Genomic DNA, 144,179 nt, shown 5'->3' with positions numbered 1-144,179 from the left:
CCACTGGCATGCCAGGCCTCCGCCGCTCCCGGGGGAGCAGGAAGGGGCAGAGCAGCCGCAGCCCTTGCGCGCTGTTCGCACAGTCGAGCCGGTAACTTCCCCGGTGCTCCGACCCTGCCCCTCGGCCGCTCTCACTGCGGTTCTCTTCACCTGCGTCTCCCCGGGGTAAAACCGCCCTGCTGTCTTCCAGCCGCCAGGCAAATCCTGCCCGCGGGGAAGAGACCGGTTTTAAAGTCGCGATGTGGAAAGGAAAGTATGGATGTTTTTCCAGCTGCTTTCTGCGAACTGGCAGGCTGAGGACATAGTTTGATAGGGGGCGGGGGGGGGTCGTGTTTGGTTTTCATTTGTTAATAGCTAAAATCCTCACATAATTACAAAATGCCAGGATACGGACTTAAAAAAAGGAACAATCAATCCTCCCAGTAATAAAACCTCATGATAAAATGGTAGGAATTGGCCAGCGACAGTCTTTCGGGAGCTCCTTTTCCTCTCTCCCTCCCTTTGCCCCACGAGGTAGTTGGTTGCCCCCTCTGCTGGGGCCGGGACTCGACCCGCTCGCCGCGGGAGGCAAAAGGCAGGCGCTGTGGGTCCGCTGGCTGCGGGCAGGTGGCCCCGCAGCCTGGGGCGACCACCTCTTCTCCCCCGCTTCTTGAGGAGCAGACTGGGCTGAAGGCGGCGTGTCCCAAAGCCGCTGCTCCCGCGTCTGGGTGGCAGAGGGGAGGGCGCAAAGAAAACTCCCCGGGCTCCCTGTCCTCGGGGCTGGATTTAACATCCGGACAGTCCCAAGCAACAGGGGACAGTTGTCAAAGCAAGGAAAAAGGTTTTCTGGAGCAAGGCCCGAAGTAAAAAAGCTTTTTCTAGGCATTATATTTCATATGTTTTCCAGCCCAAGAACAGATATGTGCACTCCCCTCCCACGCATCTGATTCCCATTCCCGGCTGTAGTGCATTATCTGAGGGCGAGCGGCTGAATTTGGGAGCGATGCCCAGATGCAGAGCCAAAGAAACTTTATTGGCAAGCCTCTGAAAGATTTTTTAAAATTTGTTTTCTTTCTGCTTTGGAGCAGTTTCTTACCCTCCGTGGCCATCCCGTGGCAGCCTGCAGCTCTGAGGATATCCGACCAGCTCAGCGAGACTGTGATTCAGCTCCAAAGCATCTGACACTTGTTGGGATAGTGTCATCATCCTACGCTGCAGTGAGTTTGTGCTACAGAGGCCTCTGGGGTTCCAGCTCTCCTTTCAGATTTGAAGGGAGCTCAGCATTTTTTCAGCTACTGAGATTGTTTTGCACGGCTTTGCATTTTTCACCTTTGTCTTCTCAAAGGAAAAGGCTACAAACAGACTGCGGAAAGGCTGAGATGTTTCTCTCCATACTAGGCATTACATCCAGAGGGGAAAGGGGTGTGTGGGTTTTGCAAACCTGCCTCTGCCCCGCCTAGTTCAAGCTGTCTTTGTAGTAGGGAGAATGGAGCAGTGGGAGAGCTGGTGACCGTCAGAAGCTGCCACAGACCTTGGAAGCCTCAGCGTAGGAACAGAAGGAACTGTAGTGCCTTCTTCCCAGAGTAACATCAGTAACTTTATTAAGGACTTGCCATGTAACGACATTGTTTAATTCTCTCTCCAGCACACCTTGTAACCCAATTTGGGAAAACCTGTTGCTGAGCCTGAGTCCCTGCAGAAGAAACAATTGGCTGCACCATCTGCTGGATGTACCTACTGCTGCCTCTGCTCTCAGGCAGACGCAGCTGAAACCCCACAGAATCACCCCAAGAAAAATCTGCACTGGTGTGTTTTGGGCAGGTTTTCAAATCAGAAGGAGTCACCGTGAGGTACAGCCACCCTGCGAAGTGGATTTCACCTGCCCTCCTCTGAATTCACTTATTTTGACTCAGTCCAGCTGTATGACAGCTGCTGCTGAGATCCCTAATTCATGTTTTAAATGACACCCTCTCATAGACTGACTCGTTTAAGTTAAAAGTGTTATCACAGTTGAATTAAGAGTTTTCCCCTCTGAAGGTTACTGGGGACAAAAATCATGTTATCTGTTTTGAGGGTAAGTCTTATGATTTTGTCTGACATAAAACAGGCCTTAGGATTTACCCCATAATTACTGCATTAAATCAATAATTTATTTATGAGCTATCACTTTTTTTTTAAATACGCCAGTCTTTATTTAAAGGGTAAATATGACAAAAGCTTCAAACATGGACTATAAGCTTATATTTAAACAGATATATGCATCTACTAGTGCAGAATCTCACTACTCAAAAACTCACCAACACAAACAACTGAAGCTGCTATTGCTGCTCCTGTCACCATTCCTACTGGAAAGTTGAGTTTAGTACACGTATTCTAGAATTCTTTTTTCTCATTTAGTCTTTTGAAAAAATACCAATTTGCAAAGAAAAACTCAATAGAGTAACTGAGAAGTATTTACTTTCACAGCAAATCAGCACCACACTGCTGTAATATGAATTTTTATTAATTTGTGAATTATCTGGTCCTGAATGACTGACTTTTGTGGTTCCCTTGTAAATGACTGGGGTGATATGAATGGCTTTTTTCTTCATTCATTTTCTCTCTTGGAAAAAAATATGAAAAAGCAATACCTTTGTATGCACAATTTTCAGTGGTTTTTTTTTTAATTGAAGCATTAAACAAGGTTAATTTGCTATTTAAATGACTGAAATATTTTCTTTAAGACATATTAAATATTTGGATGACTTTTCAAAAAGAACACATTACATTTAGCTAAACTGGCTTAAAGTGTCATTTAGAAGGTAAGAGTAAACATGTTTTCAGAAGTTGATAAATAATTTTGACTCAAAGCAACTTTTCATTAAACGAGGTGTCTTTTCAGCAGATGAGTAATATTTCTTTTTTCCTCACTGTAAGCATCCAGATTTTAGAAGTGCAGGACATCAGCAGTTCTGGGCACAGAGTGGGTTGAGAGTAGCCCTGAAGAGAAGGATTTGGGGGTGTTTATAGATGAGAAGCTCAACCTGAGCCGGCAGTGCGCTCATGCGGCCCAGGCGGCCAACCGCATCCTGGGATGTATCAAGAGAAGCATGGTCAGCAGGTCAAGGGAGGTGATTCTCCCCCTCTACTCTGCTCTTGTGAGACCCCACCTCGAATACTGTGTCCAGTTCTGGTGTCCCCACCATAAGAGAGACATAGATTTGTTGGAGTGTGTTCAGAGGAGGGCCACAAAGATGATCCAGGGGCTGGAGCACCTCTGCTATGAGGACAGGTTGCAGGAGCTGGGATTGTTCAGCCTTGAAAAGAGAAGACTTTGGGGGGACCCAAGAGCTGCCTTCGAATACCTGAAGGGAACTTACAGGAAGGCTGGGGAGGGACTTTTTACAAGAGTGTCCACTGATAGGACAAGGGGAAATGGATTTAAGTTGAAGGAGAACAGATTTAGATTAGCTCTTAGGAAGAAATTCTTCCGTATGAGGGTGGTAAGACTTTGGAATAGATTGCCCAGAGAAGTTGTGGATGCCCCCTCCCTGGAGGTGTTCAAGGTCAGGTTGGACGGAGCCTTGAGTAGCCTGGTCTAGTTGAGAGGCGTCCCTGCCCATGACAGGGAGGTTGGATTAGATGATCTCTGAGGTCCCTTCCAGCCTATGCCATTCTATAATTCTATGATTCTATGATTCTTTCCTTTTGATATAGTAATGCTCAGCCTTTTGAAAACCATTGCAGATATCTGGTCTAAACACTGATTTGATTGAGAGGTACGGCTTAAATTTGAAAGTGTGGTTGATTATTCTATTAAACTCCCACCTGTAGGCAGAGTGGGTTTTGCCATAGCTTCCAGCTTTGCTTTGCTCTTGGTATGGTTGGTTCAAAATGTCAGTAAAATCCTTAGTCTTTTTCCTGAGTTAGAAATGAGAACAGCAGCACTTCAGGGCAAACTTTACTCCTCCCCAGTGCGCGATGGGTGCGAGTTTCCTGGACCTCCTGCGAAACACTGCTCTGTGTGCTGAAACAGTGGGATGGGACTCTGGCATTCCTGAGTCACCAGAGCAGTTAGTGACTGGGCTAAAAGATGAACCAGGATCTTCCCAACAGTAGATGGCAGCTCTCCCTTGTCTCTCTTACGTGCACACAACAATTCTGTTACTCCTCTTGAGCAGGGGAAGTAATCCATCCCCTCTACACGTTGCTTTAAAAACGTATCAGACCACCTGCTTTATGAGCTGACCACAGAAAAGCCATTTCCCGGGACCCCTGCACTGATGGACTGTCCGTGTGGAAAGACCTACCCATAAAAAAGGCAACATCCTTTGCCGGGAAGTGTAAGATATACTTTAGGTCCCTCTCTTCTTCTCTCAGGTATGGGAGATAAGGGAGCTATAATCCACCTCTCAGAAAAGCTAGGTGTGCAAGAGACTTGTGTGCCCTGGGTTCAGTGGCTGCCTTTAGCGCTTTTGTCTGGCCCAGCAGCCTGGTTTCAAAGCAAAGCTCATATTTGCTTTAGTGGCTACCCTGGTTCTCAGGGTGATTTTGAGGAGCACAAACTCGGTGCCTTCTGGGGAAAGGCAGTGAGCGCCATTCCACTGTGGCACTTCATGGAAACATCATCTTCCAAATCTATTTGTGAGCTGCACTACTTTACGATCCTCCAGCATATTACATAGCACATGTTCCAGAAAAAGACTCAAACTGTTCAGAGCTCCCACAAGATCTTGAAGCTATATGTAAAGGGCCAAGTGCCATAGGCACCTTCCTGTTTGCCAGCATCTGCCAGCCTTCAACTCTTTGCCACTGCTTCATCATCCACTGACATTTCTAGTTTGAAAACCTTTCCTGTCTTCAGCTGCTTCCCCTTCTGTTGTCAAACCCGCTTGCTGAACCTCTCATTTCTTTTATCACATCTTTTTCTTATTATCCATTTGCCAACTGCTCTCTGTGCTGCCTTTAGCATCCTGAAAACTCACAGAGTTGCAACTTGGGCCTTTTAGGGAAATGGTAGTGCTTGTTATTCCATGAGAGGGACATGAGAAGGACAAAGGTTTCCTGGATAGCAGAATAACTTGGTGGTAGAAGCAGGAGGTTGCTAACCTCATGACTGCTCCTGCTATGAGAGCACTGGCAAGCAACAGTCCATAGATTTCAGGACAATAAAGGTGATCCTCTTGAAGTCCCATTATACTTCATAGAGAACAAGGCAGACATGCACCTACTGTGTGAGCACAACACAGCAGCAGCTGCTCACATAGACTCTTGTCACCATGGTGGAGAACCTGGGAAATGGCAGTGCTTTCACATGGCTTCAGGGCTCCTGTTCATGGATCCCACAGAAGATCTCTTTGAGGTCATGCTGTAAGATACCTTTTCACCCCACCACAGCTGGCACCAGCATCCCTGTTGCGCACTCCTCTTTCCAACGCAGTAAGTGCACTGCTTTTCTATACGTGTTGCTTGGCAGTGGAGACAAAACTTCTGATGGAGTTACAGCTTTGGGTTCAGATCTGCAGGGAAGTGATAAATATCATGAGACTGCCCAGGAGAGCTGGCATATCTTTAAAAGCAATCCTCCAGGGCTATGAGCTGCAGGATAAATCATTCACACAGCAGCTACAAGAAACTATCAGCAACGATCAGAAACTGCCTGCCCAGTCCTGACCCAGTACGGGTGACTTTGCCTCACAGTCATGCAACAAACATCGTAACGTATGTGCGTAACAGACGTGGTAGAGCAGCTCCTTCATTCATTCAGCAGGGCTGACAGCTATTCCAGATGCCAGACTGGCTAGTCAGAAGCAAAAGCTCTGGAGGGCTGGCACAACCCCACGACAGTGTCTCTCTCCAGAGCCACCAAACTGCTCTCCAAACACACATCCTGCAGGCAGACCTGCAGCTGAAGCCAGAGGAGGAGTTCAGCACCTTCCAGTGACTGATGTGTGAGTCCAGTCCTCAGAGAGACAGTCTTGCTTCACTAAATTATTTGCTACTGTAGGCATGGCCAATGGCCATCTAAAGACCTTGCTTCTCATGATCCACCTGACAGACAATTACACGTCTCTTGAGCTCTGAAACTCCTGCTTCTCTTATTGCTGTTTTCTTCTACTTAAATCTCTCCTTGCCCTGAGTGTAATCAAAGCAGAAAAACTAGTAGCATGTCTTCTCCTTATGGTACCCCTTCTGAACACAGGTGAAAATGGACCCTACACTCCCTGGACCTGCTAGAGCTTGTAGAAGGATGCTACATATCCCACATCTTCAAAAAGGTGGTTGTTTAAAGGTATGGCAGTAGTGTGTATGGCACAATTGAATTCATAGAATCATAGAATGGTTTGGGTTGGAAGGGACCTCAAAGATCATCTAGTTCTAACCCCCCCTGCCATGGGCAGGGACACCTTCCACTAGATCAGGTTGCTCAAAGCTTCATCCAGCCTGGCCTTGGACCCTTCCAGGGATGGAGCATCCACAACTCCACTGGGCAACCTGTTCCAGTGCCTCACCATCCTCGGAGTGAAGAATTTCCTCCTTATATCTCATCTAAATCTACTCTCTTTCAGTTTAAATCCATTACCCCTTGTCCTGTCATTACATGCACCTGTAAAAAGCCCTTCTCCAGCTTTCCTGTAGGCCCTCTTTAAGTACTGGAATGCTGCAATAAGATCTCCTCGGCGCCTTCTCTTCTCCAGGCTGAACAACCCCAACTCTCCCAGCCTGTCTTCATAGGAGAGGTGCTCCAGCCCTCGGATCATTTTTGTGGCCCTCCTCTGGACCCATTTTGACAGCTCCATGTCCTTCTTGTGTTGGAGGCCTCAGAGAGTTGTATTTGGTGCTTCACAGTCACCTACATATACCTGCTCCTTGCTCTATTATCATTTCCCATTAAGCTACTCGTCTGTGTTCCTTTTTCTGCTAATCATTCAAAATCGTCGTATAAATATACTGACTATAAGTCCAACAGTCTCAGCTGCCCACATGGGTTTTTCAGATCCGTAGACATTAATTTGCTGAAAGCATGCCTTGTGATTTTTGCCGGTCCCCTGCATGCACTGTAAGCTGAGTCGCGATTGCTGCAGTTTGCAGCTCACTAATCCTCTGTTTTAATGCCTGATTAGGTCCCAAATCCATTATTGTTAGTGAGATGTCGGTGTGGGGAGGGTAGGAGGATTTCATCCTCTTGGCTGAGAGTTAAGCTGCTAGAGCTACACCCGACTGGTGCTGTACCAGTTAATTAGCGTGCCTGGAAATTTCGTCGGTGCTGTTCAGCGAGGTTGTTGAAAGGTCAGGCACTCCATTAGAAGTGCTGTGCTTCAATTCTAAGTCATAGCACTTAACGCTTAACAAACTCCTAGGAAAAAAAAAATCAAATAAAGCATTAGCATAATTAAAAAAAAAAATGGAGTCCCCGCTTCAAGCAGCATTTGAAAGAACACTGAATCATCATAATTAGCATCGTTGTAGCTCCTTAATTACAAGGCTCTCCTTCTTCATTCTCCAAGTGAGCTTCACAAGGGCTCCAAGGTAGGTGGAGTAGTGGTCACCACTGCACTTTGCACATGGGAAAACAGAATTAAAGATAGATTAAATTATCTGCCCCCAGAAGAAGACATCAAGGCCCTGGTGGATGTCTCCAAGTCCCAAACCCTGTGAAATGAAATTAATTATCAGTAAAGATGTAATTTTATTGCTTAAAGTGTAGCACTGCAGTATGAATGAAAACACATGCCATCCTTGCAAGAAAACAAAACCATGGAAATAAATGGCAAAAAAAAGCAGCATTCGTGTGAGTTTTGCATACGTGTGTCATCTGCCTTTGCTGCTGGACAGTGCCACCAGTCTGGTAAAGCAGCGTGACTGCAGCACGGACAACAGGCAAGGGCTTAGCTGTCGAATGACATAGGTGACTGTCGTGGTTTTAGGCTGATCCAGCAACTAAAACTCACACAGTCTCTCCTTCTCCAGTGAAGTAGAGAGGAGAGGGAAAAAAAAAAACCCAAAGGGACTGAGGGTTGAGACAAGAACAGAGGGAGCACCCACCAACCATGGTCCTGGGCAAAACGGACAGGGCTTTCTCAAAGCAAAACAGTTTATTAATGATTACTTAGAAGGACAAAGGGAAACAAAACCAATTACTCGAGAGGACAGAAAGAAACAAAACCAGATCTTAAAACCAACACCTTCCCCCCCCCCCTTTCCTTTTCCTCCCGGCTCTACCTCCTCCTCCCAGCAGCACAGGGGGCAGGGACTGGGGGAGTGCAGGTCAGTTCATTCCGTGCTGTTACTGCTGCTTCTTTCTTAAAGGAGGAGGAGTCCTTACACCCTTTTCCCCTGCTCCAATGGATCCCCTACCCACGAGGAAAAATCCACAAACTTCTCCAGCGTGAGTCCAGCCCACTGGAAACAATCCTTCCCCACAGACTGCTCCGGTGTGGGCTTTACCACAGTCTCGGGTACTTAGGGAGCTGTAGCCACTCGCTCCGGTGTGGGTCGTCACGCAGACTCCAGACGCCTCTCTGCCTTGTCGTGCACCCCAACACGACCATCCTCAGGCTCAGGCATCTTCTCCCCACGGGCTGCGAGTGGGTCTCTGCTCCACCGAGGCCGTCCTGGTTGCAGGGGGGGCCGCCTGCCATCTCACCATCAGCCGCAGGGGAAACTCGGCTCCGGCACACCTCCTCCTGCTCCATCCTCACTGACCTGCTGTCGATGCGGCTGTTTCTCTCAGATCTCAGTCCTCTCCAGGTGAACTCAGCCCAGTGGGCACCCCGGGAGTGGGGTGCCCCCGAGTTCCCCAGCTGGCTCCGCCGCCGCCATTCTCCGTGGGCGGCGCCGGCCCGACGCAGGCAGCTGCCCGGCCGGGAGCCAGGGAGCGGGGGCAGTGCCCTCCTCCTTTCTCTGCTCGATCTTGGGCGAAGCACCTTTTCCGGTCCCTTTGTCCTGACTTAAATAGGGCAATTCGCAGAGGCGCCCTATTGGCTCAGCCCCGAGGGGGATGGCAGTCTGATCTGGTGGCCAGAACTAAGCCTAACCCGGTTCCAAAACCGGGGAGGTCGCAGGGAGCAAAACCCCTTTCCTGCCACCAGAACCACCCCCCCTCCACATCAAACCATGACAGTGACAATTTCTGAAGCTGAAGTAGACTGCCAGCTGAACTTCCAAACCCTCTCTTGCAGTGCCTGCCCTTACCCCTGGGAGCTGGGAATGTGCTATCTCAGGCCTCTCACTCAGCTTTAGGGCAGGATACCTGTGTCTCACAGCCGGGTGAGCCGAGAACGCGTGTCCAGGGCGTTATGGCAGCGCGGGGGACAGACGGCGGCTGGTGAAGCCGCAGTAGCTCAATGGCACTGGGCTGTGGGTGAGCCCACAGTGGCAGGGTGGGCTGTCGGCTGGGGGGGCTGCGGGAACAAGCCCTTCTCTCCCACCTTCGCTGCTGGCATCCAACGTGCGCTCTCGGCTTGTCCCTCCCTTCCCGTCGCAGCTAAAAATACAGTGTATACCGCGATCCGTCGGATGTTTTAGGAGGGTGCATATGGCATACGGGCTGCATCGAAGCCTCCTTCAACCACCTCCTTGAGCCGTGTTTCCAGATGCTCTTTGCAGTGTGCAGTTAGTAAGAAGGCAGGCTTTAACCTCTTGTTGTCCACACTGCAAGTGATAAAGTAAATACAGCTAAATGCATCACAACGTAGCCCTTTTTGAAAAGAGAAAACCGTTTAAACCCATAAGGTTAGAGGTAACTGCAGGGAGCTGGGAGCTCCGGTGTGTAACACCGTAAACTAAGGCCTGACAATTTACAGGAAGCATCAAAAGAGGGCAGGCGAGGGTGTACAACCAACTCCCCCTGTGCTAACGATGCTATCACGGCTAAAGCTGGAAGAGGGCAGCATGTGTTTTGTTTAATGGTTTGTGTTGCTCCATTGCTGAGGTCACGTTTCTGCGAGCAAAACAAATCAGCTGTAAAAGCAGGGAACCTCTGCTGCGACAACTGGGTCTGGCCTGGAAATTCACATCTAGATCCAAACTCTCCCCAAATGCCCAAGGACTTACAATGTAAGATTTAGATTGTATCCATTTCTATTTATGGTAAACAAAACAAAACAAAACAACAGAAAAGGGCTTAGCATGCATCTACTAGCAGCTGACCTGGGATTCTTAGGCTGTTTTAAATGAGGTTAGCAGGACTCTGCGGAATATTATCACAAGGACCCAATTAGCAATGAGAATTATGCCATACACATTTCAGATGAAAGGAAACAGTTGTAGAAAAGGCTCTTCAATTCTGGCAAGATCAAAGCACACCGTTCGTGTAAATTAACAATAGAGCAAAATATAAACTTTAGATGCATGGACACACCAACAGTTTATTTTTCAGAAAAGCTCTTGTTGAGAAGTTTAGTCACATTTTGTATTAATTTTCCAGTTTTCAATATTTTATAGAAGGGCGCTAATTTATTATTAGCTTGAATACAGACATGATTTATATGAGTATGAATGTGTCGGGGGAAAACATGAGTTAATGATATGAACTTGTCAAGGAGAGGCATTTTGTTAACTAAAACCCTCTCTAAAAGTAAATTTACTGAGCTATTAAATTTTATAAAATACTTAACCATGTACTAGCCTGTCTGTCTATTAACCAGTTGCTATCTACTTATAAGCTATTGATGCTTTATATGCTCTTTATGAGTAGAACCTCTCAGAATAAGATGACTTGAAAACTTCCAATTTTTTAGTTTATAGCTAACACCTGGATGTTGTTCTCCCTACAGTCAGTGAGATTGGTTCATTAGCTATAATTAGAAAAAAAAGATTGTGTCCTCTCTTTTGAAATAATGACGCCCAGATTTCTATATTTAAATCAATTTATACGGAAAGACTGGTTGGCAAAAATATTCCGAATACAGAGAGGACTGAACTGAATATAATGTGGTAACTGACTTTGGTGGTTTAGATCTTTGCCTTGTTTAAATTTTAGTGTATTAATTATGCATTTCTGTACAGCATCTTTCAGCGTAGAAGTACTGGGTTAAATTTATTTCCAGTCAATGCACTTCAACTAAGGAAGGAAGGGCCATCTGACAGTGTCTTTATGAAGGTCTGTAACTCCACAAAGCACCTTGTTGCAGAAAATCCCAAATGGAGACCAGGAAGTCAACGACATCCGGTGGCAAATGCACACAGCCAGTCCATCTGGATCACCACATCACGACAACATTTGCTGCAAGGGGTCCTTCCGAGCCACGGTCAGGTTCAACCTGCTGTTTTCCAGGCAGAAACCTCGTGGAGGACAGCAATGTAATTTTCACAGGCCCCCAACTGAGCCTGCTGGCCTATTGGTGTGTGTGTTACAGGATCTTGTTTTCCATACCAATGCCCCAGTGGGGCAAATTATATATAGAAAATGTCATTGCAGGACTGCTGAGCGTTTGAAAGGCCGTTAGTGAAGTGGGAAGGGAAAAGCAGCAAAGCAGAGCATGTAATACATGCCAAAATTGGCCAGTCTTATGTCACAGGCATCCAAAGAGCTGGGGGAACTCCTGGAGCCATCCCTCCATCCTGCCAATAAACTGAACAAGGCCTGGGCTGGTACTGGGCAGCCTGGTTAGTTCAATCTGAGTGTGCGTGTTTGATTTGCCCCCAAGCCAGGGATGTGACCAACCCAGCAGGACATGAGCTGTAGGTCTGCAGAGGAGCTGTGCTTCACCTACTTGGAAGCAGCATGTGGCTGCTGGTTGATCACCCCTTGTGCAGAGCTGCAATCTGCTGCCCAGGTTTCACCTGTCTCTGTGTGAGGACATCGCATGCCTCAACCAGGTGTTGGTACACTGCGGGTGGGCTGCTAAAGGTTCTTCCCTTTCTCACCCATGGGCTTGAAGATAAAAATAATATTACTCGTCACTTGCTCTCCTTCTCAAGCTTAACTATGCATGAGATGGTGGTTCAGCCAAGGGACTAAATGCAGGATTTGCACCACATTCCCCAGACAGCCATGCCAGCAGTCTGAAATTCAGAGCACTCTATATAAGAGAGTTGTCTGTTCTAGCATGGTTTTGCTGTTATTTTTACCCTTTTCTTTTGCTACATCTCCAAAAAATCTGCAGTCTTAGCTAATTTGACTTAGTTTACTGGAAGGATTTTGACATTTAATGAACCAGACCAAATTACTGAATTCAAATGTCTAATCTATAGCATGGATAGAGTCTTGAATCAATTACAACTGGCAGAAATGACATGTGGGCAGAAGCGCAGACTGGTTCTAGCACCACAGCCCTCTCTGTCTCTAAGCTCTTCCCAGGAACTGAAGAGACTTTTTCAATAAAATCTAGAGTCTATGATTTTGCAATAGTGCTTTCAGTTTGCTGGCTATGCCCTGAAGTCCCTGACACTCTAAGAAACACAGCTCAGAAAGAAATTTGAGCACTGTGTGTCTGATCAGAGAGTACATCTTGTACAGGGAGACACTTGGGATGTAATTTTCCTAAATTTTCTACGTGAACGGGCAGTTACCTTCCCAGCTACTCTAAAACCACTATGAATAAAACCACACAAAGAGGTTTGGTATCACAATTTAAAGCCATTTCAGCCATCGATGTATCATACTGCAAAGCATCATTTTTCTTAGAGCTCTTCCATGAGCAAGGGGATCATCGTGCCTGAAGGAGCTACCTCCCTTTGGCTGAGCCCTGGGAACTGACCCCAAATGCATCTCCTCCCGAGTTAACGAGTGTATTTTTTTCCTTGGGAGAAGCAGATGGGAAGCATATGAGAGACGGTTACCAGGGTTGTGGCACCTTAATAGCTTTGGATGTTTGTCCACACCTTTCCCGTAACTGTAAGTTACCAAGGTTGACTTGCCCATCCCAATCACAAGGGCTGTATTTAAAATAAATATGCTTTGTGGCTACAGAGCTCTTCCCTAAGGTCTCAGCCACTGGGGCAAAGGAATAAGCCTGCCTGCATGTTTCACTGACAACTGTTCCTTCATTTGCTCAGATTTTCTCATGACTTTATCACAATTTCGTAATAACTAAGCTCAGAAAACAGGTTTGCAAAGCCTATACTAAAAGGTCCTTCTCTCTTCTTAAATAGCAGTTTACCCCAACATCATATATGAAATAATTGTATGACATGATAAATTTATACCAAGCTTTGATTGCTCAAATTGATCCAACAGTTTTCCCCAATTAATTACATCAATTTTTCTGTAATATAAAAATGAATCAGGTAATTTTATAGACTTGCAAGCTGAGATTTTGAATTAATTCATCCAGAATTTTACATTTCTGAAGTAGATTCATAGTGCTAAAAGAGTAGGTGTATATGCAGCAGTTTAAATAATCAGACTTAATGGTTCAGAGTATATATATAAAGTTGCAAAATAGTCATCTTAAGAAAACCATATGTTTGAAGAACACTTAGTGTTTATTTTTGCATTATTTTAGTAATTTTGAAAGGCATTTTTCATGGATACAGAGTGTTAAGTAAGAAATATGACAATATTTTGCCTTAGGGGGATTGTATTCTTATCTTCTCACTTGCGAGAGGCATGGGGTGAAATGTCCAAGCTGTTCTAGCTGTCATAGCTACATAATACCACTCTGAAGTACGTTAATATTCTTTCTGAGCTGTTCCACGGCTCTCCACTGAAACCCTCCCATTACAAGTTGTGTTCAAATAACACAAACAGCTCGAAGAACCCTTAATTTGCGGGGGCGTGCGATGCTGCTTTAGACATGTTGCAAAAGGGGACAAGAAAAGACAAGAAATTAAAACTAACTGGTGTGGTTAAACCGTGGAAATTCATGTGTCTTAGATTCCATGGACTTACTTTAATCAGTTCTGTGATCTGTTTAGTTAAGCTGTTGTAAATCCTAGTGTAAGCACTATGAGGGAAATTTAGTAAGGCTAAGATAAGGAAGACTTGTTTCCCTAGGCTCTTTCCACAGTCACGGGGGGAGAGAAAAAGGCTTTTCCAGGAGAACAGCTGGGGCTGTGGACCCACTGAACTGACTTCATGAAAAGATGCTGAGAAAGCGATGTCCCTTCCTCCTCTGTCTGCTGCCTCCAACTAGCTCCTGTACTCACTGGGCTTTCCCATCAGCCAGATCAGCTTGCTAACACAGAAGAAAACGATGCCATATATTTCTGCCAGGTTAGTCTGCTGCCAGGCTGGTGCTGAAGTGGCACACGGGGTGATCTGACCTTCCCTAGGCAGGGACTCCGCTCACAAGGTGATGATCTGTACTTTGAGTCATTGGGCATCTTCACAGAACTCTGTGCCTTACAGAGCATCTCGTTATTCTTCATTACATGTATGTGCATATATATATACACACGTATACATATACCCACACAGATACATACCAATATATGTATGTATGCCTATTTAAATACTAACCACAGAGACATACATACCCCTACATTTGCCTAAGAATGGGTTACATAAATGTACAAAAACTAGGTTGAGGAGCAGTTTGTTTAAAAAAGTGTTGCTATGGCTGCAGTGGCTTTTGTGTATGGTTAGTTAAAAGTGGGCTTATGCAGAATGAAGTGACAGACAGATGTGTATCTTTGTGTGGCCAAATTGCCACTGGCTGTTTCTGGTGTCCTGAGTGAGCGAGTCTGGAGCTCACTGCTCAGCTGTCTTGGGGCAGCTGCGACTCAGCCAACCACTCAGCAAGACTGTTTGCTTGCTTGAGAAGGGAGGTGGATGTGTGTCATTTCCTTGCATAGACACATAAGTCATCATTTTCCTTTCTCTTTTTTTTTTTTTTGTTTCTATTTGTTTGGGGGTTTTTTGTTTGTTTGTTTTTTGATGAGATGACAAATCACTTGGGACCTACAACACAGTGCAAACTGCATAGGAAGGCCAAGGCTTCTGAGCATGACAAGAGTGAAGGATCTGAATTTTTTAATAGGTCTTCACTTGTACTCCTAAAAGATCCAAGAGGCACCTGAAATGACAAGGCACTTAAAAATGTTGCCCTTGGATTGCACGGGGGAAAAGCAGCCAGTGAGTCTATCAAACAAGTCATGAAACTTAACTTGAGAGGCCTGGGAAGGAAAAGTGACATGGAGTCTGGGGCTGGAAGGGGCTGCAGGAGAAGTGCGGGAAGATCAAGTGAGTGCTTGGCAGATATGAAAGAAATACTTGTTCATCTCTATGGGATAGTGCAGCTTCTCCGAAAGAAACATTTTGATGATCTGATATTGGGGATTATTTTTGTGCTTGTTGTTTGTTGGCTTCTGGGAAATTAAATCAGTCAGTAGCATAGTCATAGATTTAAACACTATGATCCTTATCTGATGGGCCGCAACAGTATTTCCAATGCTCTGTTCATTGCTCTGTTGCTTTCCATTTTAATTTACCTTCTTAAAAAAGCACATGCAAGAAAAAGGCAAAAATATAACAGTGAGAAACGAGAGGGAAAAGACAGCAGACATTCAGGCTTCAAAGATCTTAACAAAACTGATAAAGCCCTGAGTGTAAATACCAAAATGAATATAATTCCTTTCTTCCTCCAGTCTTGAAAACATTTAAGAACAGTATGCTGTTTTTCACTTGCTCGGAAAGCCCAAGTCCGAGAACCGTGCCTTTAGTGAGGTGCGCACGGTGCAGACCCTGTGGCACGTTAGCAGAAGTCTGCACGCTTGCTCATTTGTAGGTCAGAGTCTGGGTTTTGACCCTAGAAAGGGTAGGTGAAGTTTTGAGACTCATGCTCTGCATAGGATGCCAAAAAGTTTAATCCCTTTGGAGGAGGAAGACCAAATAACAGGTTGGTCCGAAGCCATCTATCTTTGTAGGTCAGTAGTGATCTAATGTTCTGTACAGACCCTTGGCTTCCCCAGGAGTCGATGGGCAAATGGTGTGTACAGCAAACAGATCCAGATCCTGTTGAGACCTTTTCTGCGTTTCAGATCAACTCTGCCAAAAAAGTCTGCCAAAGATCAATTTTCAATTGTTTCCATAGCTGTGCCTTTATAATGAGGTCGTTAATTATCTTCTGTGTTATTTACTAAACAGTTCTAGTGATTTTCAGACTTGGCCTTTCCCAGCTGACATCTGTGCTCCAGACATGTATGGACCAGGGCCCCAGTGTCCCATGAGCTCCACACAGACAGACTTCTGCTCAGGTGACCTCTCTGGAGATGCAGCCTCTCCACCAAGTGATCACAATGGATCAGGGCCCAAAAGTTTTGCTTCCAGGACTCCCAGAGGTGAAATAGGCTAGTGCTGGGCAGAGAGGAATGCCAGGAGAGCTGCTCTCTGCCTGCAAAATTGTGAAAAAATTATTGGATGAATGAAATGCTTGGATGTAACTTGTATGGTGCATCCCTAGTGCATATTATTATATACATATGCCACCATATGCATGGAATATATCATGCTGTATGCTGGCATTGAAATACCTGCATGAGCTGGAGGTGTTAGATACTTTTTAGAGTTGCTCATCTTCATAATTACAATCACTAGTTGTATTTCCCATCGATTCTTTTCACTTCCAGCCATGACATTATTTGTTGGATTCTTCTGGTTTTTCCTCTCTGAGATGTACCTCAGCAGGATTTCAAGTAGCAAGGATCTGGTCAAACCACCCACTTTTTGGCAATGGAGGTAGAAGCACAAGTATGAATAAATTCCCTAGCGATCCCTAACTTAAGAGACAGGGATAGAGAGATCAAAAAGACTGCATTTAGTTGGTGAGGGTTCATGCTGGTTTGGCTAGAAGGTGCCTTTCTGGCCACAAGAAAGATACTGTCTGTCATCAAAGACTTTATAACCTGATATACCGATTACGTTTGTGTGGGTGATAGTCTGTGCTCATAGCTGGGCCAGCATTGGCATACCTGCTAAGTACCATCAGGTGTAAATGTTAAAAAGAAATTAAAAAATGCGACCATTTGTCAGTCCTTACCGAGGAGGAAATGTAGTTGAAACAGAACATCACCCAAGGGGTGCTGGTACACTGCAAAGTAAACCTGGCGTCTCCACAAATAGAAGTATGGGCCTCCGTAATTTGAGCTAAAAGTTCATTCTCTGTGAATAAATAAGGCAAGATCTGGGTCTGGGCACTGTACATGATCATACTCATCACTAAGCTGCTGATGGGCACCACCATGGTTTTCTCCCCGAGTCCAGAGTTAGCAGGGTTAACATTGCTCCTGCAGGCCTCTTGGTCATAGCCACCATGTCCTGGGCAGGAAGAGAAGTGAGCTGTATCAATGCAAACCGTGCCATGCCATGACCAGGAACAGCCCGTGGCCCATTTTATCTTTTAGCTTCATGGCAGCCAAAAACCTAGCACTCAAGCTGAGCAACGTGACCAGTCCTTGGCCTCTGTCTATTGGGTACCACCTGGGAGTTGGAGCAGATGTTGGCATCCATCACACACTCAACATATTTGCCCAAGTACGTGAGTGAAACTGTGAAGCCTACATAAGGATTAATTACCTAAAATGCCCACTAGATGGATCTTAGTCACCCAATAAGGTACTGATAAGGCATTTAAATGGGGAACTGTGGCTCTGAAAATCCCCCCTCAGTAGACACCAAGGGTCAGAGTATCTAAACATCAAAGATCCTTCGTTTCCTGATGTTGAAGTTCCTCTCACTTTTGACTATCATGCTCTGGGCTTCCAGATGTACAAACAAGGCCCTTGTCTGTGAACATCTCACAAGCTTAATATAGGAGGCTGTCTCAGAGCACGTTGAGGAGACCCATACAGAAAGGGGCTCCCAGTAAGTGCAGACAGCTGTGGCTGCCTGAGAATAGCAAACCCAGCATTGTTCCCCTAGAAGTGAAGATCTCATCAGCAAAGAACTTACCGGGATTGTAGGAAAGCTAGGTTCATTACTCCTTTATGCCTACAGGGACACACGTTCCCACTTCCTAGGACACCACCCTAACCACCAAGTCTCAACGAGGCCTTCTACTTGAAAGGTATTCAAGATATGTTTTGTCAGAAAGAGGGCAAATACAAATACAAGGTACAAATACAGATACAAGGTAATCTCTTGAGGGTCAGGAATTCTGTAGTATAAACTTTCTTCCTGGATCTATTCATGTAGATGATTTTCACATGCAGTGCACAGATAGTCCCAGGAACAGAGATTGAAAGTCAGGTTGAAAGTCTGAGTGATTGTCCCAACCACTAGATGGGGACTAATACTGGGTGCCCTATGTCTTAAATGCTCTGAACACCCTTCATGGAAGAGTTTGCATAAAACACCTTCCTCAGTATGATGCTCTCTCATGTTTTGAAAGAAGAGAGTGGATTTTATTCCCATGAAAGAAAGTGCTGAGGGCCCTCTCTTGAAGGGGTGCAGAACACGGATCCCAAGTGGATGAGGGCCCAAGATGGCAGCTCTAGGAAGGCACCTCATCACTGTATGTGGGTGAGGTTTATGCAATCCTTTCTGCTCTTTCCCAAGCAACCTAATGATCCTGGATTACACACTGAGGGCCAGCTCCTTGTATAAGGAGCCCAAGGACCCAGCACTGATGGTGAATTTTGCTGTGAGCTATGGGTGCATGTTGCTGTGATAATGAGATACTTCCATCAACTGCTGAGCTCATAGTGCTGCAGGAATGCTGAAATGTGTTGGCTGAATACAGCCAACACAAACCACAGTTCTACAGTTCCAACCAAATTGTGTTGTGCAACCTTAATGGGGAATTATATCATTTATTCATAAAGCACAATATGAGCACAAGGAGGAGTTGTTAGTCATTGGATTGAGCAAACATACTACTGTTGACTTGTCTTCTTTGGCCAATCAGTTCTTCTGTCGGTTATTGACACGTTAAATGCCCAATTCCTGAATATTACCGTTGTTCCCCTGAAGACAGGGTGAGAAGGACAGATGGCTGGACATATGTTTGTGTCTGTATGTGTGCATACATTCCTGGACTGACAAATACTGACCATGTTCTGGTTTATATTGCAAGTACATGTTGCAATACCATACCTCTTAGTGAGTGACATTACAGTATTCCAAGTAGGCAGCATTTTACAAGAATCAATAATCGTGTTAATTAATAATGGCTAAAACCTATACGGACTTGTTATCCAAGGATATCAAAATACTTGGCAAGCTTGGGGCTAATTCATGCTCCTATATTGTTGTATTGACTTCAGTGGAAATGTTTATGTAGAAAAAGGTATAGGAACATTTGTCTATTTCATACCAATGAAAGCAGAAAAGGTAGGTGAATCTTGTGTGATTTCTTTTCAGAAAGGACCTGGCATTCCTGGCTTGACTGGATCCAATATTTGCAGTCCATTTTCATTACCTTATTTGCTCTAACTTCCGTGAGACAAGGCTCCTCCTCAGGTCTACCTTTCAGTGCTTTTGATATTCTGCTGGATTAGACCGCTGGTTTTACTAAGTCAAAAAAGATGAATCAAGACCCTTAACTTCACATTTGGCAGCATGCTGGAGTAATCAAAAGGAAGAACTATACTACCATAGGGAGAAGCTCCTGTATGAAGGCACAATTAATGAAACTGCTCCAGGCATCTTCTACTAGCGTGTGACACTGTCTCCTTTCTTCTTACCAACCTGTGTAACACCCATCCCAATAATTTTTTTGGCTGCTGTAGTATCAAAACAGAAGGTGTTAGAGATTGGAAGGTCGATGGAACAAGCAAGTTGTGATTTATAAATGAAACATTTATGAAGGTGAAAGAACAACCACTTTTCCTGCATCCCAAAATCATCATTCAGTAGATTTTAAATACAGGCCAGCCAAAATTGTTTCTCATGCAGATTTCAGAACAACTGACTAGGCACAGCCACACAAAGCGGCTAGCACAGAAGAAAATGAAAAGGAACAATACATGAGTAATCATAGAAACATTGAAAAATCCACGTTGGAAGGGACTTCTAGTTGTCACCAAATCCAGCTCTTCACTCAAAGCAGGGCCGTCCAACTACATGGGTTGCTCAGGACCTCATTCAGGTTTCTACTGTCTTCCAGGATGGAGATTTCCCATCCTCTGGGCAACCTGCTTGCCCAGTGCTTGCCTGTCCTCATAGTAAACATTTTTTTTCCCTATATGATTGGAGTTTCTCACTCTCTTATTTGTGTCCATTGCTTTTTGTCCTATTGCTGTGCGCCTCCAAGAAGAATCAGGCTGCATATTCCAAGACAACAGTAACATTACCCTTAGCCTTCTCTTTTTAAGGCTAAACAAGCCCAGTTCCCTCAGTCCCTCCCTGTCCAGACCCCTACCTATCCTTTCTGCTAAACCCTCTCTCCTCTCAGACCTTTTTGAATCAAGGATAGATCAGGGCAATTGAGAGGGACAGTGACCCACTGTCCAAATCATGCCCTACTAGAATGGGAGCAACTGTGCTGAGGTTATTGGGGCATTGTCAGAGCTATCTAAGCTTCAAAACATTCCTAAACCAGCAATTTTTAAAATGCAGCAGTCTCTGGATCAAAAGTGTTCATGAGCATTGCTGCCAAGGTAGTTCTAAATTTCTGCTCATTGCAGTTATTGCTACGGGAACATTGCTGGCGTAACATTTTCTCCTGGAGTCTTTCTAGAGCACCTGCTTCGTTCACCACGTGTGCAGATATAAGCCAGGACAGATGCTCACGGAAAGAGCTGAAACCCCAAAGCTCACAGGGCTGACGCCCTCTATCAGAAAAGAGGCCACCCAAGTTTTTGATTTAAGGAGGAAGGCAGGAAAAAGTCTTTTGAGAAGAAGCAGCTTCCTTAAAGTGTTTAAGGAAACCCTTTCCAGAGATGGTATTAAAAATGCATGGGTGGGGTGAGAGAGAAAGAATTCTTATTTATGTATAAAGTTACACATGGAGACAATGTCCAAAATCACTGAAAAAAAAGAGTCTGTGTGTCTGTTTTCCTGAGTTATGATAGCATGTGTTTAGTATTACGGCTAATCCCTTTTAGGAGCCAAAGTTAACATCTTCCAAAGCATAAGGTTTTTTTTTTAAAAGCTCAGTTAAATTCTAACGCTTCGAAATCTACTTAAACATAGCAAAAAAAAAAAAAATCTCTGGAAACTATTTAGCTTTCTATGGTTGAAACAATTATGTAATTGGATAAGCAATCAGGCCAGTTCAAATTGGTGAAACGTTGTGTTACGGAGCAGAACAAATTTTATTTGAACCTGGAGAAAATACTAATAGAAGAAATGTAATGCTTTCTTTCCATTAAGGAAGGATAGCCATATAGATCTAGTCTAAAGGGGTCTTGTAGTTTAAGGAAACAAACCTAAAGACTCCTTGGGATGACATACCGTGCACATCCCACGGTGCAGAGGTGTCCCAGGACGGCTGGATGCAATGAAAGGTGGCGAGAGAGGCTGTCTTTGGAGGCTTTGCACAGTTCTCACATCCGAGTGCATGACATTCCGGTAGCTGAGGTTGTTATCTGTGGGTTTTATGTGCTCAGCATGTTGAAGTGAGCAGGGTCTGGAGTTAGCGAGTCACAAGGGGGAGGCAGGAGCCGTTCTCGACTCCCCATCCTGTCTTTTCAAGCAACACGGCTGTCAGATCAACGAGATGGTAAAGCACATACGTGTTTACCAAATGGCTTAAGTCATTTGTCTTTAACTCAAATCTCTTTTGTTGTGGAATAAGGGATTTCACTTTTAACAACATCATCTCAAACGAAACTGCTGGGAGCTATGAGTGTGTATATTTTGTTAGGGGCTTTCTGTGGAGTCGCTCATAAGAACGGTGAAAAAGGAAGGTTGTAGAACTGGTGCATTAGGAGGATATCTTATGCAGGAGAGGGAATAAAGCTAGAAGGAGTGTTACTCTCCCCCAAATCAGTTCTCCCTCATTCTTTCCCTTTCAATGACCTTCAACTCTGATCTGGCGGTTAGTGACAGTGTCCTTGCTGTGGTGCCATGCTGTCAGGAGCTATATGTGAAACACTATGGGAGCAGCAGCACATGGGCAGGACAGGCTCAGCCTCCCTGGTTGGTCCTACCAGGACCAGGTCTGCTGTGGTCTTCAGTTCAGGACTAACAGAGCGGGGTTCTTTTTTTCAGATGTGAATTGCCCAAGAAAATATAGTACTTCTATTTATTGTTGACCCAGGGGTTTTCTTTAATGATTTTCTTGTCTTATAGAATCATAGAATCATAGAATGGTTAGGGTTGGAAGGGACCTCAAAGATCATCTAGTTCCAACCCCCCTGCCATGGGCAGGGAAATCCTCCGCTACACCAGGTTGCCCACAGCCTCATCCAACCTGGCCTTGAACACTGCCAGGGATGGGGCATCCACAACTTCTCTGGGCAACCTGTTCCAGTACCTCACCACCCTCAATGTAAAGAATTTCTTTCTTATATCTAACCTAAATCTGCCCTCTTTCAGTTTAAATCCATTGCCCCTTGTCCTATCACTACACACCCTTGTAAAAAGTCCCTCTCCAGCTTTCCTGTAGGCCCCCTTTAGGTACTGGAAAGGACTTAAAGACAAAGGTTAGGACTCAGTCCGGCAGTTCATAATGCTTGGAGAAGGGGACTGCGGACAGCAAGAGCCATGATCCCTTTCAGGAGTCAGCTCTGGCAGGACAAGGAAAGCACAAAGGTGTTTTCTGCACCTCATCCCTCCTTCATCCAAGGACAGATAATTCTGTATGGTTTAAAGCAAGGAAATTGAACGAGAAGCAAAAAGATCCCTTAATTAAAACCTGAGGGTTTCAATACAGACTCAGTACCACCCAGTGTCAGCCAGAGTTCCCATCTATCCAGGCTCAATTTCCTGCAATTTGTTTCATCTCGCCAAAATACTGCGTAACGAATCACCTTCTCAGATAGCATGGGGAGATAAGCCATAATTCCACAACCCAGCACTTGCAAACAAAATGTTAGCAAGGTCTCCTTGGGCAAAGAGCAACCCAAGTATTGATAAGACGGCTTCTGGTGGTTTTCTTCATGAGCAGCGCAATTAATTATTTTCATTAATCTAGCAGAGTGAGAAAAACACTGAACCGTTAACTTGATTGATAATTAGCACTGTCCAGGCTGCCAAACGTTTAGCAGCTGATAGCTAATTCGTACAGCTGCTTTCATCTGACTGATCCCGTAACTATTCCAGACTTTTAGGGGGGAACATGTCCAGATCCAATTTCTATAACATTTTCAGAGAATTGATGGGAGAAACAAGCCAGATCAAACATGGACATATCCCTTTTCTACACATCAGGCCAGGAGAGAGTGAACCACAAGAAAAAGCCACAAATTTTCCATGTTTTTAGAACTGGATGGTTCAGCTGATCTTCATCCAATGAGCCAAGGCAATGAGAGAGAATAAAATGTTTTACTACAGATCGCCAATACAACAAAGACTCACTTCTGTGGGAGAAGAGCCACTATGCTGCAGTATTTGCTCATCTTCTCAAGCTTGGCCCTTGGGTTTTACCTGTTCATACTTTCCTTGACATTCAGATCTTTTCACCTCACTCTCTATCTGAAATTCAGAAAGAAAATGCTTTTCACAGCTGAGGACCCCTCTGCTCTGCAGGGATGTCTATGTTTTGTACAATATTAGAGGCTTCCTCACTTCTATGGTTCTAATATTATTTGCTCTGCTCACCATTCCCTGGTGTTATGTACTCATATGTTGGAGTGGGGACTTGGATACACTTAGATTAAGTTGCTTTAGGAGAATAAAAGCAGCAGTTTTGTAATTCTTACTGTTTCTCAAACCTTGTTGCGACTCTCTCCATTCCCCCCATGCAGGCAGAGCCATCTTCAGACATAAAAGCTTTACAAGGACTTATGGATTTGATTAGGCAGATTAAACAGACACAAAGATGAAATTTGCAGTACTCTTCCTGAGAGGCTGAGCAGTGGATGGGAACAAGAATCTCCTTACCAATTTGAGGTCTAATCACTTTAATCCCTCTGTGCTTTAAAGGCCCAGCCAGCAGACAGAGATGCTAGAGGATAACCAGGCTATCCAAAACAGTTTTGAGGTTCCAGTGAGCGTTCTGCCCAGTCTTCAGACATTTCCGAGGTCAGTGGTGGGCCATAGACTGGTAGGAGTCGTAGCGAGGATTAACCATGGTGTGAGGGACCCACGTGAGTTGCTACAAGCTGGAGAGCAGAAGCTTTCAAAGTAACATCCAGGCTGCTTGCTTCCCTACAAGGGATGGGTGCAGGCATGGAAGTTATTCCCTCCATCTACTGCTGGGGCTGTCATACCACAGCTTTCCAACAGTGAGATGTCAACCTTGTGTTTAGGCAGCCTATTATAAATGACTTATTTAAATAGACTTTTGCATCTTCTTTCCTTCCCTCACCTCTTAGAAGAACACCAAGCAGCAAAATTAGCTGGACCCTGGTCCTTGGCTGACCGCTGTGCCCTTCACCTTCGCAGTAAAACACCAAGTATGTGAGAAGAGCAGCACTTGTCACTTGTGATTTTGCTTACAATCACCTAACGCACAGCCTGGATGCAAAGCAAAGCAAATGAGTAATGGCACTCCCACACTCAGACATATAATTGACCATCGATTTATTCAGTACCAGAGGCATAAGCACACATCCCACGCACACAGCTGACCCTCCCTCAAAGCTATCTTCTCCATAGACATGTCATCAGTACAACTAAAATTTGTTTCATAAATAAGCTTGTGTTGCAAAACATAAATGCCTGCTAAGTCATGAAGTCCATCTAGCACGGTCTTCTCTCTCACCCTGATAAGAAGTAGATTCCTGGGGGAAGAGGTAGGAAACACGACAAGTATTGTCCTACCCATTCCCTGCTTACCCCGTCACAGCCTAATTCTCAGCAGTCAGTGCTTTAGAGACCGTGAGCTATAGGTAGCATCTGAGCTATCTTGTTTAATAGCTCTCAGTGGACTTCTTTTCTCTGAGTTTGTCTAAACCTGTGTAGGCTTTTGGCGTCCACAACATCCTGCAACGGTGAGTCATGATTCAGTTATGCATTGTGTGAACAAGTACTTCCCTTTGTTTATTTTAAAATAAATCTGCTACTTGCTCTTTTCACTGAGCACCCTTCAGTTCTCATGTATAACAAATGATGCCCTGTTGTTTCTCAGCCACCTTCTCCCCACCATCTGTGACTCTAAAACCTTCTTTATTGCCCCTCTTTAATCATTCTTCATGTCCTTCCCATTTATTGCTATTCAGTCCCCCTGGTACCAGGAGTCCAACAAGATCAGCGGCCCCAAATGCAATCCAATATTTTCTGCAGTACCACAGGGGCAGAATAGTCTGATATCACCTATAAATGCCAAAAGCTTGGAATTAAACAGTGTCAGATAGATTAGACTTAAGGCATGAGATACAAGCTTGCGTTCAGTGCTTATTATGGGCAGAATCAAGCTGAACAGAGGATTTATTTAGCTCTGACAGCACCCTCATTTTGGGAGGCTACCTCACATGTTTCTGCCAAGAAGGATAAGACCTTGCCTGCTCTGTGAGCATTCTGACTGGACACAAAGTCAGACCTGTAAGCTCTTCTTCCAGTGTTGTGCTTTTTGAGGAGCATACACAGGTGCCTGAGCCAGTAATGATCCTTACGAAGTGGATTGATCACTTTATAAATGAAAGGTAAAAATACCAATGAAAAGATGAAAAAAATCCTCAAGCATATCAGTTCAGGATGGTGAAAGTGCAGGAAGACATTCCTCATCTACTTGTAAATGTACCAGCTCTCGTACTCCATTTCGCTACAGCTAAGTTCAGCTGCAGCTAAACTGAGCTCGACAGGGCTAATCATCTGAACACTGTGGACAGAACTGTGTCTCCTGGCTGAAACAAACTCACTTTGACTTGTTTTGTTCAGTAAAGAATCCTTGGACAAATTAGTCTGAAATACAGCTCAACAGAATTCAAAGGAGACCATTGATGCCCAGTTATCACCAATATGGCTCTGCTTTTCTTTGAGTCTCATAAATGTAAGATTTTGGAAGTGTAAGACCAAGCTATTGAAACCACACATCCTTTGGGTTGTAACTGAAGCATCCTTTGGCTCCAGGGTTTGCTAAAAGAGTGGAACGAACCTCGACAGCAGAAATTGTTCAGGGTTATAGAAGATTAGTTAATTATCCAACGTGGGGCAAGGATTCGTTCGTGAGAACAAGCAAATGCTTCCCGTGTTTGTGGGCATCTCATGACCAGTTAACAAACTGTAATGCTCTTCTTTCAAAACAGTTTGGCAATGCAATTTGGAATGAGTATGAGTCACAGGACTGACCCCGTCGGACTGGTGTAAGATAAGGTTATACCAGAGGAGTCTGACAGAAGTGCAGAAACAATGTCTGCCCGCTATGCCCACTGAGTATATGCCCCTGTGAGGCAGCCGTTTAACAAAGCTGGTATTTTTTATCAGTTATTAATATTAGAGCCAAGCAGATAAAAGCACATGTATAAAAATATTAAAATATAAAAAAGTTATAAATACTGGTAACTGTAGATGAGCCCTTAAAATAGTGTCAGAGGTCAGGTAGCATAAAGTAATGTCCTGACCCTGATGGCCAGGGACTGACAAACTCCAGGCCTGAAGTTTGGTAAAGGAATTTATCCTCCAGAAGTGATGGATTGAGGTTATATTTCAGCAGCAAGGTCACAGCAGCGAGATAAGGAAATACAAGGAATCTGTTACTCATCAGAGGTTTATCTCACTGGACCACGGTGTTGCTACTCCTAATTTGCACCAGCGCAGAGGTGAGCTGAAGCAGTTCACCACTGCGTGAGTAGTCGTGTAAATAAAATGTGACGTGTTTCACCAGCTATGCCGACAATGAACTCCTCTTCTATCAGGTCAGGGATTCCCCAGGGGGGAAGGCCAGAAGGGATCTGTGGTGCCCAAACAGGTGTGCTCCAAACAACGTGGGCTTTGATGGTGAAGAGCCGCAGACTATCCTATGACACAGCCTGGGCACAGTGCTGGTCCCAGAGCTGTGCCACAGCCCTGGCCTCTGAGGAGCCAACACCATACCACAACTACAACCCACTGGTGGTTTTTACCTGGGCTGGCAAGCCACTCATGAAATCCTCACCAGAGAGCTGTTCCTGGCACCTGTGGCCAGTGGCACGTAATGACCCCATTCATGATGGACTGGGTGATTGGGTGAGGGTGGGATTTCCCCTGTGGCTTCCTAGAACAGACCAAGTGAGTTCAGATGCTGTAGTGATGGGGCGGCTAGAGATTCTCAGAAAAAAAAAATACATGAAAACGTCTTGTCTTACTTCAAACAGAGGGAAACAGAGTGACTGGGGACAGAAAGGGGGCCTAGAAGCAGAGCTCAGATGGTTTCTTTTTAAGATAGTGAGAATGTCCCCAGAAGTGCATTGATTTCCGTGCTTTTTGCTCTCCAACTTTCTCAGGTTTTCTGAACCTTCCTATGAACTGCCAGCCTGTGGCTCTGGGCAGAGGAAGAGGACTGTCTCTGAGTTGCCAAAAAGCAAGAACAGACTCTGCCCAGTGCTGGGAACTGAGCATATTGACCCTGATCTTGTTCCCAGTGAAGATGGAGCAGAGTTAAGGCCCATAAAGTAAGATATATCCAACAGAAGCAAGGATGACTGAAATAGCCTCTACTCTAGACTGAACTAGAAGTGGCAGAGTTAAAAATCACAGCTCTGCAGCTTGAACTGTGAAGCTGGCTGTAAGAAATCTGTGATGGAGTCACAGCTCCTACTCTAGCAATGGAGAAGGATGCCATGCTGATGTTCTGCTTACCACAGAGAGATCCCTCATGCCACTGCTCTGGCAAACTGCTGCCAGCAGTGGGTTTTGTTGGGTTTGTGTATTGTTTTTTTTCCCCTCCTCTACGTTCTTTAGAGGAGAAAATAATTTTTCTCCTTTCTGGGTTTGGAAGTTTCTGGCCTTTGACCCCCGCCTGCACATGGAGGGTCAGCTCCTGAGTGAGGAATGGGTCAAAGCAAGAGAAGTCAGAGCGATGGCTCTGGAGAGCATCACTGCAAATGTTTTTGAAAGACACTGAAAAACTGTTCCTGATACATCTTGTGTGGAGTCATCGCACCTGATGAAAATGAGCTCTCCTGCTAGAGGGTATGGCAGGGAGCTCTCAGGTAGCTCTGCTCTACAGCCGCGAGCCCTTGCACTCTCAGAGAAGAAAAAACGGCCTTTCCCTTTATTCCTCCTTTCCACTTTCCTTGTCTGCCTCTCCTCTTTTGCCAAGATTTAAGTGCTGGAGAGAGGACAGAGAGGGTCTACTGGGTTTGGCTGGGGTGGAGTTCATTTTCTTCATAGTAGCTTGTATGCTTGCTGCCTGCCAGGGTTAAACCATGACAGAGGGAAAAGCAGCAGTACCTCTCGCCCCCCGGCACTCCTACACCCTTTCCAGCTCCTCTGGGAAATCCTGACATCTCCATCTCACTGCCAGAGGAAGCTGCCCCTGGCATTACTGAGGGGTGGGATAAAGCACCCCATGCCTCCGACTCGCTGGGGACTGAGAGCAGCCATGCATGAAGAAGGCTTGGAGAGGCTTATTTTTGAGTCTCCTTTGGGACCTTCACTGCTCTCATCTAAATAAAGCAAACGTTGGCTGAGAGCTCTGCTCCATCTGGGAGCTGAGATCCTGTGCTAGGTGGGACGGAAAAGCCTCCGTCAGTCTATGCTAAGAGTATTTTCCTTGCTTGTGAACAGCCAATGACCCGCACAAACATGTTGATAGTGCTATGGGAAGAACAGCTCTCCAGGAGGAGAAAGCTCTGAACAACTGGCCCTGAACGGTCACCACAGGATGACCCATCTGTAGTGGGGACAGTGGCATGGGGGCGGTAGGGTGATGACCAAGCAGAGGTGCTCTGAGAGGCGTGTTTTGCTTTGTGGTCACACTCTGGCAGCATCTATACCCAACCCACCACAGAGTTGCTTTGGTCTGAGCGTGAAGGCTGGTGAGCACAGTCAGGACGCGAACATGCAGGCAGTCCTTCATCCCCTTGGGAATTTTAGGACTGCAAATTCAGATCTGCCAGGACTTAGATGCATCCTGAGTGCTCTGGGGATTACCAATAGTGCTGCCAGAATATTTGCTGTAGTTGCCAGCTGTGACTGACAGCTTCACAGCAGGGTTCCTCAGACCCACATGTGGTGAGGAGCTCTCTGTACAAGCAGCAGCAGCAGAAGGATTAAGCATTAGGATTTTGCACACCTCCATAGGTAATGGAGGGATGTTGGAGGGATGGAGGTTGCAGAGCTCACTGCTGGTGCTGAGGTTTATGGAGGACACCAGGGCATGGGTGCTCCAGAGGGACGTGGTGCACCTCCCCAGAGAGCGCCTGCACAGGGAGAAGCAGGATGCTGCTGCACCTCTGACCAGGTCTGTGCAGACAAACTGGCCCCAGCAAGCAGCCCCAGCGCTACCCACACAAATTGTGATGCTGTCCCACAAGATCAGAATCAATCCCTTCAGCCTTACGCTGTCATCTTGTTTGCTTGCTCAGCCTTTCCCTGTATATCCCATAGACAGTGCAGAGAAACGTGTGTTTTTCTGGTATGGCCATGCCCATGTGTGTCTGAGTAAGCTGACGTTGTCCCAGCCTGAGCTTTTGCCATTCTAATGGCTTCAGGTTTAATCATAAAGCGCCGTTATAAATAATGAATTGTGAGAGACGCCGTCTTCCAGTAAATCCCGCTGTGTCTGGTTATGTTTGGATCACTGCATTATGCTAAAGTCAGCTGCTCAGAAGCTATTAATGTGGGGAGGCATGGAGTGAATGAGGGAGAAAGGGAGAGAGGTGTTAATCTGCTTTGTTGGGTGATGATTAAGGGGCAGCGCTGGGGTGACTGGTTTGATGCTCAGAGTGGCCTGACTCTGCTCCAAGACAAACCAAGGCTAAATCCGGTAGGAACTGGATCAGATGGTTGTGTGCTTGATTCACAGTGTAGGGAGGATTCAAATAGTTAACGGACGCACCTCAACTCTGGCAAAGGGGTCATTTGACTACCAGGTGAGGGACAGATTAGCAACCAGGGAAGGATGGAAATGGCAAGGAACCTCAGACAGGGATCAAAGGACATCCCCATGCACTTTACAATGGATCCATAGGGATTTCAGGTGGGATCTGCTAACCTCAAGGCAGAAAAGTTTCTATTGCTGGAACACACCAGTCCTCAGGACCAGGGTACACAGGGATCAGCAGCAGGAGCTTCTCTTTGCTAGGAAATGTCTTACATTGCACTGACTTTTCTCTGAAAACAATGTCATGATTAGACAAGACCTGAATCAAATTAAACACAATTCAGAAAATATAGATGGGACTTCCGTGGCCTCCTTTGAGCAGTACCTCAAGTTTTGATGGATTTAACCTCAAAGCTCCCCTGCAAAGTAAATGCCCTGCAGTTCCCAGTTCATTACTGAAGAGCTGAAAAGCAGGGAGCTCTGCACTGCCCAGCTCAGCCTTGCAAGACCCATGTGATGCTGGCAGCCAAGAGAGGACCTATCCGTGCCACCAACGCTGTGCAGAGACCCAGAAGGAGCACTGGCTTTGCAGGCTGCAGGATCAGAAGCCGTGCAGCTGGGTGGTAGCACCACTGTACCCCAGGGGAGCACCTCCCAGCACAGGCGGGCTGTGCTGCCCTGGCCAAGGGCAGCAGGGGTCTCTGGGGTCCCTGCTCCCCGCTGTGTGATGCTGCCAGCCTGCTGGGCTCACTCACATCTCGCTGCACACAAATGCCCTGAATCTCCTCTTTGGCAGCGGCTGAGTGCAGGTGCCCACCTCCAAAGGCTGGTGTTTGTAACACCCCCACGCAGCGAGCTGTGGGTAATTAATACTGATGGACGCAAAGCACTTCACAAGCCTAACCAGAAATGGACTGATTGGAAAGTTCTGCTGCTCACCAACCTGTTTTAATGAAAGTACATGACTCTAATGAAATACCATGCTGTGAGTGATCACATACCAGCTCCAGACTGATTCAGCACAATTCCCAGGGCTCTCTCCACCCTGTGCTGCCGAAGGCAGCATTGCCCCTCCAGCCACACGTCCTTGCCTCTGGCTGGAGGTCCAGTTCACAGACCCTTTGTTTTTGGGACATGCACCCTTGGCCACGCCATCCTGCTGCTCAGCTGCTGCCACCGAGGGGTCACTGTCCAGACTGTGTCCGGAGCCACAGGTACTGCTCCAGCCGTGCAAAGCAGAGAGCCGGTTGTGCTTCCAAATATCCCTTATCCCATCTCCCTGACTTTGACTCAGTCCGCCCCCAGGAACCTTACGTGTTATAGGAATCTGGATGACAAATTTTGGTAAGAATCTGAAATACTGACAGTGAGCAGTGCTTTTGAAATAAGAGATAATTTTTTAAACAGCATGAGAGCTCTGGCTATTTATTTACTTGTTCATCACTCTCAATTTTTATACAAGACTTTTTTTTTTTCGATATAGAATGAAACATTTCTTGATATTTCAAGATCGTTCACATTTTTCACTCATTTAGACCTTGTGTGGCTGTTTTTCCTCTACTTTTCCATCCTGAGTCCTCCTATCTGGCAATAATGGAACTGGGGGAAAGGGAAAAGGAGGAAAAAGCAAAGCAAACCATTACTTGTTTTGTGTTTTTATTCGCAGGGAGCCAAAATGAAAAACACAGTTTTACTGCAGATTGAAAAAATTCCAGAGGACATCAGGGGGAAGAGAAACGTAAATTGTTCTAATCATCTTCTGGACTAGGATTGCTCCCATTTCCACCAGCTTCCAGTTTCCAAAGCCCTTGCTGAGCACGCAGTCCCCATGCCTGCTGCAGAGTGCTTGTCTCACACTCCTGCCTGCAGTGTTCCAGCCTCCAGCCAAGACAGAGAGTGCTGCAGACCCCAGCATTTAACCTTTCAAAGGGCTCCTCTGTCTCGGAGACACACCGTGCAAATCTTCCCTACTTAATGCGAGTTCTTGGCCTGGCTCTGAGATATTGAGTGGTTATGGCAGAGAAAGAGTCTGCAATGGGTGATCAATTTAAGATGGTAAACAGGCTGTCAAGGACTGTTCCAGGAAATACATTTTTTTAAAAGTCATTTTTATGTGAGAACATGAGGAGGGTAAGTAGAGAAAGCTAAAAGTGTATTCACTTGGAATTAATAACATCTGAGTGAGAAACACAGGTTTCCCATTAGCTAGTGGTAGCACAGAAACATCCTGGAACCGAGATTTTAGGAATGGATGAAGAATAACAAATGCGAGTGTTGTAACTACTGCAGAAAATCAGGTCTTTTCAAGGCAGCATTCACCTGTTAAGCTAGTCTTCTTCTAGTTGACCCAAGCACACTTCTCTTTGCAATGGCATTTTTTTCTCAGGTCAAGCCAGAGCCTCAGCTGCTTCAAATCAGCAACATTCCCGTCACCACCCAAACCCAGGCGAGTTACAGCATTTACACCTGTGGAGTATTCCTCAGGAGATTTTTCAATGAACTTAGGGCAGGCAAACAGCTGAAAAAAAGTTGGGCAACAGCAAAGACTTTCTGACCTTCTATCCTGACCCTGAAAGTTGTACCTGATTTACGAAAAACAGAATAGGTTTTTTTTTCCTATCTTTTTTTTTTTTCCTTTCTTTTTCCCAGCACCAAAAAGACAAGAGTCTGCAATGGGCCTCTGAGCCTCCCCTCCACATCCCAGAGATGCCTGAAGATTTCCTCATCCAATTTCATGGGACTCAGCCCTTTCTTCAGGACACAGCCCATCTCCTAGGTGTGCTTCATGGACAGCTCTCCAGCCACTGGAAAACAGGGTGTCTCCATTGCTTTTAATAGTGCTTTCCAGTTTATCCTGGGTGAGAATTTAGCTCTTTGTCTTCTGCAGGAGTTGTGTGGCCCCTGGGTTATGCCTTACAGCTCCTGGGCCCCTCTGGTCTTGCTATAGGTTGGCTTAGAGTGGGCAAGCTGGCAACACTACTCCTGTCACGGGCTTTGTCTAAATCCTGAAGACCTAAACCATCTCCTAATACCCTCCCCATACTTGTTCTTTTTGTTTCCTATGTTATATTTTCTCTTTCCTTTTGCTGTGTCCGATGAGCCTGGGACGAAAACAGCATCTACCGGCAACGACGAGAGTGGGACAACACTACTACCAGTTCACTTGGTCCCAGGGGTGATAATAAAATTGTGCTTGGACCGAAGGCTCTCCAGGGTCCATTAACCTGTAGATGACTGCAAGTGAGAGTCACCCAGGGCTGCAAGCTGACATGGTCTTTATAGGCTGCTCTTTTGTGTATCTGCATGTGTTTAGAAAGTTAAGGAGTTTGTTCAGTTATTGCAACAATGAAAACAAGCCAGAAATAATGCGATGTGACATTTGGACTTATTTAACTATTTAGTATTATAACAGGGAGGTTTTCTCTTCTGTTTGCCCTTGAACACTCTTGCTCTTATCCTCTTCTTTACTCTGTTTCTGGATTCTTCTCTTGTCTTTAGGGCATGTATTCCCTTTAGTCCCACACTCCCTCTTGTGCACCCAAGTGTACTGCCCATCTCCTTCACCCTCACCTGGCTTTGTGCCATCTTCCACACCATTGTCTCCATCGAGAACATCATCTCCAAGGTGTGCTGGTAACTCTTTCTTGCAACGTCATCGCAATGGACCTTCACAATGAAGCCATTCCTCACTCCTCTCAGGGGTTTGTGCTGTGTTTCTCCTATACTTTTCCCCCTCTATTTCTCTTCCTGTGCCTTCGGATGAGGTGAATGCACAAACCAACCTCTTTGAACTCTTCACCACAATTAGGCAGCAACAGAGCTCCAGGGAGAAGGAAGCTCTGGATCTCTTTGTGAGAACGAGGGTGCCTGTGGGCTGGAACACAGGAAAAGCCAAGGGAGCTGCCAAGCAGTTCCCAGTCAGAGTGGGGCTGTGAGTGGTGTAACAGGGAGGCTTACTGCATAGGGTCTTGACTGTAGAGTGTGCTTTACTCATCTTCCCACTTCTGGGCACTGCTATCTTTGGCTATGAAGTAGATGTGATAATATCCTATCCTATCCTCTCCTCTCCTCTCCTATCCTATCCCTTTTTATAAGGGCATGTAGTGATAAGACAAGGGGCAATGGGTTTAAACTGAAAGAGGGGAGATTTAGATTAGATATAAGGAAGAAATTCTTCACTTTGATGGTGGTGAGGCACTGGAACAGGTTTCCCAGAGAAGCTGTGGATGCCCCATCCCTGGAAGGGTTCAAGGCCAGGTCGGATGAGGCTTTGAGCAACCTGGTGTAGTGAAGGGTGTCCCTACCCATGGCAGAGGGGTTGGAACTAGATGATCTTTGAAGTCCCTTCCAACCCAAACCATTCTATGATTCCATTCCATTCCATTAATGTCATGGTGCCATGCTCATAACTTAAGTATAGTCATTTTGGATAAGAGCCTGCTGTCTGTGGGACATGACCCACACATTGCACATACTCAGAAGTGCTAGAGGAATGTAATAACAACATATATATCTTCTCATCAGTGGATCTTGGAGTGTTCCATAAGGGATACCTGGGTGGTCTCCTTAGCATGAGAGTGAAACTGAGACTGTTAAGGGTCTTGTCTAAAGTCACTCATCAAGCTGATAAAAGAGCGAGGGTTCAAATCCAGGGATCCTGCACTTCAGTGCAATGCTCTGTGTCATAGGTCTTTATACAAAATGGCGCAGAACACCTCTTGCTCGATTCTCACCTTCCTGGAATAATGAAAATTAGTTTGAAGTCCCAGGCTGTGTTTCACACATTGTCTGCTGTGATGGCGTGTCTGCATCCACCCTCCCCTCTGGACCGAGAGGATTGTTCAAAGCAGCAGAAGAGGATATTGTATGGACAAAAGTCCCTGCCATGGACACACGACGGTTATTGCAGGTTCAAAAGCCACGTGTGAGTTCTGCTGGCACAATTTGGGCAGGAGATTTTATAAACATGCCAATTTTCCTGAGTAACTTAATCTCTCCCGGCAGTATATATACGATTTGTTCAGACATATCTTTACTCCATACTTTCCCCATTCCTTTTCAATTTATTTGAAGTGTCTCTTTTCTCTTACAGAGAATGCTCTGTCATTTCACCAGTGCAGAGAAAAAATGTTAATTTTTTAAAAGCAAAGGAAAAAAAAAATCATATTTCAATCTCTTTTGTAAATATTATGATAACAGATATTTTTGTAATATTATGATATCATCAACAACCCACAAGTCAAGAAGGTCAGTTACTGCCACAGTCAAGCCCTTTACCTCTTATTTTTCTGTTTCTTTTTTATATCCTCATTTAGTCTTGTGAATTCGGCTCTCTTTTCTTTATAAACACACCTTTTTTATACCTTTTGGATCACATCGTGGTTCAGGCAAGTATTTTTGCTTTCTAAAGGTCTGAAACTGGGTAGAGTCTAATGCTTGATATGGAGTGACATCACATCTAGGGGGTTATTAGCGGCAAATTAGGCAAGGATCGATTCTTCACCCACACGTTTCTTGCAGCAATCCAGATCTGCTTGTCTGTTTGGTATGATGATCTGGCAAAAAATACCGTGAGCTCTTGGTGGGTCTGTCTGCATGGCTAAACAGCAGCTGTAGCAAAATGACCAGAAAGGATCATGAGAGGCGGCCCAATAGCAAAAGTTTTGCAAGTGGGACATCGGTTTGGACAGTTGAAGCCTCAAGAGGTCTAAACAGGGTTAGTCACTTCAAAGGTATGTTTTTAACAGCTGAAGAGGTAACTAAAGGTGTATAAGCCTTCCTGATTGCCAAAGATATAAAGTTTTGTCACAATAATAATTAGCATGTATTGCTTAATGTTTATTTTGGAGGTGGATGATGTCTAGGACTTTGCAGGGGAGAAACGAGGAGAAGAAGGTTTGGAAAAAGAAGTTACAGATCCCAAATGCAGAGTTTAGCTTATGCTGCCAGAAAGATGCCAGAGCATCCAACTGACCCTGAGGCTTCTGCATGGAGCTGGACTCAGAGGACTGAGATGCAGTACTTGGTGCTAACCTTTTGCCTTCTTCTGGCCAAGCCAGCTCCTGCCTCAGTTTCCCCATTTGTAAAACAGTGCTAATTATATGTTTACTCCCTGTGAAATGCTTTGAAGCCTACTCACAGTAAATGTTACCTACAGGGCTGGTGATGGCTATTATAATGAAATTATAATCAAATTATATATATATATATAACTTGTATATACGTCATAATGAAATTATAATTAAAACTGCTATTAAAATTTGATTTTTGCATGACTCGAAACAACATACGCAACAGTTCCCAGTAAGCCAGAAGACTGCAAATTCTTTCAGTATAGAGCAAAACCACCTTTAATTTCAAGCCAGAGTTTTAGTATAAGCAAACCAACAAAGGAAAGTCTAAATTATAGAAAAAGAGATTCCAGGATTGTTAGTATTCTACTGAGCATTTAAGTTATTTAAGCAGAGGTGTTTTTCAAGATTGTTTTGACAAACACGTAAAAGTAGGAATAACAGAGTTCAGTCCTCTGCATCAAAAGTGAAGATCCAGATCTGGTTTTATCCATGTTTTTGGTCTAAGCTCAGCATCTCTAATTCATAATTCAGGCAGATGTGTTGACTTTTTTGAAACTGGCAAAAGGTTTGATTCTTCCTTAATTTAAGTGGCTGTTGGCTGCCAGTCAGAGGAACTTTACTCCTTCTTACTGGTTTGCATTATAAGAATAGTTCAAGCTTTGCATTAATTTGAAAGCTGTCTCCTAAAACTCTAACTTCCAGTAGCTGTTCAATTTAATAAAAAAAATTGAAATGTAAGCCATGTTAATTTATATACAATTCACATTCCCTGGGAGCATGATCTCCAAAAAAGAAAAAGAAAAACATTAATATAATGCAGCCAATGTCATATGCAGGACACAGTTCTCTAACTGAAGATGGAGAGAATTGCATTTCCAACTTACCAACACATCCGTCACCCTCATTTCAGAGGCTCTGTGACATTTAATGAGTTTGTCTTCTTAATGGGGCGCTGGACGCGTTACAGAATGAGGGTTAGAGCTGGAAATGCATTTAGCTGCCTAATGCCTAATTCCCATTAATTTCAGTAGAAGTCAGGTGAAAAATACCGCTGTGGGGTCCCTTTGCATTAACGGTGATGGCTTTGTATGTTAGAGGAATGAGGAACAAGATTCAACTTTTTGCTTACAGTGCTCCTCTCCCCTTTCGTTACATTGCTCTGGTAAATGCACGAAATCCCTCACAGCAGCCCTCTGGAGTGGGTGACTTTCCTTCAGACCCTCGGGCTCCCCAGCTCCCCACCAAGCCTGTGAAGGGCAGGGAAGAGGAACACGGTCAGTGCATAACAGATTGTGGGACTCCTTTTCCAAGGTCGTCATCTGAATGACCCCCTCAGCAGTGAGCCTTCTTCATCCTCCCGAGCCAGACCACACCAAGATGTTCCTCTAGCTTGCAAGCCTGGGATTTGTGCAGAAACTGGGCACAATGAGTGGGAGAAGGATGATCATGCTCTGGCTTCGCTTCGACATGTGAAGCCTTTAGTTTGTATCATGGACCACCCAGACCCCAGGGATGAGCCTGTCCTGTCTATTGGATGTTATCTAAAGGATCCGGGCAGCAGGCACAGTGCACACAAAGCCTTCCCCAACAACAGGCTGCAGAGAGAGTTCAGCTGGACTTGGCTGCAGCTCTCAGGAGCTATTTGTAACACACTTGGCTTGTTTAGAAAGATGTCCTTGGCTCACCTGCCTTCAAAAGCTTCTAATTTTGAGCACAAGTGGTGCTGTGAAATCACACCAGTTCTCCTGAATTCTCGATGATGGCAACATGGTTCCCACAGTCGCAGCCCAAGCATTGCTCCTACTTCAGGAGAAACTCTTGACATGTTTATCTCTTTGTGCTGAGGCAGCTGTCAACATGGCTCTGCTCTACGGCTACACGATTAGATAAATTACTGTTTTGTGGAAACTACGCCTGGCACACCCTTCTAGCTCAATATCTAGAGGAAAACTAAGGGTTTATTTAGGTTATCTGCTGTGAGGAGATAAAGTGCTCCGTTCACTCTTGCTTAGACATGAAAGCTTTGCCACCATCTGTAGATTATGACTACTGCGTTGTGGTTGAAGATGTGTTAGAGCCTCAAATCGAAACTGGAACTCTTCTTTGGTGGGTGCTGCAGAGGAGACAGGCCCTGCCACCCAGTCCCAACATATTTAAATACACAAGAAAGTCATCTGGAGAAAGAGGAGGCTGAACAAGCTGGGCCCTGAGGCAGAACTTGACTACTGCAGAGGTCCTAACTCAGTGGGAATTAGGAACCCGGGTCTTTGAGAGGAAGTTTAGTCTAAGGGACTTGCTGAAGGTCACACAGGGAACCTGGGATGCAGTCAGGAACTGAAAGAAAATCCCAAATTGCTGGTCAGTGCCCGGACCACAAGGAATTTATCTGATAATGTTCTTTATTGTGCTCTTAGAACAATTGCACAGTTGCCCAAGAAAGACAGGCTTTGTCCGGTATAACTCAGCTCCTGCCAGTTTTGCTTTTTGAGATTTTACCCTTTAGGACCTCCAGGCTTCCTTCTTTTTCTTATCTCTCTGGGTATCTTGGCAGCCATTAAGCCTGAGTTAGCTCTTCCGAGCTGTCGTTTCTAGAAATACAGGTAATTATTGCCTTGAGTTGCTTTTGTCAGCAACGTGCTGTTGGAGAGTGTTACAATGGCTCAGATGGGAGAGGTTTCGATGGGGTGAAGGCAAGGAGGCTCCTGGGAGATCTGAAGGGCCTCTGGGTTGAAAGAGTTTTTGAAGAAGGAGAGAGAACATTTTCTGCATAGGGAAAGAGTGTGAGCAGGCAGGAGACATACTGCAGCAAGAGACTGTGGGTAACAACAGTTGATAAAGGTGCTTCATTCCATTGAAACCTGGTTTATTTTGTTGAAACCCAGTCGGTAGGAAACATCACTTTGAATCTGTGTTTCTCATTCTCCTGTGTAACTCTAAGTGAGCCCTTCACGGCGCCACTAGGTTAGTCAAGATGAATGCTTTCAAGGCTCATGGATACATCAGGTGCACCTTTAAAATGGAGAGAAGTTTTGCAAGAACTACAAGAAATCAAGATTTAGCATGTGAGATAAAGGTGGAAGCTGCTTTAATGATAGATTCCGTGCACATTGCATTAAGGATTACTCAATAATGAGACGACCACTCAGTCCCCATATAACCTCTTTAAAGACTGATAGGCTTGTCTTTTAAACATTTGCTCTTCACTGTGCCAGGTCTTAAATGGTTCTCTCCCGGTAATGCAGCTGTACCTATTCAGCAGACCTAGCTTTTTTTAGGTTATTGAAGATGCATATAAAAATGAATCTGCAATGCTTCAAAGCTGGGATCTTAATTGCTGACTGCTGAGCCTCTCCGGGGACCTGTGGAGCTGCTGCTGAACTTCTAAAGGTTAAATTCTGCAACCAAATTCCATTATGTTTTTAGCAGTATCATCTGAGTCTGGCTGTCTCTGTTACTGGCCTGATGAGTGCTGCATTTGCAGCCCTGCATGGTCAAAGGTTTGGATCGCGCCCCATGTCTGTATTTCAGATTGCAATGACTTTCCCTGTATCTCCCAAGATCTACAGAATCTTTCTTGGTGGTTGTGAAAGGACTACAGGGGATGTGAACCCACCAGGATGCTAGCAAAAACTCCAAGGGAGTGGAGGAAAAGTGCTGGAAACCCACCACCAAACAATATCTGAGTGTTTCTGGCAAACTTTCACTCATCTTGAAATGGGCGTAGCCGTTTTTTTACAGGAGGAAAAAGGTTTATGCATCTAAGACATTGTATCTGGAGTCAATGCCATCTTTTCCATAGATCACTCCTGTGACTTTAGACAAGTAACTTATCTTTTCCTTGCCCCATTCTCATATCAAATAAAAATAACAAAATTTGCGTATGACTTTTCTCCATCCAAAGTTGAAGTAAGTCAAGAGCAGCTCAGCTGGAGTCAATGGATGTGCAAGGATGTAAAAACAGGTGAAACAACCAGTGATCAGTTACAAGTCTACTTAGAGTTAAAGCGTCCCTGGCTGTGTTTACACCTCACTGCATGATGTGTGTATAATACTTGGCACACTATATCACCCTCTCAGTTGGAGTCATTAGATCCTATAATTAATAAATTATCCTATCCTAAATTATCCTATCCTATAATTAATAAACATTGCTGTGTTCACTGTTGTCTAAATATGACATGTAAAACTTTTAACAGCAGAGTATTTTTCATTTGATAGTTTCAAAACAATCTCAGAACAACACTGACTTCTACTTCAAAAAAATCTGTGCTTTTCACTGGTCTCATGGAAAGAAAACAGCCCTCCCCCTTGTCTCTCAGCCTGGAGAACGAAGGGGAAAAAAAGCGTTTATATGTCTTTGCATGCCTGCCAAATTGATTATCAAAGTCTTTAACATTTACGGCATTTTGAAGTGAATCACCAGCCTACATCTCATCTGAACATCTATTTTTTCCCCATAATCTGCTTTTAGAGGAGCTTTTAACTGCATCAGACTTTTCTTTCCCATTAAAATGCTGTCCGGATGATTGGAAAATAGAATAGCCAGTCCTCATTGCTTAGTTTCCATAGTGAATGTCTGGAGCAAAGGTCTGTGGGATTATTCAATTACTGCAATAATGGCCTTTGACCTGGTAAAAACAATCCAAAAGACAGAATTCATCTATTGGATTATTTTTAACATTAATCATATTCTATTTAGAAATCACAGTAGAACAGCTAGGGCTCAAGACAGACTGCAAACTATTTGTGTGTACTTTATTGAAGTGGTTGAAATTTTTATGTATATAGTTACACAATGACTTTAGGGATCTCCCCCCACCACTTCACATTTATATACTTTACTAAATGTGATTCAGACTGCAAAGCCTCCTCTCTCTCAGCACATTACCAGCACTAAGTACAATGACCAGTGTGATCTGAGCGCTCTGTGTAGATATTAAATTGCAAATAAACAAATGTTCTTGATCCTGAAACTGCAGAAGCAAGGGAAAGCAACAGGACCTTGTGCTTGAGGCTGAACTATTTTTTTCCATGGACTAAACGAAGAGTGAACAGACTCAAACCACTGTCCCCACTTAGCGTTGCCCCATGTCCATGTGTCAGAACATTCCCCATGACTCCACCTTTTGCAAGACGTGACTTCAGAAAAGAGTGAATCCTTGCTTACAAAGGACTTGTCCCTGGACATAATTCCAGGCAAAGGTTCCTGAGATCACCAACACATGCGTCATCTAGCCGTGCTTCCTGAATGTCCCCCAAGCCGGGGCCAGGCAGTGCCACAGTGGGGCCATGTCACCGTCCCCAACACACAGCCCTTGCCGACTCACAGCCCAAGTCCTCTCAGGGAAGGAGGAAAGATACAGGGCTAGCAAAGGAGGTCTGTGGGGCTGTAAATCATGGTAAGGTTTTACGTTCAAGTACCAGTTGAGAAACATTCACTGTTCTTGCAAACTAATATAGGAGTAGATGCCCTCACTGGGCATCTGAAATTTCTGGAGGTTTTTGTTGGCACGACGCTACACCCATAGCAAGGATGCATGAGGGACACTGGCAAAACAAATACACGTCTGAAAAAGGAATTCTCAGAGCAGTAACGCTGGCAACGCGGAGCTTCCCACCCGGCTGCTTCAGAAACTACAAAATGCATCAGCTTGGAAACCTGGTGACCATAAGGAAGATGCACACCTGGTCAGAAACACAGTGGCCTGCTTTAAACTCCTTCATCCTACTGTGGGAAGAAGTAGATTTATGCTTCGGCATTGGAGGCAGTGGTACCATGGGCACCAAACTCTCCATACAGGCCCCTGCGGAGGAAACAACCACCCGGCTGCTCACAGCAGGTTTGCTGGATGCCCGATGGAGTTGCTTGGTACACCTTGCTGGTGGTGTAACCATGCGGCCTGTTGATTCCTGAAAAGAGAGTGGTCCTGATTAAGATGAAGGGATGGGAGCATCCTTCCTTCTGGTGAGATGTCCCTCGTGCCATATCCAGTCATCCAGCAACTTCCCTTGGCCAAACGCTGGCAGCACCTGCTGCTCCCACACCTCTGTGACCACTACTGCACCATGCGCAGATGTGGATGTTTCTTTTTTGTTGTCTCATGCCAACATACTCATTTCCAGTGAAAACGTCCCATCAGGGCTATATATAAACATACATATATATGTTTACTCTCAGACACACAGTAAAATGAAATTTTCACTGGTACAAAGGGACAGAGGTCTGCCCTGGAGCTCCTGAAATACCAAGTGAGACAAATCCTGAAAATTGCCTGCTACAGAGCTATCATTACGCTGCGATGTTGTGCTGTGCCCTTGCTCTGGGGCCAAGTAAAGTCCAAAGGGATTTTAGATGTTCAGTCCAAAATCTGCCTGGCTCTGCCCTAGGGCTGTTTGACTTTCAGCAGTCCCTTTCAGCCCTGTGATAAAATTTGAGAGAATAAGGAAAAAGTGTAACTTTTTTCCCCCTGAATGAAAATGAGTAGCTTCTTTACGGAGGCATACCCAATAAATCATCAATGCTTACCCCAACAGCAGGATATATGGCACCTGTGAGGGGTCAGTTATAAATGGCCCAGCAGAAGAATCTGGAGCGAAATCAGAAATAATTCCGTCAGAACCAGTGACATGGCTTTGCTGAGGGGGAAAATCGGATGCTAGAAACATGCTGGCTGGCAGAGAGCTGCTACCTGGTGGGGGCTGTAGGAGGGGACTGAATGCAAAGCCATTTGTAAAAGCCTCATCTTTCCCTCCAGCCCTCCCTACTCACTGGCAGCTTCACTGCTGCCTCCTGCTTGGTAGGAATATGTGTGTGTGTGTGTGTGCACATGTGTGTTTCCGTGCGTGGCAAGATTCAGTACCTAGAGGGGGCCTACAGGAAAGCTGGAGAGGGACTTTTTACAAGGGCATGTGGTGATAAGACAGAGGGTAATGGCTTTAAACTGAAAGAGGGGAGATTTACATTAGATATAAGGAAGAAATTTTTCACTCTGAGGGTGGTGAGGCACTGGAACAGGTTGCCCAGAGAAGTTGTGGATGCCCCATCCCTGGAAGGTTGGACGAGGCTTTGGGCAACCTGGTATAGTGGAGGGTTTCCCTTCCCATGGCAGGGGGGTTGGAACTAGATGATCTTTAAGGTCCCTTCCTACCCAAACCATTCTATGATTCTATGATTCTATGATTCTATGATTCTATGATTCTATGATCCTATGACGCAGCCTCCAACAGCGCTGCCCTGGTTTATCAACAGTCTCGCCACTGATCAGGCTCGGTGCTGAGTGCAGGGAGAGAGCACTGGTGGCGCACAGACACGTCCCTCCAGCCAGCAGCACCCTGCAAGGGCTTTCCTTGCACTGAGGTTTTCCAGCATCAGTACTTATGGCAGGTGGGGAGTGAGTAGGGACCCACCCCACAGATGACCATTGCTGCAAGGCATACCACAGGCGAATCTGCTGCCCTGAGAGCTGGCAGTGCATGGAAGGTGCGGGAGCAAGGTGCAGCTCAGTGTGCAGCAGTCTCAAGGAGGTGATGGGGGGAAGATTCGCATGATCAAAGGGGATACATGCACAGAGCATAGCTTTGGAATAGGTGTTTTACCCCCTCAAAACATAATGGGGTGGAAAACGCAAAGCAAAGAAACTGGAAGCCCAACACAGAGTGCTGCAGGCACAAGCTCCAGGGCAGAAAGGCTGAAAACAAACCTACAATATCTTGTCCCTGCCTAAGGAAATGCCCCACAGGCTTACGTGGTGCAAGGAGTGAGAAAAACAGCCGATGCACAGTGCCAGGAATGGCTGGTACCAGCAGAATGCTGCCAGGCCCCTTGTTCAGCTGGGGACATCTTCAAAAACCTGCCCCTGTACAAGGGTTCTGTTGGTTGGTGCAAACCAGGACTCAGCCCCAACCTATGGAGTGCAGGCAACAGCCCCCCCAAAAAAAACCTTTGGGCTCCAGAACTGCAGCCACATGCCCTCCATCCACCTACCAGCTGCTTTCCAAACCCAGCGCTGAAAATGAGACTTCTGTCCCCAATCAGTGTCTGAGCTGCTAAGTGCTATAGGTTTCTATCAGGTTCACAGTTTCCATTTAAAGTGATGGTAACCCACCGGTCACGGGTAGAAACTCTGTATTGGGAATTTCCAGTGCCCTGTCTTGGAGCAATGACTTTGCAGCGCCTCTGCCCAATTACCCAGCACCACACCCAGCACTTTTGGCCATCCAACTGTTCAAAATGGTATGCAGGTACCTGGAAAGAAATCAATGACTTCAAGACAGGAGATGTACAGACGGATTATAAAAAAGCCGAGCAAGCACACACTAGCACAGGGCTCTGTAAAAGCGATGAGAGCTGACACATCTCGCTGTGCAGGCGCTGCTTTCGATAGGGCTCTAATTGGGAATTACTATTCAGCGTTCACTCTCTTTTATCAAGTCCTTGTCTGCACGAGGTTCTTTCAGGCAGGGTAAAATGAGATTCATATTACCACATTTCTGCTCCTCCAGGCGTTTTCACATTGCTTTTCCCCTCTGCAGATGAAAAGCAACATGGTAATAAGTGGCATTTCTGCAGAATATGCTGCCTCCAGACACAAACTGCGTTCACAATTACTTCTCCCTATGGGGAAAATAAGGCGACTGAAGATGTGATGGTAACAGCACCTTACGTTCCCTAGGCTGCTTTGATTCTGGAGGATCTCACAGAGTCCCAGAAAATCTGATCCTGAAGAAATAAATCATGTGAACTGGGCCCAGAATTTCCAGGATTATTTTTTTAAATACAAACAATGCTCATATGTGGACAAAGCCCCAGAGGTTCTGACTGTCACACATCTCCCACGACAGCTTTGCATAAAAACCATCAGAGAGTATGAAAAATACCCATGGATTACCATATACTCAAACATTCTAGATTTCCCTTAAAAACGGAGTCCCTTACCTTCATTTCCTAAATCATGGCAACCTGCTATTGCCTAGCAAGAGATGTGTGGGTAGAGAGTGTGGCCATAACATGGGTGCAGCTGTGATTCAAGCAAAGTGGGGCTGTCTGTAGCCCAGAGATCTAGAATAAAACCTCTGTGGCTGCGAGGGACTGGAGTTACACACATTTAGCTGTGGAGAGACCTGGGTGCCCTACTTCACCTCTGGAAAACCCTTATCCCAAGTATCCTGTAGCCTGGAGGTTAAGGAATTACCCTGCTACAGAGATGTTTGCCTTGTACCATGTGGAGAAGCGCTTTGGGTATGTATGTTCTATAGCAATAACTACGAGCTCTCTGAGAGCAGCTGGAGCCAAATCCCTCTAACTTCTTGTTTTCAGGGCACAGGCAGTCCTGCACAAACCCAGAAAGACATATGTGACAGTGGGGAATGGAGCAGGAACGAGCTGAGTGTCAGTGGCATTACATTTTCAAATGTAAGAGTCTCCATCACCTTTATTAACCTAGCTTAAAGACAGGTGATATCAAACAGGTGCTTTGCAGTTGAATCAGACAAGCTTAGTGCCTGGGATATTCCCGTGGTAGTAGTTTTAGCTGTAGTAATTCAGAAGAGATCTTAGCCTCACCTACCTACCCAAGACACTGACCATATCTAGCATGTTTAAGAGTGAGATGTAAAGCACAATAGGGTGTTTTAAGAAAAACTTAGGGGGTCTGGCTCTCCTTATGTAATAAAATCAATACAGGAGCCTGTGTGTGAGCAATATATTCCACACTCAATAGGAGCTCCTGACCACTGATTGACTCACGGAAGGACACGGTAGCAGAGATGCAGGTGCTGCACAGAAATTCTGCCACGGGCAGAGCCGCAGGCCCTGGGAGATTTCTTTGCACTCGCACTGTGTTGGTGGAAAATTTTACTTCTAGTGCCTAGCTCTCAGGCAGATTTTTTTTTTTTTCACTTGCTTTTAAACAGCCTCACTAGACCTTTACTTAGGTGGCTTCAGTTGCTGCAGCTTGGCTTCCTGAGCTGCCCAGCTCAGGGGTGGAAACTGAAGTGAGAAGGAAAAAACAAAAACTAAGGCAGGATGGTTTTAGTTATCAGCTGCAAGAAGACGGTTTCACAGGCCTGACTACGAAAGTCTTCCCAAAATCTGCTTTCATAAGCTCTCTGATCAGCCCTCCGCTCGCTGGCTCACAGATACTTTGCTGGCTCGGTAATGAGCTGTTATAAGTGAGACTCCTGTAAATCAGATGACTCCGTAGTCATTTGATGCTTATATTCGGCGTGCTGAGTCATAAGGATGGGGTTACATCATGTCAAGTTAGCCATGCAAAATGGATTACAGACGGAACAGCCAGCACCGGGGCGCACCGGGAAGGTGCACTTGTGCAGCACGGGCAGCCCGAGGTGCAGGATGGGCGGCTGCGGTCCTACCCGTACCCTGCACGCCTCACTGTTGCTGCCTCGCTCCTGGCACAGTTCTTCTTCCTCCGGTAGGAATATCTCCTGCAAACAAAAAATATCTGCGACAGGCTGCTACAAGGCCCTGGATACTGGCTGGTTGCACACCCAGGTTCAGAGCAGGGTTGGACAGGGCATCCCAGTGTGGGCTTACACGGAGGACACTGTACTTTTCTTTAAAACTAAAAAAGCCAAATTATGTTATTCTCCAATGCAGTGTTCCCTCTTAACAGCCTGTCCCTGACCCTGCCTGTTGGCTGTACGCTGCCCTCCTTGAACTACGGTTTCATCCCTGCGGTCCCTCCTTTTCTGCACCTTTTTGCTCCCTGAGTTGTCCCCAGCCCTGTGCCCTTGGTCTCCTTGTCCTCATGCCCATGTGCTGATTCTTACTCTGTGATAAATGCTAGGCAACTTTTAGACTTCCTAAAGATAACAATCTTCATTTAAGGGCTTAATGCAGTAAAGAAGCCACAGCAGCCTCTCTTAGCGACTCCTTTGGATAATTACAGTCGCTGTTAAGTACCACCCTATGCTGCAGTTGGATGTACCCGCCGTGGGATCTCTTTGTGCCTTTGGCTGCTCAGAGTTCACAACGAAACCACACAGACAAGCAGAGTGGATACCAGCCGTATTATCACCTTCTTTTTTCATAGGGATGGGGCAGCTTAGGAAAAAGAGCATTTCACTTCATTTGTCTTAGAGTAGTCTTGCACTGTAAAATAACTCAGAAGCCTGCAAGCTGAAGTGAGGACAAAATCCCTCAACCTCACCAATAAGGAGTGTTATGATAATGTTATTCTGGTATTTCCCAGTGAAATATTTTGCAAGTTGCCTCTGACAGTACACTTTTAACTTTCAGGTTTTGCTTCCCATTGCAGAAAGCAAAGAAACCTCAGTGCATTTGCAGCAGGGGAAAAATGATGACTTTGATGATTTAGCAGTCAAGCCACTGACCTAGGAGAAGGGGCACACCGCTCCAGAAAACCATTTCCTTTTTTTATCTACTAAATATTTAATGCAAAATGCACAACAAGGTTTGGCAGCCACCTGCATGCCCTGACCACTAAGTCGCAGTCATATTTGCAGTGGTGCCCTCTCCAGCTGATCAGAGCCTTCAATTCTTTGCTGCTCAGCAGCCTTGATTTCAGCAAGAGTGATGGGAATTCCCACCGGCCCCCACTGGTCTAACTGGTTAGCAAGCGTGGATTTGCATCTTTTCACTCACCAGCCCTGGCTCCCCTGCTTCTTGGACCAAGCTCCAACCTCTGTAATCACTGAAAAGGAGGAACGGGAATTCGCCTGGAAAGAAAAGCAGTAGCTCTGATGAGGTCTGGGAAGCTGTTGTGTCTACACTTGCCTTAAGGAGAGAGTGCTGGGTGTAGATGTCTCCTCGCAATCCTTTAAAGGATGCTGGTCCCATTGAGGGACAAGTTTTCAGGTATACCTTGTGCTGGATGGTAATAGCCTTGCTGCAATGTGATCCATGACAATCAGCATGAAGAAACCAATGTGTTTAATGGACCTTTGCAGGTGGAAACCAGAAGGGCAGAGGCCAGGTGTCCAGCAGACCCTGGCTGGCTGTTGGAGAGGGGCTCTGTTCAAGCACACAGTTACAGACTCTCTGCTTGAATACTCAGAATCTCTGCAAGACACAATGCTGTGTTGGGCATAGGGCAGAGATCATAGACTCATAGAATGGTTTGGGCTGGAAGGGACCTTAAAGATCATCTAGTTCCAACCCTCCTGCCACGGGCAGGGACACCTTCCATAGATCAGGTTGCTCAAAGCCTCATCCAGCCTGGCCTTAATGCCCTCACTTTCCACAGAGTAGGAGGGGGTTATTTCTTGGGGAGTCTCAGTACCTCTGAGGGTACAGGAGTCACCTTCCCTCTCACCAGCTGCTTGTCCCTCCTCCAGCTGTATCCATATTTCAGTTATGTGACTGCTTTTGTGTTTGGAATCACCTTTTTGCTCACAAGCATGGTTTAACCTATGGAGATCTGTACAAGAGCATCATGCATTTGATATTTGTCCCTATTCTCTGGAAAACAACGCGGCCTGCCCTGCGGCATCGGGCCAACCGAGGAGGAGAAAATCCATCTCCGCGAGCCTTCCCCGCTGGCGTGTGGCCAGAGACAGTGCTCTGCATGGCGACGGCTCCTGTTACCAGCAGTGTGGGAACCGGTCCCAAACTTTCACGGCAGTCGATGAGCAGTGGCTGCAGCTGATGGCGTGTCTGTGTGCGCTGGCAGCGCGGCCATCCCCCCCCGTGTGCCCAGCTGAAGCCGTAAATCCCTTGCGGCAGTGGCTGAGTCACTCTCACGCTTTTCCTTCGCAGAGGTACTGCATGTATGAAATAAGTAAATAGCAGCAGCCTTGCTGAAAGGCTCCTGTCTCACTGGGGACCAGGCTGAAACCTCAACAGACAGCAGGATCACCTCTTCTGTGCCTCTCCCTCCTCTGAGCTTGCTCTCTCCGCTCTCCTCTGTGAGCAAAGAGGGGCAAAAATCACACAGCCATGGCTAGTGCCCATCCTGGCGGGAGAGGGGATGTCTAGGCTTGGAGGGGCACAGCTCTCACTGCCAGAGAGAGGTGTGAGAGCAGAGTAAGGGCAGCATGAAACCTTCTTCAGGGTTTTGGGCTTTGGCCTCTGTGCTTTTAAGCACAAAGAAAAATGCTCTCCCTTCATCCCTGGGAGAGCCCCTGGGGTGGGAAAGGTTTTGCAAACACACAAGATGTGGCAGCCCAACCCAGAGAGATGAGCAGATGCCGGCCCCAGAGCTGAACTGGGCTGGGTCTAATGCACAAACCAGCAGAAAGGTGAAATCCTTTGCACGCAGGGAGCAACCACTGCTCATCGCTGCAGACTGGACCCTGGCCTCCGGGAAACCGAGCGCACACTGTGCTCTGAATATCCGATCCTGTGTGAGTCACGGCTCTCCCCGCTGCAATAGTGCCCGGCAAGCTCAACAGCAGCAGCTCAGCCAGATGCTACAGAGCTTGGGACACCGAAATGTTCCTGCAGCACCTCTCTGCTATCTGGGTCTAATAACAGCCCCAGGCACTGTCCCTCCTCTCTCCCCAAGCAGAGCTACTGTGCAATACGAAAGTGCTCAGGTTTTTGGAGGAGAACACCGTGCTCAACTCGATCTCCTGAGGTTAGGTAATTATAACATGGTCTGCCGGTGCCTGTGGGGACCAGCAATGCATTTCTTGGCAGCACTCACGCATTGCTCAAGGCAGATTTCCCGCATAGATCCGGGCACTGGCTGTCAGCCACGAGCAGGACGGAGACGAATGTGCCGGCTCAGGAAATGATAAAGGAACCAAGTGAATGCTTTTGTTTTATGAAGAAGCATCATTTGGAGAGCTGTGAGACCCCCTTCCATAGGCAAAGACAAAGTGTGGAAATCCCGAGCAACTGCTAACCTTGTGCCATGTGTTGAGTCTCGCTGGGTAAGTAAGTAAGCGGCATGTGTGAGCCTACCAGAAGAGTCCTCCAAACACTGAGTTACTGTATGCAAAGGGAGATGGGCACAGCTCCAGCTGTGTTTTGTGACAAAAGGATGGTTTGGACATGATCTCCAGGAAAGAATCCATGGTTACATATCCAAAGTGTGAGCAGGTACCTCTACAGCTCAGAGCTATGTGTCTTTATCTATTTGCAGGTCCCTGCTACTCTTCGTGCCATTTTCTGCAGGCTAATTAAGGTGATTGCTCCTTGTTGGCTTCAGCAAATCCCACTTGTACATGTCCAGCTCTCCCAGGCTCTGCACTGGACTGAAATCAGAGCTAGATAGGAAAACACTTGAGGTAAAGCCCTAAAATACTCAACCCTGCAGCATCTAAGTCCTCGCACAGTTCTACCTCTATGTCTATCTAGGTGACGTATGTCACCCAGGTAGCTAATAGATCATTACTTTTCTGACTGGTTAATGGAGTAGCACTGATCTGACCACTGTGGAAGAAGAGGTCTTCTGCAACAGTATTTTTCTCTTCAGTTGGGAGAAAAGGAGATTGGGAAACAGAGCTACAGAAAACTAACAAGTTTTAGATAAACAATGAGCATTTTTCCAAGCTCGCAGTATGTCTTCATAGCCCAAGGAAAATAACAATGAAAAATGTGTCCTTGTGAAAGGAAAGAAATTCCTGTAATAGATTTTCTGGGACTCAAACAGCTGAGACAGGAGAAAAATGAACTATTCTCATAACTGGACAAGTCAGAGTATGCAGGCAGTTTCTTATAAAAATGAAAGCTTAGATGTAGTTGAGGTTGACATATTTCACTCAGAAACATTCACATACATTTTAATGAACCTTTCAAATTTTTTTTTAATAGAACACTAACTAAAAGAGTCTTTCTGGGTAAAGTATTGAGATATTACACCTGATTATCTCAAAAAAAGAGGCCTGAAAGTGAATATATTTTACTAGGAATATCTGTACTGCACTTTTGCATCACTATAGTTTGATGACAGTGCAGGAGACTAAACCTAAGCCTAAGTCTTTTTCATGGTTTAGAGCAGTGAAGTCTCTTCTGCCCAAGCTCTGATCTCTGCCTAAAATCCTATCAGGAGGAGGCTAAAACAGAAAACAGAGAGGGGACTCTTGTAAAAGGCATGAAGAGCAATAGTAGAAATTCTTCAAAAAAAGTCGAGGCACAGAGGGCCTAGATACAACAGCAGCAAAAGCTGATGTCTTTACAAATAATAACCATGGAGTGTGTCAGTCTCTACAGGTCTTGCCCAGTCTCTGTCAGCTTGAGTCAGATGCTGAACTATATTGAAAAGTCCAGTATCTAAATGGCTTTGAACAGCAGGTCAGTGGAGCAATGGCTGAGTCAGGACATCAAAGCCTGACCCTACAGAGTCTCACTGGATGCTGCATATTTTCCTCCTCCCTTGCCCCATGGATGTACCGATACATATCCACATGCATGCACCAAATACATAACACAGGACAAAAAAAACCACCACCAAAATTACAAGATCCTTGAAAATCAGGACCTGTATTCTGGAGTCTTCTCTCAGTCCAGCAAAATGGTGTGGCCCCAAGTAACTAAGACCTGGAAAAGATCTCAGGCTAGAGAAAAAACAGTGGTGTAAACAGCTGGCCCAAATTTTCTTAGAACAGTTCCATTTTCATGCATCTGGACCGTGCAGGCTAAAGGCCAGTGCACCTGGGCTCCTTCGGCATCAGAGGGGCTGTGGCAGAAACCATGTGTTGTCTCCCCTGTCCGCTTTGGATACCGCATATGCACAGCTCTGGCAGCTGAACGAATCGCGGAAAAACTTGAAAAGGAGGGATTGGGCAGGAAGGGGGAAGATGAAATGGTCTTTTTTTTTTTATTTCAGGCAAAATGTTTTCATGTTTTTTATCTATTTTTTCCATGCACAATTATTAGCTTTGCCTGCTTGTAGGAACAGTTTCAGACAACTTCTAAACTTGCTCGTAAGTTCTCCGTTCTGTTCTTGCAGTATGACTTAAAGCAAGAAAAATACAGGATGGCAGAAATGAATGACACCCGTTTGGCTCCAGTGAACTTCATTGCCTTACTTTCACATTGCATTTGTGCCAGAAAAGGTTTGCTCATGTCAGATGACAGCAGCTCCCTAAGCAGATTTTTACCTCGGGGAAGCAACTAGCTAGATGTTACCAGCAGAGGAGATTGTATAACCCAGCAGATCACAAAAGTCGGGTGGGTGAGGTCACTGGAACTTGTCCATGCCTTGTAGACCAAAACACCTGATCATCTAGAAAGTAAAACATCCTACAAAAAAAAGCCCAGAGGCAAATATAACTCATAAGACAATAAGTAATTCAGGAGAAGTTGCAGGGTCTTCCAGGATCTTGAACAGCTGAACTGGCCAGAGCATAAATCTAAGCAGAAGATGTCTAGCAAGTAAAAATGGGCACACTTCAGAAGGGGGGAGACTGGGGAGGGACTAGCTGGACCTTCTGTTAGACATGGCAGTATTGAAATGTTTCCCAGCACAACACAGCTTCCCTCTGGCCCCAGTAGACATCAGTAGAAAAAATTTGTCACCCATTTTCCATATTTGCCCATGCAGTGGCAGCACCATCTGACCAGTAATCAGTAACTGAGGATCAACGCTAAAGAACAGAGGGACTCTCTCTCTGAGAGCAAGGAAGAAGGGAAGGAGAGAGGGATCAGGGCCTTTACAAGAGAAAAGATATTAATTTGGCTGCTAGAGTGCAAATGTGGAGAGGACTGTAGGAACTGAGGCTGGGAGACCATTGTGCAAGCTGGGAAGTTACAATGCAGAGTGACAGTGACATCCAGCCCCATGGAAAAGAAGGAGCTTCTCCCACTTCAGAAAGGTACCATTGCAGAGCAGCTGGAGGACTGGAGCAGACACTGCAAGTCTCATGCAGCTGGCCATGCTGAGAACACACGCCGGTGGCCCATCAGCCTTCCTCCAGCTCTAAGTTTCAAAGGCACTGGCTATTCCTTTGTTCTGCCCCTGTAGTTGAGGACCAGGGAGGCATTTGGCCTCATTAACCTTTCAGGAGTATGAAAGCTGCAAAGTAAGAGGACAGCTGGAATTCTTCCTCCTGTACATGAGGACCTATGGCAAGATCATCTGAACATCTGCCCCCAGGAAGTAGACTTCTAGCCCAAACTCTCTGCTAGTATTTGTATTTTTGACAAGACTATGGCGTTATTGTGCAAAACGACCTGCTGCAGGAGGAGATCAGGTGCGCCGCATCCAACATCAGCCAGCAGTCGGTCTGTGCCCGGCTCTCACCCTGCTGTTGTGCCCTTGCACAGTCTGCCCTCCTCCAACAACGCAGAGGGAACGTGGTGTGCCAGGCCAAAGCTTACTGGAAGAGCCTTACCTGTGAAATGAACTGGACCACACATCCAGAGAAGGAAGTTTCTGACAAGAAGCCCAATTACTGTTGCTATTCAGTAAGTGCTTACAGAGAGAACAGAAACAGAAGCTTTCTTGAGGAGCTGCCTTGCTTCAGTGTTTGGAAAAGCTGAACTGCAAGGGAAAGAGGAAATCAAACAAAATAAGTAGGACAATGTAGAAAAAGAAGTATACAGCTCAGAACAATTCAAATCTACCCATTATTTGAATTGTCAAGATCCAGAACAGATGGGTTGACCTGACTTTAACAATGTGAAAGTGAGACCTCCTCGGCTAGGATCAGTTGTTCAAACATAGACAAGTGAGGATCTCTGAGATGATTGAGGTATCCTGTTTTTCCTCAGCTTGCCTCTCCGGAAAGGGACAGGTTTCCCCCAGGTCCGGTATCCGATCTGCCACCCCCACACAGGTGTCCAGGGGCTGTGACGTGGCTGGATGGGCACTGTGCACCCATGCACACACAAGGAGATGGAGCAACTGGACTGAACCCATCCTCCAGTTCTCCCCACGCAGTAATGAAGAGGGGTGTGTGTCTTCAACACCTGGCACTGGAGATGGGGGAGGAATCTCCTCTCAGAGGTGCATTTGTGTGGTGTTGTGGACACGCTGGAGGGAAGGGATGCCAGCCAGAGGGACCTTGACAGGCTGGAGAGGTGGGCCTGTGAGAACCTCATGAAGTTCAACAAGGCCAAGTGCAAGGTCCTGCACATGGGTCGGGGCAATCCCATGCACAAGTACAGGCTGGGCGGAGAATGGATTGAGAGCAGCCCTGAGGAAAAGGACTTGGGAGTGCTGGTGGATGAGAAGCTCAACATGAGCCGGCAATGTGCACTGGCAGCTCAGAAAACCAACTGTATCCTGGGCTGCATCAAAAGGAGCGTGGCCAGCAGGTCGAGAGAAGTGATTCTGCCCCTCTACTCTGCTCTCGTGAGACCCCACCTGGAATACTGTGTTCAGCTCTGGAGTCCCCAACACAAGGACATGGAGCTACTGGAACAAGTCCAGAGGAGGGCCACGAAGATGATCCGAGGGCTGGAGCACCTCTGCTATGAAGACAGGCTGAGAGAGTTGGGGCTGTTCAGCCTGGAGAAGAGAAGGCTCCGGGGTGATCTTATAGCAGCTTTCCAGTACCTAAAGGGGGCCTACAGGAAAGCTGGAGAGGGACTTTTTACAAGGGTGTGTAGTGATAGGACAAGGGGCAATGGATTTAAACTGAAAGAGGGCAGATTTAGGTTAGATGTAAGAAAGAAATTTTTCACTCTGAGAGTGGTGAGGCAGTGGAACAGGTTGCCCAGAGAAGTTGTGGATGCCCCATCCCTGGCAGTGTTCAAGGCCAGGTTGGACGAGGCTTTGGGCAACCTGGTGTAGTGGAGGGTTTCCCTGCCCATGGCAGGGGGGTTGGAACTAGATGATCTTTAAGGTCCCTTCCAACCCTAACTATTCTATGATTCTATGATTTCTTTTTCCAGGCACTGTAAAATGACCCTTTAGAAGTAACATACCCCTCTTAGAGGGGTACATGCCCCTCTTAGAAAGCTAAAGACACTTCAGTTATTCCCTTCTTTACTGCCATGAACATACTCCCCCCCAATACCTCATTCCTGGGCCCTGTAGGCTCAGTGGGAGATGCCACATCACCAGCCTCCTTCTGACAGGTAGTGACTTTGTCTCACTCTGGGAGGTGGCGCGGTTGGTGGCCGGGTCAGGCCTTGCAGCTCCGACACGCCATGGCCAACTCAGCCTGGTCTCGTGGACTGAAGGGATACAGAGCAGCGTGCCTTTGCAGCAGATGGAAAAACCCTCCTGGCCAAGCAGTTTTCCCAAACCACAACCCCATGGGGCACTTGCACCAGGGGCTGCTTTTCCCCGTTGCAACCCTTCTGGAGTATGAAATGTCACAAGAAAGATCTGTTATTGTCTATTTCATCTTATTCTTTTCCACAGCCCCCGGGGGAGCATTAGCACATTGCAATGGCTTTCCCCTATTCTTCTGTCATCTGTCGGTGTTCCCATGACACACTTGTCCCAAGGCCATCAGACCCAGCTGCCAACCCAGAAGGCATCTCCACCTGGCTAAATATAATGAGCGATGGAGAGAGGACGTTTTCAGAGGATGAGACATTTGGATTTTACAGAGAAAGGGCATGCTCAAAAAACTGAAGCATTAGCTCTGTTCACAGGTTGAAAATGCTTGCAGAGATCAGCAAGAAGGCTGGGAAGAGCCTCGGGAGGACAGGCTGAGCTTTGGCCCTGCAGAGGCTGGCCGGCAGGTCTCTCTGTGTGGTTGTGCAGCTACAACAAACCAGCAGCCCATCTCTGTGTAGCCAGCGCGTGCAAATTAAACACGCCAAAGTCCGCTAATTGCAGCTGTGCACATGCTGTGACATTTCCAAGTGTTTTTCCCTTTCATCAGCACCTCAGACAATCCCACATTTCAGCAGCAACTGCTGCTATGGTGACATCTGGTCCAAAGGCAAAGAGTGGCTGATTTCTCACCATTTCCTTTGCGAGGGGGCTGCCACTTTCCCTTCATCCGCATTCAGGAAGACCCTGTCTGAGGTAGTGCATTCAGCAAGAAAGAGGCACAGAGCTTTCGCAATGGCCTCAAGAGAAAATGCTCTCCAGACCTGATGCTGCTCTTTATTCATGTCTCTGGTTCTTCTGAGATAAGGAAGATGTGGATCCAAACCTTCACACTTGCAAAACAGACTTTAGAACTGAACCCGGACCATCAGCATGCCAGGAGAGTGCTCCATGGACTGGAGCGTTATGATAAAAGTGGGTACTACCTCAAACTACTGCAGGGGAAGAAACCCAAACCTGTTAGTGTGATGCTCCAAGGACACCTAAAAAACCATCTCTAGAGATCCAGCAGAGATCCAGCAGGCTCAGGAGTCCAGGTAGACTGAAGTCGTCCCCTAGGACAGCTGTGGGCACATGCAGGAGCAGATCCAACCTCTTGGGCAACAAAAACGAGATGCCTCCAGAGTGCAGTTGTGTTCAGCATTAGACAGCAGCTCGAGCAGAGAGCTGGGGTGTTTGGCAGCACAGTGCTGAACAAATTTCTGCACATATCATGCTTCAAGCTCTGAAATCTCATTTGAATCTAGTCCCCAGTTATGGATCTCTTCCAGGTCCTGCCCTGCTGCTTCCTGTGCCGGATGGTGGCATATTGGTGCATTCCTGAAAACTTTCTTCATTCTGCATGAACTCACTACTGATATCAGAGGCAAAAATAAAGCTAACTAAAAAAAGACCTGCTACAAATAGCATTTTGGCTTTCTAGGTGCAAACACATGGCTGAAATGAGTAAATAAGGGGAATCCTCCAGCTGAGCTGTTCTTCTGTGTGTGTGTATGTGTGCGTGTGTGCTTGCATCTGCATTTTTACTCAAACTGTTGTCATCTTCACTAAATATTTTACTGTGTTCAAAAGCATAATTTTTAAATGGCTGTCAGCAGTAGGAAACGACACACGGGTTTTTATTCCTCTGCTGCACTATGAATAACTTGCTTGTCAGATGCTACACCACTCTCCTGATCAGCTGGTTCTGTAAATAGAGAGAAACAGCATTCTATGTGCTCAGAGAATCCCTGAGTCACCTCTCTCTAGCTTCTAGTTCACCTTCTCCATATTCAAGCAGTGGCAAGGTGGGGGGCCTTGGACTCATTCTGCTGTCCAAGAATTTATATCATCAGGCATAGGTAGCAGAATATAAATCTTAGAGATATAATACTCTAGCAAAATGTTTATCGACTGCAGCTACTGCTCCTACCCAAGTGGTGTCTCAATAGACCATTCTGAGGTGGTGAATATCCTTTTTTCAAGCACTGTTGAGGTTCAAGTGGGTGTAAGGGACTCATGCAAGCAGAGCAGTTGTGACCTTGCACTGCCATCCTATAGTGAAGCCTGTGTCTGTCACAGGCACCGATCCACCACTGTGGCAGCTGGTTAGTAGGGGCTGGTGTATTTAACTCAAACTGTGGTCTCATCTGTTGATCTTCTGCAGTAGCTTGCCTCATCTCAGGCATCTGCAGTCCCACAGACACCTGTAGTGGCATTCCTCCCACCCAACTCTAGGTAACTGAAGTGTAGGTCTCTACACCTAAGCTTGGTATCTGGGCTCCCTGGGCAGTTCAAGGGGTGAAGAGTCTACAGTTGTGGAGTCACGACTGTACGTTGCATGGTCCACGCAGACAGTGAAGTCAAGAGCACAGTCTCTTAACACCCACATGTGTTTGGATGACTATAGTTCTTTGACTACAATGGGACACAGAGTGTAAGGTTTTATTCTGTAGACATCTGAAGCCATTGGACTTGAACCCTACTCTCAGAAGTCAACAGACCCTACTTCTGGTGGGAGTCAGCTCTCCTATGCTCTCTGAGACACCAAATCCCCACAGTCCTGGCTGGGCCCAGCTAACTGGTGTCATGGGGGTTATGCTCATTGAAACAAAGTAAGGGCTAGATGTGATCTAAGCTGGGTGCCAGAAGCAGTACAGCCACATGTGTTGCCTTCCTTGCCATGAATGCCAAGGAAGCCAACTCTAGCACGAGGCCTTGAAGTCCCTTCCTACCCTGTGCTCCTTACCAATGCCACTGCAACACTCACCATCAGAAAACAGGGGCGACAGTACAGGCGAATTCCCTGCCTTTAGCAGTACTCACCTCCTGGCTCACAGAGGTTGGTCTCGTTTTCTCCTCAGCTCCCACTAGGATTGGGGAAACTTGTCCCATTGATCTTGGTGGGCACTGGGTCGGACATAGTGTGTGTTCTTGCACAGTGTCTGGTTTTGGCCCCAGGCTGGTTGCATGTGGAATGGGGAGCATGATTTCCATGTTTTGTAAAAATTGCTAATGAAAGGCACAGAGGGGCTTTGGGATTCCTTTGTCTGATGCGCATTGCATAAATGTTTGAGCATTGTCATGAGTACTACACTGAAAATCTATGTATAATTTATATTTTGCTCTTTTTCATCCTTGATGGTGGTGAGTAGCTGCCCACGAACTGAAGTTCATTCTCGGGATGTGTCCCAAGCCCCTTCCTTCGCTGGGTGACCAGGGTTCAAGCGTGTGATTTTTAATCATTGCCAGATGAGTATGATCCCTTCCACTGTGCTTCAGGGGAGGTTGGATCAGGCCCTGCTTCGCAGGGAAGGGACAATCCCGGGGACTGCTCCCCCTTCTTGCACACCTGCCTGCGTTTTCCCCGGAGGAGTGTTTAGAAACCTGCCTTGCCATTTCTCAGTCCCGTTCCCCCTGGGGCTCTCCTGGCTCTCTCCATCACTGCTGTGCTCTCTGTGCCAGCTTGCCCTCTCGACTGGAGCTGAGGGAGCGCAGCAGCCAATCGGGCAGCCAGGCAGTCCGGGTATCCTTCATCCATCTCCCTAAGTGTCTTCAGGCTCTGCTAAGAACATCCACATCGCTCCGTTTCTCTCGCTGCAATGACCTGACGCTCCAGCTCTGCAAGCAGTGATCAGTCAGGCATAATGCAATGCGGGGCAGCCCAGAATAATCTGGTTGGCATCCAAGGATGTATATTCACCAAGAGGCTAAGGAGCGTGTCAGCGTTTAGTTTCAGTCGAGCTGCACTTTTCCTGCAGCACGGAATCACAAAGTCTCCGTCTCCTTCTCTGGATTGGGACTGATTCTGCACTGGGATCCTCCGAAAAGACAAAGTTTTCCTCTCTTGTTATTGCTGTACCACCTTAATCTGCCAAGATGTGTGACTGCTTTCATCTAGTTCTTCCTAACTGGCCAGGATCTCCAGCCAGTGGTGGGCTTACATTTTCTATACTTTTCTGTATTCTGCTTCTGCTTTTCTGTGCTCTGCTCGCTGCGAATCAACCGCCGAGGCAAACCCTGCAGCTCCTAGGGTGTGGCTTTCTCTGATGCTGCATGAATCAGATAAGGAAAAATAGAGTTAAGAAAAGCCTGTCGTTACCTCCTCTAAACTTTCCTCCGTGCCTGCGTTATGTTGAAGCTAAGCTTGAGGAAGCCTTTGACTTTGTATACAAATTCAATGCAGTCGTGTCGAAATTAACTGTTTCGGGTTGCATGCCTTAATTCACACGCTTGCCCTTCATTTCTCGCAGCGATTAGGAAGCGACTGGCAGGAGACGGTGCATGACATAACCTACCTGGCATTTACAGTAGCTAAAAGCTGCTCTGCGTAGTGTATGTTTGCAAATTCGACGTGCTCTATGCTCTGTATTTGATCTGTTGGCTGAACAATACAGCTCTCTGGAAGAAGGGCTTTTTTTCCCTGTGCTTCCCTACTGCAGAGCAGAAGGAAATTAGCAATTTAACCTCTTTTTTAAAGGGGAAAATATACACATTTTAATATAAAATATTGCTGAAACAGAACAGTGATGACTGGAGGAATGAGTCAGAAGAGTAATGAAAACCAGTTCTTAGCTGGCAGAAAGGTATCAATAAATTACAAATCTGCTCTTTAGTTTATGCACAGATTAGCCTGTTTTAAAATAAGCAACTAGTAGTCTTAATGTTGTGTCTACAAAAATGCCAAGAATCTGAAATTTCTACAGCATCTTTTTTTCCCGTAAAATATACAAAATCTATGTTTATCTACATTCTGCAATAAATTTCCTCACTATTTATTCTGGTAGAAGAAGTTATAGTCTACAAAACACAGTCTGTAAACATTTTGATAGCCTAAAAGTGAAGAGCTTTTTTTTTTAAAAAATATGCCTGATTATTTCTGCTTTTCTTTTGTAAATAGTTTAGGATTATATTTTCCACAACAATGGAAAGTCAGAAATTGCTTGTTGGACTCCCCAGTCATACAAACTCATTGCTTAAATTGCCTTGTTGAAATCAAGGAGACGACCCAAGGAATAAGTCACTTCTCTCCACCCAACGAAAGGATAAAGTCCAACCCTCTGCTTTTTGCCTGGTGTTTAGATTAAGTAATTGAATCGGTATAAGGTTATGGCAAATATTTTAGGACTATACCCAGACAGTAGTTTAATATGATTTACTCAAAATATACTTGATCTAAGTTTTGGAGGAAAGATTTTCTTCTATAAAGGTGACTTTTTCAGTAGTATCATTTTGTTAATGTTTGTCTGCCTGCACAGATTTACAAACTAGTTTTGTGGCTCTGACTATTTTCCGCATCAGAGATGATGTTGGGACTTCTAGGTGCTACCTAACAGAAACAAATAAAAGCGTAACACTAACAGAGCGCACCACTTAACCGCCCTCCAGGCTTTCCCACTGATTAGCAAACAGATTTGTTGGGGTTTTTCGGCTAAGGAAACAAAATTCCCCCGTGTCACGAATGTTGTTATCTCTCTGGTACCAGTTTTCCAGTGGTGTGAAAGGATGCTGCGGTGGGTCACAAGTGAGGGGAGCGTCTCCTGTACCAAATCATGCCGCGGCACTGACCGAACCCCAGTGCCTGGCTCGGGAGGTGCAGAGCAGGAGCAGATCCATGGCACAGCCGACAAGATCCATGTTGGAAAAGGACACAGCAGGGAAAGCCAGTTGCATGTGACACTTGACAGGCATCTGTTTTCCAAACAGTTATTGCTGATGTTTCTTGACAACGGGTTATCATCCTCAGAGGTCAGGGTGCGGCAGGGAAAAGCAGCTGTTTTTCTCAGACAGGTAGGCTGGCTGGCTGCCCGGGGTGTGAGATATGTTTTTGAGAAAGCCTGCCAAGCGCAGGGGAAAGAGAGAAGGAATATTAACACGGTGATGAGGCAGGCTCATCCGAACAAGGGTGGGGAAAACCACACCGTGAATCCCACATCAAGGAGCGCATATTAAATCCCTTGTTTCCTCCACAGTATGGAAGGAAGGCTTGTTAAAAATAGGCTCATTTCGTAAGCTGCTGTCTCTGCTGGCTATATTCATCTGCCCTTGCTCTAGCTGACTTGATGACACAGGTGAGAAATAGATACACAAAAATTTGCCAGTTTTCTTTATTAGCCAGGCAAGCGCAAGCACGCACTCAGATCTGACTTCTGGAGGATGCCAGGAGCGTTTTGCAGTTGTTGATGAAGACTGAGACAATGTTTTTCGTGGATTGAATCACAACAACAAATAAGTAGGAGAAGAGAACATCTGCATTGGCAAACTGTGGCAGCTGTCCAGATCCCAAAATATGAAGGTCTTTCTAGCACAAATGTTTTCTAAACTTATTTTTTCCCCTTGTTTGGAGCATGATCTAAATTTCTGGAAATTAGTGGCAGTCTTTAAAAGAACCAGTCCAGTAAGACACTTGAGCAAGTTTGGGTGGCCTCCTGATTGCCACAGGATTGGAGCACAGGGTCAAAACAAAACATGTATTTTAGGACTTGGATGAACGGGTGCTTGAACTGCAGTGTTGCTGCTTCTCAGGTGCCAGGTTCGTCTTCGCTCTGTGTGAGAACAGCATACAAGTGGGTTCCTGAGATCAGCCAGAGCTGTGAAAGTCCCTGGGCTGGACTCCATTGCAAGCTTTGACATCCAAAAAATGCTAAAAACAGTGATACCCCTTCTCCTCTGTTCTTATCTGCGATGCCAAAGGCACAGGGAGGGCTGGGTGTCCGTTCTGTCTTGCAAGCTGCTGAAAATGGCCCACAAATTTTGAGGATCTAAAACAAAATGCCAGCTGAGTTGCATTTTTTCTTAGAAATACTTTCTCAAGATGTTTGTTTACAAGCTGCAACAGCATCTATTCCAGCCCCATTATGAGACAGAGATAAACAAAACCTGTAGGAGTCAGAGTCCCAGCTCAGGTGAGGAACACCCTTCCTGACTCTCAGGAGAGGCTCTGACCTGACAGCATACTTCATTTTTCCCTCCTTTTACTTCTTTCAGTGAGTACAACATTAGAATGACACAAGCTGTTTCAGTTTCAGCAGACACGTTGGGGTATCCAACTCACTGTCCAGTAATGTTTCCCAAATATACGCTCCTTCCACCCATGATGACACCAAAATAACTGTGGTGCCAGCACAGACTGAAAGGGAATCTGATTCATCTGGCTCTGGCAGACAGCTCCCTGCCAGCATCGTGAATCAGGCTCACTAAATTGCATCCCTCTGGCTTCTCTCTGTTCTCCTTCCCTCTGGAGTTTTTATTTTCGGTTATTAGTTTCACACTTCTATTTCCAATGGGTACACACCGGCCCTTTGGTGACATATGAGTACCAAGTGGAAAAAGAAACATCAGCGTGACAGTCCCACAGGCAACAAGGGTTTCTTTGTCCTTCTACTGTGCAATAAAGTGTATTGCTGTTCTCCATCTAGCTGCAAGAAATGAGGATGGTATGTACCCATCAGAGGCATAGCACATTGTATTTGCCACAGTTTCAGATCCATGAGAGGAATGGACATGCCCTAGGAGCAAACTCAAACCAGCTGAAAACTGTTGATTTTTCTTTACTACAGCATTTCAAGGAGGAGGAAGAATTAATAGAGATCTCAAGTCAGCTTTGGTAGAGTGCTCCTCCATGAGCGATTTGGACTTCTGATACATTTGCCCAGTGGTTCGTGCACCATCTGTTTCTACCCAAGCCACTCCAGCTGCAGTAACCTCTTTTTCAGGGCCCTCGTTATTGTGCGAGAGGTGGAGGAACGCAAAGCGAAGAGCAGGGAGAGCCCCCAAAGCCAAGGCCTCTGGGGCTGCTGCCGTTGAGGCTCACACTGGGGAGGGCTGCCGCCGCCGGAGACAAGTGCCACCCTCGGTGTGATGCAGGGACGCGCTGCCGAGACAAACGCCCAAACAAACAGCCAGGCTGGGCTTGTCCGTACAGAGGAGAGGCTGCAAAATAAGCCCGGATCCGAGCGTGCAGCACACACAGTCACCTGGTGCTGGTGTCCCATGGAGAGGGACCTCTTGGGTCCTGGGAGCACAGAGCTGTGCACCCTTGTCCTGCTCACAACCCTCTCCCCAGCGTGCCTTTCCCATAGCTTCTGCCAGCACAGCTGCCACAGGCGACCTGAATCTGCAGGGTGCTGGGGGCTGCGTTGTTTGCATTGGGATGTCCCCATGGGTTTCTGGTCAGCAGTGAGGTTGCAGGAGGGTTATTTTCACCCTGGTCTGACTTAGAGCGCACCTTTGGGGATGATATGGCAAGTGAGAAGGTCCAGGAGGGGGTAACAAGGCCCTTCTAAGGCCAGTGCTGCTGTCAAAGAAAAGGCACATGGAGCTTGTTTTCTGCACGAGGGAGCTTCCTCAAGCCTGGCCAGCCCACGCTGGAGCCAGTTCATCTTAGGAAATGAAGGCCACCAATCTATTGAATACCAAAGCCATTTCTCTAGGATACGTGCCTGTCTTTATGTCAACACAAACAATTTCATAATTTTATTCAGTTATGAGACACAGATGAGCTTTAAAATGCCTACAAGATTCTGTTTTTTCTAGGCTTAACTCCATGTGCATACTTGTAATAGATACTGTTACTGAATAGTAGTAGTAGTAGTTTTGGTACGTAGATACTACGCAGTAGTATCTACATACCAAAACTTACTGGCATAACACCTTCATTTTTTTGTCAAAGTATCCTTGGGGCCATAAGCGTTGCACAAGTTCAGCCTTTCATTCCTATTTCTCCATTAGTTTGTTCCTCTACTAACCCTGCTAGCCCTTGAGCCTGCACAGAGCCTTGCCAGGCGGATAGCAGCCAGGTCTGAGGTTACAGTAATTAGCCCTGGCTGGGCTTGCAGAGTTTTTAGTACAATTGCACCATTAGATTTCTATCAGTGTTAGTTCCTCTGTCAGAACCAGCTGAAAAAAAAAATATTTGTCCAGTTGTTAAAATCACAGTGGGAGAAATATTACGAAATTTATGCTGGTAAATTAATTTTAAATTATAGCATGCACTCTTTTACCTGCATTTAATGCTGCATTCATAGAATACATAAGAGACGACAAACAAAACTGCTTCATCTGTCCTTCACTGTCACAGGGCTTTCCATCTCACCTCAAAACAAACTTTTTCTAATGAAACACGCAGCTGGGATGGACCAGCAGATTAACCCAATGTGAGACCGTGACACACACCTGAGCACCAAGAATAGAAGAGGAAACAGCCCTATCACCTTCACCCTTCTCTTAGGGCGCAGAAGGCAGATGCACTACATAATCCAGGAAGTTTTCCAGACTCGCTCTCTCTATTTTTTTAAAGTTCATGACACACAGCATGAAGCAGAATGCTTTAAGCTACTGTGGCATCACATGTTGTTCAGGAGAGGTGCTGCGAATGAGGACGCGTACAGAACAGATCAGGTTCCTCACACTTTTGTTTTCAAGGTCTAGCAGTACCAAAGCATTACTCAGCTTGGACTGATGATCAACTTTGGTAAATTCCTTCGGGACTCAGCAGTAACATGAAAGATGTAGATCCACCCTAGACTCCTGGGGGACTGGGAATCCTGCTGTCATGGGCTGGAAGAGGAAATGTGATAAACCCCAATGAAATTAATGCTAGAGAGGATGGTTTGTCCCAGACGTTCATATTTGAGTTTCCGTTCTGTAAAGGTCTCTGCCGCTTTTTAACATAACAACAAGAAAGGATTCTTTCACTGACCTGAAATTTGATACAGCTGTGCCATGGAAAAGACCCAGCACTTCTGTGGCACCCATTTTCCCAGTGGGGTCATTGTCTTGGTAGGACAGGGACAAGAGACGAGGAATCTTCTGTTGACTCTTATCACTGATTGTGAGCTAATAAAATCAATGGGAGATTTCACCACAAAGCCAGGTTGGACCCTTGATATGTGCCTTTGAGAACATTGCTCCCTTCTTAGTGCCTCACCCTGAAAATGAATACCCTCATCTTTATTGGGCTCCTATATTTAATTAATGGCTGTAAAGCATCTGGAGAAGGTTGAAATAGGCAAATTATGCAACTTAACTCCAAGCCTAATGATCAGTATCACCATTCCCAGACTACAGTCTCTCTTTGATATTGGGAACAACAGCGAGAAAGATGCTGACGATGGTCACATTGGTTTTGGCTCTAGTTGATGTAACAAACAGTCATTTCATATCTTATAATCCCAATTACACCAGCAGATTTACTCTAGATTCACACTAGTGTAACTGGAAGAGGTAGTTGGACCACAGAAAGCTTCAGTAAATGGGAGTTAAAGCAACAACTAGGAAAACAAAAAGGATTACAACAGAAGGTATGGAAAAAGATGAAAAATGTGAATCTCAGCAGCAAAGTGTGAAGGAGCTAGATCTCAAGCCATTGTGAAGTATAGAGCAATTGGTGATCTGGCCCTACAGTCAGAGCTTTTGAGCCTTCAGCAGATATTCTCTGTATTACAGAGGAGGGCCAACAATCTGGTAGGAAGAGAGAAGCAAGGTTGGGCTCCAGTGCCTACATAGATGAGGATGAGCAGGAGAAAATGTGGGACTTGGAGAGCCGCGCAGATCCCACATCACCAGAAAGGCAGCAGTAAAGAGAGGAGAAAGAAAATATCCTAGGAAAGCTTCGACATGAATTATCATGAAATTATGTCAAGCAATCTATAAACAGTCTCAAGGAGAAGCTAAATAACAAGACTTTTCTTGTTTCCCTCCCATCCCCTTTGTGTCTCCTCTTAAGTCAGAGTCACCTTAGCAAAACAGCACAAGAAGAATTGGATTCCACCTAATTTTGTCTAAGGATAACTTGCCTTACCCTGTTTCCATTTCTTTGCTTGACTCATGCCATGCTTGCCTCTTGCACTCTGATCTCTGCCCTGTGCCACAACAGCAGTGAGTAGGGAACGGAGAACTGTTAACCTTTTCCTCGCTAAGCAGAACATGACTGCATGAAGGGGAGCACAGTGCCTTTGCTTGGCCACTGAATTAGGCAAGCAGAGGAAAAGCTGCCATTTGCATGTCACTATCCTGATTTCCAAAGGGGAAAAATTGATAAAGGAGAACCTGCTCCTCACCACCATCAATCCTGCAATTTAACTGAAATTTAGCAAAATATTTGCTGGGTTACGTCACAGAGAGGGATTACAACAGCCTGCCACATGGCTGAAACTACAGTTTTAACCCCTAGATATCCTGCTTTGTGATAGGCAAGATGGATAAAGATAAGTAACCTCATGGGGATGTGAAAACAGTTCAGCTTAGACAAACCTCTAAAACACAGTTTGAGGGTCCATCTGGTAGTACTGCTCCAGACATCTTAGGCCACCTTTCTTCCTGATCTTGTTGGATATGCACGGCCTTCCTTTCTGTCTGTCTCATCACATCACCTCACATCTCTTCCTGAGCCATCTTAAAGCAGTTCCTCCCATTCCCCAGGTGCCTCTTTCTCAGGCTTCCCACCCTTCCTAACTTCTGAGGACCCCTTGAAGTTGTTCCCTTGCAACCAGTGAGTTTGCAGCATCATCCTCTCTCTATGTCCCAGCCATCCTTCCTGCAACTGCAGGTGTTGTTAATTACCTCACTATTACCTTAATTCAGTGATCTTTGCCAGGACTAGGAGTAGAGATGTGGTAGTTTGGGCTGCAGGGCACTGCAGAAGCCAAGGTATGAACCCTGCCATGGTCATTAACCCCAACCCACCATGTCTTCTCTGATGTTGTTGTATGCATTAGCTGGATGAATCTGCCATAGGCAGAGTAGCACCTTCGTTTTTCAGCATAGCTACAGTCTAGGTTTCAAAGCCTCTCTACATCTGATCAGCTGTTATTTGGGCGGCACTTAAAAACTAGAGAAGCTGAGTATTGTAGCTAATTAACTGAGCCAGAAAGACACAAAGAACATTTGAAACAGAAGAGAAAACAAACAAAGTCTTGGCAAGCATTCAAAGGCAAGGCAGACTGGCTGCAATTTGCTGCTCAACATGAGGAGAAGCTCATGAAGGCTTACAAAAATATGAGCAAAGGGTGTTGGCTTTGGGAAGACCCAGCCGTGAAGGGCTCACATGATGCAAGGCGGAGTTTGGAGCAGAAGCCGCCCTATCTGCCCCACCCTGGGACATGGGTCCATGAATGACCCAAAGCACCTCATTCATCACCAAGAGGACAGCTGTCAGCTGGGAGAACAAGACCGAGACCTGCCCACGGCTTCCAGGTAGGAGCTTGCTTCTCGCAGCTCGGCCACGGTGGCTTGCCTCATGCTGCCTTGCAGTCGCTGCTGCGGACGTGCAGGAGGAGAGGCCCCTGATGCTCTGAAGAAGATGCAGTTTCTTGCTTCTCTGAGCGCATACCACATCAAGAGCGTCTACCTGTGTGTTGAGTCTCTTCTCTCTCTTTTGCAAAACGGCTGTGGTTTGAAAATCTTGCTGAATGTGTGCTAACGTGATCAACTGGTTTTGTTTCCCTTCTCCCAGTGTTGCTGTTGTGAGAGAGGAAAGTAGGATCCCCCCATCCTGACAGAGCAACCTACGTGCTGCTGCAGCATGTACGTTTGCTTTCTTTACAAACGCCTCCGAAATAAAGTGGCATTTCTTGAAATGGCCATGAATCATTGAACTTAACTGGCACCCACCCAGGCCCCCAGATGGGAGAAAAGGAACTTTTTTCTAAGCCCTTCCCACATTCTTGTGCAAATAGAAGGGATGAATGATCACCATCCTCAATGCCAGAGAGTTTTCTGGGCCAAATTCACACATGAACCTAAGAAAGCCAAGGGGAGCTGAAATTGGTGTAGCTCTCCCTTCCTTCCGCTTCTCGCAATGACTGTGTTTCATGTGTTCAAATCCTCCTGGGATTGCTTAGGCTGACTTTGTGTAATTATTTTCATCCTTGGATTAAACAGGCCAAATATGTAAGCTGGATCTCGGCTTGCTGAGATCTTATTTTACGCCGCATTTTGTTCCTCTGGCATATACATTACACAGCAGCAGATTGGATTTAAGTAGTTTTTTCAGAATAAAAGTCTGTCTTTGCTTGAGGGTGTCAATTTTCTAGTAGTTCTTGCTGCTTTATCTTCTATGGATACATCAAAGGAGCATGGAGAAGTCCTAAATCAGGCATCTGCCCATGCTGGTTCTCAATAAACACTGTCTCATGTTCCTCCAGGCTACTGATGCCCCTTCCAGCATGCACAAATTGCTCAGCCTAGAGGTTAGTGGGAAGGTCTGCCTTGGTGCAAAAGCCTGTAACTACCTTATTTCTGCCGATTGCCCTTGTCCTTCATTGCTTGTGATAGCTGGTGAGATGTGCAGATTCATGGATATGCCTAAATCTGGGGGATGTCCCTGTTGTCAAATTAAATAGAGAATGGCTCCAATTTAAATTAAAGACAAAAGGATACAAAGGCTGTGGGACCCCAGGAAGGAGCAATGGCTTTGAAATCAGCTTTTAGTTGCCTTGTTAGATGATGGTATGTATAAAAGAGTGGACTTTCAGTGTATCATGCTATGGGAAGTCTTGAGTCCGTCCCGCGTGGAGTGGCGCAGTATTTATGTGTTATGCAACATTTAACATGTTCCATCTGCCACCAGGTCAGAGTCAACAGGTGCAAGCAAAATTAACAAGATTTTTGATGTGCACCACCTTTCTTTCTGCTGGCAAAGTGCCACTTCAAAGCTTAAATCTTTCATGATTGAAAATGGTTTGCTGAGCAGCCAGAGATTTCCAGACTTTCCAGAGAAATAACAATACTTTTGAAATCTCCAACTGTGGCTCCTCTGTACATTGGTGTTTCTTAACTTTTGCTATGAGCACTCACTGTCTAAACTCGGAATTGTGTTGTTTGGCCACCTCTGGAGACACCTTGGCTAGAGCCTGGTTCTTCATAAAGTGGCTGTTTCTTAAAATTCATAGTCTGTCTTCTTGGTAAAGCTCTAGGTAACATCTGGCAGGATGACTTTTTCCTTTTTGCCGATCACTGGATGATGATTGTGGGCCTTGCGTGGCTGATTCCGGAACCTGTTCCGGTTCACAGGCACCCCAAGAGCTGTTCTGCAGTGCTGCTCTGTTACAACTTGTTCCCTTCTTAAAAGTCAAAAGCTCACCCAGATTAGAAAAAGTGTAAACTAAGAAAATGAAAGATTAATGCTGTACCTGAAACTAATCTCTTTTCCAAGCTGCCTTTTAAGGTGTCACTGAGGCTTCTCTCCTGTGCAGTTACCCAGGACCAGTTCGTCCATGCCCTTGCTCCTCTGTCTCACAGCCCTTGGTCCTCCTTTCTCCAAGTTTACTGAAAAGTTAGGCGGGTGCTACAGAATGCAAATAAATCTTCAAAGCTGTTGCTGGCACCTGCACTCTCCCTCCTTCCTCCAAATCAGTGCATGGAGTTAGATTTGCAGCTTGGTTGAGATTTAGGCATTTGAGAGGCTGTAAATAAAACATTGTTCAAACTTGTCTGCAGCATCCATGGTCGTGTGGGTTTGCTGATTTTGCACTGGGCTCACACTGCTATTTAAAAGTGAATTGACTGCCCTGTCTCAGCTCTTCCTGGACAGCATGGCTTACGTTGGAAACCTCCTCATGGGTTTCGAATAACTTCATTATAAAGCGTGCACATGCAACATCTTTTTGATGGTCTCAGAGTGTGTGAGATGTGGCTAGATTTTCACAGAGACCACACATGATACGGTGATAAAACTGACTAACTGCACATTTGGGATGTTTCACTCCTTCATTCCTTTGCCAGTTTTAAAGTTTGAGGTTGTTGCTCGGGGCCTTCCCATTACCTCCAAGGGCTTCTGGTTTTCTGTGGTGCATGATCAGTTTGGAAATGGAGATAGTTAATGGGTCTTTCATTTCTCTCTGAAGGCTCTTTAAGGTAGGAGTAAAGTTCAAAATCCAGGAGAGAAAATGCATTATTTTCCCCAGAGAAAAAAAAAAATCCATTTCTCTTTGAGTGATTATTTTATATCTGAATATAAACCATGTTTCATTTGCTTTTCCTTGTTGAAATTTCACTGTTCAGCAGAGGGATGAGTGCCTTTTCAGCAAGGAGTGAGAGGGTTCTCGGGAAAGACAGTCTGCAGCCTTTCTGCTGTGATTCCTTGGCAAAATGGATGACAGAAATAGTCTCAAGCAGGGAGAGAATACTGCTAGGCCACAGCACAAAGGATGTGTTTCCAGAATTAGTCTTGGACCTGAAAAGACTGAAAGCAAGGTGAGCAGAAACCTGTCTCTGAGGGGGTCGTGCTGGAAACACTGAGCACCTAATGCGAGGTGCTCAGTCCCTCCTGCTCCCACTTCCAGCTCAGCAGGAGGCAAAGCAGTGATATTCGTGTCTCTTACTGAACCCATCCAACAGGAAGGGCTCAGAAACGAGAGCGGATGAGAAACCCTCTGAACGCAGAGAAGCCATAGAGGAGGGAACACAAGACAGTCACATCAAATCTGGTCAACTGCTGTTGTTATGTTGTTGCTTTCACGTGCTAGGCAAAATCTGCCCTGCCATCTTATCCTCGTGTTCTCAATTGTAGCACATGATGGTACCTCCCTCTGCCATCAGGAATTGCTGAAAGGCACCTGGGGAAACAGATCCAGTGAGCAAAGTCTCACCCAGGGTGCGTGTGCCTTTTTACCCATGCGTTTCTCACAACTGAGAGCAAGAAAAATATTGTTGTTAATGACCTAAATTATTAGCCCTTGTAGTTGTACTTAATTCTGCAGAGCTACAGACCTCCACCCAGTGAGGCCCATTTTCCACACAGCATGAATCACTTGCTCATATTTTTGTGCTCACTAGTTTCACGTTTTAATTTTCCATTCCTCTGGCTTTCCTCATGCGGATGAATAATGGACCATTTATAATACATCAACAATATCAGAGCACACGATTATGGCTTCAGCCCGTGTAATCCCTTCAGACAGTGCGCAGAGCACGAACGCACTTTCTTTGTTCCGCAGATAAAACTCCTGTCGTGCGGAGCCGCATCCTGTTTCCACAAAGAAGAGAGAAGGGGATGCCAGCCTGGCAGCTTCTCCCAAATAGCTCTCAGGAGCTGAGTCATGAAGCGGAGCCCAGAATAACAGGCAATTCTTTTAACCCAGGGACAAAAAACAGCTGTGTTAACAATTACAGATGGAAACGGGCTTCAGGCGGCGGTTTATCGTAAGACGCGCTGAGCCCTTCTATAGCGGTAAATAAATGCCTGGGTAAACTTTCTTCGAATCCCACTAAATCAGGCTGCGTGATCGAGCTTTATTCTGTCGCATTAGGGGCTGAGCCGCTGCTGCCGCACGGAGCTGTGACGGTTCCGGTGGGTGGTTTGCTGCGCGGAGGCAGAGGCAGCTCCGGGGACTGAGCCCATGCTAGTTTCCCATGACACTGCCGGACCTGTGCTGGATACTGGCACATTCGGCATCCTTATCTTTTGTGGATACCGCTTTAAGGATAACACGCTTCTCTTTACGCACCCGAAGACCTTAATTAAGAACTAACAGATCCGACTTAAGCATGTGACGGTTGCTAATTGCAGTTCTGCTCTTCTGTTTCCTCATCACGCATTTTCCTCTGTCACGTGTTCGTTGAATATTTGGAAAAGGAATAGTTTCCTGAAACCAGGATTTTGAGTTTGGAAATCTGTAGGGTCAGCGCTGCTTAACTGAATCACTCTGTACATAAGACACAGTAGGCAGAAGGTGGTGATGAATCATGTGTCTATTGAGTGTGAAACGGGCAGCCTTCACAGAGCTGCTTGTGAGCTGTCACATGCGTTTGTTGCCTGAGTCACTTATATTGCTCAGAATGCTGGGATGCATCATGCGGGTCTCCCTGGGCGGGAGCCTGGTCCATGCAGGATCCTGCAGCTGCCGATGGGGCTTGGAGGGAGCTCAGGACCGCGTGAGCATGAGGGATTGTTCAAGCGATGCCATAAGGAGCACTGCAGACATCCATTTTTTAAAAAGACATTTAAAAAATTCCCCAATAACTCTTTATCTGTTTATCCATAGGAATGCTAATTTTATAAAAGAAACTTTTAAGGAGACTTTTTCCTGTTTTTTAAAAAGAAAGATGTTTAAACAAGCCTAATAATTAAGCTGACCAAGCATGAGGTAGAAAACAGTGAAGCTACATCCCCTCTCTCTTCTTTTTTGTGTTTTTTTCACTGGTCAACCTAGGTACTTTTTGGGATTCTTTTAATTAATAACAATTTTAGATAACTTCTTATTTGAAAAAAAAAAAGATAAAGAAAAAGCTATACTATCAATATTTCTTGATTTATCTTTCGAAATACTGTAACAAACTTTGTGGAAAAGTCTTTAAAATTCAGTTCTCCTCTTAATTCCCAAATACTTGCAGAAAACCTTTTCTTTTAGGAAAAGGAAAACTGAAATATTTTTCTTTACAAGCAAAGAAAGACTGAAAACACAAGCACTCGTGGGAGAACAGATTATGGAAGAATACGACTCACTGCTGACAGTGTTCAGGTTTCTCTGCTCCCCAAGAAAGTGCTCTTCTCTGCTCCCCAAGAAAGTGCTCTTCTCTGCTCCCGACCCCCTGTCCAGTTCAGGCTCTGCAGTCTTTCTTCTCAGCCTGCGTTCACAAAGTTTCCATGAGAAACTGGGAACGCTTCTGCTGTCAAAACTCCACAATATATATAATGTCTCTTCTCAAAACAATGTGACTTATTTGCTCTCATTTCATTGATTCCTATCTATGGGCAAATGCAGCCAGAACCAACATAGCACCGTGCGCTCTGCAAGACTGAACAGCAACTGTGTTTACCATTAGCATCACTATCAAATTAGGAGGAATTAATTATGACACACTGCGTTTGTTCGTTCAACCAAGTGGTTGGCAGCTGAACTCGAAAACATCAACACGGTGGTGGGAAAGGTTTTCTCCAGTGTTGCTGGTACCAGGACTCCTTCCTTCTCTCCACTTCACACACAAACACTGCCTTACTACTGAGCACTTCATCAGAACCTGAAAAAAATCCTATTTGTACTGATCAAGCTGATTTTCTTGCCAACAGCATCAAATACAGTTTAGATTCAGTTTCTGGATGTGTATCGAGGAACCAGGCTGCTTCAGCACTGGCCATCAGTAATGTTTTACACTTCTCCAGCACCAGCCTGCTGAAAGACAACATGAAGTATTTGTTCACCCTTGATTGAGGTCGGTTCCCACTGTTCTCTCTCCTATTCAGAGGGAGGAAGTTGGGAATGAGGCTCAACCTCGCTCCTGTTAAAGTCAAAGGCAAAACTGCAGCTGATTTCAGTGACAGCAGACAGGGGATGAGAAGCCCTGAACCTACAAAGCACCGAGATGCTCAGGGGCACGTTAGGAGGAAATGAATGCCCTTAATGCCCACAGATTTCATTGCAACTTTGAGGATGCTGAGGACTGCACAGGATGAAGTCAACATCACACCACAAACGCATCGTGGAAGGAACAGTCTTTTTATTACTCCCTCTTGGCTGCCGTTTCCCACAGGTTTCCTTGCTGGGGCACCAGTGAGCCAGTTCAGCCGAGCAAGCTGAAGTACAGAAGTCAGATGACTCTGCAGATTATCTGATTTTATTTACCCTGTACTTTTGGTGTTTCCCTTTCCAAGGGAAGGCTTATGTGTAGTGGGATGTAGGGCTTTGAGGTGAATTTGGCGTTGCTGGAAAATCAGTCTCGTCTCTGTAAAGAAGCAGGAGACCTCGCAGCACCAGATGGAATTAACCAAATGTATTTCCATCTCTCTCCCATGTTGTTTACACAGCGCAAGCCAGGCCAGAGCAGTGAATGGTATATTTAAAACAAGATCCTCTAACATTTGGATCCACCCCATCGCTCAACTTAACAGATACTTGACACTGATCAAGTGACTCACTTCATTAAGAAATAAATCCTGCTGTGTTGTCGACCTTGTAGGGCAAACAGTGAGCCCCATTGTCATCTGCTGAGTCCTTTCTCTGTCCCAGCCCATACTCCCGGAAGACGGAGACCGAGACATGGGCACAGCAGCAGCACTGACCCTGTTTTTCTGTGGCGGTGTGTGCCAGCCACGGGCACGCAGCGGACCCCTGTGCCTGTGAAATACCCTCATTTAATCCCCGGACTCCCTGAGTGCCCCTGCAATGGAGGAGCAGTGGTCATTCATGGCCTGGAGGTAGACAGTTTATTTTATTAGTAAGACGGGAGCTGTTGCTTGGTTGTTCCCAGTTTGAGGGAGCTCCTCCTGTTTTTCCTGTTCACCTGAGCTTCTTGCTTGTGCCTGATGGCAGCATCTGCCAGCCTGTGCCCGCAGAGCAGGGCACAATATTGGCTGCAAGTAAGCCAATAACAGATGATATTAAAAATGCCTGCAAGCACCTAAGTTAAAACAGTCTCAAAAAGAAGTAAATGCAAGAAGTGTACCCCTGTGCCCAGAGCCACCGCTGGCAAACAGCCCTTTTCTGAGTGAGACGTGAACGTTTACACCTGTCCCACCATGGAGGGCATGGCTCGCTGGGACCCCCGAGCCAACGGAAAGGGATTGCTTCAGTGCAGTTCCCCCTCACTCCTTTATCTGCTCCACTTCAGCAGATGTACTAAGCAGTGCTTGTTCACTAAATGCCATGGAAACCCCAGGGCACACAGGGAGATCATCTGGCAGTACTTTTTTATTTTAAGATTTTTGTTTAAGAACTGTTTTCAAGTCTTTGGAGAAAAAAACCACAAAACCCACACAACAAGGGAGGGTTCACTCAGAATCATTTCCACAGCTGAAAAATAGTCTTTGTCATAAGCCCTGACCATACAAGCCCCCACAAAAAGCAAGAATTTACACCCTTCTGTACAGTGACTGGTAAAAAGGAAAAGAGCCAAAAAAAAAAAAATCACAGTGAAGCAACCAAAATGTGTTCTGTTGTAACAACTGAAACTTCTGCTTTTTCCAATGGCATCTGAGCTACTACATGAAATGTTTATACTTTCCTTTTATCAGTGTCTACTTTTCATATGAGATCTAGAAACCTCAGTGGCAACATCCTTTAACTTTCAACTTGATAGAAATAAGTGTCTCAATTGAATACAACAAATGACCCAGAAAGATTTTTAAAAGTGCCTTTATCTTCAGAAATATCCAACTCAGTACACAGTAGCTCAAAAATACAGAGTTTGTGAGTGTTGTGTTCACAGGTGGGCAGGTTTTAGGGCTTTTATTTTCCTGGATTTCCAAACTGAAGAAAAATGACCAACTTGGTGATAACTTAGAAGTACCAAAACTGTGGCAAGATAAGGGCTTACAGCAGCATAATGACGTTGCAAAAAAAGCGATAATTTGTTTCAAATCATTAATTTTTCAGATACTTGAGCATTACCATCTAGTACAATTAGGTTATTAATGAGCAATTAACATGTATCTTTCCGCCTTGAAAAGATGCTTTTGTTCTCATGGTGTTGGCTATTTGTCATCGATACTCAATTTTCAGGGAGGAGCCTGGTTCTGCCTTCTGTCCAATGTCATAGCTTTTAAATAGGAAAATAATAAATGTCCAGTACCAGCCTGCTCTGAACTCCGGTTGAGCTTGGAATTAAGACAGCAGAGAGAAGGGAATGAGATGACTGCTGGGAACATGAAGTAAATATTAACTTTTAATTAAAACCTTCCACAGCATGCAGGCTGGAGACAGATCTCCGCTGGCAGACGAGGATGTTGATGGTTAGGTGACCCATGGGTGTGTGAGGAGTTCTGCAGGCAATGGCTCTGCTCTGCTCCAGGCGAGTTAATACACAGCTGATGGGGCAGGAAGGCAGCAGCTCCACGAGGATCATGGTTTTCTGCAATTCCTGTATGGGCCTTGCTAATTATAGCAGTTTTCCCCCAAGTCCGTGGCCATGGCTGCATTGCTCCTTGGTCTGGTTGGCTCCTTTTTTCTGGTTCATTCTGTCCGGGCTATTTTGGCTGCAGAAAGTCAAAGCCAGCACTGTCAGGGCCAGTGGAAACACGTCTAGGGGACAAAGGGAGATGGAGCATATGCCCCAGGACAAAGTAAAAGAAACTGTCCAGAGTGAATTCATTTCCTTTTTCTTCTCCTCCTATTAGCGAAAGGATTGGTCTTGGAAATGCCTCATTTTGTTTCACTGCTAAATAATGCTTTCTCTGTTGTTGGTGAGGTTTTTCATTTATGCTGGTTACAGATCAGCATTTTTAGCTTCCTTTTATTTATTTTTTTTCTATCAGCAAGAATATTCACCACTAAAGTGAAAAATATGTATTTAGGACTCCTGGACGAGAATGTTTTACTTTCTGAAAGTATATAACTCTTCCTTGGGTTTGTTTGGGCTATTTTCACCTGAGTTTGGCTTTTACTACTCCATCCCTGGATACTGTGGAGTTGGCGTTTGTCTTCACAAAGGAGAAACCTATTACTACATGAAATACTAGAAATTGCATCTTGCTGTCAGTGCAGCATGCAGGTAGTGTTGGTAGAACCTACCAAGAGCAGGTAGACACTGGAGCCTCTTTTGAGTAAATTCTCAAATGAAAAGGTTATAAAGAGCACAAGACTAATCTATTTGGAGGACAGATTCCAGTTAGGTTACAAGATATGTGAATGACACCCATTCATTTTTTGGAGGGGGGCAATTCATCTGAATTGACTAACTTCAGAATGAGGTCTTTGAGTCCAACACTGAGGCTTCTTAAAAGAGGCAGTGATGAAACCTCATTTCCATACCTGGCTCTCTCTCTGTTTATGAGGTTATATGCCTACCTGCAGCTGGAAGAGTTTTATGCAAAAAAATGTTGAAGCAAATCAATCAAATTAATGGCTTATGTATTGCAAAAGAGAAGAAATTCAGAGGAAGTTTGTGTGGCTGGCTGACACACCTTTTTTGTTCAAACTAAATGATTGTAAAATATATAAATATTTACATTTCTATGTCTTAACAAAATGTGGAGACATGGGAGACAAAGCATAGGAGATGTCTGTAAATTGGTGATTAATGTTGTATTTATCTTCCTCTGGGCTTGATATGAGAGTTAGTGGCCAGATCCCTCCACAGTCATTTCTCTCATTGCTAGTCTGACATTCAGTTCCATCTACTTCTCTACATCTTCTGTTCACACTAATCTTGGCTTTCCTGTCCTTTTTCTTTCTTCTGTGGTTCCTTCTCTTGACAGGCCATTTCTCTTTAAACTGGAGGTCCTCAATTTTTTAACCCCTTTCTGAATTGTGCTGACAAGCTCCCTTTGTGTAGCTGGTCTCTGCTACCTGGTTTTGTCTACATGTGGAAGTTTGTGGCCTCATATTTTTCCCTCAAATGCCTAAAGATTCGTAACTGCTAAAAAAGGAAAAAGAATAGGAACAGTCATCCTTGCATCCTCGACAATAAACTACAGAAATTTCTGTTTCAGAGCATGCTTTACTATAATCTCAGTGAACATTTTGTCTCCCTCTCTTTGGACCAAAAGAAACACACAAAAAATCCCTCTGTTTTTCATCTTATTTCTCAATTACCAGTAAAGCAGCATACCATTATGTGCAGGCCTAATATCAGCTCATTCACGGGTCAGGGTGTGAATAACACTAATAAAAGAAAGCTTGTGTCATTCAATTGCGTGTTCTCAGCCTTACCTGTGAACCGAGTAAAGAAAACAAAGTTGTAATACGGGGAGTTGGGAAACAGGGTTAGAGGTGGGATAGAGAAACAGGAGATACAATGGTACGCCCTGGCAAGGCGATAGAGCAGAGAGGAACTTTCAATATTGCCTCAGCACAATTCAAAGAGTTTCTTTCTCTTTTAATATTTAGACATCTATCAAGAAGAGTAAACACAAGCACTATTTGGAGTACGCCCACTGAATAAGTCATGTCTGTTGTGCTGGAATCATTTGGAGAATTGGAAATTGTCGGCTTGGTAACATTTTTTTAATAACTCAGTACACAAGCAGCTGATTTGATAAATATTTAAAAATAAACGAAGTGAGCATTATAGAATCATACAATCATAGAATGGTTAGGGTTGGAAGGAACCTCAAAGATCTTATGCATTGATGTCAGTCAAATAATAGTAAAATAATTTGATAGTCACAGAACTCCACCATATTGGGAAGGTGGAAGATTTTAGGCTTGAAGTTACGTGGGGATAAATCTCCAACATAGGAGTTGCGTTCGCTGGAGTTACAGCAGCAGGGCACTGCTCAAATGTTAGGGCTTACACGTTCATTTCCGAGGTGAAACTGGAAAAAAGCCATCGACAATGAACCTAGATTTCCCAATACTTTGAAAAAGAATATATTCATTTCTTCTGGGTTTATGGAAAAACAGTTGGCTTCTCTCCACTTAGCCAGGGTTTTGTCTCATGTAGGCTTTAAAAATTCTTAAAAGATCGAAACGATGTCCAGCAGTATATTGAGCGAAGGTAGTTTAGATTAAGCATCGAATGGGGATTGAGCACACTGCTGCTGTTATACACGGTCTGCGCCCTGCTGAAGTGCTGCTGCTTGCACCAGGGGCTCGAGAGGTAGGAGCCACATTTCTGCATGCAGACAAGCTGTCTCTGCATCAAACCACCATGTCAGGTTGGGCTTCTTGTTTTGTGTGTCCGTTTCTAAATATATATGTTTTTTGTCAGGGTGATGTTGAAAGATGGTCCAGGAAGGCTGGACCTGGGTATAGTCCGAAGAACTGAGCATAGAAACGGGGATGGCAGTAGAGCAATCCAAAAACTAGCTATTAGACAGGTCTTGCTCCCTTCACCATCCACCAGAGTTGACTGCTTTTCCTGCTGCTGACCACACTTCAGGAGACCTTTATTGCTTATAGAATCATAGAATGGTTTGGGTTGGAAGGGATCTCAAAGATCATCTAGTTCCAATCCCCTGCCACAGGCAGGGACACCTTCCACTAGATCAGGTTGTTCAAAGCCTTCTACTTAAATCTCTCCTTGCCCTGAGTGTAATCAAAGCAGAAAAACTAGTAGCATGACTTCTCCTTATGGTACCCCTTCTGAACACAGGTGAAAATGGGCCCTACACTCCCTGGACCTGCTAGAACTTGTAGAAGGATGCTACATATCCCACATCTTCAAAAAGGTGGTTGTTTAAATGTATGGCAGTAGTGTGTATGGCACAATTGAATTCATAGAATCATAGAATGGTTTGGGTTGGAAGGGACCCTAAAGAACATCTAGTTCTAACCCCGTTGCCATGGGCAGGGACACCTTCCACTAGATCAGGTTGCTCAAAGCCTCATCCAGCCTGGCCTTGAACCCTTCCAGGGATGGGGCATCCACAACTCCACTGGGCAACCTGTTCCAGTGCCTCACCATCCTCAGAGTGAAGAATTTCCTCCTTATATCTCATCTAAATCTACTCTCTTTCAGTTTAAATCCATTACCCCTTGTCCTGTCATTACATGCACCTGTAAAAAGCCCTTCTCCAGCTTTCCTGTAGGCCCTCTTTAAGTACTGGAATGCTGCAATAAGATCTCCTCGGCGCCTTCTCTTCTCCAGGCTGAACAGCCCCAACTCTCTCAGCCTGTCCTCATAGGAGAGGTGCTCCAGCCCTCGGATCATTTTTGTGGCCCTCCTCTGGACTCGCTCCAGCAACTCCATGTCCTTCTTGTGTTGGGGACTCCAGAGCTGAACACAGTATTCCAGGTGGGGTCTCACGAGAGCAGAGTAGAGAGGCAGAATCACTTCCCTCGACCTGCTGGCCATGCTGCTTTTGATACAGCCCGGGATACGGTTGGCTTTCTGGGCCACCAGTGCACATTGTCGGCTCATGTTGAGCTTCTCATCCACCTGTACCTCCAAGTTCTTTTCCTCAGGGCTGCTCTCAATCCATTCTCCACCCAGCCTGTATTTGTACTTGAGATTGCCCTGACCCTGTGATCTTATGTAATTAATATATAGTATATAATTATATATGATAAAATGCATTAATTACACAAAAATTATTACTGGCTTGACTTTAACATAAATACTGAGCTGTGTTAAGATCCACTTTTCATAAATACCTGTGTTAATTATCCGCAGAAGATGGAAGCAGAGCTAAATGCTCAGTTTTCACTGTCAAATTTCCACATGCCCTCTGTAGAAACAGTACGTACCCATTCCGAAGTTGGGTCCAGAAATCCGACATCTACAGAATTTCAGATACTGAAACGCATGAAGAGCCAACAGCACAAAGTTCTCCAGCACAACATCTGCCCAGACATTAAATGAGTTATGTAAACAGAGGGATTTTCCTTCGGCTAGCGTGTTTTTCACCTGCTCACACTCCTGCTCTGGTGTGTTGGCAAAGCAGCCGGAACGATTGCAGGACACTCCCAGGGCTGCTGATGTGTTGTTTGCATTTTGCACCTTCTCCCACCTCACACCTACCTGACAGCATGCGAACGAGCAGTCCAATACCTCTGTGAAACAAGGAAGTCCCGGCTGAAATCTGTTGCTGTGATTTTTTAAAGCTTCAGGGAGGAAGGATCAGAGGAATTCCTCAGCAAGGGAGGAATCAGCTGTATTATGAATTTCTTTCCTTTGTAGTGGCTGGAGAAATAGAAACAAGTGAGAGGAGGGGCTGGGAATTTTGATAAATCCATTTATTGACGGGATTAATATTAATTAATTAGCTGGCGCTAAGCGGCTTTCTTCACGTGTTGGTATCAGGACACATTGCAGAGGCAGCACTAAGCACACCGGCGCTCCCACGCTGGCAGTCGTGATAACGCTTCATTTGGTGTCAGTTCAGCATTCAGGGCTTTTTTTTTAAATAATTGAACAGCATAAAAATGACAAGGAAAAATGAACTTCAAGAGGACACTGGAACAGCCTTGAAACCCATCTGAACCACGCTGTTCTGACAGAAAGCATCCTGCGCGTGTGCACGCTTGCATGAGAATTCACTGTTACATATAATGTTAATTACCCACTCATGTCCTGAAGCAAGGCTGGGAATGAATTTCAGGAAAGGAGATGTTTGTTTTGCTCGGGCGCCCACATCCCATATACTTTCAGTCCCGAGGAAATCGCCCCGTATCTCCACCCTGTGTACGCTCGTGCCTGTAGCTGTAGGCAGTAAGCGGGGAGAAGACAGGGAGCTTATGGAAACTCACGTACCCCTGTTCCTCTGTGTCCCCCAGCACGGAAAGCCTGACCGGCACCAAGCCCAGGGTCTATCCGCTGCTCCCGCCTCAGCTGAAGCCGTACAGCTGTTGCCTTAGTAGAGAAAGGGATTGGATTTCAGAGGCTGTGTAATCTGCGGCAGCGCTCTTTGGCTTGGGGATAGCAATGAGCCTCACCCAGGCTCAGCCATCCCCTTTCTGCCCGTAGAGGAACGCCCCGGTAGACATAGAAGGAAAATTGTTTGCTGAATTTCTGCACAGCCCTCCTTCTGATTGCTGGAGAGAGAGGGGGAGTGAGAAAGAGAGAGAGTTTAAGGCAGGCTCTGCACTGGTGTTCTGGGCTATTTCAACTTCAGGGCAACTTTAGAGAACTTCAGTAATTTTTGGTAAGTTTTTTTTTAAAAAAAGAACAAACTCTCTCTTTTTTCTTCTATCTTTTTCTTTCTTTTAATCTCTGATGCAGATTGCACAAGTTTGCAGTAGATGATGGGCTTTTAAAATTGTGAAGAGGTGTGAGTGTGTGCGTTTCATGTCCTTTGATATAGAAACTGGACATTCTGATTATAAAGACATAACGTTCCCAGCCGCTGTACCTGATAAATGAAACCCGAAGACGCTGCGGGTTAAGCGATACCGCTGAGGAAAAGTATGGCCAGGACTTCAGCCGAGGTGCATCTCACCTGGTGTAAAGCTTTGTCCTTTTCTGGTGTGGGGGAAGAAGCGTGATCAGGGATGAACGGCTGTGTTCAGCCTGCCAAAAAGTTTCTGATCCACATTTTTAATGCAGGGGTTTCAAGCTTGTGCACTGAGCCTCCCAAAGCTTTCAGAGGGATGTTGGTTCTCAGTCCTGTACACACCCCTCCATTCAGTAATCTCTATTCCAGATCATGCACGTTGTTTTTCTTACTTCCTCTGTCTGTATATTTAACCCATCGTACAATCTCAAAGATAGTGAAACTCTTTCGTAGTATAAAGAGCCAGTCCTGGTTGTTGCAATGAATTTACTTATAATGAAGTTGGTTTCTTGTGAATCTGAGTTTTCTTTTATGTGTTTTCCCCATACATATGTTTGGATTTTTATAGTATCTGTGCTTCTACAAGAGGAATTCTATTTGTGTGGATATTAGATCTCAATAGATACCATTTGCAATATATATATCATAATATGCTGACTTGGCACTAGGATCTCTGTATGTTAGTGGTATTTGAGGCTAAGATTAACCCTGAAGCATTTAAAAAACAGATCCATAACCTTGTCAGTAGAAGCAGGATCCTGTATATATTCACTGTGAGGCTGCTGAGGCTAGCTCATAAAATGCTAGGAAATATGCTGGGTAAAATTCTTCTGCCCACCTATCCAGGTTCTTTGCTCCATCCGTGTACCTTAATATGTTTCTGAATACATGAATATAGATGATCAGAAGTAGGATTCGTATCTGTAGCCACCTGTAAAGAGAATGAAAAATACATGTTCTTAAAGCTTTGATGGAAAAGAGAAGAAGCATTACTCACATGAGAGTAAAACCCCAGAACTCTTCCCTTCTACAACAAAAATAACCTTTCTTCTTTATAATTTGTGAAAGAAGAAACATGGAATGTTGAAAGGTGACTCTTAAAGAGATAGAGTACTTAGCTTACGATCACCTGTTGCATGCACAAGGGAAAACTTTTAAGTATTGCCTTGCCAGATCACTCACTATAATAAAGAAAAACTGCAAGAAATTTTGCAGATCCAAGCAATTTAGAGGAAAAGCACCTTACAATAGCCAATTTACTTCCAAAATCTATCCTAACATAGGTCAAAAGTCCAGCACGAAAAAGTTTCAGCTGTTTAACGGCACGGGAAAACACATCACATGTCAGAATTTATTGGGTTTCATTAGCTATATTTAAAAATGATAAGTGTGACTGGAACTTTTAATTGCAGTAACTCTGTAACAATGGAGTTAACAAGAAGTATTCGGCAATAAACCGAAAACTATAAATCTGCGCGCGGCGCTCTGCAGTGCTGACATGTTCCATGATGGCTGTAGCTTTTCTGTGGAAGCATGTAGATTTGTTAGCTAAAATTGCATTTTACTATCTTTGGTGTGGCACTCTCGTAAAGTAAACTCTACTATTAGATTACGAGGCTTGTGTAAATCTCCAGCTGAAGTCAGTTTGACTCCAGTCAGTGCTCGTAAGCAATCCATCGAGGATGGCTGCCTTCCAACCTCCTCTGCAGCGAGTGTTAACGTCTTTTCAGTCAAACAGGGCAGCGGTAACTTCTAGCACTGATTTGTCAGGGATTTGGAGATGGTGAGTGTTTTCTGCTTTTAATTGTCTTGGACGCTCAATCTGTATTCACAACTATGAGGTCAACGTGCCTCTATACACTTTTGGCTGTACTTGAAGCTCATCACTGAAACAAAATCCAGCAGCCTGTAATACATGGTCAGGGGAATAACTATGATCTGAGTTAACCTCCTGTTGACTTGAGTGGGTTCAGTGCCCCGTGCTCGGTGCAAAGAGGCTGTGCTCAGAGGCACCCTTCTCCAGGAAGTCACACCAGGAGCTTCACTGGCACTTTACTCAACATTGTCAGTGAGAGCAGAGGGAGTAGGACACAGCATTGGCATCTTACTGAAGTATTGTGTCTTCTATGAAGCCGCAGGAATGTATATTCCCTTGGCTTCAACCTCTAAAGATGCATAGAGCTTTGGGTTTGTGTTTTTTCCTCAAGTTTTCTACTAGGGCAAAGAAGTCAGTTGCAAGTGACTATGCAAGTGTAAAACACTGAGGGATTTAAGAACTATTTTTTCCAGGATTCCTTACATCAGGAGACCTAAATAATCAGAATATAAGGCAGTGTATGTGAGAGGTGTGCAAGTTGCTGGCTTATATTCTGAGAAAATATTTGAGTAAATAGATTCAAGCTATTTTTTACATCTAGTTATTTTTGCATTCCATAATGTCCCCCACATCGGGAAGCAGCACAATATGCACTGGAAAAATCAGGGTTTCCACCTCTGGAAAAACATCTCACACTGTTTCTGGGCTCCGTGTTGCAGGTTCCATCCAAACCAAGATAGTTGCGAAAGGCCTCAACATCAGCCCTGCTCGGCGCAAGGAGGGACCTGGCCCTCGGCACCGGCACAGGCAGACCGAGCAAGGGCGAGCTTTTGCTTTCAGGCAGTTTGCCACGTCCCTGAGCCCTAACGCGCTAAAAAACTGTTTTCCTGACAACATCATCTAACAACTACTGCCTTTCCTGCTTCCCTTAGCTGTAACTTCCAATCTGCCCAGCAGGCTTTTCCCTCCAAAGCCGAGTGGCGGAGCAGCGCCTGGCGACGTAGGGGATTCAGCTCCTGGTGGAGCTGATTAAACCCTACTAAGACTAGGTTGTCATCTCTCCACATGCAACAGAAATTGGGACAATGCTCCTGTGGCAAGAAAGATCCGTCAGATGACCTGCAGCTGTGCCTAGCCCCAGAGCTGGAGGATTACAGTTGCACCTAGGGAAACTTGCTAAATCCACGTGTTTGCTCATCTCACTCCAGATTTTAAGGTCAAGGCTGGAATTCATTATTTTACATTGAAAAACAAAACTTGAGGTTAGGAGAGGACCTTTCATGTACTAAATGCTTCCTACCAACATTTTTACTTCCTGAAAGGAGACTATAGGTAGCCAAATATCTGGAAGCAACTACTGACTTATTGCAGGGAATGGGTCTACAGTTTTCTAGCAGAGAAGGGGAACCCATGGGTTCACCATCCAAATCTGACCAAACCTGTAGTCCAGAGTGGCTGGAACAGGTCAAAATATGTTAAGGTTATTATGACGTGTAAGCAATGAATAAGCCAAGATAACTGATATGGACCCTATCGTATGGCATAGGGATGGCAGCTCTGCAGGGAGCAAGTCCCGGCAATGGTAACAGCCCAATTCCCAGCGAAATTCCACGGAGTAGGAATGCGAGCGCCTGAAGAAGAGCAGGCACTGAGCCTACTTCATCTGCCCAATAAAGATAGCAATGTCTTCAGAGGGCAAAGTTATCTGTTTTTCAAAAACACAAACAAGGAGATAAGGTTTATATGATTTCCAAGCCTGCTGATAAATGCTTGAGACTCCAAAGACATAGTAACTGTTCTTCACTGCTGGGCAAATGTTATTTTTTCTCTGTAGTTAAGAGAACAAACACCACTTGATTTTGATAGCGGTGGGCTGTGCCTGACATTTGCAGAGTCAGGGGAGCAGCTGTTATCCAGGCAGCCATCTGATTTTAAATACCTTTCTACCTGCCCGCTGACCTCCCAGCTCTCCCCCCATGAAGAGCGGTATGTTTGCAGCCTCCATCAACCAGCACTGAAAAGCAAAGGTCTCAAACTGTGTATATTTCATCCCATTTCTACAAGTCCTAGCCAAATAAACTACTGTAGACATAAAATCTTCCACTTTGCAGTGAGTCCTGAAAGCTCACACATTTTATCAGTCCAATTCCCTATTTTTCCTAAGTATCCCATACTCTGTACCAGCCCTAGAAAGCTAATGCCATTCAGCTTTCCACAAGTCACCTCTTCATTTGCTTGCTGTGTGGTTTGCCCCAGCACCCAGCCCTTCGACTCTCAGCCATGCACAACGCTCTACTTTTCCCTCAAAATATGTACATGCAGGAGAGTTCCTTCTCCTTGCCTCATGTCATTCTCATTTTAATCCAAAGATCTAGCCTTAGCAGAATTACTTGGAGGAGTGAATTCCAAAATGGAAATTTTAGCATGAAGAAGAAACTCAAAGGACATGCATGCAGGAGCGAAAATCAGAGTTTGGTGGTAAATGGAATAATAACTTTTCTACACAGTAAGAACTGCTTTAACGGGTGTTTGCATTATATTCTGAAGGGGGGAAATGTCTAGATGGGATAAGGCATTGTTATTTTGAAAAATAGTTAGAAATCAGCTTTTGGTGAACCTCAGCTTTCTCTCAGACAAGACAAGCATCCAAAAGGTTGGGCTGGGTTTTTTGTTTGAAATGTGTGCAGGTTTATTGGAAGATGTATGAGCCAAAGATCTGTGAAACTATGATGAGAAAGCTAGTGGTTTCAATTGCTGATATTTCCTGGTGTGGGCTGAGCTTTCCCTATTCCTGCTTCTAAAATCAGCTGAAAGCAAATAATGTACAGGAACACATAAATGTCATTAAGCATGCCCCGAATATTTTCATGTATGTCAGAGCTGATCTGATTTATGCTTTAGTGAAAGGTTGCATTGATTTTTAGATGAACTGTGTCCTCACACTCCTCGAGGTTGACTTTTTCACATAGTGGGCTTGATTATGAGAAAAAAATTATTCGCGCAACAAATAGCTCACACAACTCCGTGCCTAATTAAAGTAGCCAGTTAGTCAGAGCCCATTTTGGAAGTAAACTGGGCATTTTCACATGAGACTGACTACCTGAGGCATTTGTACTCATGGTGATGGATGGTAACGAAGGGCAATGACGTGTGCAGTTGTGATGCTAACTTATTCATCCAGCTTCCTATGAACAGGCAGTGCTAGAGTAGCCATGAAGGGTGATATGTTCTTAGGCTCTGCTATTACTCTCTTCTTTTGGAGCACGTGTTGGACTATAAAATTATTGACTGCGTTAAGTGGTGTAAAAGAGACTTTTGAAAGGTATTTCACACACAGGTATTTATAAGGGAACATTTCAGTGGTTTACAGAGCTGGATGGAGGCAGGACCCCCACAGGACTGTTATGAAAGGAATACATTTAGTAATGGCACTGTGATCTTACATCTATCTATATTTGGATTGTATGTCCACCGTGAATTTAACAACTGCTTCAGTCAGTCTCACAGGAATCTGTGAATGAAATGGTTTAGATAGAGATAGCAGAATAAATCATATTTTTCTTCTTAAATATCCTTCCTCAGAGATTAAAAAGAACCTTTTGGATAACTGTACAAGTTTATGCCAGGAAAGCTCATCACAGAGATTAGGGCATTAATTACGTAACTATAATGTATACATTGCACGCTTCACCAACCAAATATATAAACCTGATTTATTCTAAATAAATCTTAAAGCCCAGAGAATAAGCCTAGCACTTGGAGATAAGCTTGTGAATGAATGTAATCTCCTAACTATACCAGTTTGTTTCTTAGAAAGAAAACAGGGTGCTCAGTGCATGTGACAACAAATCATCCCTGATTCTCATGGTGAGATCAGAGCAACCGTCGCGAGTCTCTGAGGAGCCCAAGCAAACTGTCCACTGCACATTCTCCTAGGAGTCCACCCCATGCTTCCCCCTCCTTCGCTCCCTTTCTCCCTTTTTCTGCTTTGCTACCATGGATAAACAGTCCTGGTCCTGCAGAACTGCTCACATGCTGACCATGTGGCCAGCCCCAGTCCGGAGGGCTCATCCCAGAGACCTGGAACGTCGTTCCTCTTCTGCTGCTGATGGGCACAGCAGGACTGGGAGCATGGGCGGGTATGTGGATGCATGGCATATACAACGTCTCAGAGTGGCAGGATCTCAGTGGCTGTAGGGATGGAGAATCTGGTAGCACAAATGTTGTTTGGAGGGCAGCAGTGTTCTGTCACGTCAGGGCCAGCACCCACAGCTACAAGTCAGCAGCATTTATTGCACATCCAGTAGTGCCTGGCAAGATGATGTAGCAGTCAACATATGGGTTCTGGAGCACATATTGCCATACAAATGCAGAAATGTCTCTCTCTCTTACTTTAAAAACTGATGCAATCCCTGTCTTTCAGCGCAGGACCATGGCTTGCTCAGGAGACAACTGCACAGCACAGCAGAGGGGAAGGCTGTGGTGAGCAGATGGCAGAACAGATGGGTTGATGGTTCAGCAGGTGCGATGTTTGCATGCAGGCAAATGGTGCCCAGCCCGGCAGTGAGATGCTGGCAGGGGTGTTCCGGGTACTCATCACTGGAGAGGCGCAAGGTGCTCTGAAACAGAGGGGATGAAGTAGCTGAGTCAGATGAAGTTGTTGGATGTGGACTGTGGTGAGGCTTGTGTAGGAAAACCTGTGGAAAAAATCTGATTTCCAATTTTCAGTTGCTAGAGTTTTTTTTCTGAAGAAAAGTTTAAATTCATACAGTACACATGAAGGAAGCTTGTGACAGGCCCACCTCGAAGCCCATTGCAGGCTGGTGTCTCTGGGGTCAGTCTGCCTGGCAGAGGCAGCGCTCAGAGAAGATATGGCAAGAAGACAGACAGGTTTGGGAGCAGGGAAGCCCACAGCATGCCCCACTGCCACAGCCTCCTGCCTGGGCAAGACTGCTGAAAGGTGCCTGCAAACCCTCATGAGACAGTGATGGAGTCAAAGATGATCCTGGAGCAGGGACAGAAGCAAATGGCAGGGGAAGAAAACCAATGGTTTGGGATTATTTCTCAAGGGCACTGAGAGGGCAACCAGGAGGGCCACACACAGACACGTCCAGCCACAAAACAGTGAAAATGAATGTGGGTGAGACAATCCCACGCAGCAAAACCCTCTCCCTTGCCCTAATGGGCAACCACAGCCTTTCCAGCCATGGGGAAGCACCTTGTAGGTGTTGCATCAGACCCAGGTGCCGCAGTGCTGTATTGCCACGTGAGCAGCGAGATGCGCAGCGGTCCCGGCAGCGGTCAGGGTGTTTGGGGTGTTCCTGCTTACTGCTGCCCCTGCTGTTCTCAGCTGTGTTTTATTAATTTATTTGCTCTCCTTTGTGTTTGGGGCTCATGACTGGTTCATGTCCAGCCTCTGCCCTGCTTTGAAAAACGAGGGTTGGAGTCAGCAGATCTCCACCCCGCTGCGTGAGAGGGAAGCGGTGCTTTTGCAATGCTCTCCCAAGTTGTGGCATGCATCAAAAACTGGTCTCCTGCCAGCAGTCCTCTACGTGGGGAACTGCAGGTAAATTCAGGTGCTGCATAAACACCTCTCCACTATCACACTGCTATTTCATGGCCAGGGCTGATAAAAGTCGGGCCCCTGGGCAACATGCACAGATACAGTCCATGAGCTTGGGCCTGGGGCTTTCATTTGTACCAGAGCAAAGGAAGGGAAAAGAGGTCTAAAAAGCCATTGGCATTTTTGCCTTTCTGCAAATCCTTCTCTTTTAAATGCCTGATAAGGGATGGAGAGGGAGGGGAAACCGTCATCCTCTAGTCCAGAACAGGAGCTGGCTGTCACACCAGCACAAACAGACCACGCTAACTCCTCCACTAACTCTGTTCTTGCAAGGAGACAGAGATGGACTGCAATAAGGTTTTGGCTTTCGGACACATGTGGAACTACGTGCGAGGCCAGCCAGAGCCTGAGCGCACAGGGGAAGGGAGCTGGGACTTGCTAAGTTGGCACTGACAAAGTGCGGCAAGGAGCAATGTCCTTAACTTGGCTGCAACAGCTTTGAGGAGAAGGAGAGGGAGTTTCCTGCTTTGCAGAGGCTTTGCAGAGGCTTTGCAGAAGGCGACGTCTCTAGCATGAAGGCAGACTCAAATCTGTCAAACTGACTATTGTTGCACAAAAATGGCACAACCCAGCCATGTTTGTCAAGACTTATTCTTGTCATTTATTGCTGCTGCAGTCAGATGGCAGGTTAAGGTCCCCACCATGTTACGTGATATATAGGCACCTACCTGGATGTGCCTCGGAGGACTTACGAGCTTTGTGTCAAGCAAGTGGAGCAAAACGGAGGTGGCAGTAATGAGGAAATAGGGGAAACAGTTTTACAGAGAAAGAAGGAAAGCTTTTTTGGGGCTGCATTTTAGTTTGTTTCTTTGTCTAGAAGATTTTAGAAATTATCAGTCATTATAAATCCCTGTTGGCTGGAGCAAAGCTGTGGACGCGGTTATCCAGCGTGTGGGTTTGTGCAAAGTGCTCGTGGTGGAGGCACATAGTACGGCTGAGCATGAGCACCGTGATCTTGCCATGTGTGGGATCTCCTGCTGCTGTCCAGCAGAGGGGCAGAGACCTCTGCTCAGAGACTCAAATGCAAAATCTTGTCTGCATTTGTTTTCTAGTCAAGAAAAATGAGGGAGTTCTGCAAAGAGGAGTTAAGTATTTTAGGTGACCTGCAGCTGTTAAAGTTGTTGTTCCCACTGTCATGCCCCTCGAGTGTTCGGGGAAGAGAAAAATACAATGTGCAGTGCTGCATTTCTTTTTAACTTCTGTAAAGCTCCCCTGAAGCACCCTTTGGCAGCCAGGGCAACACATTGGCAGTGGAGTTACAGCAACAGCAGCACACCACCTACAGCCAACCCTCAGCCAGACTTCTATGATGACAGGCAGGAAAAATGGAGTGGCATTCACCTGGAGAGTGAAAAAAAAAGGCACTTAAGAGTGTGTTCAACTGCTCAGAGGCACAAACTCACCTTGAGCTGACAGCAGTAAGGATATTTTGCTGACAGGACATGATGTATTCCCATGGAAAGGAGATTTATATTGCTTTTGGAAAATACGTGGATGGAAGTGGCCCTCCACACAGATACCATAGATAGTTTAATGAGCAAATTTTAAATATTTGTACATTCTGTTCAGAAAATAAATTAAAGGAAAATTAATGCCAATTAGCCATCAGTCTTTAGACAGACCTGAGTGGGTTCAATGCAAGAACCATCCTGACAGACCTTCCTGCCTTTCAACAAAGTTAGAAGGTATAGAGGCTTGTTTAAAATCTATACTTACAAAAATCATGATGCAATATTTTATTTTTTTTAATCCAGTAGATCAGTCTATCCACTGCTTGGCTGAGTTGCAAAAAAAGTGTTTTTGTAATTAGTGGTTCTTTGCAAGGCCATGAAATATATAGATATACAATGAATATCTATATAAAAGTCTTGTGTGCTTAGATGAGTTTTGCACTGATAGGGTAGTTGGCAAAGAAATCACTTTTAGTTGTCCATTAGGGCTGGATTCAATAGAAATGTTGGCTGACTTCACCACAAGCCTTGGAAACCGTCAGAGTATTCAAGGCTTAGGCAGTCAGATGCCTGCTTTAATTTCTATTGACAAAGGAAAAGGAGGGATGAGTAAATGTAAAACATTTCCTTCCAGCATTGAGCTAAGAGGCAGCATAGTGCAGAGAGGAGGTGGAATCCAGGACATCTGGGTTGTATTTATTGCTGGCTCTGCTGCCAACTTGCTTTGTGACTTTGAGCAAGTCATTTTTTTTGCTTTGCTACCTTACTTTCTGTGAGGCAGGGAGAGCTCGCCGGCTTTCACATGGTGCTCCGGGCAGGTGCAGGGACTTTCTTGGTGACCGTGACCAAATGCTGCGCTTGCCAAGTTGGCATATTCACATGCGCCAGGCAATGCCGTCTGGGTGATCGATACCCCAGAGGGTGCAAGGGATAGCTATGCCCTTTGAGAGCCCAAAGAGAAAGATGCTCATCAAGTAGCACTGCACCCACATAAGTATGTATCCATAAGCACTAGTAACCAGTGTCTTCTGCTACTACAGATCAGAAAGTCATTCAGAGCAGGAGTTAGGCTGGCAACCTCTTTCACCTATACTTATAATCTCTTATTTCATTTACTACTCCACTCCCAGGGAAGAGCAGTTGCTTTGGGGGTGAGTCACAGGGAATGAGGCAGCTAATTTTGAATGGTCTCTGCATGGTGTTTCCAGTACCCAAAGCTGTTTTCAGGTTCTCAATGTGGAGGAAAGAAGCCTGGCTTCTTTTTATTTCTTTTCTGTAAGATGCACTTTCTGCCAAATGTGAAGAACTAAAAAAGCATGTGAAAGCAAAGAGAGAGTCATATACGGCCTGCTGCATGTCACCAGCAATTGCTCTGTAGTCCAGAAGTGATATTTAGGCTATAGCTGGAAATTCTGCCTGTATCTTATTTGCCTTTGGTTTTCACTTTATACGACACTGATATCTTAATGCTACTTGCTGTATACATCACCTGAAATCATGGCTAATCTACAAAATGCTCGCGTTTTTTTCTAAAAGTATTTACTCTTACAAGGATGCAGGCGTGATTACTATGTGCAGTGCTGTGTGCTCCGCGAGATTATTCAAGATGGAATCAACGCTGATTTTAGCTGGTATCACAGTCTGAATTACAGGATGAATACAATGTAGCACGCCATCTATCAGTTTCATCGAGGCCAATGGATGTCTTGCTTGAGCAGGCACAGAATGAAATCTCAGTACTCCAAAACTAAATGACCAGAAGGTATCATCTGAGTCCTACAGATCTTTGTAAGCTTCCATTTCTGGCACTGTCCTGTTTGTCCAACTGATGGGTCAAGTTGTCTTTCATGAACACTACCTTGGAGATACCTGCAACACTAGAGCTTGGGCAGACCTACCTCTCCACAAAGCTGTAAATGATCTCAAAACTCTGCTGAGTGTTGGGATAGATGATGGAGGAACTTGCCATGAACTGTGATAATCATCTGTCTTTATGCACAGTACAAATCTGTGAATAAAGATCCAATACACAGTCTAGAGCCAGAGTAATTAATATAAATAGAAAACACTGATAAAAACTGATCTGTATCTATATACCATACAGCAATACTCCCCTTTATTTTTTTTAACCCATGAGGGAAAGAAGTATTAAGAATAACAGGGCAACACTAGTGTAAATTTTACCTGACATAACGTAGCTTTGTTGTAAGCTATCCTAGTTTGGGAATGTCTTTAGCTGTATTGATTTTCCCTCCTCTGCAGGGTACGTAATATATTCTTCTTCTCACCGTAACGTATTTGGCAACCTGAATCAGTCAACTGAACTGGGGTGCAAGACACCTGGGTTCAACCTCTGTTTTGGTGGGTGGTGCAGTCACCTCTCCTCTCTGTCTCTGCCTCCACTCTCTCCATCCTCCTCTCCCTTTGACTCTCCCCATTAGTTCGACAGAAAGTTCTTTAGGGCTGGCATTGCTCTCCATTGTGTATTTGTACAGCATGACAAGGAGTCTTGGGACAGGCTCTTGGAAACTACCAAAGTATAAAATTGTAATAGAAATTAATTAAGTGAATGCCAGTGTCCTAGGTGTCAAGGCAGAGTGCAAAAATGATCTCAAGTAAAGCGGTCTGAATGTTTTAAAGTGTGATCCAAAGCTTCTCCAGACTTCAGAGGCTTAAATATATCCCTTAACACGCAGCCAGGACTTCCTGCAATGTACTCTTGTCCTGCACAGACAACTTTGTGATGTGAAACAAAAGCTGTATTTGAATCGTCGTGGGTTAAAGCCGGTTATTCCCACAGTTCCCATTTCCTAATGTTTTCCACTCATGATGTTCTTCTCTTTTAATGTTCATAGTAACTCATGCCAAAAAAGGTGTTTCCTATCATGTTCTCCTCACATTGTGTGTTGTGGTTTTGGGTTTTTTTTATTCCATATTTTCAATCCCCAGAGAGCTAAGGTTAGTCATAAACATGCTTTTGGCTATCAGATTCATGTGTGGTTTGCTATAGCAACAAACAAAAGCATTAGTCAGAAACTGGCATGAAGCTATAAACACATATTTTTTTGTGATATTACCCAGAGTTAGCTTAATTTATGTGGTACACTGTTGCCACACAACTGCATCCTAGTTAAACTATTATGCTTGTTGAATAGGAACTTCATAGAAAACCCAAAAATATATTACAGACAAATAAGCAAGTCTGTTAACTGATGTTGTCATCTGAAGATCACAAGCCAAACTCTACTATTGCATGGGTATAAATCCAGCTGAACTCCTTCAGAATGCACATTTAGATCAGAGGACAAAATCTGAGTCTGTATCTATTGAGTAGGAGGAAAATTATCATCAAGCAAATAAATGCTTGCTTTGCCTTTGCTGTTTCCACCTCCGTAATTTTACTGCAGCAAAATGATTAGAGGTAAGCATTATCAGATTGCAGTAGATGGTGAAGTTCAGTGCCAACACACTTGGAGAACATTATCTGCAGCATGGCAGGGAGAGCAAGGCTTCGTTAAAGATAGTCTGTCTCCAGATGTGCCTACGCAGCGCTGGGAAGGTGTAGTTTGTGCAGAGCCAGCGTCTATCCAGCCGGTCTGGGGACGGTGAGGAGTGACTTGTGCAGCGAGTACTGACTTCCCTGGGGAGTTGGCTGGGTTTGCGTGGTATTCACTGAAATCCCACAGCTAGACAGCTACTAGTCCCTGAGCCAGCTAGTTTAAAGGTTGCCCTGAAGGCCCTACAGAAGTGGTGATTTTTGCCTAGACAGAGTAGGCACATTCCTGTTAATGCTTTATCCCAACCATTTGTCTTCTCTTCACTGCACCTTTTCAGGAACATGAGCTCTCCTCTTTTTTGACAGCTGCATTTAATAAAAAACACATGCATGAAAAATGTGTTTTCCAGTATCCCTGAGCTGGCACTGCTCAGCAAAGAGAGCTTAAACTTCCCTAGAAATTGTTCAGATGACAGATGACATGTTTTCAGACCCCTCTCTTCAGGCATATCTCTGTGAAGTGTTCATGACCTTCCCTACTACAGAGGTGTTCAGAGCAACAAATAAGTAATATCTACATGTGTCCAAGTGCTAAGAGTAATAAAACCCTAAGAGCCTTCTTGTACCTACCAGTCCAGAAGTTTTTAACTGGGCCAGTGGTTCCAGCTGCAGCAACATGTAGTTTACATGTGTGTGCAGATGCCCTCTGAGAATGGGCCTTTGAAGTCCAGGGATCAAGAACACTATCTAGCACCAAGCGTTGAGCAAGCTGTGTTCCAAAACCAGAAAGTTCTTTTCCCTAACCAAACCCGTAAGCAGAAGAGCATGCTCCAGGAGATCCTACATTTTAGCCCTGGCCCTGTTCACTGTGCTTTGCTTAGCATTGTTCGTTCTGGGTCCTATGTGCCTGAAACCCTGGCCCTCTTACAACAAGAAGAAGCCCTGGTGTCTTTTCAAAACTTTTCAAGATAATCTTACCATGGTAGATTTAGCTGGTGTAGAAGTGTAAAAGGGCCTGTTTTTCAGTTAGCAGCTCCTGAAGTAGGACTTACTCTGGGCTATACATGAGTTGCCTTTGCCCTTTTCCTATCTATACCCAGTTGCATCAAGCTCTGCATTGAAAGATGTCAAACACTTGATTTCTGTGAAATCAGGAAAGCTCTGGCTGTTTGTCTTCAAAGCTCAGCCCAGCGCTTTTCTGTTTCCCTTACTCCCTTTTGGTCAAATGGGGACAGACTTTCCCCATAGGAGTGTTCAAAGTGTGATTAAGTAGTCTTCAAAGTCTTTGCAATGAAGAAAAAACAAATTCTACTTTCAGTGTGGTTGCAGAATGCTGTCAAAACTGACCCCAACAGCACTACATAAAGCAAATATTTCAGTCATTGCTAAAATGTTATTGACATCTCAGTTCATGGACGACTTTGGGACTGTAGCATTTTTAAACGTCGCAGTAAGATGGTGGTGAAGCTTTTTGTTTGTTAATGTTAAAGTGAAAATTATTCCACCTTGTAAACAGTAGACAGGATAATTTAACAGCATCAATCGCTCTCCTTTTCTGGCTTTATTGACTGTATGCTGTGTATGGTAGTGGGGCAAGGAACGCAAACACACCTTCCTTAGGAGAGAGAGCAATAGTGTCTCTGCTGCACATGATGAACTGCAGCTCACAGACAGAAAGCAGAATCCTCACTGGGGCCATTGGATGAGGCAGGGTGCAAGGGAGAATAAGTAGTAAAACACCATTGGTTTTAAAACATTCTTTGCAAGGATGTACATAAAAACCTACAGATGGACTGAGGGATGTCTCCAGGTACCTCCCATTCTATCTTCTTGCACTCAAACTCTCCACAGCTTCCCAGATTAAGGTGGTCATTGCCATTCCGCAAAGTGGAGACAAGCCACTGGATTGTTCTCCTGCTGCACAGATGCAAATGACTCCAAAGAAGCCACCTGAGAGAAGAATCAGATCTACCTACTTGCAGTAGATATCAAAGACTTTAGGTGAAGCCCTTGGGTCTTCCTATTCCTTATACTGGCTTTGCATTTGTATGAGGCTGTCGATTTCAGTAGAGCCCTTGATCCAGAAAAAGGACAAAATGTGATTTACTCTCCCTCATACATTCGTTTGAATCTAGCACAGCTGTTCACTGAGAAAAATGTTACCATGTGCCTTCAAAAAGACTGCATCCTGTTTTAACTGAGTTAAAAAATATTTAACCTCTGCATGAATAGACTGTTATGACAGATAATAGTCTGTTCTCATTTCCAGAAGATATCATTATTTTCTTATTACAGAGAGACTCTGAACGTTTGGAACTGTTATGAATCTGCCTTAAGGTTGATAATCAAATCCAAGAAATAGTCCTCTTAGTGCTTTCAAACAGCTCCACCCATCTCAGTTCATTCACCAGTTACTACACGGACGAATTGCAGTGTAGTTACTCTCTTGCTATTTGAGTGTTTAATCAAAAAGAAATCTAGAACTACAGTAATGAGTCTTTAAAAAAATGCTTTCTCCCTATCATTAGCCTCTGCAAAATATAAAGCTGAAATCTATTTCTTTATTTAAAGTGTGTTTTCCTCTAATCTATTAGGCAAGCATGCTGCTTTGTTATTTTTGCGTGCCTTGGTACTGGCTAGATGGCACGGAGGGGGAACATGAGCACTGACTCACTTAAAAACCACACACAAAGATTCAAATAATATTTTGCAATAATATAATGCAAAGAAAATTTGGCATCTTCAGTTTTCCTTCCACTTAACATGCACTTAAATTTCCAATGTTTTTCAGTCTCACATACCTGATTATTTCTAATTTCAAACAATAAAGATTAAGTTCACAAATTTGATTTGCGAAAAAAGAGAGTTATCAAACAGCAAGTTTAGAAAATGCTGGGGCAAGGTATGCATCTGCTAGGGAAAGACTTTTAAAAAAGAGGTGAATAGCAATGAACTGGAATAAGAAGACAATGTTTTTGAAAAGAATTTGCTAGGTCACCTGTTGAATTCTTTTGAAATCTGACGGTTTTAGACTGAAAACCCAGTTTATAGCCCATTTACCCAGATTTAAATTACATTTATGTGAACAGAACTATACTAAGTAATTTATTTATTTGACTCAATGGATTAATTTATCTGTAAATGAGCTTTTATGTTTCCATAAACCCACAGTCTGCATCCAGAAATACTCTCTGATTTCTAAAGGGACTCTCCTACTCCACATAAAAAAGGAGAAAGTGAGCTGTGCCAAATACTATTTTGCTACCATCACTGTTTATTGACAGAAAAGATTTTTATCTTAACAAAGTGAGAGAACTGCTAACTTTATCTTTGATGTAAAATATATTCCCATAATAATTTTCTGTCACCTTTATCCCATATCTCTTGTATTACATATACATTAAGGAATTTAAAAGCTTAAAAGATATTTTCTTCTATGGTGATTTACATCCAAACAAGTCACCCAGGGAACTTTCTCCCAAACTGAAAACCTGTTTCCAAGGGCAGATATTTATATAATAGCCCCCATAAAAGGTTGTGGAAAAGCTACAAGGTTTTTGTTGCATTCCTGTTTTGAGAGGGGCTATGCCCAGCATACCAGAGAGACGTGCAAAGTAACATCACTCCATTAATATTGCTACGTCTGGGCACATAATTCTGCACTGAATTTTATCGGTGGAGTAAAGAGAAATGAAAAATCTTCCTAGACCATAAGGAGTTTTAACGTGAAAAAAAATTATATATGTGTATGTGTGTAGATATACATATATGTTTATAGTTACATAAAAATACAATATTTTTACTGTGCCTTGCTGCTGATAAGGATGTTTTTCAAGAAGTGGTTTTGAAGAGCAGTTTGGGCTGAAAAATCTGTTTGTAATTTGAAGTGGTAAGTGCCGTTCATATAAAGCCCGCTGTGGGCTTTTTGCATAGTTTTAATAGAACCACTATTCTTATTCTTATTTTAAGACTTATTTTTAGGGGACAAATGTGCTCTCTACCAAAAGCATCAAGAACGAGCATCCTCCTTTAATGTGTCGGAGAGAGGACAGAGTCATCAACTTGCCCTGCTACCTCTCCATGTCAGTACTGGGCTACCTTAAGAAACGGCTTGGCGTTGCGGCCACTGCTCCTCAAGCAGTACTTACCCTGCGGCTGGAGAAACTGAGGCTCCAGGGCTGCCAGTCAAGCCTACACGGAGAGAACGATAATTTTTAATAAACATATTCATTTCATTCATTTCTGTATCTGAGCAGGGCTGTGCTTTGGCAATGGAACAAGCACTCTGCTCTGGGAGAAGCCTGGATTCTTGGGGTGGGAGGTGTGAATCAGTGAGGAGAAGGAATGTGGGGAGGTTAATTTGCGTGAGCTTTATGGGCCTTATCTGCAACAGGCACCCACCTGCCTCCGCTTCTAAGCAAGTCATGATAAGAGCTGAATTTGCAGCTATCTAACTGGGAGGACAGTAGGAATCAACTGCCCCTCGCTCTGAGGAAGGCAGCTTTGCGTTCTCTTTCAAAGACTAGCTTGTTCTACAGACGAAGGCATTTCTTGCGATTGAAAAAAGCTGCAACGTATCTAATCAATATATTGGATAACCAAATAACTGCAGAGTAGTTCCTACTAGGGTTTCTGAAGCTGGTAAGCAAGTGAGAGCACTTCACTTGCAACATGCCCTTGAAGACTATCTTAAAATCCAGACCATCCACATGGATGGTGACACCTTGGGAGATTTTAACTGGGTATCCACGCAGCTATTTACAGCACTAGTAGAGGCTCAGTTGCAAGTAAAAGCAGCATATCCCAAGAAATAAAACTGTTGAAAGTCCCAGGAGATAAAACCGTAGAGGATCACAGTGGATTAGACCAGTCTTAATTGCTTTATTTGGCTCTGAATCTCTAACTCCCTTTTGCCCCTTTCAGAAGGGTGGTACGCAGTTTTGGTTCAGTCCGGCAGCTAGGTCATACATAACAACAGTTGCTAAAAAGTGATTCCCTTCTCTTACTGACTTTGTGAGAATAGAGGCCCTTGCAGGCCTGAAAAAGATAATAATTGATAATTATCAGAGAGGGTCCTAATGTCACACCGTCATTACAATAATTATACACCAGAACGCTGTGGGAATTCATGCAGGAAGTAAAACACACACTGGATACCCATTCTGTCACGTAAAACCTGAGAGAGGAAAATTCCCGCCTGAGACAAGCAAACATACAGACACAGGGCAGGACATTACACCTACCCCCCAGGCAATCATCAGACTGAAACTCTAGAGATAATGCAGAACTTGTACTTCTGAGACAGAACCATTGGGTAGAGGGAAACAGCACTGAACCTCCAGTCCTCTGATCAGGGCCGTGAGCATTTCTCCAGCTGCCTTTTTCACCCTGCCACTTGCAGCTGTGTTTTAGCTAGTGACAGGAGCGATGGACCAGGAGAGACAAATTCAGGTAGCAACTGCTGCCACCTACTTTTGCTGTCTCTTTAGGACATCATTCTAGTCATGTTCTCATCACAAACTTTGGTTGAAAGCTTATTTTCAAACACTGTGTTACTCCTATGAAACATTATTCTTTTTTAGCAACAGGTGAAATATTGGACTAATAAAAAATTTTAGGAAATATTTTATTCTTGTACCAGTAGAGCTATGTGGGTCTGGCAAAATTACATTTTCTATGCAGCCAGGTAACAAAAAAGTGGTGATAATTGGATGTAATTTACTAACTCAGCATCTGGGAAATTTCAATTTGACAATTGCAAAAAAAGACCAACAAAAAACCAAAACAAAACAGCCTCACACTCCCCTGCTAAAAAAAAAAACAACCAACAAACAGGAAAAAAATGCCCTGTGCTTTTCATGTTTAAATATGACTCAAGCTGAGAGCTGTGCAGAGCCCCACCAGACAGATTTCTTCTTATGCTCTGAAATGTCCTATGGATTCTGTGAAGTTTGTCTTTACCATCAGAGCAAAGATGGACCACTGCAAAAATAAAGAGCTCCTTTCCGATCGTCTCATTAAAGGTTTTGCTCCTATTGTGAAGTGTGATCAAGCATGCTTTTAATAATTTTAAATCTGTGGGCAGAGCTTATCAATAAACACACTCTCATGGGAAAGTCATTCACTCTCTCATCTAAGGGCTGCTAGTTTCTCTTTTTATGGTAGTGTTTATATCTATTCTTAGTCGCCAGTGCTCTTCCACATCTTCCCTGATATTCGTCAACCTATAGAAAATGCTCTATAAAATCCTACAGAGCTCAGTATGGACTGTAAGAAACCTAAATTCCCTAGACATCTCTCTACTTGGATGTACTTTGCAGAGCAGAGTACCGTTCCTTTTGATAAAATTAGGAGCTAAGCTCACAAACAGATCTCCGGCTGGGCGAGGAGACTGATGATTGTAACTTACGTGTATTTTCTGTTTTCAGAAGGTTTTGAGAGGAGATGATTTGAAGGCTTTTAATGAAGTACTCCAACTGCCGACAAGGGCAGCTTAACATACCAAGGCATTGAATCAAAACATCTTGTTCATGCCTTGAATGGAAGGAAACTATTCACACGTTGGTTACTTGGGAGTAGCTGCTCCTTTGGCTGTGCCGTGCCACAAGCCCCCGCTCTCGGCTCCGAAGGCTGATCTGCATTCATCACAGTACAAGTATGCAGCTCCGTGACAGAGTGCAGCCAGGGGCCATCACCAAACCAAATGCAAAACAAAGGCAGGAGTACAGCTTAAACACAGGCCTAGCTGGTTCTGATGGCATCCTGCAGATAATGAGGCTTGTTAAACCCCTTTAGCAGCAAAATATTTATCTTCATTTCACAGACTAGTCCTTTGTCTTCATCCCACGGAAACAGTGAGGGAGACCAGAATTTCAGGGCTTGGTGGGGAGGGTCCCCCTCCCAGCACAGGGCATTAAAGGGGATGTGCTATTCCTCACTTTACCACTTTTTCTGAGACAGAATGGCTGCTTTTTCCGCTGTGGCAATCGCTCATTTTGGGGCTGACAAGCCGGTTGGTCTGGGTGGAGCTGCTGGGTGCCCCCTCTGTCTCGCTGGCAGCCGTTCCAGTGAAGTAACGTTACATTCCTGCAATGGAGGGCTGGGAGAGGCAGCCTTCTCCGTGACATTGCGCCCGCATCTCCCTGTTGCCAAGTATCCTGCCCAGATAGAGTGACAGCCGCGGCATTCCCGCTGCAGTCCTGCCATGCCCTGGAGCCCTGCCCAGCAGTTGTTGCAACTCAGTCCGCGGGATCTTGCAGGACAATGGAATGAATCCAGGTCTCTGGAATGTGCTAGGAAATCTCTGTAGAAGACGAACCTCTTGATTTTTCGCTGATGGTTTTCCCCAGCATAGTTCGAGCTGATTACTGAGAATGCCACGGGCCTGCTGGAGCTCATGGTCAAGCCTACACAGACTGTGCAAGAGCCTGCGCCATGGGCTGTGCTTTAAACCTTGTGGCAGCTTCCCCAGGGAACACAGTGCATATATAAAAGTGTTTATTTGCAGATGCTTTCAGATTTTTATCTTTGCCAACTGAAGCTTGCAGGATCATTTTCCTCCAGCATTGCTTGCTTGGAAAGACACAACTTCTCCACCAAACTGCCCAGGAGGATTTGGGTGGTGAGAATGATTGCTCTGGACTGCCACAGCCAAGTTCCCTGCACTGAGCAGCCCTGCTACACCCGTGTGTTCCTGGTTGTTCTTGTTCGTAGTCTTTACACATAACCTTGGCATTTACACTTCAGGAAATTCACATTGGAATCCAAGGTGCAGTGTTAGAGCAGATGCTTTTTGCCATGTAGCCTCTAGACTACAGTTCTGGAAGGCAAATCTGCTTTTTAGCAATAGACCTTGAAGCATTACAGTATCATTAGGCTTTTAGTTCTCTTTAATGCAGCACTAGGTCACCACTTCCACTGAAAAACTCGGGGAAACAGAGAGAAATAGCGGAACCACTTCAGGCCGCTGCTGATACTGCGTAATTATTTTTGTGCCCGTACATATCATTTGCGCAACATTTTTAGTGCAGGGATGGGCAAATCCTGGCTTGTCCAGCCAATTGATGCGGTTAGCAGAAAACAAAGTTCTGCTTGTGGATTCAGAGATCTTTAGCACAGCTGATTTTGGAAAGTGGAGAAAATAAATATTTTAAGTGCCAAAAATTCATGGTAGCTGAAATGGAAAAGGTGGCCCTTTTGCCGTTGTTGTAACGTTGTCTGTGAGAGCTTTGAAAAAAAAAATTATTTGGGCCAATTTTCAGTTGTGGGAGCTTTAAGGAAACCACCAAACCAAGAATGCAATAGCTTATATACTTGATGACACTGCCTAGCTGAAGTGACATTTTAATTAGCTGGTTGATCTACATTTATTCATCAGTCTCTAGCCTTCTGGGATATCCTGGGAAACCCAAAGAACCCACTACAAGTTGCATTAATTTAATAACTCATCAAAATAATACGGACAGCAGATTGAGATGGGTGTAAAAAAGAAGCAAACATGGAAACTGAAGCACTGAGGTTACCAAAGAAAAAGTAAAATGATTGAATTGCTGCCTTTTTGCCCATAACCTTGAAATGAAACATTTCTCTTAGTAAACTAAAGTCAGGTGAACTTACCTATCTGAAAAATTGCTCTTGAGAGGCCAAGATGAATGCTGAGCATGTGCATAGCATTCCTGTTATCGAGTGCTTTGCTGAACTGGGACCTACAATTTTAAATATTCTAACTATTCTAAATATTCTCTCTCTCAAATATAAGAAGTGAATCAGAAGGGGCTGCGGGGCTTCGCAGCAGCACTGCTCAGGCGGCTGTGAGAGCTCTGAGGGAAGAAAAAGAATCCCAGCAATTGCGATACCTGCAAGAATGGGAGAACAAGCTGTTGGGAAAAAAATCAGGCACAGCATTCATTTTGAGAAAGCGATTTAATTTAAAAATTAGGGCTTACATTTTAAAAAAAAAATAAAAATTAGGGATTTAATTTAAAAAGTAGAGATTTGATTTTAAAAATAGGAGGAATTCTGGAGCAGTGCATGAGCAGTGAGTAGCCACGCAAGCATGAGAAGTGGCAGGCCCGTGACAGGGTGCCCGAGGGCACGGGGATGGACAGATCAGCAGGTTCAGGGATCCATGGCTGCAGGAAGAGGAGTCTGATACAGGAGCCAGCTGAAGCTGTCCACGACAGCAGGGATGCACAACCTTATTTACAACGAGACAGAAACACACGAGGGAGTACTGTGAAAACAGCTGACCTACATGTATGAATTCTTTGCTGGGTCAAACACAGTGCCAACAACGTCGGTGATACTAAATTATTATTGTTGTTGTTTGTCTTGCAATTATTCACTCCTCCTTCTCCTTAGTAATAATATGAATCAGGTTACATGCCCAGAGTGTGCTTTGCATTGTCAGAAGGGACCTGATTTAAAGATGTCCTAGTCTTGCCCACATGTCTAGGTATGAACCTCCTAACTGGCTATGGACTCAAAGCTATTCGTTTCCACAATACTGCACAAACAGGATGATTTGTTTCTTATCACAGCTAAGAAATGCTAAATAACAAACACCAAAATCCCACTAAAGAAAAGGCACAGGTTGTGATCTTCATATATTAACAAACAGTGATAAAGGAGTGAGTAAAGCAGATAAGTTTTCACCTGTGGACAGACGTTTACCACAGCTCAGGTTTCTGTCTGTTAAGAGCAACTAGTTGAAGCGAAGTCAGATAATTCATGCCAGTCAGTACGGGCAAGAAGGAACCTCTTCTCCCTGTGGGGATATTACCTGAGATGAGGAATATTTACCCTGCACCTTTGCAAAAAATATGTGCATTGCAACCATTGCTACTCTTGTCAGTTTTAACTGATCTGCATTAAAATCCCAGGGAAAACAACACAACAACAGCATTTTAGTTTTCTCCAACAAAAACAGAACAAAACAAACAAACAAAAAAGAAACAAAGTCACTTTTAGACAGAAAGATAATTCCTAAGAAGTTGATGCAAAGAAAATAATATGCTTAAAAATGCTTTTATATGCTTAAAAATAAGAGCAGATTATATAAAATCACTACATTCATATGCAAGCATAAATTTCTTATAAAATTTTCAAAAACGGAAAGCCCAAATCTAAAAATTGAAGAGAAAGAGACATAATTTGTAAGCAAGGAAGCTAGGATGATCAGCAGAAGGTATTATAATTTATTTCTTCTAACATCGTCTCTCGTATTCTCCTTTGTTGTTGTATTGTTAATTTGATTTTAAAGCATACAGATTATGGTAAATTTATATACCAGTGTCCCAATTAAAGCTAGGTTTCTCTTCAGTTTGTACAATATATTAAAGCACAATCAATTGGAATTCAGTGAAACTGTCATAATTTAAATTGATTATAATGTCTCTAAGGTGGTTTTGGAGACTGTTACCCACTGAATGTGAATACCAAAAAAATAACCTGGTTTTATGTTTTTTGTGATTTTACCCAAAACAGTCTAGCTGGATTGCTAGATAAATTTTTTTTTTTTTTAATTGCATTTAAAAAAGCAAACACAATTTTCACTCATATGATATGAAAATGTTCCAGTCTATGTAACTCCTACTGCTTACTGTCAAAAAACTCCCTTGTTCTGAAGTCAGTTCAGTGGCTATTAGTAGTCACTGATGTAAATTCCATCTTGTTTATGGAAACATTTTGAACAAAGCACTGATTGTCCAGAGTTTAGAAAAGAAGTTAAAACCTATAAAATGTTGGCATCACTACTATTTGGGGCATGAGAATGACATGCATATAAATCATAGTTTATTGGCACAGTCTTTTATACACAGAAAGAAGGCTTTGCTGAAAATGGAATTCATCGATGTACTGTGATTCCCCTCTTTTATAGATTTGTTTTTAATGTATTCTGAACTGGAAAAAAAATCTGAAGCAAATCTTACAATGGGAATCAGGGCCAGAAGTCTTTCATGACATGGGTTAGCTATGGCAGAGGGGCAGAGCTTGGGGAAATCAGGGTGGATGGAAAGGTCCTAATGTGAATCTTTAGGAGGGAAGGTCATTTGTGTAGCTGAAGTCCCTCCGTGCAACCTCAACCATGTTCCTATTAGCTCTGTTGCTCCATTTCATAGGAAAAAGTCCTACTATCACCATTTAGGAGAGGTAACAGTTTAGGAGAGGTAACAGTTTACTAGAAGCTTTCACAGGAGGACTCTGTTCCTTCTTGCCCATCATGAGGTGGCTGAAAGAGACCTTTTATGCTGACAGATTTTTTCCTCTTAACAGCAGGGAATTTTTCTGGTGACATGTTGGCAAACCTCGATCCGCAGCCCCTCTAGCTAGGACAAGGAGAGCAATCACCTGCCAATAATTGGCCAAGCACGGAAACCACCCTTGTGCCTCACGCACCACTGCTTTGCTTGATCAACAGTTGGTGGAATATAAGAAACTTCTCTCCTGGTGGGGGTCCAGATGAGATGTGATCTAGGACAGGTCTATGTTTCTACATTCACGATGAACAAGACTTAGTATTGTCATCTGTTGTTTTAAAATGACATTCCAATAGGAAATAAGTGTTCAGGTCTCACTGCAGGAAGTGATCTAATTCTCTTGGTTCTTATGAGTAGCTCAGTCTTAGCAACAGGAAGATTTTGACGGTGTTGGTCATTTAATCATTGTAAGCACCCTTTTAAAAAACATCTGATTTTAAAAGTTTTACCTCTGTTAGAACCTGTAGGACAGCTGCAGTTATATCAAAAGAAATGCCCCACTGGATGGTGATAAATCAACTGCACAAAATATATAGGAACATTCAAGCCCTGAGAACGGAGCACACCATAATTGCGTTGCTCCAGTTCTAGACAACTCAAGTTACACCAGAGTAAAACAAGAGAAATAGCAGTGAACCAGCCCAAGAATTCTTCCAGACAATTCTTTTTTTCTTTTTCTTTTCCAGTAGCAAAATTATTGGCAGCCACCAGGTATCAATGCTGTAATTAGCCTTGAAGTGCTGCACTGAAGAGTAAACGCTCTGGCAATCCAAGTAATATTCTATTAAGTCATTCTACTGGACTGCAGGGCTTATGGGTGGGATTCTCCCAAGTGAAAAAAAACGGTAATGCCACAAGACTAAGTCCTTACTATTTCTTGGAATTTTAGTAACGGCCATAAAATTCACTGTTGGCACCTGAACCTTTAGAAGCACTAAGCAAATTAAGCAATCAAGCCTCAGTCCTGCAGCTCTTCTCCACATATGATTCTTATTAAAATACATGTGGTGAAGAGCTTCATGAATGGATTCCAGAATTTTCAAGCGGAAATGCCTAAAATCAGGTTCATAAATCCACATTTAATTTTTTTAACAAGATTATGCTCATTTTTCAGTTTTCTTGAGCTTCTGAATATTGCTAATGCTAGAGCATTTGGAAAAAAATCAAGCCAATTTATGCATGGCTTTAATCTGAATTAGAGTCTACATGAAGACCGTTTTCTAGAATTGTCCATCGTAAGCATCAGGACTAATCCTGTGAAGGCTAAAGGATGCATGATGCCCTGATGTGTTCTGAGTTGATCCTAGTTCTCTGGAGCTAAAATACCGTAGGACAGCTGATTAAGATGATGTACCTATGACTAAAGAGGACGTCCTCTATTCTATCAAGTTTGGAAACTTGGCCCACAGACTGACACGGAATATTCCCTCTAGAAGCACACTATTACCATTCATCTTAACAAAGTGGTCCATCATTGATCACATGGCATAACTCTTTCAAAACCTTGCCTGTACTAAATAATTTCATCTTTGGAAATGTCGTGGGTTAGGCTGACCCTCCCACACAGCCGGTCACTCCCCCTCCCCCATTCCCAGGAATGAGGGAGAGAATTAAAGGAGAAACGGGAAACACGTGGGTTGAGATAAGAACAATTTAATACAGATGATTTAATACACAGGGTAGATGCTCACCACCCCCTCGTATGTGAAGCCCGTCTCGTCCCGAAACTGCAATCCCAGACAAATGCGAGGCCCCGAAATAGAGAGGGGCAGAGAGAGAGAGAGAGTACTCCGAGAGTGGGAGTACTGGGAGAGAGAGGGAAAAAAAAAGGCAATAGAGCAAAAGCACAGCAAGCGCAAAAGAGCAGAAGCGGCGAAAGAGCCGAAGCGCAAAAGCCCTTCTGTCCGGCTGTCCCTCACTTTTATACTGGGCATGACGCTGCATGATATGGAATACTAATTGGCCTGTTTGGCCCTCAATATTAAATTCCACCACAAATCATAAGGGGAATCGTGTCCCCCTTGTCCCAACTATGCTCCCCCCTTATCCCGCCGTGCTTCTGCACTCCGGCACACTGAAAAGTCCTTGGAGTTTCACGTCCAACCACAAACATCAGCTTGCTATCAGCATTCTTCTCAGAGCGAGCCTCTGAGTAAAACCAAAACACGGAGCTCTTCTAGCTGCTAAAAAGAAGAGCTAACCCGGTCCCAGCTAAAACTGGGACAGGAAGTAAAGGAAAAAATAAGTGTAGGAGATCAGAAAACTACGAAGAAAGGTTAGCAAAATCACAGCCATTTTAACAAGAGCTTGGAAACTTTCTAAGTTAGAGTGATTGCACACATGCATAAGTCATGCCAGCTTGTCTGCACGCACAGCATGTAATATCCACATCCAGAAATGTTGTGTTCCAGCCCAAGGATTCTTCATTTAAAGTAAACAATGAATGAGTTGCACAGTTCTGCTTGTGGTTGTCTTCTCTAGTGTATGAGCATATTTTTAAACCAGAAGATCTGTTTAGGAGAGTCAAAACTATGTATAATAATAGGAGTTGCAGAACTGAGTATGAGAGACCTACAGAGCCCGATGGTGTGAAAAAATGGGAGCCTGGAGACAGGAAAGAGAAACAGTTATCAGGACAAGGACTTGTGCGTGTGGTAGAATAGCCTGTGCACCACACTGTCCTCTACTGGCTAAGCCTAGATGTCTGAAAATGATGAGGTATTCAGGCTGTTTTCATTCTTTGGTGCCCAATTTAAGGCATTTCAACAGAATCATACTTTCAAACAGCCCGTCTCCTTAATCCCATCTCTCTCTGCCCTCAATACTTTTAAAAACCAAGAAAGCAGAGTCTTTATGACTATCAAAGTTTCATGATGTTTACTCTCCAACTCTTGGCTTAAGACCTCTGTCAGAAGCAAAGAATTGCAAGATGAGGAATTTCAATAAATTTAATTTATTGTCAATTAATTAACTTTTAATTACTGATTCTGATATTTCAGAAAAAAAAAACACCAACACTTAGGGAAAAACACCTCGATTCTCATCTGTACACCTCTCCTCCTCTCTGGTCTCCAATCCCCTCACTGTGGGCTACGCTCAGTCCTTTTTGGGGACGTGAGGGCTGCTGCAGGACACGAGGGTCAGTAGGTGGTGGCTGCTTTTCTTTTTCCACTCCTTGCTTTGTACTCATTTGCGCCAGAGTGGGTTCCTTCACCAGCCACCGGCTCATCAGAGTCAAGCCTCCTCCTCTCTGCCCTGGTGGCTTTTCTTCCTCCAGCCCTTTCTCAAGATCCTATTTTGCTCCAGCATTTCTCCTGTTCTGCCGTCTCTTCTCTCTCCTCCTGCTCTGGTGTGGTCTTCTCACCACTGGAGAACTGGAACAGGTACTGGAACAAGTTGCCCAGAGAAGTTGTAGATGCCCCATCCCTGGAGGTGTTCAAGGCCAGGCTGGATGAGGCTTTGGGCAACCTGGTGTAGTGGAGGATTTCCCTGCCCATGGCAGGGGGGTTGGAACTAGATGATCTTTGAGGTCCCTTCCAACCCTAACCATTCTATGATTCTATGATTCTATGATTCTCTTTCTCCTCCACCTCTAGTGGTGGTGTCTCTTTTTCTCAATGTTTACCACCCTTTCTTAAACATCTTTTCACAGAGGTACCAGAAACTCCTCCAATGGGTTCAGCATTGCAGGCAGAGCTGGCTGCAATTGGCTGCATCAGGCACAGGGTGGTCCATGACCTCTTCCCACAGAGACCACCCCACAGCCACACCGCTGCCAAAACCCTACCATTTCTGCCCAATACATACCTCAAGCCCCTCTTAGTAATGAAAAAAAAAATTGGGCCAACTTCTAGTTCTACGTTTTCTCCAACCCGGGTATTTTTTTCTTCACAAAACCCTTTACATTTATGGATATGAATATTTCTGGTATCTTTGGAAAGATCAACCTGATGAGATCTGAGATAAGGAATCTGAATGAAAGCAGGTCTTTCTACTGCCGGCCCTGCACGTCCCCTGGGCATGCTGCTCCAGAGGGCTTCAGTTTGCAAGCTGGCTGCTCTGTGCTCTGCGTGGCTCCCACAGATGCCAAAAACCTGTATGCTGCTTTCAGGTTCTGGACGACAGCTGAGACCGGCCGAGCCTCCAGGAGATGCTGATGCTGATGCAGATGCAGAGGATGAAGATTCTGTGAGTTTTTTTCAGAGCTGGAATTTTGGGGATGGGAGTTTGACAGTTAGTTTGTTAAAATGGGATCTTAAATATTTTGTTTATAGTTGAGTCTTGCTGGTGATTTTTTTCCCCATCAAAAATGTGTTTCTGCTTAGGATTCTCCTGCCAGCTCAAAAGTCGGAATCATGCTTCAGTATAAAATGATTTGCTCTTTGCCGTGATTCACCAGCATAAGTTTAATACCAAGACTTAGCAAACTATTGCGTGGCTGTTGACTACAGTAACTTTTCTTCAAAGCTTTAGTTGGTTTAGGTTCCCTATCATTTGCCTCCAGCAGGAAGCATGCCAAGCGCTTGTCAGCAGAAATTCCTGCTGGGACTCTTCCATGGTTTGCTTGGTTATAGAGGGCAATAAAATTTGAAGCCGCAGGATGAGAAGGTTAGATGTGCAAATAAAGCGGGGGAGGGAATCTTTATTGCCTTTTTCGATTATTCCTAATCGATCTGTCAGTATTTTCAGTCTGTTCAGCCCATATATGCATAAAACTCATAAAGAAAACCAAAATCAGCATATCATTGACAGACTCAGGAGTCTGTCCCTTGTGTTCTTGAGTAACATCCTTAAATGAGAATTGTATTTGTTCTTGAACTAAGGAAAAAGTTATTGATTATTCTACATCTGCCAGTACTAGTGAAAGATTTGTAAACAGAAGGAGACTATGCCTAAGTGGAAAAACTCTCCTAAAAAAATGGGTCACTGTTTAATGGTGTATGTTCCTTTTGCATCCTACTCATTTCTTTTCCACAGGTTAATGAAGTGGCAGTAGAAGACATTCGTCCAAGGCCACAAGGATCCTCTCCAGTTTATGAATATTCCATAGAAGAAGAATATTCAAAGGCAAGACACTGAGTTTTCATGCAGGCATGGCTTTACCAAATTAATTCAAGAGGCTTTAGTGCCTACAACTAGCTGAGACTCATATGTCGTGTCACAGGATGTTGTTGCAGCCATACTGTCTCCCTGTCCCCACCAAAATCAGAGCCACATTCGTTGATGGTTTTATATAGTACTGGACTTGTTGTTGGTCACGTTCTTGTTTCTTGGTAAAAAATGCATTTGATTTCACTCCTTAAAGCACCTGGGGCAGAGATTGTCAAGAAACGACAATGCTTTTCCTATTAGAATATTTAACTGGCTTGTATCTAACTATCTAACCACCTATTGCAAAAATCTAATTTTGCAATCTAATACTTACTGCAAAATTACCTGTATCTCTTGGTTACTCAAAGTCTAAGATTTCATTAGTACAGTCATGTTAAGATAAGTAGGCAACAGTTTGAAATTCATGCTGAAGTCAAATAAATGAAAAAAAAAGTATGTTCACAAAGATGAAAGCATGAGAAATGTGCTACATGAGTAACACACAGAAAAGCTTCCAATGTCTTCATACAGTTGATCTCTGGCATTCATTTCATGCAAATTTTGGCATAATGGAAAGAGGCCTTGGCATGTAACTTACTACTAGGAATAGTACAGCTAAATCATTCTCATTTTACGTTGCACTTGTAGATCCCAATTTTGCTCTGTTGATGTTAAAGTCAGCCTCAGTTCTTAGCCTAAACCAGGCATTTTAACTAATGTAGGACTTTTGTCGTACTTTGCAATGGCACAGCTTCTGAACACTAAATAATTGTAAATTATTTTTCAGCTTCAAGAAGAAAACAAAAAGTATTCTACAGACAAATCAAAACAGAGTCATCCACAGGTCAGTCTAAAAGCACTCAGCAGTTCTAGGCATGTGGTTTGCAAAATAGTAGAGTCCATTACAACACACAGACAGGGATGGGTGGACAGAGGGAAGGACAAATAGGCAGAGTCGCTTTAGACTTGTTTTGACCAGGAATTTCACAAACTGCCTAGTTGTGGCACAGGCATGAACACTTACTTGTCCTATTTGAAGTCCTCCCAGAATTCTTTTTAGCATTTGTCACGTTAAAACGCAATGTCAGGTCGGTAGAGGGTAGAGAGGGGGACTACCTTGAGCCCTTTTCAATTTGACCAGTCTACCGGCTTCCCAAGAAAGACAAGACCCTTGCATCCGACCCACCTGCCCCCCTGGGCAGCCCGCTAAGTCGGAGGGTGTTTGTCTAACCTATTCAGGGACCCCACGGGCAGCACACCAGGCTAAATCCCTTATGTCCTCTGTATCAATTTTGAAGTTTCTGGAAACTTATATTTGTATATATATGACAAACTTTATTACATATACTCGTGACAGGATACAGATTCAAATACAGCCGGTGATAGGTACTGTCTGCGAAAAGAAAACTTATCACTAATAATTCTAACTAGTTAGCAAGATGTTAGTAACTAAGTGTGCATAACACAGAGCTCCTACCCAACAGGCATCCCTAGTGGGGGGGAGAAGAGAGGTCCAGCCTGTCAACTGATGCCAGACGTTCCGATGGAGGTCTTCCCCCAACACCCACTTCTCTTAAGCCATTTTTATACTTTCAGGTGGAGCTCAAGTGACTCTAGTCATGCATATCTTTGTCAGGATTGGTGTAAATTTTCCTCACTTCGATTTAAAGTTATAGACAAGAAGAAATTCGGGGCACATGCTCAGTGAGGGGTGGTCGCAGCCCAGAGGCGGGTAGCTTTTGGGATGGAGGTGTGTTTTGGTATTATAATGATATTATAATGTGCAAAGTTCACCCAAAGGCCAGGAATTTTGCAACTTGTCAAATATTAACATGCCCAAATTGCCTAGGTAAATGCCTGGCTAGGTCTTGTGTCCCGACTCCGTTCACCACCATTGTTGAGGCAACAGTTGCGATCCGTCTTCCTTGACAGCTGTGCGGTTCCCTTTGCCAGCCATTCTCTATCCCTGGGAACAGGGACAAATTGTGGTACCTTCGTACCACTCTGCTCCCCATTTCAAGGATATTGTACATTCTGTTCGGCCTTGGCATGCCAACCGCATTGTGTTCCTGGGAGCAGCAACCATGTCTTGCCTCAAAGCTGCTTTAATATTACAGCTTTTGAGCTGAACTTTGCGAAGCAGTGTTTCTCCATTTCCCCAATTTCAGTTATTTTCCCACAGCAATCTTTAGCCTTCTCCGGTTTGAGTACAGTACAGCATGAGCTCTTCGTCTGACTTTCTGGCCCATTGACTCTAATTCAGGTGCTTAACATCTTCACAGAAAACACAGTCTTTCAGTCCTAAAAGATTCCGTATGTTTCATGTTTTAAAACTACAACTTGTTTTCCCTACAGCCCTGAACCTGCATAACCCTAACACGTGCTAATTCTAATTTAGAACTAAATCAAACCCACACTGAACAGGAAGACGCAGGTTTTTGAAACAAATGAATAAAAATTATAAATTCACACCTTTTTCTATATCTAGGAGACAATGGAAGTGACCCTGCAAACAGAAGTGGAAGCTGGTGCTAGCGGTTTTAGTGTGACAGGTGGAGGAACTGAAGGAATATTTATTAAAAAAGTGCTTAAGGAATCTCCTGCTTCAAAAATATTCAGTCTGAGAGAAGGTACAGTCTAATTTTCTGGGGGTTTGGGATTTTTTTTAATATATGTTAAAATAATCAGGTATGTAGCTGTGTGTGCATAACATACCTATCTGGTCTCTCATCTCTTTAGGTAATATATTAGATCCCAAACCAACTAATACTATGTGTGAGCTTAACCTTTCCATATTCATAATTTCAGAGATCAGTTTCTTAAACAATAATGAAATGTTGGTTTGGTTTTTTTTATATCATCAAAAAAATTATCTAATTTTCACTGGAACAGTGAAAAAGATGCATAGAAAGTAGTGTATACACAACTAAAATGAAAATAGTCTCAACTCATACCATTCATGAAGAACCTGCCTTTCATTCTTTCACAAAATAGTATGCCACAAAACTACAATAAATAATTATTTAAACAGAAATAAAAGTCCAGAGTCTAAATACTGAAAAATATAAGAAGAAACTTTGTTACCGTCAGGGTGGTCAGACACTGGAAGAGGTTTTCCAGAGAGGTTGTGGAGTCAGCATCCTTGGAAATCTTCAAAACCTGACTGCACACAGACCTGAGCTGTAGTTGATCCTTCCCTGAGCAGGATGGTTGAGGGTAGATGATCTCCAGAGGTCCTTTCCGGCCTTAACTATTCTGTGGTTCTATTCTGTGAACATAGTTTCGTATTTTAAATAAATAGGATGTGATTTTTATTTTTTTTGTGGGCATTAATTCAACCAAATTTGAAAAATTGCAAGAAAACACAAACTAATTAAAACGATGTCTGATTCCACTTGCAGGTGACCAGCTTCTAAGTGCTACAATATTTTTTGATGATATCAAATATGAAGATGCGCTCAAGATTCTCCAATATTCCGAGCCATACAAAGTCCAATTCAACCTCAAAAGAAAAATTGCTGGGAAAGAAGAGCTAGAACATATTCATGCTACAGCCCAGTACAAAAAGGAAAGAATAAACCAGGTAGATATTTGATTATTTTACAAAGTTTGGATAACACTGTAGTAATGTGCTGTGTGGAAATAGACCAGAAAATACACACATGTGTCTTCCTAAGACTTAGGAATGTGTTTAAACTTCCTAGCATGAATATTCATGAGAAGAAAAAAATACCACACAGTATTTGCAGCTTTTAAAATGTCCTGGGCAAGACTGTAGATTTTGGATGAAGCTACAATCTTGCATTAGGGTACAAAAACATTCTTTAGACAGTCAGCATTATTTTTCATTATTAAGTCTATACTGACAGAACCAGCTCAGATAAGCTCTGCAGCATTTATATTCAACATTTTTCAAAATGTAAAACATCAGTAAATATTTTTCTCAAAAGGTCATCAATGAAATTTCCTCTGTAAAAATATGTCTTTAATCCCCGGTATCTCCATAGACATGATCTGCTCATAGGTCTCCATCATATTCAAAATTATTTTTCTCTTCATATACATACATTAAAATATTTTATATATATTTATATTTGTACAGACATAGAGAGAGAGAAATACATGAGAGAGAGACACATGGAAACTCCTATTTACTGCAATGTTTTGCAAAATGTAAATCTTCAGAAATCCACCTATTACAGGCTTATAATCTATTTTTTTTATGCAATTTCTGACTGAATTATATACACCATTTTCAGGATTTTTTTTTTTAATATAACAAGTAGATACTGTGAATAGAATATTCTACATATTTTATAGTATGCATTTTACTTTGTGCTGCAACCATATTCAGTTTACTTTTAATCTTCTAACTGCTACTTGTTCTTTCAGGAAAAAGAACTCAGTGAGAGCATTCCTGAAGAAACACTGCACATTTCAGGAAAAGCCATTTCAGAAGAAGACAGGGAAACATTGATTGTAAGCCAAAGAGTAGGAAGAAGCAAAAGACCTAAAAAAGATAGATTATCATGGCCGAAATTCCAGTCAATTAAAAATAAAAAGATACTGGGGCACAGAAGATCTCATAGTACATCAGATGCATATGAGCCTGCTATACAGGATGTTTCCCCTACAAGCACAGACACGGAGTCTCAGTTTCAACAAGAAGTCCATATCAAAGAAAAAAAAGGAAGCCAAAAGAAACTGAAGTTCCCTAGCATTGGATTCAAAATGCACAGATCCAAACTAGAAACACAAGACAAGCAAAAAAAAGAAATAAAAACTACACTGTTATCTGAAAGAGAAAAAATACGTAAAGAAGATATCAGCCTGGAAAATCCTGAAATACTAACTGTTGAATACACCACATCTCCTGCTTATGAAATTAAAACAGAGGAGGTACGTGAAACTTTAACAAAAGACTTAGAAGATACGAAAAATGGTATTCCATTTCATGAAAAAAAATGCCCTGAAGTTGAAATAAGCATTCAAAAAGAAAAAGACAAGAAATCAACATCAAAATTTGCTGTACCTGAAGTACCGGCTGTAACACAGATATCAAAGCCCACTTTAGAAACATCTGATGTGAAAGAAAGCCCAACTAAACAAACATCCCAAGCCTCATCAAAATCCCGAAAAAAGAAACAGAAAGGAACAGCAGATAAAACAGAAGGAGCAAGTGGAATTAATGTAGACAAGATGGGTCTCACAGCAACAGGATCCATACAGGTAAAAGGTCTAGAAATAGGCACTGCTAAAGCAGAATTACACACAACATCTGACACACTGGAAACAGGAGAAAAACAAGTAGAAGACGACACACAAATACTAACAATTCAGAAAACAAAATTTGGGATTTCAATGCCCAAAAGAAAAGAGCCAGAGACTGAAAAAAACAAACCAGGAACTGATGTTCCACATTCAGTACCAGAAAAAACAGATGATATAAGTTTCGGGGACAGTAAGAATTTAGATGTGAAACCTCATATACCTGATACAGAATCAGAAGTTTCTTCCTGGAAAATACAAATGCCGTCATTCAAAATGACCAAAACACCGAAAGCTGAAATAAAAATACCAAGAGAAGAAAGCACAGCTGAATTAGGAGATACTGTAAAAAAGTCAGAAAAAGAAGAAGATGGTATGACAACAAGTGATAAAACCTTGAAGATGGACGTTGTCATGAAGACAGGAGAAAAGGATATAGAGGGAAAAGAAAGCAAATTCAGACTGCCAAAGTTTAAATTGCCTACATTTACATGGGCAAGTACAAAAGATGAGACAGGGCATGCTGAAAGTCAGGTAACTGGTAGAGATGGAAAAGTGCCACCCCGAGAAGAAGGTGAAAAAACAGAGGTGAGTGTATCAGCAGAAGACATACAGATTCAAAGTACTGAAACTGAAATTAGAATATCCAAAGGAAAAGTAGACGATAAGGATATAACAAAACTATCAGGACTCCATCTGCCAAGTCTCAAAACTCAAACCACAAAAACTTCCGCAGCAGATAAAACTTTGGAAAAGACAGAAGGAGAAATACTGATTACCAAAACTGATATTGAAATAAAAAAAGGGGAATTCAGTAAATCACCAAAGAAAACAGAGAAAATTTCTAAAACTATAACAGTGGTAGAGGAAGCTATGGGGCTGCACCTCAAAGCTGAAGTCCCGGGTGCCAAAACCGAAGAGGCCACCTGGAAGGTGGAGAAGCCCTCCCTCAAAATGCCCAAAGCTGACATCAAAGCTCCCAAGGTGGACGTCAGCCTCCCGTCCGTCGACGTCACCCTTCCGTCCGTCGACGTCACCCTTCCAAAGGCCAGCGTCGACCTGCAGGCGCCCGAGGCGGCCCTCGCCCTCGAAGGGGAAGCAAAAGCCCCAGAGAAGGAGGCCGTGAAGACCAAGGACGGCAAGTTCAAGATGCCCAAGTTCGGCATGCCCTCCTTTGGCTGGTCCAGCAGCAGAGAGGCCAAGGGCACCGTGGCCGCCGATGTGGACGTCAGCCTAAAGGAGCCCCAAGTGGCGGTGCCCTCGGGAACCGCCGACGTCGACGTGACCCTGCCCACCACCGAGATCCAAGCGCCCGGCGTGGAGGTGACCGTCGAGACGGCCGCCGGAGGAGACGGCGAGAAAGGTCGATTCAAGATGCCCGACGTCAAGATGCCCAGCGTCAAGCTGCCCAAAGTCAAAGCTCCCCACGTGCAGGTCAGCCTGCCAAAGGCGGAGGTCTCGCTGCCCAAAGCCCAGGCCGAGGTCCCGGAGGGCGAACTCGCCCTGCAGGGCCCCGAGGCCGAAGGTGGTCTGGAGCTGGCTGCTGGCAAAGTTGAGGGCGGTGGCATGAAAATACACATGCCCAAAGTCAAGGTGCCCAGCGTGGTCTTCTCCAAGCCGACCGTCAAGGCTCCCAAACTGGACGCGGACGTCAGCCTGCACAAAGTCGACGCCAGCCTCCCAGAGGCAGACCTCAAGGCCGGCGCCATCAGCATCGCCGCCCCCGACATCAAGGTGCCCTCCGTCGAAGGCTCCCTCGAGCTCCAGGCGCCCGAGGTAGACCTCAAAGTCCCCTCTGGCGAAGGCTCGCTGGACGGAGCCGAGCTGGAAGCCGCCGGCCTCAAAGGGAAGCTTAAGATGCCCAAGTTCGACAAGCCCAAATTCGGAGTGTCACCTCCCAAGGTGAAAGGGCTGGAGGGCGACGTCAGCCTGCCCACCGCAGAGGCTGACCTCCCCTCCACCACCGTGACGGCCGCAGCGGAGGGCCCCACGCTGGACCTCAAAGCCGACGTCCCTGGCGCCAAAACCGAAGGGGCCACCTGGAAGGTGGAGAAGCCCTCCCTCAAAATGCCCAAAGCTGACATCAAAGCTCCCAAGGTGGACGTCAGCCTCCCGTCCGTCGACGTCACCCTTCCGTCCGTCGACGTCACCCTTCCAAAGGCCAGCGTCGACCTGCAGGCGCCCGAGGCGGCCCTCGCCCTCGAAGGGGAAGCAAAAGCCCCAGAGAAGGAGGCCGCGAAGACCAAGGACGGCAAGTTCAAGATGCCCAAGTTCGGCATGCCCTCCTTTGGCTGGTCCAGCAGCAGAGAGGCCAAGGGCACCGTGGCCGCCGATGCGGACGTCAGCCTCAAGGAGCCCCAAGTGGCGGTGCCCTCGGGAACCGCCGACGTCGACGTGACCCTGCCCACCACCGAGATCCAAGCGCCCGGCGTGGAGGTGACCGTCGAGACGGCCGCCGGAGGAGACGGCGAGAAAGGTCGATTCAAGATGCCCGACGTCAAGATGCCCAGCGTCAAGCTGCCCAAAGTCAAAGCTCCCCACGTGCAGGTCAGCCTGCCAAAGGCGGAGGTCTCGCTGCCCAAAGCCCAGGCCGAGGTCCCGGAGGGCGAACTCGCCCTGCAGGGCCCCGAGGCCGAAGGTGGTCTGGAGCTGGCTGCTGGCAAAGTTGAGGGCGGAGGCATGAAAATACACATGCCCAAAGTCAAGGTGCCCAGCGTGGTCTTCTCCAAGCCGACCGTCAAGGCTCCCAAACTGGACGCGGACGTCAGCCTGCACAAAGTCGACGCCAGCCTCCCAGAGGCAGACCTCAAGGCTGGCGCCATCAGCATCGCCGCCCCCGACATCAAGGTGCCCTCCGTCGAAGGCTCCCTCGAGCTCCAGGCGCCCGAGGTAGACCTCAAAGTCCCCTCTGGCGAAGGCTCGCTGGACGGAGCCGAGCTGGAAGCCGCCGGCCTCAAAGGGAAGCTTAAGATGCCCAAGTTCGACAAGCCCAAATTCGGAGTGTCACCTCCCAAGGTGAAAGGGCTGGAGGGCGACGTCAGCCTGCCCACCGCAGAGGCTGACCTCCCCTCCACCACCGTGACGGCCGCAGCGGAGGGCCCCACGCTGGACCTCAAAGCCGACGTCCCTGGCGCCAAAACCGAAGGGGCCACCTGGAAGGTGGAGAAGCCCTCCCTCAAAATGCCCAAAGCTGACATCAAAGCTCCCAAGGTGGACGTCAGCCTCCCGTCCGTCGACGTCACCCTTCCGTCCGTCGACGTCACCCTTCCAAAGGCCAGCGTCGACCTGCAGGCGCCCGAGGCGGCCCTCGCCCTCGAAGGGGAAGCAAAAGCCCCAGAGAAGGAGGCCGCGAAGACCAAGGACGGCAAGTTCAAGATGCCCAAGTTCGGCATGCCCTCCTTTGGCTGGTCCAGCAGCAGAGAGGCCAAGGGCACCGTGGCCGCCGATGCGGACGTCAGCCTCAAGGAGCCCCAAGTGGCGGTGCCCTCGGGAACCGCCGACGTCGACGTGACCCTGCCCACCACCGAGATCCAAGCGCCCGGCGTGGAGGTGACCGTCGAGACGGCCGCCGGAGGAGACGGCGAGAAAGGTCGATTCAAGATGCCCGACGTCAAGATGCCCAGCGTCAAGCTGCCCAAAGTCAAAGCTCCCCACGTGCAGGTCAGCCTGCCAAAGGCGGAGGTCTCGCTGCCCAAAGCCCAGGCCGAGGTCCCGGAGGGCGAACTCGCCCTGCAGGGCCCCGAGGCCGAAGGTGGTCTGGAGCTGGCTGCTGGCAAAGTTGAGGGCGGTGGCATGAAAATACACATGCCCAAAGTCAAGGTGCCCAGCGTGGTCTTCTCCAAGCCGACCGTCAAGGCTCCCAAACTGGACGCGGACGTCAGCCTGCACAAAGTCGACGCCAGCCTCCCAGAGGCAGACCTCAAGGCCGGCGCCATCAGCATCGCCGCCCCCGACATCAAGGTGCCCTCCGTCGAAGGCTCCCTCGAGCTCCAGGCGCCCGAGGTAGACCTCAAAGTCCCCTCTGGCGAAGGCTCGCTGGACGGAGCCGAGCTGGAAGCCGCCGGCCTCAAAGGGAAGCTTAAGATGCCCAAGTTCGACAAGCCCAAATTCGGAGTGTCACCTCCCAAGGTGAAAGGGCTGGAGGGCGACGTCAGCCTGCCCACCGCAGAGGCTGACCTCCCCTCCACCACCGTGACGGCCGCAGCGGAGGGCCCCACGCTGGACCTCAAAGCCGACGTCCCTGGCGCCAAAACCGAAGGGGCCACCTGGAAGGTGGAGAAGCCCTCCCTCAAAATGCCCAAAGCTGACATCAAAGCTCCCAAGGTGGACGTCAGCCTCCCGTCCGTCGACGTCACCCTTCCGTCCGTCGACGTCACCCTTCCAAAGGCCAGCGTCGACCTGCAGGCGCCCGAGGCGGCCCTCGCCCTCAAAGGGGAAGCAAAAGCCCCAGAGAAGGAGGCCGCGAAGACCAAGGACGGCAAGTTCAAGATGCCCAAGTTCGGCATGCCCTCCTTTGGCTGGTCCAGCAGCAGAGAGGCCAAGGGCACCGTGGCCGCCGATGCGGACGTCAGCCTCAAGGAGCCCCAAGTGGCGGTGCCCTCGGGAACCGCCGACGTCGACGTGACCCTGCCCACCACCGAGATCCAAGCGCCCGGCGTGGAGGTGACCGTCGAGACGGCCGCCGGAGGAGACGGCGAGAAAGGTCGATTCAAGATGCCCGACGTCAAGATGCCCAGCGTCAAGCTGCCCAAAGTCAAAGCTCCCCACGTGCAGGTCAGCCTGCCAAAGGCGGAGGTCTCGCTGCCCAAAGCCCAGGCCGAGGTCCCGGAGGGCGAACTCGCCCTGCAGGGCCCCGAGGCCGAAGGTGGTCTGGAGCTGGCTGCTGGCAAAGTTGAGGGCGGTGGCATGAAAATACACATGCCCAAAGTCAAGGTGCCCAGCGTGGTCTTCTCCAAGCCGACCGTCAAGGCTCCCAAACTGGACGCGGACGTCAGCCTGCACAAAGTCGACGCCAGCCTCCCAGAGGCAGACCTCAAGGCCGGCGCCATCAGCATCGCCGCCCCCGACATCAAGGTGCCCTCCGTCGAAGGCTCCCTCGAGCTCCAGGCGCCCGAGGTAGACCTCAAAGTCCCCTCTGGCGAAGGCTCGCTGGACGGAGCCGAGCTGGAAGCCGCCGGCCTCAAAGGGAAGCTTAAGATGCCCAAGTTCGACAAGCCCAAATTCGGAGTGTCACCTCCCAAGGTGAAAGGGCTGGAGGGCGACGTCAGCCTGCCCACCGCAGAGGCTGACCTCCCCTCCACCACCGTGACGGCCGCAGCGGAGGGCCCCACGCTGGACCTCAAAGCCGACGTCCCTGGCGCCAAAACCGAAGGGGCCACCTGGAAGGTGGAGAAGCCCTCCCTCAAAATGCCCAAAGCTGACATCAAAGCTCCCAAGGTGGACGTCAGCCTCCCGTCCGTCGACGTCACCCTTCCGTCCGTCGACGTCACCCTTCCAAAGGCCAGCGTCGACCTGCAGGCGCCCGAGGCGGCCCTCGCCCTCGAAGGGGAAGCAAAAGCCCCAGAGAAGGAGGCCGCGAAGACCAAGGACGGCAAGTTCAAGATGCCCAAGTTCGGCATGCCCTCCTTTGGCTGGTCCAGCAGCAGAGAGGCCAAGGGCACCGTGGCCGCCGATGCGGACGTCAGCCTCAAGGAGCCCCAAGTGGCGGTGCCCTCGGGAACCGCCGACGTCGACGTGACCCTGCCCACCACCGAGATCCAAGCGCCCGGCGTGGAGGTGACCGTCGAGACGGCCGCCGGAGGAGACGGCGAGAAAGGTCGATTCAAGATGCCCGACGTCAAGATGCCCAGCGTCAAGCTGCCCAAAGTCAAAGCTCCCCACGTGCAGGTCAGCCTGCCAAAGGCGGAGGTCTCGCTGCCCAAAGCCCAGGCCGAGGTCCCGGAGGGCGAACTCGCCCTGCAGGGCCCCGAGGCCGAAGGTGGTCTGGAGCTGGCTGCTGGCAAAGTTGAGGGCGGTGGCATGAAAATACACATGCCCAAAGTCAAGGTGCCCAGCGTGGTCTTCTCCAAGCCGACCGTCAAGGCTCCCAAACTGGACGCGGACGTCAGCCTGCACAAAGTCGACGCCAGCCTCCCAGAGGCAGACCTCAAGGCCGGCGCCATCAGCATCGCCGCCCCCGACATCAAGGTGCCCTCCGTCGAAGGCTCCCTCGAGCTCCAGGCGCCCGAGGTAGACCTCAAAGTCCCCTCTGGCGAAGGCTCGCTGGACGGAGCCGAGCTGGAAGCCGCCGGCCTCAAAGGGAAGCTTAAGATGCCCAAGTTCGACAAGCCCAAATTCGGAGTGTCACCTCCCAAGGTGAAAGGGCTGGAGGGCGACGTCAGCCTGCCCACCGCAGAGGCTGACCTCCCCTCCACCACCGTGACGGCCGCAGCGGAGGGCCCCACGCTGGACCTCAAAGCCGACGTCCCTGGCGCCAAAACCGAAGGGGCCACCTGGAAGGTGGAGAAGCCCTCCCTCAAAATGCCCAAAGCTGACATCAAAGCTCCCAAGGTGGACGTCAGCCTCCCGTCCGTCGACGTCACCCTTCCGTCCGTCGACGTCACCCTTCCAAAGGCCAGCGTCGACCTGCAGGCGCCCGAGGCGGCCCTCGCCCTCGAAGGGGAAGCAAAAGCCCCAGAGAAGGAGGCCGCGAAGACCAAGGACGGCAAGTTCAAGATGCCCAAGTTCGGCATGCCCTCCTTTGGCTGGTCCAGCAGCAGAGAGGCCAAGGGCACCGTGGCCGCCGATGCGGACGTCAGCCTCAAGGAGCCCCAAGTGGCGGTGCCCTCGGGAACCGCCGACGTCGACGTGACCCTGCCCACCACCGAGATCCAAGCGCCCGGCGTGGAGGTGACCGTCGAGACGGCCGCCGGAGGAGACGGCGAGAAAGGTCGATTCAAGATGCCCGACGTCAAGATGCCCAGCGTCAAGCTGCCCAAAGTCAAAGCTCCCCACGTGCAGGTCAGCCTGCCAAAGGCGGAGGTCTCGCTGCCCAAAGCCCAGGCCGAGGTCCCGGAGGGCGAACTCGCCCTGCAGGGCCCCGAGGCCGAAGGTGGTCTGGAGCTGGCTGCTGGCAAAGTTGAGGGCGGTGGCATGAAAATACACATGCCCAAAGTCAAGGTGCCCAGCGTGGTCTTCTCCAAGCCGACCGTCAAGGCTCCCAAACTGGACGCGGACGTCAGCCTGCACAAAGTCGACGCCAGCCTCCCAGAGGCAGACCTCAAGGCCGGCGCCATCAGCATCGCCGCCCCCGACATCAAGGTGCCCTCCGTCGAAGGCTCCCTCGAGCTCCAGGCGCCCGAGGTAGACCTCAAAGTCCCCTCTGGCGAAGGCTCGCTGGACGGAGCCGAGCTGGAAGCCGCCGGCCTCAAAGGGAAGCTTAAGATGCCCAAGTTCGACAAGCCCAAATTCGGAGTGTCACCTCCCAAGGTGAAAGGGCTGGAGGGCGACGTCAGCCTGCCCACCGCAGAGGCTGACCTCCCCTCCACCACCGTGACGGCCGCAGCGGAGGGCCCCACGCTGGACCTCAAAGCCGACGTCCCTGGCGCCAAAACCGAAGGGGCCACCTGGAAGGTGGAGAAGCCCTCCCTCAAAATGCCCAAAGCTGACATCAAAGCTCCCAAGGTGGACGTCAGCCTCCCGTCCGTCGACGTCACCCTTCCGTCCGTCGACGTCACCCTTCCAAAGGCCAGCGTCGACCTGCAGGCGCCCGAGGCGGCCCTCGCCCTCGAAGGGGAAGCAAAAGCCCCAGAGAAGGAGGCCGCGAAGACCAAGGACGGCAAGTTCAAGATGCCCAAGTTCGGCATGCCCTCCTTTGGCTGGTCCAGCAGCAGAGAGGCCAAGGGCACCGTGGCCGCCGATGCGGACGTCAGCCTCAAGGAGCCCCAAGTGGCGGTGCCCTCGGGAACCGCCGACGTCGACGTGACCCTGCCCACCACCGAGATCCAAGCGCCCGGCGTGGAGGTGACCGTCGAGACGGCCGCCGGAGGAGACGGCGAGAAAGGTCGATTCAAGATGCCCGACGTCAAGATGCCCAGCGTCAAGCTGCCCAAAGTCAAAGCTCCCCACGTGCAGGTCAGCCTGCCAAAGGCGGAGGTCTCGCTGCCCAAAGCCCAGGCCGAGGTCCCGGAGGGCGAACTCGCCCTGCAGGGCCCCGAGGCCGAAGGTGGTCTGGAGCTGGCTGCTGGCAAAGTTGAGGGCGGTGGCATGAAAATACACATGCCCAAAGTCAAGGTGCCCAGCGTGGTCTTCTCCAAGCCGACCGTCAAGGCTCCCAAACTGGACGCGGACGTCAGCCTGCACAAAGTCGACGCCAGCCTCCCAGAGGCAGACCTCAAGGCTGGCGCCATCAGCATCGCCGCCCCCGACATCAAGGTGCCCTCCGTCGAAGGCTCCCTCGAGCTCCAGGCGCCCGAGGTAGACCTCAAAGTCCCCTCTGGCGAAGGCTCGCTGGACGGAGCCGAGCTGGAAGCCGCCGGCCTCAAAGGGAAGCTTAAGATGCCCAAGTTCGACAAGCCCAAATTCGGAGTGTCACCTCCCAAGGTGAAAGGGCTGGAGGGCGACGTCAGCCTGCCCACCGCAGAGGCTGACCTCCCCTCCACCACCGTGACGGCCGCAGCGGAGGGCCCCACGCTGGACCTCAAAGCCGACGTCCCTGGCGCCAAAACCGAAGGGGCCACCTGGAAGGTGGAGAAGCCCTCCCTCAAAATGCCCAAAGCTGACATCAAAGCTCCCAAGGTGGACGTCAGCCTCCCGTCCGTCGACGTCACCCTTCCGTCCGTCGACGTCACCCTTCCAAAGGCCAGCGTCGACCTGCAGGCGCCCGAGGCGGCCCTCGCCCTCGAAGGGGAAGCAAAAGCCCCAGAGAAGGAGGCCGCGAAGACCAAGGACGGCAAGTTCAAGATGCCCAAGTTCGGCATGCCCTCCTTTGGCTGGTCCAGCAGCAGAGAGGCCAAGGGCACCGTGGCCGCCGATGCGGACGTCAGCCTCAAGGAGCCCCAAGTGGCGGTGCCCTCGGGAACCGCCGACGTCGACGTGACCCTGCCCACCACCGAGATCCAAGCGCCCGGCGTGGAGGTGACCGTCGAGACGGCCGCCGGAGGAGACGGCGAGAAAGGTCGATTCAAGATGCCCGACGTCAAGATGCCCAGCGTCAAGCTGCCCAAAGTCAAAGCTCCCCACGTGCAGGTCAGCCTGCCAAAGGCGGAGGTCTCGCTGCCCAAAGCCCAGGCCGAGGTCCCGGAGGGCGAACTCGCCCTGCAGGGCCCCGAGGCCGAAGGTGGTCTGGAGCTGGCTGCTGGCAAAGTTGAGGGCGGTGGCATGAAAATACACATGCCCAAAGTCAAGGTGCCCAGCGTGGTCTTCTCCAAGCCGACCGTCAAGGCTCCCAAACTGGACGCGGACGTCAGCCTGCACAAAGTCGACGCCAGCCTCCCAGAGGCAGACCTCAAGGCCGGCGCCATCAGCATCGCCGCCCCCGACATCAAGGTGCCCTCCGTCGAAGGCTCCCTCGAGCTCCAGGCGCCCGAGGTAGACCTCAAAGTCCCCTCTGGCGAAGGCTCGCTGGACGGAGCCGAGCTGGAAGCCGCCGGCCTCAAAGGGAAGCTTAAGATGCCCAAGTTCGACAAGCCCAAATTCGGAGTGTCACCTCCCAAGGTGAAAGGGCTGGAGGGCGACGTCAGCCTGCCCACCGCAGAGGCTGACCTCCCCTCCACCACCGTGACGGCCGCAGCGGAGGGCCCCACGCTGGACCTCAAAGCCGACGTCCCTGGCGCCAAAACCGAAGGGGCCACCTGGAAGGTGGAGAAGCCCTCCCTCAAAATGCCCAAAGCTGACATCAAAGCTCCCAAGGTGGACGTCAGCCTCCCGTCCGTCGACGTCACCCTTCCGTCCGTCGACGTCACCCTTCCAAAGGCCAGCGTCGACCTGCAGGCGCCCGAGGCGGCCCTCGCCCTCGAAGGGGAAGCAAAAGCCCCAGAGAAGGAGGCCGCGAAGACCAAGGACGGCAAGTTCAAGATGCCCAAGTTCGGCATGCCCTCCTTTGGCTGGTCCAGCAGCAGAGAGGCCAAGGGCACCGTGGCCGCCGATGCGGACGTCAGCCTCAAGGAGCCCCAAGTGGCGGTGCCCTCGGGAACCGCCGACGTCGACGTGACCCTGCCCACCACCGAGATCCAAGCGCCCGGCATGGAGGTGACCGTCGAGACGGCCGCCGGAGGAGACGGCGAGAAAGGTCGATTCAAGATGCCCGACGTCAAGATGCCCAGCGTCAAGCTGCCCAAAGTCAAAGCTCCCCACGTGCAGGTCAGCCTGCCAAAGGCGGAGGTCTCGCTGCCCAAAGCCCAGGCCGAGGTCCCGGAGGGCGAACTCGCCCTGCAGGGCCCCGAGGCCGAAGGTGGTCTGGAGCTGGCTGCTGGCAAAGTTGAGGGCGGTGGCATGAAAATACACATGCCCAAAGTCAAGGTGCCCAGCGTGGTCTTCTCCAAGCCGACCGTCAAGGCTCCCAAACTGGACGCGGACGTCAGCCTGCACAAAGTCGACGCCAGCCTCCCAGAGGCAGACCTCAAGGCCGGCGCCATCAGCATCGCCGCCCCCGACATCAAGGTGCCCTCCGTCGAAGGCTCCCTCGAGCTCCAGGCGCCCGAGGTAGACCTCAAAGTCCCCTCTGGCGAAGGCTCGCTGGACGGAGCCGAGCTGGAAGCCGCCGGCCTCAAAGGGAAGCTTAAGATGCCCAAGTTCGACAAGCCCAAATTCGGAGTGTCACCTCCCAAGGTGAAAGGGCTGGAGGGCGACGTCAGCCTGCCCACCGCAGAGGCTGACCTCCCCTCCACCACCGTGACGGCCGCAGCGGAGGGCCCCACGCTGGACCTCAAAGCCGACGTCCCTGGCGCCAAAACCGAAGGGGCCACCTGGAAGGTGGAGAAGCCCTCCCTCAAAATGCCCAAAGCTGACATCAAAGCTCCCAAGGTGGACGTCAGCCTCCCGTCCGTCGACGTCACCCTTCCGTCCGTCGACGTCACCCTTCCAAAGGCCAGCGTCGACCTGCAGGCGCCCGAGGCGGCCCTCGCCCTCGAAGGGGAAGCAAAAGCCCCAGAGAAGGAGGCCGCGAAGACCAAGGACGGCAAGTTCAAGATGCCCAAGTTCGGCATGCCCTCCTTTGGCTGGTCCAGCAGCAGAGAGGCCAAGGGCACCGTGGCCGCCGATGCGGACGTCAGCCTCAAGGAGCCCCAAGTGGCGGTGCCCTCGGGAACCGCCGACGTCGACGTGACCCTGCCCACCACCGAGATCCAAGCGCCCGGCGTGGAGGTGACCGTCGAGACGGCCGCCGGAGGAGACGGCGAGAAAGGTCGATTCAAGATGCCCGACGTCAAGATGCCCAGCGTCAAGCTGCCCAAAGTCAAAGCTCCCCACGTGCAGGTCAGCCTGCCAAAGGCGGAGGTCTCGCTGCCCAAAGCCCAGGCCGAGGTCCCGGAGGGCGAACTCGCCCTGCAGGGCCCCGAGGCCGAAGGTGGTCTGGAGCTGGCTGCTGGCAAAGTTGAGGGCGGAGGCATGAAAATACACATGCCCAAAGTCAAGGTGCCCAGCGTGGTCTTCTCCAAGCCGACCGTCAAGGCTCCCAAACTGGACGCGGACGTCAGCCTGCACAAAGTCGACGCCAGCCTCCCAGAAGCAGACCTCAAGGCCGGCGCCATCAGCATCGCCGCCCCCGACATCAAGGTGCCCTCCGTCGAAGGCTCCCTCGAGCTCCAGGCGCCCGAGGTAGACCTCAAAGTCCCCTCTGGCGAAGGCTCGCTGGACGGAGCCGAGCTGGAAGCCGCCAGCCTCAAAGGGAAGCTTAAGATGCCCAAGTTCGACAAGCCCAAATTCGGAGTGTCACCTCCCAAGGTGAAAGGGCTGGAGGGCGACGTCAGCCTGCCCACCGCAGAGGCTGACCTCCCCTCCACCACCGTGACGGCCGCAGCGGAGGGCCCCACGCTGGACCTCAAAGCCGACGTCCCTGGCGCCAAAACCGAAGGGGCCACCTGGAAGGTGGAGAAGCCCTCCCTCAAAATGCCCAAAGCTGACATCAAAGCTCCCAAGGTGGACGTCAGCCTCCCGTCCGTCGACGTCACCCTTCCGTCCGTCGACGTCACCCTTCCAAAGGCCAGCGTCGACCTGCAGGCGCCCGAGGCGGCCCTCGCCCTCGAAGGGGAAGCAAAAGCCCCAGAGAAGGAGGCCGCGAAGACCAAGGACGGCAAGTTCAAGATGCCCAAGTTCGGCATGCCCTCCTTTGGCTGGTCCAGCAGCAGAGAGGCCAAGGGCACCGTGGCCGCCGATGCGGACGTCAGCCTCAAGGAGCCCCAAGTGGCGGTGCCCTCGGGAACCGCCGACGTCGACGTGACCCTGCCCACCACCGAGATCCAAGCGCCCGGCGTGGAGGTGACCGTCGAGACGGCCGCCGGAGGAGACGGCGAGAAAGGTCGATTCAAGATGCCCGACGTCAAGATGCCCAGCGTCAAGCTGCCCAAAGTCAAAGCTCCCCACGTGCAGGTCAGCCTGCCAAAGGCGGAGGTCTCGCTGCCCAAAGCCCAGGCCGAGGTCCCGGAGGGCGAACTCGCCCTGCAGGGCCCCGAGGCCGAAGGTGGTCTGGAGCTGGCTGCTGGCAAAGTTGAGGGCGGTGGCATGAAAATACACATGCCCAAAGTCAAGGTGCCCAGCGTGGTCTTCTCCAAGCCGACCGTCAAGGCTCCCAAACTGGACGCGGACGTCAGCCTGCACAAAGTCGACGCCAGCCTCCCAGAGGCAGACCTCAAGGCCGGCGCCATCAGCATCGCCGCCCCCGACATCAAGGTGCCCTCCGTCGAAGGCTCCCTCGAGCTCCAGGCGCCCGAGGTAGACCTCAAAGTCCCCTCTGGCGAAGGCTCGCTGGACGGAGCCGAGCTGGAAGCCGCCGGCCTCAAAGGGAAGCTTAAGATGCCCAAGTTCGACAAGCCCAAATTCGGAGTGTCACCTCCCAAGGTGAAAGGGCTGGAGGGCGACGTCAGCCTGCCCACCGCAGAGGCTGACCTCCCCTCCACCACCGTGACGGCCGCAGCGGAGGGCCCCACGCTGGACCTCAAAGCCGACGTCCCTGGCGCCAAAACCGAAGGGGCCACCTGGAAGGTGGAGAAGCCCTCCCTCAAAATGCCCAAAGCTGACATCAAAGCTCCCAAGGTGGACGTCAGCCTCCCGTCCGTCGACGTCACCCTTCCGTCCGTCGACGTCACCCTTCCAAAGGCCAGCGTCGACCTGCAGGCGCCCGAGGCGGCCCTCGCCCTCGAAGGGGAAGCAAAAGCCCCAGAGAAGGAGGCCGCGAAGACCAAGGACGGCAAGTTCAAGATGCCCAAGTTCGGCATGCCCTCCTTTGGCTGGTCCAGCAGCAGAGAGGCCAAGGGCACCGTGGCCGCCGATGCGGACGTCAGCCTCAAGGAGCCCCAAGTGGCGGTGCCCTCGGGAACCGCCGACGTCGACGTGACCCTGCCCACCACCGAGATCCAAGCGCCTGGCGTGGAGGTGACCGTCGAGACGGCCGCCGGAGGAGACGGCGAGAAAGGTCGATTCAAGATGCCCGACGTCAAGATGCCCAGCGTCAAGCTGCCCAAAGTCAAAGCTCCCCACGTGCAGGTCAGCCTGCCAAAGGCGGAGGTCTCGCTGCCCAAAGCCCAGGCCGAGGTCCCGGAGGGCGAACTCGCCCTGCAGGGCCCCGAGGCCGAAGGTGGTCTGGAGCGGGCTGCTGGCAAAGTTGAGGGCGGAGGCATGAAAATACACATGCCCAAAGTCAAGGTGCCCAGCGTGGTCTTCTCCAAGCCGACCGTCAAGGCTCCCAAACTGGACGCGGACGTCAGCCTGCACAAAGTCGACGCCAGCCTCCCAGAAGCAGACCTCAAGGCCGGCGCCATCAGCATCGCCGCCCCCGACATCAAGGTGCCCTCCGTCGAAGGCTCCCTCGAGCTCCAGGCGCCCGAGGTAGACCTCAAAGTCCCCTCTGGCGAAGGCTCGCTGGACGGAGCCGAGCTGGAAGCCGCCGGCCTCAAAGGGAAGCTTAAGATGCCCAAGTTCGACAAGCCCAAATTCGGAGTGTCACCTCCCAAGGTGAAAGGGCTGGAGGGCGACGTCAGCCTGCCCACAGCAGAGGCTGACCTCCCCTCCACCACCGTGACGGCCGCAGCGGAGGGCCCCACGCTGGACCTCAAAGCCGACGTCCCTGGCGCCAAAACCGAAGGGGCCACCTGGAAGGTGGAGAAGCCCTCCCTCAAAATGCCCAAAGCTGACATCAAAGCTCCCAAGGTGGACGTCAGCCTCCCGTCCGTCGACGTCACCCTTCCGTCCGTCGACGTCACCCTTCCAAAGGCCAGCGTCGACCTGCAGGCGCCTGAGGCGGCCCTCGCCCTCGAAGGGGAAGCAAAAGCCCCAGAGAAGGAGGCCGCGAAGACCAAGGACGGCAAGTTCAAGATGCCCAAGTTCGGCATGCCCTCCTTTGGCTGGTCCAGCAGCAGAGAGGCCAAGGGCACCGTGGCCGCCGATGCGGACGTCAGCCTCAAGGAGCCCCAAGTGGCGGTGCCCTCGGGAACCGCCGACGTCGACGTGACCCTGCCCACCACCGAGATCCAAGCGCCCGGCGTGGAGGTGACCGTCGAGACGGCCGCCGGAGGAGACGGCGAGAAAGGTCGATTCAAGATGCCCGACGTCAAGATGCCCAGCGTCAAGCTGCCCAAAGTCAAAGCTCCCCACGTGCAGGTCAGCCTGCCAAAGGCGGAGGTCTCGCTGCCCAAAGCCCAGGCCGAGGTCCCGGAGGGCGAACTCGCCCTGCAGGGCCCCGAGGCCGAAGGTGGTCTGGAGCTGGCTGCTGGCAAAGTTGAGGGCGGTGGCATGAAAATACACATGCCCAAAGTCAAGGTGCCCAGCGTGGTCTTCTCCAAGCCGACCGTCAAGGCTCCCAAACTGGACGCGGACGTCAGCCTGCACAAAGTCGACGCCAGCCTCCCAGAGGCAGACCTCAAGGCCGGCGCCATCAGCATCGCCGCCCCCGACATCAAGGTGCCCTCCGTCGAAGGCTCCCTCGAGCTCCAGGCGCCCGAGGTAGACCTCAAAGTCCCCTCTGGCGAAGGCTCGCTGGACGGAGCCGAGCTGGAAGCCGCCAGCCTCAAAGGGAAGCTTAAGATGCCCAAGTTCGACAAGCCCAAATTCGGAGTGTCACCTCCCAAGGTGAAAGGGCTGGAGGGCGACGTCAGCCTGCCCACCGCAGAGGCTGACCTCCCCTCCACCACCGTGACGGCCGCAGCGGAGGGCCCCACGCTGGACCTCAAAGCCGACGTCCCTGGCGCCAAAACCGAAGGGGCCACCTGGAAGGTGGAGAAGCCCTCCCTCAAAATGCCCAAAGCTGACATCAAAGCTCCCAAGGTGGACGTCAGCCTCCCGTCCGTCGACGTCACCCTTCCGTCCGTCGACGTCACCCTTCCAAAGGCCAGCGTCGACCTGCAGGCGCCTGAGGCGGCCCTCGCCCTCGAAGGGGAAGCAAAAGCCCCAGAGAAGGAGGCCGCGAAGACCAAGGACGGCAAGTTCAAGATGCCCAAGTTCGGCATGCCCTCCTTTGGCTGGTCCAGCAGCAGAGAGGCCAAGGGCACCGTGGCCGCCGATGCGGATGTCAGCCTCAAGGAGCCCCAAGTGGCGGTGCCCTCGGGAACCGCCGACGTCGACGTGACCCTGCCCACCACCGAGATCCAAGCGCCCGGCGTGGAGGTGACCGTCGAGACGGCCGCCGGAGGAGACGGCGAGAAAGGTCGATTCAAGATGCCCGACGTCAAGATGCCCAGCGTCAAGCTGCCCAAAGTCAAAGCTCCCCACGTGCAGGTCAGCCTGCCAAAGGCGGAGGTCTCGCTGCCCAAAGCCCAGGCCGAGGTCCCGGAGGGCGAACTCGCCCTGCAGGGCCCCGAGGCCGAAGGTGGTCTGGAGCTGGCTGCTGGCAAAGTTGAGGGCGGTGGCATGAAAATACACATGCCCAAAGTCAAGGTGCCCAGCGTGGTCTTCTCCAAGCCGACCGTCAAGGCTCCCAAACTGGACGCGGACGTCAGCCTGCACAAAGTCGACGCCAGCCTCCCAGAGGCAGACCTCAAGGCCGGCGCCATCAGCATCGCCGCCCCCGACATCAAGGTGCCCTCCGTCGAAGGCTCCCTCGAGCTCCAGGCGCCCGAGGTAGACCTCAAAGTCCCCTCTGGCGAAGGCTCGCTGGACGGAGCCGAGCTGGAAGCCGCCGGCCTCAAAGGGAAGCTTAAGATGCCCAAGTTCGACAAGCCCAAATTCGGAGTGTCACCTCCCAAGGTGAAAGGGCTGGAGGGCGACGTCAGCCTGCCCACCGCAGAGGCTGACCTCCCCTCCACCACCGTGACGGCCGCAGCGGAGGGCCCCACGCTGGACCTCAAAGCCGACGTCCCTGGCGCCAAAACCGAAGGGGCCACCTGGAAGGTGGAGAAGCCCTCCCTCAAAATGCCCAAAGCTGACATCAAAGCTCCCAAGGTGGACGTCAGCCTCCCGTCCGTCGACGTCACCCTTCCGTCCGTCGACGTCACCCTTCCAAAGGCCAGCGTCGACCTGCAGGCGCCCGAGGCGGCCCTCGCCCTCGAAGGGGAAGCAAAAGCCCCAGAGAAGGAGGCCGCGAAGACCAAGGACGGCAAGTTCAAGATGCCCAAGTTCGGCATGCCCTCCTTTGGCTGGTCCAGCAGCAGAGAGGCCAAGGGCACCGTGGCCGCCGATGTGGACGTCAGCCTCAAGGAGCCCCAAGTGGTGGTGCCCTCGGGAACCACCGAAGTCGACATGACCCTGCCTGCGGCCGAGATCCAAGAGCCTGCTTTGGAATTTGAAAAAGATGATGATATCGGTAAAGCTAGAAGTTCTCTATTTAGAATGCCTAAGGTTTCGCTTTCTATAAGTTCTAAACCTCAGGCACAGAAAAAGTCCAATGTTGAAGTTTCTTTGTCAGAAACTTCTTGTTACTCAGTAACAGAGGAAAGTCCTGTTGTTCTTTCAGGCAGTGTAGGATCTAAACCTTTTCCTTACAGTAAAGCTGACAGTGGCTCTAAAAGTAGTAAATTCAGAATTCCTAGCTTGGGTTTCTCCAAAGTTGATATTGGATCTTCTAAAATTGAACAGGATTCCCCATTACCGAAAGGGGATATTACTCTTACTAAATACCAAATGAATCTTGCAGAATCTAAATCAAAAGTATCATCTCTTGCTGATGAGAATCTTTCAGTAACAGATTTTGAAATTTTAACGGAAGATGATTCTTCAGAGCAAGGAATTTTTAAGCCAGGAGGGAAAACACCAACTGCTGAAATACCCGTGGTTGACTCAGAGTTTATTGTTAAAATTCCTAAGTTCCGAAAACCAAAATTTGGAATTTCTTGGTCTAAGGGCAAACAATCAGAAAGTGATGTTGGTTCCAAAGTGGAATCCGAAATTTCCAAGGGAAGGATAATATCTGATACGACTGATACTGATATTGAAAAACCAACTCATATCTCTGATGCTGAATTAGGTGTAAAGATGCACAAGCCTTCACCTGATATTGTTCTGGATGCGCCAAAGTTGGATGTCAGTCTCCCATCAATGGAAGTTACCATGCCAAAATCAGAAGTTGAAATCCATGGCCCAGATCTAGAGTGCAAGGCAGAACAGGAATTAGTTTCAGGAGAGAAGGACACTGAGGAGAAAGAAAACAGACTTAAAACATCAAAATTCAAATTCCCTTCATTTAGTTGGTCACCAAAGAAAGAATCTATTATTCCTCCTGAAGTTGAGGGATATCTGGCAGAACCCACCTCATCTACTTTATCTGGAGACACAGAATCTGAATTAACATTTCCTACCCCTGATAATCAATACCTTCATGCGGAATTGGATACATCAACAGAAAAAGACGGTGAAAAGGGCAGAAACAAGAAGTCCCAATTTGTCATGCCAAAGATCTCATTCCCTAAAATGAAGGGTCAGAAAGCCCAAGTCTGTCTGCCCATCCTGGAAACTGAGGTCTGTGGTCCCAAACAAGAAAAAGAAGCCATTTCAGTGCAGAAATCTGAGAAAGGGAGTGACGGAAAAGGGTCAGGAATTGGTATAAAAGGGCCAAATGTTACAGTCCCGACTTTGGAATTTTCCAAACCAGAAGTCAAAGCTCCCCAAATAGAGATGGATATTAGCATGCCTACAGGTGAGACCATACTTCCTACACGTGAAGAAGATGACCTGACATTGAAATCAGCTGATGGTAATGCCAGCCTCTCAACCTCAGATATTAAGATGGCAACTGAAGTCTCCCTCGAGGTGAAGAGTCCTGACACAAGTGTTGAAAGAACATCAAGTGAAATTGCTGTGGGTGATGTAGAAATAAAAATTGAAGGACCTGAAGGGAAAACAAAAATGTCTAAATTCCAAATGCCAAAGTTTGGAATTACACATTCTAAAGGGAAAGGTTCAGAAAAGGAGGTCGGCCAATCCAAATCAGAAGTCAAGGTTCCCCAACTAAAAGCAACAGTTGAAATAGCTGACATTGCTGTTGAAGCACCAAATTTGGAGGTGGAATGTGGTACAGAAACAGAAACTTACAGCCCTAAAGTCAAAATGACCAAAGCTGACAACAAGGCATCAGAGGCTGATGTCCACCTCCCATCGGCTGACACTTCTATTTCAAAAACAGACAGCGATATTCGGGATTCAGATGCAGCACTAAAATTCAAAGGGGAAATAAAGCAAGACGGAGATGAAGAAGAGAAAGAAGGACATTTCAAATTGCCAAAATTCAAGCTGCCATCCTTCAGTTGGTCACCAAAGAAGGAAGCAAGTGTTAAATCAGATTCTGGAGCAAATCTAGAAGATCATAAACCTGCTGTAACGTCAGGCAGAATAGACACAGAAGTGAGAGGAACTGTACCTGATGATCAAGCTACTGGACCAGCACTTGATCTGGACATATTTGCAGGAAATGTTGAACAAAAAAGTCCAATTAAAAAGCCTCAACTTGTCATGCCTAAAATTTCACTCTCCAAGATCAAGGTTCCCAAATCTCAGACGCATTCACCAAAAGTTGAATCTGATGCTACTATTCCTAAAACAGAGGAAGAGGGTGATGATTTAGTACAGATACCTGATATAGAAAGAAGTCATTCCAAAAGGACAGAAGGGGCACAAATAAGCATAAAACTGGCTGATGTTAAGATTCCCACTCTGGAGCTTTCCAGAATAGAAACTGGAGCTTCCCAAACTCGTATGGGAGTCAGCTCAGCAAAGACTGGCGCTGCTCTGCCTCCCTCAGAGGAGAGTTTTCAGCAGGTTGTCCTAAAATCAAGTTCTACCGATGAAGATACCATTCAAAAAACAGGTATTAAGTTCCCCAAAGGAGAAGCTTCAATTGAACTGAGGAGTCCTGAAATAGTAACAGAAAGATCATCAGTTGTGGATGGAAGAAAGATGAAGTTGGAAGGTCCTGAAGGGAAGATTAAAATGCCCAAATTCCAGAAACCAAGGTTTGGAATCTCCTTAACAAAAGGGAAAGGCTCAGAGACAGAGATCAGTGCTCCAAAAATAGAAGCTGAACTACCCCAGCTAAAAATGACACACAAAATTGCTGACGTTGCTGTGGAAGTTCCAGCATCAGAACTTACATCTGATGTATCAGATCCTGGAGTAGGTGCTTATGCTTGTAAGATGAAAACGCCTCAAGTTCTGACAACTGGCATTGAAGCTCCAGAGGTAGACATAAGCCCCCAGTCAGTGCCTAAACCAATGAGAGAGGGAGCTATTGAAAGCCTTGAAGAGAAAGAAGTCAAATTAAAAGAAGAACATGAAATAAAAGCTGAAGAAATTCAGACTGAAGAACATCAGGGATGGTTTAAAATGCCAAAATTCAAAATACCTGCATTTGGCAGGACATCCTTAAAGGGAAAAAAAGGTGATGCTGATGTTGAAAGAAGCATGGAAAAAGGTGAGGCAGGCATTCCCTCTGCAAAAGTACAAACTGAAACAAGTAGTCCTGAAAATACCTTCTCACTACCACACGCAGTTGCTGAAATTACTATTGGAAAAGAAGGGATTCCAAAATTAGGAGATTCTGTGAAGAGTTCTGAGGTTAGCTTGCCAAAGATGGGAGGAGACATTTCATTATCCACAGAAAGAACAGATAGTAGAGTGAATATTCCAAAAACTGAAACTTACGCAGACATAGTTAAGCACAGTGCTGAAGGACAAAAAATGCATACTTCCGAATTCACAGTGTCTTCAGCAGAGTTGTCTAAATCATACCTAAGTGCTTCAGAAATTGACAAAGACAACAGTTTAACAAACAGGTTTCCTACACATACTCTGACTCTTGAAGAGTATCAAGTCAAATCACAGGATACAGAAGTCCCAAAGGTAGAAAGTTCCACTAAATTAGAGACTTCAGGAGCAGGATGTAAACCATCATCAGCTGAAATCACTTTGGATGCAACACAGGAGAAAACAGATACTAATATTCCAAAGGAAGAGCTAGATGTTCAAAATCAAGAGGCAGTAATTAAAAAAGGAAAGATAAAGGGTGAGATGAGAATTATAGAAAAAGACAGTGAAGGAAGCCAATTAGAAAGGCCTATGTGTGAATGGTCTACAACAAAGGGATCAGAGGATGGTGTTTATGTTACAGCTAAGCTGGAAGATCTAAAAGTAGAAGTCCCAACAGTGAAAATGGGTGTTAAAATTGCTAGAGTAGATCCTGACACGAAATTTCAAGTGAAAAGTGTTGAAAAGGACACATGTGCAGTGGCGGAAGTGCAAGTAGAAGACAGAGCAGAAACAAGTAAAATTAAAACATACAAGTTTGAGATTCCAAAGTTTGGAGTGTTGCATTCAGAAGTAAAGGGTTTTGAAGATGATATCAATTTGCCAAATTTAGAAGCTGCGTCAGTATCTAAAACTGAAATAGGCACTGCAGAAATGCCATTTGAAAAATCAGAGGGATCCATCAGCCTGGAAAGTCCAGCTCTAGATCATATGGGAGCGTCTACCAGAATAACAGTGGAAACAGTGGAAAAATCACAAGTTGTCCCAGAAGTACATATTAAAATTCCCAAACTAAAAATACCAAGATTCACTTTCAAATCTCTCCCAACTGAAGCTGATGTTTCAGTGTCAAGAGTGGTAACAGATCCAAAGGGATCTAGCACTGACATTGAAGTAGTGCAACTGCAAGCAAGCTCTGCTGTCCCTGAAGAAACACCAGAGGCTCTACAGGGTGGTCTTCAAAAAGCAAAAAGCAAAATTCTAACACTGACTGAACCTGACATTAAAACAGCACAGATGACTACCACCATAGAGTCGTCCCTTTCAAGCGCAGGACAAGACATTCACTGGTCATATGTAGAGGGCCAAGAAGTGAGTGAGAAAGTAGAACCTGAACACGTTGCTATTGAAAGGTGTGAGATTTACGCTACTGAAATACTGAAAGAATCAGAGATTCTCTCATCAGAAGTCAAAACTGCTGCTTTGGGATTCTCATTGCTCAAGGTGAAGTTACCTGAATCGCATAGCAACTTAGAAGTGCTAGTCCAGCAGTCACCTTCGACAGAAGATGTATCAGTGAGCAAACCTAAATGTGCTGATGAAAGCTTCGGAGTAGCAGCACAGAGGACTGGCAGATCTGAGCTTAAACTATCTGACAAACCACACAGTAAGACTGAAGAATGTTGTGGAGAAGTAAGTTTGCCAAAGTTAAAAACATTTGCTGTTGAAGTAAAGCCTTCCGACAAACCTGAAGAGAGTCAGCCTGATAAGTCACCAGAGGTAGTAACTGCAGGTCCTCTCTCTAAAGATGAGGACGTATCTGAAGCACTAGAAGATGAAGAAAAAGACATAAGCAATGAAAAAGAAAAGACTGATAGTAAAAGATCTCCTGGAAGATTCAAATTTTGGCTTCCAAGTATTGGCTTTTCATCTTCTGGTGATGAAACAAGCACAGATTCAAAAACAGAAGTAAAAAAATCAGTTTCAGAAGATGTGAAACCTGCTGACTTATCAGATAATGATTCTTCTAAGCAAACTGAAAAAACTGGATGGTTTAGATTCCCCAAGCTTGGTTTCACATCTCCTTCCAAAAAGGCTAAGACTGCTGACAAAGAAGGGGCGGGTCACAAAGAGAGAGGAATCTCAGATGAGGATAGCCCATCAGATAAACCTGATGTATTTTTTGATGCACAAGAAAGCTTTTCACCTAAAGAAACAACAGAGGTTGGAAAAGTTGAAATTGATGAGGCTTCATCTAATGTTCCAGTTTCTCGAACTATCGTGACATCTTCAGCAAGAACTGAACTAATCTTGTTGGAGGAAGAAAAAGATAGTCAATCTAATATTCCTGGAGATACAACCAAGTGAAGATTTCTTTTCTCAACCCTCAATGAAAAGAAAATAACCTACACATACAGAAAAAAATGTTTTCTTAGTTTTCTAGTAACTGAAAATTAAAAAAAAAAAAAAACCCAAAGCTAATATTTATGAAAACAATGGAACAGAATTTACCACAACTAAATTTTCAAGTACCTGGAAGTGCTATACTGTACACTAACAAAAATACTGATCTCTTCAAATCTGCCCCAAAGGCAACAACTACTGCAGGTACAGAGGAGCCTATAGTTTTAGCAAAGTCTGAAGAGATTCCTGAACCATGAAAGTAAACCATTGAAAGGCTTGATGATAGCAGAACAACTTTTTAAATACGCTTCTCAAAAACTGATTATGTTTAGATTATAGATTATTTTCAGAATGTACTATAAACTAGTACTATGAGAACTATACCTACCTGTTTAGATTTTGGACCTTTCTGACCTACTTTTGCCTTCTTATTAAAATATTTTTCTTTCTTTCAGCTAAGGTAATACATATATTCCACAATCCTTTTAAAATTAAAAAAATAGAACCAAAATACTAGTGTAGCGAGACTAATGTTTTACCCCTTCCTCTCTTCTTCTCATTTTTTTATTACTGCGTTGGACCATATTTAGCCTTAAAAGAATTTTTTTAAAAAAACAACAGAATAAATTCAAGACCAAAAATCATGTTACTAATTCACATTTTTAAGATACCAAAATAAAACATGCTGATAAAGAATAATTATTAAAATGTGGATAAATAAATTTTAATGTATATATTTACTGGATAGTCAAATGCACAGAATGATCTACCACACTGGTGGAATTGCTTTAAAGATTTTCTGGGACAGGAGATGTACATAATTATTTACTTCTCTGTTTATATTAGTGCTTTTCTCAAGTGCACATCAAAAACCAGAGTGCATATGTGACAGCCTTCACATGTACCATTGAAACACTGTCTGTATTCCTAATTCACAATAAACTCACCATATGAATAATAACTCGAGTAGCATCTGTCACTGATAGCACTGTTAGCATTTTCTGATGCTTGAAAATCCCAACTTAAGTTTGCAAAAGGTTTGAGTATACCCCACTATCTGCCAAAACGACCACTTAATGACAGCACAATTTCTAAACACGGTGGTAATGGTTACAAACGAAACCGAGACTTTTTGCTCATTCCAATCCCAAGTTCTATAGATTTGCAGGCACAGACATAGAATCATAGAATGGTTTGGGTTGGAAGGGACCTCAAAGATCATCTAGTTCCAACCCCCCTGCCATGGGCAGGGAAATCCTCCACTACACCAGGTTGCCCAAAGCCTCGACATGCTTTGTTATAGTAGTTTTCTCATCCTATATTTTCTTTCTCCATACTTTGCTTAGTACAGGGAAAGCAGACACAGCAAAACATTTAGAAATTGACTTGCAAAGGAAGTGTACTTGGTTGTCTAACCATTTGTGGCTCAAGATGTTTTTCATTCCTATATCTTTGTGGTAGGCTTAAATATTCTAAAGAGAACTTCTGGCAGTTATTCTAAAGAGAACTCTATCTCTGAAGAGACTCTTCACGTAAATGTCAGGCATGTATCATTTCTTTGGATCACGTAGCATTTCCCTGAATTTTCCCAAAGTTTAAAAGTCATGACCTAAACGGACCACATCAGACAGCGACGGCATATGCCAGGACCAAGGAAAACATTGTGATCAGGACAGAAAAGCTGAGTTTAGAAAAATGTAGTGTGTGTAACAGAGGACATCCCATTCTAACGGCAGTTCACATCTGCCTGCAAAGCAGCCTTCCCATAAAATGTGTCTCAGATAGTGTCTACTTCTGGACCCACAAACAGGAACCCTCCCGGACAGCAGTGAAGGTAGGACTGCCATGGGTCAGCCCCGTCGGCGGCTCAGCCACCACTCAGCTGCTCACTGCTCCCATCAGGCAGGTGGAGAGGAGAAAAATGGAACAGAAGGACTGAGGGTGAGACAAGAATAGAGGGGGATCACCCACTGACCATGGTCCCGGGCAAAACAGAGTCAACTTGGGGACAAATCAATTCAATTCATTAACAGTTAACAACACCTCCTCCCTCCTGCCTTTCCTTTCTTCCCGGCTCTACCTCCACCCAGAGGTGCAGGGGGATGGGGAATGGGGGGTCGCAGGTCAGTTCATCCCATGTTGTTACTGCCGCTCCCTTTTCTTAAAGGAAGAGGACTCCTGACGCTCCTTTCCCTGCTCCAGTGGATCCCCTCCTCACGGGACAGTCCACATACTGCTCCAACGTGAGTCCTTCCTGCAGGATGCAATCCTTACCCATCAGATTGCTCCAGTGCGGGCTGTTACCACAGAGTCACGGCTTCTTAGGGAGCTGCCACCCGCTCCAGCATGGGTCTTTCCATGGACTTCAGATGCGTCTCTACTTCGTCGCATGTCCCATTCTCTACGCCCTCCCTCAGGCTCAGCCATCTCCACTCCTGCGTGGGCTTCTCCCCGGGCTGCAGTGGGTCTGTGCCCCACTGAGTCTGCCCCGGCTGCAGAGGGGTCACTGCCCCTCACCGCAGGCTGAGGGCAATCCCCGCTCCGGCACCTCCTCCCACTCCATCCACACTGACCGGCGTCTGTGCGGCTGTTTCTCTCGGATCACAGCCCTCTCTGGGTGAACTCGGGCCAGCGGCACCCGGGCACAGGACGCTCCCGAGCTCTCTAAGTGGCCCCGCCGCGACCATCTCCAGGCAGTGGCACCGGCCCGGCGTGGGCAGTCCTGCCCGGAGGCTGAGGAGTGGGGCAGCCCCTCTCTTCACTGCAGGTCCGGAGCACGTTTTCCAGCTCCTTTGTCCCCGACTTAAATCGGTCATTCGCAGAGGCGCTGACGGCTCGGCCCCAGCTGGAGGGGATGGGGCTCCAACCTGGTCCGAGTGGTTTTAGAGCCCGGGGAGTTACAGGGGGTGCAGCCCCTTTCCTGCTACCAAAACCCCTTCACATAAACCCAGCGCATAGGAGTCTGTTGCAAAGGTGAAAGAATCAAGTCAAGTAAAATTGAGCTCTGAGACAGCGCGAGAATCACTATGATGTTTTTAAAACCGGAATGAAATAGTTAAGCGAAGCGCAGTAGAGAAAAACAGTAGCAATAAAACCTTCCTCCAAATGGGCTACTGTTATCTTTGGGAAATGTGAAGGCTAGCGACAAAGCAATAAGGTATTACCCAAGGGTCTGACCACAGGAATAGCGAGAACAGAGCTCAGAAGGGTGCAAGGAGCACAGACATAAACCTGCAGAACATAGACATTTTGTCAACAGGCTCCTGTGGTTCTGACCTCACCTGCACTCTTAGTTTCAGGTGCTCAGGTTGTTCTTTTAACTGTGGTAGGTTTCCTTGCTTACTGCTACTTGTTTTTTAACATCTGAGAAAGTGGGCTCTTCAGCTAAACATCTACGTGCAGTTTCCTGCCAAACAAACCTACGACTGTGATTTGACATGCAAAAGAAGGTATAAATGCATGAAAAAAAAAGACACTCTCACCCCTGTAATATCTTGCAATGTTAGACATGAATGCATCTCTATTGGTTGGCTGTTTAGTTGCTATATGTGAAGCAGGACCTCTTATATACCCCAAAGGCAAGACAACCAAACTTAATCCTGAATGAGATAATACATATGAAGAAGAATAGCATAGCATAGCGTAAGCACAGAACAGTTCAGCTGGATGGGACCTACAACAATCACGTCCAATAGGCCTGATCACTTCAGGGCTCACCAAAAGTTAAAGCATGTTACTAAGGGCATTGTCCAAATGCCTCTTAAACACTGACATGGCATGGGTCACCAACCACCTCTCAAGGAAGCCTGTTCCAGTGTTTGATCACCTTCTCAGTAAATAAATGTTTCCTAGTGTCAAGTCTGAAACTCCCTTGATGCAGCTTTGAACTGTTCCCATGCGTCCTATCACTGGATATCAGGGATAAGAGGCCAGCACCCCGGTCTCCACTTCCCCTCCTCAGGAAACTTCAGAGAGCACAGGTCCAAGAGTCAGTGCCCATGGTAGAAAAGTTATCTTCCAGGGATTAGGGAGGTATTTATGACTGTCAAAAAATTAAGTGTACATGGATATAGCATAAATGGTAGATGAAAAGCATTCTCAGTACCTGGATGAAAGCGACAAAGATACGATTTTGGAACAAGCTGGTGTCTAATGTGTGAAGTCAGATAAATTTGTAGTCCTGTCAGAGCTCATAAACCTTTGGAGCCAGCTAGGTTCTGTCTTGCTGTCATCTGCACTGATGCCAGCAGTGTTGCAGCTGCACAGCACTGCACCAAACCAAGCGCTCTCAGAAAGGAGACTGCTGGGACACCAGTTGCAGCAGCTCTGCACGACAGTCGCTCAGGTACAGCAGGGCTGGTTCTCTGAAGTTGTGCTCCATCATAACGCAGGTTCAGGAGATAAGCTGATCACAGGAGAGTATCCGTGCTCACGACTCAAACTAACAACTTTTTCTAGCCCTGAGTAAACCAATACTGAGAAACATCTGAACTGCCTGAAACCAGGGTTTATCTGAGCTTCAAACTAGAAAATCCATCCAGGATAATAAATAGATGTTAATGAACACTACTGAAGGCCCCAGCTTATGTTTGGTACAGTCCTTAACTTGAAGAAATTGCGATCTAAATGAAAGAGACAAGCAACAGGTGGATGGATCAGGACTATTATTAACCTTGTTTCATAAATAGAAAAGAAAAATACTAAGAGACTCGAAGCCTGGTTATAATTTACACTGTATTCTACCATTGTTATAGAGAACAAGAACATGAGACTCACGCTATGAAGAGGCCTAAAAAGTCTCCCAAGAAGCTAGGGAAATAAACTCAAGTTCATTGTCCCAATTGTAAATGCCTCATTCATATGTTTATAAAACCAACACAGGTGATGCCAGTAAAGAAAGTAAAAGAGCACTCTCACAAGCATCAATTTTTCCTTCGTAAGCTGAACCTTACCCTACACGAATCTTACATTACCAGAAGACAAGTCTCCCAACTTGCACAGAAACTCTGTCCCGCTGAACAACTTATCCAGCACTGTCAAATTTGAGCTCTCAAGTAGAAGAGAAAGTTTTCTTATTCCTGCAACGGCTATCCCCAAAAAACAATAAAAACATAGCTTTGAGTGCCATCTAGAGGAGAGCACTCCTCTGCAGAAAATAGTTTTGTTGGTTAAAGATGTAACTTCTCAAAAAGATTTTCATACTGATCCACCATTCACAGGTGCTCATTGCACTGGGAAAAATCTGTCCAATGTCATTCTTGCATGCAAGTATTAATACAGCGCATGGTCAGATGTATTTGTTGGTACAGGATAATAAACCTGTGAAATGGAGCGAGTGAAAACCAGCTGGGGAGGTTCTATTTTGCCAGAAATATTAATTAGTGAATGGAAATCTCAAAATATTAAGGAGCCTCTAGAAAGGAAATAGGAGAGCACCAAAGCCACCTGCATCTTCCTTAATATGTTTGCACGTATGTGAGTACTCACAAAATTTCTGTGTTATCTGTAAATGTAACTACATGCATTAAAAATCTGCCTTAAAAACAATCCTGGCTAGCACCAGGACAGCCCTAAGGGAGTAAGGAGACTCCAGAACTGCCCACAGCGCAGGTGGGATGCCTTTGGCACACCAGCACTCGCGCAGCGGCTTCGCTCCATTCCCCATTCCCCTTGCCCTATTTGCTCCATTAGGACAACACACAGACATTCAAATACTCCCAGACACTCAGCTGAGCTGGAAGCTGGCCCCAGGATTTAAATCCCAGGCATTTAACTGTGGCAACTAGCCTCAACACTTAAATACAGGTATTTCCCTGAACCTCTAATTACTAAATGATTTTAAAAATCTGCCCTCACTGCTGTAGGTGATTATTTACATGGCTCAAATCTCAAAATGGCCAAGAGTTTATTAAAAAATGCTTGAACACATGTAAGCAAACACTGTTAATGGAACATTAAGGATGAAACATATAGCTTCCTAAGATAAAATAGCACAGCAGCAATGTTCTGCATCTCTAATGTATTAAGATCTCGTTT

At 46.5% G+C, this 144,179-nt stretch overlaps 1 protein-coding gene across 2 annotated transcripts; it reads left to right on the top strand.

Annotated features, from left to right (window-relative positions):
* Window positions 1-58,947: 58,947 nt before the first annotated feature.
* On the top strand, window positions 58,948-138,107 carry AHNAK2 (AHNAK nucleoprotein 2). Of its 2 annotated transcripts, XM_086613431.1 has the most exons (22): window positions 58,948-59,002; window positions 109,414-109,490; window positions 110,280-110,369; window positions 111,181-111,237; window positions 112,882-113,023; window positions 113,795-113,976; window positions 114,786-116,519; window positions 116,646-117,645; window positions 117,694-118,778; window positions 118,827-119,891; window positions 119,940-120,026; window positions 121,161-122,117; window positions 122,166-123,230; window positions 123,279-124,323; window positions 124,372-124,850; window positions 125,940-126,569; window positions 126,618-126,704; window positions 127,839-128,795; window positions 128,844-129,908; window positions 129,957-131,001; window positions 131,050-132,134; window positions 132,183-138,107. In XM_086613431.1, the coding sequence occupies exons 1-22, from the start codon at window positions 58,948-58,950 to the stop codon at window positions 138,105-138,107; spliced, it is 19,914 nt and encodes a 6,637-aa protein (XP_086469557.1). The 2 variants fall into 2 exon arrangements, with proteins under 2 accessions (XP_086469557.1, XP_086469556.1); XM_086613430.1 differs by lacking the exon at window positions 58,948-59,002 and having other exon boundaries at window positions 109,398-109,490; window positions 114,786-116,253; window positions 116,398-133,526; window positions 133,989-138,107.
* Window positions 138,108-144,179: the final 6,072 nt, after the last annotated feature.

The sequence above is a fragment of the Tauraco erythrolophus genome, chromosome 6, assembly GCF_009769465.1.
Source record: "Tauraco erythrolophus isolate bTauEry1 chromosome 6, bTauEry1.pri, whole genome shotgun sequence".
NCBI lineage: Eukaryota > Metazoa > Chordata > Aves > Musophagiformes > Musophagidae > Tauraco > Tauraco erythrolophus.
The sequence above is the reverse complement of the archived record's forward strand: the minus strand, read 5'-3'. Positions and strand labels throughout refer to the sequence as shown.

Bases quoted from the DNA above. Each gene is read 5' to 3' on its own strand.
- AHNAK2 (XM_086613430.1), top strand. From the start codon at position 109,401: ATGCTGCTTTCAGGTTCTGGACGACAGCTGAGACCGGCCGAGCCTCCA. The intron at 110,370-111,180 runs GCAAGACACTGA...ATTATTTTTCAG, and splicing joins TAGAAGAAGAATATTCAAAG to CTTCAAGAAGAAAACAAAAA. The intron at 113,977-114,785 runs GTAGATATTTGA...TTGTTCTTTCAG, and splicing joins AAAAGGAAAGAATAAACCAG to GAAAAAGAACTCAGTGAGAG.